We start from the raw sequence: 121,896 nt of genomic DNA, 5'->3' as shown, positions 1-121,896 counted from the left end.
AAGTGACATTTTGCCCAGGAATGCAAGAGTGGTTCAAGATAGGAAAATCAATTATTGGAAGATATGACATTAAGAGAACAAAAAAAACCCCAAATACATGATCATCTCAATAGATGTAGAAAAGGCATTTGACAAAATCCAGCACCCTTTCATGATAAAAACACATAGAAAATTAGGAATAGAAGGGAATTGTGATAAATAGAAGGGACCCTGTGATAAACTGCATTTAAGAAGAACCCACTCTAAAACCATACTCCATGGTGAATGACTAAAATCTTTCTCCCTAAGATCAGACACAAGACAAAGATGTCTACTTTACCCACTACTATTCAACATTGTCTATCTACAGCAGTTAAACAAGAAGAAATAAAAGGCATCCAAATTAGAAAGGAAGAAGTAAGCCTATCCTTATTCCCAAATGAAACGATCTTAATATAGGAAATCCCCAAGAACCCACAAGAACACTACTAGGGCTAATAAATGAATTCAGAAAAATTGTAGGATACAAAATCAACACACAAAAATCTGCTGTGTTTCTATACATGTGAAATGAACAAGTCACATAAATTATGAAATAATTCCATTTATAGTAGCAACAGGGGTTTGTCTCAATTGGGCTCTGTTAATTCAGGGGGCTAAGTCATGCTAGGTTTAGGCTTTCATTCCATTCCATTCTATAAAAAGCAAGTTTTTCCAAATCCAGTACTTCATAAGTCTCTTATAATCAAGCAGCCAACTGCTCCTCTTTTACTGTTCATTCATTGATATCAGTACATATCCCAATCAAAACCCCCTTCTCTTCAAGGCGAAAATGTTACTGCAAAATTGCCCTGTCGTTTTGCTACACACAGCCTCAGGGCCCATCAGCCAGTAAGAGGGAAGCTCTGCTTCCCATAATGAGTGTGTCATCGCTTCTCATGTGTTTGCATGGTTTCCAGGCTGAAAGATGCAACATGTGATAATTTTCAGAAATACACATCCAAATGTTGATGATCAAAAATGGGGATCCACAAGGAACTTTTTGAAGCTCTTATCCAAACTATCTCCCTCCCAATTGCACATCTTAAAATCAACTTGTATGCCCTTGTGTAAATTACACAAAACCAAAAAAAAAAAAAAAAAAAAAAAGACCCAGAAAACTTTTTTTCCCTTCTGAGTTAGTGACCTCATAGATTTTGTTTCACAGCTTATGGAAAACGGTGCAGTGACACTTGTGGCAAACAGGATGTTGGCAACAAAGAGAAAATATCTCTCCTCAAACTCCATCAACTCTAGCCTGCCAGCCTGTTGGTACCTGTGTAGTAAGAAGAGTCTGGTACCTTGGAGGGCTCTGGCTTGTTACAGAGGAGATCCTTATTTCCAGGACAAGCACTGGCCACAGGAAAAATAAGCTCTAAAACTCTCCCGTAATATCTCTGACCCAATTTAGCACACCTTTTTCCACTTCGCTTTTCAGGACTGAAACATAAAAGAACCAGTGTCCAGAGGTAAGTGACGTATGCCTTACACTTGTGGCCATCCTTTATTTGTTCGTTCATAAACTTTGCTTAAAAGAGTAAAATTCCCAATTCCTTATAAAAAATACATTCTTGCCCTCATTGGCCACTGGCAAAGACTTTTATTTCCCAATGGATAAGACAGCCTCCTTCATCTTCTTGGTCATAGTTGGGATGAGGTGCATGTGGTCATCCACACACTTGGTCACACAACCGTCCAGCTGCTGCTTCACCTGAAGCTCCTTACTCCCAGCATCTATTGAATCTTTGGCTTTGTCATTGCAATGCATGGTGCACCGAGCCAGGTGGTCCTGGAACTTCTCCAACTCACTGGTGACCAAGGCCTGGACTTGAGCCAGAGGCACAGGGCAGCACTCGATGCACTGGTGCACCTGCTGGGTGAATGCCTGGCTGTCCTCACAACAGCTGGCCCTGCACCAGAACATGAGACCCTGTGTCTTCCAGATGTTCTCCCTTTCCAGACTCTTCACCATGGAGTCCACCACCTCCTGCACCCGCAGCTGCTGCAGCTCCACCATGGCGACCCTGTGCTGCCCTGCTCTGCTTAATTTTTCTAGAAATCTAAACTATTATAAAAAAATTAAGTCTTGTAAGGCACAGACTCACAGTGGCTCATGCCTGTAATCCCAGCATTTTGGGAGGCTGAGGCGGGTGGATAGCTTGAGCTCAGGAATTCAAATCCAGCTTGGGCAACACAGCAAAACCCCATCTCTACCAAAAATAAAAAAATTAGCCGGGCATGGTGGTGCACACCTGTGGTACCAGCTGTGGGAGGCCAAGGTGGGAGGATCACTGGAGCCCAGGAAGTCAAGCCTGCAGTGAGCCATGATTGTGCCACTTCAGTCCAGCCTGGGCAACAGAGATCCTGTCATGAATAATAATAATAGTAATAATAATAGAGTATTAATTTTAAAAAGGATTAAAAATCCATTGGCCATATGTATGTGGATCTAGTCCTCTCACTCTCCTCTCTCTACTGTTTCATTTATCTTGCATCTATTCCTTTGCCAATATCATACTGTGTTTGTTAATTAAAGTACCTTTAGAGTAAATTTGAAAATTGTGCAGGGTAAATCCAATCTATTCTTCTTTTTCAAAATTGTTCTAACTATTCTAGCTTCTTTGCTTTTCTGTATAAATTTTTTGAATCAACCTGTCTACGTCTCCCAAAAATTCCCTGGGATTTTGACTGCAAATGTATTAAGTGTATATATAAATTTGGGAAGATTGTCATCTTTTTAATATTGATTCTTCTAATTCATGAACATGGTGTCTTTCTCCATTTATTTAGACCTTCTTTGGTGTCTTTTATCAGCTATTTTTAGTTTTCAGCACAGAGAGCATGTACATGTTTTGTGAGATTATTTTATTTGAGGATCTACTGTGAATTTTATTGTTTTAATTTTGGGTGCCAATTTTACATTACTGGTATATAAAAAGACAATTTACCTTTACACATTGAACTTGTATCTTGCTATATCATCTTATTAGTTCTAGAAGGTTTTTTTCTTTTCTTTTCTTTTTTTTGAGACTGAGTTTTGCTCTTGTTGCGCAGGCTGGAGTGCAGTGGCGCAGTCTTGGCTCACTGCAACCTCCGCCTTCTGGGTTCAAGCAATTCTCTTGCCTCAGCCTCCTGAGTAGCTGGGATTACTGGCGCCCTCCACCACGCTGGGCTGATTTTTGTATTTTTGGTAGAGATGGGGTTTCACCATGTTGGCCAGGCTGGTCTCGAACTCCTGACCTCAGGTGATCCACCCACCTAGGCCTCCCAAAATGCTGGGATTACAGGTGTGAGCCACTGTGCCTGGTCTTGTTTTGTTTTTTCTTTTGTATATTCCTTGAAATTTTCTACATATACAGCCATATAATCTGCAAATAGGGATAGTTTTATTGCCTACTTTCCAATTTGTGTGACTTTTTGTAAATTTTCCTTTTCATTGCACTGACTAGGTGAGAATGGACATCCTTGCCTTATTCTTAATTTTATGAGAATAGCATAATGATAGCTGTAGATATTTAGTTGTCTATTGTCAAATTAAAAACATTTTTTTTCAGCCCAACATGGTGGTTCTGACCTGTAATCCCAGCACTTTGGGAGGTTGAGGCGGGTGGATCACCTGAGGTCAGGAGTTCAAGACCAGCCAGCCAACATGGTGAAACCCCTTCTCTACAGAGCAAGACTCTGTCTCAAAAAAAAAAAAAAAAAAAAAAGACTTTTTTTTCTATTCCAAGCTTGCTAAGAGGTTCCTTTTCCCCCATGAATGGACATTAAGTTTGGTCAAGTGCTTTTTCTGCATTAATTAATAGGATCATGTGGGTTTTTTTCTAGTCTATGGTGGATTACATTGGTTGATATCCAAATATTGAACCTTACTTGCATTCCCGGAATAAACATTATTATGTCTTGCTGTGCTATTCTTTGTATACATTGCTAGTATAATAAACATTATGTCATGCTATACTATTCTTTTTTTTTTTTGAAAGAACCTCACTCTTGTTACTCTTGTTGCCCAGGCTGGAGTGGGGTGGTGCGATCTCAGCCCACTGCAACCTCTGCCTCCCGGGCTCAAGTGATTCTCCTGCCTCAGCCTTCTGAGTAGCTGGAATTACAGGCATGCGCCACCACGTCTGGCTAATTTTTGTATTTTTAATAGAGACGGGGTTTTGCCATGTTGGCCAGGCTAGTTTTGAACTCCTGGCCTTAAGTGATCCACCCTCCTCAGCCTCCCAAAGTGCCGAGATTACCAGCATGAGCCACTGTGTCTGGCCTATACTATTCTTTTTATACATTGCTCACATAATAAATACCATTATGTCATGCTGTACTATTCTGTTTATACATTGCTGATTCGCAAATGTTTTGTTGAGGATTTCTTTGTATTCAAAAACACATAATGATATAGGTACAGTGGTCTATAATTTTCTTTTTTGTACTTTGTTTTTGTTATAATAGTAATAAAAGCCTCATAAAGGGAGTGGGAAAGTGTCCCTTTTCTATTTTCTGGAAGAGATTGTATAGGATTGATGTTTTCTTCTCATTTAAATAGTTGGTAGAATTCATCAGTAAAATCATATGGGCCTGGAGATTTCTTTTTAGAAGGCTTTTAACTATACATTTGATTTCTTCAATAGTCATAGGATTATTTTATTATGTCTATTTCATCTTGGGCGTGTTTTAGCAGTTTGCAGTTTTCTAGGAATTGGTTCATCTCGTCTAAAGTGTATGTGCATAGAGATACTCATGGTATTTGTTGCGGGGAGCAACAACTATCTAGGACAGTGGTGTGGGGGGTATAAGAATTTACCAAGACAGGCCGGGCGCAGTGGTTCACGCCTGTAATCCCGGCACTTTGGGAGGCCAAGGCGGGCAGATCACCTGAGGTCGGGAGTTCGAGACCAGCCTGACCAACATGGAGAAACCCCATCTCTACTAAAAATACAAAATTAGCCAGGCGTGGTGACGCACGCCTGTAATCTCAGCTACTCGGGAGGCTGAGGCAGGAGAATCACTTGAACCCAGGAGGCAGAGGTTGCAGTGAGCTGAGATTGCACCATTGCACTCCAGCCTGGGCAACAACAGCAAAACTCCATCTCACAAAAAAATAATAATAATTTACCAAGAGAGTTGTTGGTAAAGAAAGGCAGATTTATTAGAGAAAGTAGGAAAATACATTGCCAGAGAGACAATGGACAAGTCAGCAGAAGCTGACTGCAAAGAAACAAAGACTTGTGGAGATTTTGTAGGGCAGTGCTTATGCTGAAGAGGGCTTTGTGTAGTACTGATAATACCAAGATTGCAGTGAGTTAACTTGCAGGTGTTCTGTGATAGCTAGGTGCAGGAAGACTGAATTATTTGCACAGGAGGGCTATGTATCCCAGACCATGAGAAAGGCAGACTTGTAGCTTATCTGCTTTCTCTTTTTGCTTTCCCTTGGTCCTGCAAGCTTGACTCCCTTTCCCTAGTTAGGGCTCCACATTTCCCCACTAACAGAGCAACAATAACAAATCTTTGGTATGTGGACAAAGATCTCATCTTCCAACTGATTCCTGCTGACCAGAGGCACCGAACTGGCCCTACCTAATCCTGTTACTCTGTCAGGAGGTTACAAGGGCCTAAATCCTTGGCTTGGGATTTAATTGGGCAGAGTCATTGTGTAACCATGGGGTTGGGGGCAGCATTTGTAGCCTAAAATTTTGTCCTGCTGCATCCAAAGGAGAGTCATGGAGTTCTTTTAGTGGCTGATACCCTCACTGCAGTGACATTTTAGTTTGAAATTGTTGTGTTCACAAAATTTGAAATTGTTGTGTTAGAAGACGCAAAACAAGATATTGCATTAATAATACGTAATGCAAATAAGCTAATATAAGCATTATTATAGGTGACAGAAGTGGGGCCTGAGAGATAAGATTTCTAAATGTTAATTCAATAAGAGAAAATCAAGGAAAAGTTTGTAGATGTACTAGTGAGGAGTTAGTTTACTTTTGACCTTTATTTCTACATATTCCATTCCAGTTGCTGAACTATTTATAGGCATGAAAGAATTACTACACATTTTGCTGGCATTAACTTTATTGTTTCCCCACCACAGAAAAAACCTGTGGAGGTAAACAGTGAACTTGTCTCCCATTCCTGGTGTGTCTGATTATAATTGAGGGTGTAATTGCAATGGGCTCGAATTAAAGCCCCTAGGACAAGGCCAGACCCCTTGGAGTTTGTGATGTAGAGGTGTGCCTTACAAGCCTCTGCATATGATGAAGACAAACAAATTTTTAATGAGGCATTTTTATGGAAACAGAAAAAAAAAAACAAAGATTAACATTGGGCACAATTTATCCAGATGTTAAAGCATTTTTAGTTATAGAGGAGGAAGGCAGTGGCAATCTGACCCTTTTCTTTCTTTGCTTGTATTTTAAAGAATGAACTTTAGTTTGCAGGACCTTAGGAAAGAGGTAATAGCAACTCCATTGAGTTTATTTTTTTCTTTTCTTTTCTTTTTTTTTTTTTTTGAGACGGAGTCTTGCTCTGTCGCCCAGGCTGGAGTGCAGTGGCGCGATCTCGGCTCACTGCAAGCTCCGCCTCCCGGGTTCATGCCATTCTTCTGCCTCAGCCTCCTGAGTAGCTGTGACTACAAGCGCCCGCCACTGCGCCCGGCTAATTTTTTTGGTATTTTTAGTAGAGATGGGGTTTCACCGTGGTCTCGATCTCCTGACCTCGTGATCCACCCGCCTCGGCCTCCCAAAGTGCTGGGATTACAGGCGTGAGCCACCGCGCCCGGGCGAACTCCATTGAGTTTAAATTAGAAAAATAAAAGGAAAAAAGTGTTGAATGCATTGGGAACTTATAGCCCAGAAAGAATTCAGGATTTAGTTAAAATTGTGGAAAATAACAAAAAAACTTTAAAGCAGTGAACAAGACTAGAATTTGATGACAGATGTACTACAGCTTTTCTGAAACATAATTTTTCTTTCCAGTTTACTAAGAACAAATTATAATAGAACAAATCTATTGGTAAAATAAGTTTTAGCCTTATTAAACTTGGCTTGAGTATTTGCATAAAGTTAGCAAGAATAATTATTTTGCATATAGACTCTTCTATTTTTTAAATTTGGTTTTGCTGAAACTTTATTCCATAGAGAATCTCAGATTTGACTTTAACGCCTTAAGCCCAGTTATGGGTTTGTGCCATTAAATACCTGTAAGAGTTGGGTAAATTCTTTTCCTCTTGAGGTCCCAAGATAACTTGGGGCTCCTGGGCCTGTTAGGAAGTGACATTCTTTACTTATCACAGGTTAGGAACCCTGCACAGGGACTGTGTAGATAAGGTATGAGGCCAGCTTTCCCAAGGGACTTTTATTGGCTTTATAAGTTAACTTTGATTCTGCCCCCCCCAAAAAGCATGCCATTCCAGTTAAAGCTTGGTAAAATAACCAGTGTCTCCAATTGTGTCCTGTTACAAAAGAAAACAGATTTTTTTTCCTTTTTTTTTTTTTTGAGACAGGGTCTCCTTTGTCACCCAGGCTGGAGTGCAATGGCACAATATCAAGTCACTGCAGCCTTGACCACCCAGGTTGAAGCAATCTTCCTGCCCCAGCCCCCCAAGTAGCTGGGACTACAGGCATGTGCCACCATACCGAGTTAATTTTTTGTGTTTTTTATAGAGACAGGATTTTGCCACATTGCCCAGACTGGTCTCAAATACCTAAGCTCAAACAATCCACCTGCCTGAGTGCTGGGATTATAGACGTGAGCCATGGCACACAGCCAGAAAACAAAAAATAGATTTTCACACAGCCAGAAAATTGGCCATGGCACACAGCCAGAAAATAGATTTTGAATGAATATAAGCAAATAACTATAGTATCCGTGATGGCATGAGCCATGGCACACAGCCAGAAAATGGGCCAAGACACACAGCCAGAAAATAGATTTTGAATGACTATATGCAAATAACTATAGTACCATAAATTAAGTATATTTGCAAATAGCTTTTACATTCTGGAGAAATCAGGTAGAAAGTAAGATATGCTTTAAATTTTGGTTACAAGATTATACTTTAGCCAATTGTTAAAGGCTGCAAATAGCTTAAAAGAGAAAAGTTTTTATGGACTTTGAAAAGCAAAAGAGTTAACAATGTTTTAAACAAAAAGCTATAAAAAGATTATTTTAGTTTTCCATTAGTTTAGTTTATGTAATTAACTTCTGTTCTGCTCGATATTTATGAACACATTAGCTTTTAATGGGAGTCTGGGAAGTTTTTTCTTTATTCTAATGTTACAATTTCCAAAGTTATTAGAAACCTGCACTCGAGAGCACCTGTTAGAGGTTGGAATTGAACAATGAGAACACATGGACACAAGAAGGGGAACATCACACTCTGGGGACTGTTGTGGGGTGGGGGGAGGGGGGAGGGATGGCATTAGGAGATATACCTAATGCTAAATGACGAGTTAATGGTGCAGCACACCAACATGGCACATGTATACATATATAACAAACCTGCACGTTGTGCACATGTACCCTAGAACTTAAAGTATAATAATAATAATAATAAAGAGCACCTGTTAGAGTTCTACAGGTGATTATAAAACCACCTTGATCCAAGGCAGATAGAAAAAAGAGGACAATAAAGAGCTTTAGAAAACTTTATTTAACTCTATAAGGCAGGTTAACCATTTCAGCTCTGAATTTTTCTTGTTGCAACTTGCCCATAAGTTTAAAATGTACATGAAAACAGGCCATAATATGCAAGCAGCTGGAGTGTTAAAGAGAACAATAAAATCAAAGATTAGGATGTTAGACATTGTCTTTCCCTTTTAAGGCTGGATCTTTGGATTGAACAGATAAAGAGAAAAGGAAAAGAAAGAGGGAGTCTCCACTCCCTGTAAAGGGTTCAGCTTTACAGGAGGGCTTGTGAGCCTCCCAGCTACTGCATGGTGTGGAGCTAGCACTCTTTTCCACTTTATCTCCCATCACAGAAAGCTTTAGCACTTCAGACCCACAGAATGTGGAACAAATGTTTCCCACCTCCACAAGTTACTAGTTAAGTTGAGCTGTTTTCAGCTGGAGCAGAGAGCCCCTTTAGATTAAGGCCACCGGGGGTTGAATTTTTGTTCTGGGGCTCCTTCAGCTTTCAGGGCAATCCTGTTTCCAGTGGCTAAGCTTGTGGCAGAGTGGATAAGCTGTGTACAGCTTTTCCCCATTTATTTTATTGGGTAAGTTGCCTTTCAGGGCCTGGGCTTTTGCACAGATGGCAGTTATTTGGAGGAGTGTCCTTAGGGAAACCTGGAGAAGCTGGGGGCTTGTAAAGCAGCCAACCATTGAACCTGCCTCTTGTCCCTGCATTTTTGTTTTTTTCTTTTCCTTAGCCCTGTTTTCCTTATTTTGCTTTCGATTATAAAGACTGAGGAGGTTAATCTGAGGATTTCCTTCATAGGGGCCATGCTGTGTTACAAAAGAAAATTAGATATTTCTTTTTTTGAGAGTCTGAGGGTTAAATTTGTCTTATTGCTTTAGGATGCAGCCTATCAGTGAGTCTGAAGGAATAGACGGGGTTTGTTCCACGGCGGAACTGGAAAGCACACCCCTCAGGGGCAGTGCCAGTCAGGGTCACAAACCACACTTCTGCTTGGGGCATCCTGCCAAGATGAATGCCGAGATGTTTGCCAAGTTCCACATATGTCTGCTGAGGGACTTGGGGTGCACTGTATAAAGGGGCATCCCACCTATTAGTAAAGATCATCCAGGGGGCCCTACGGGTGGACAGCCAGTCCAGGTTCTCACTCACACTGGGTGATCAACCATGTTTGGAGTTTGAGATTGTATTTTGGGTATTGTATGAGGAAGGAAGGGTGCAAGAAGATCTCCACGGGTGCCAGCCCAGGAAAGGGAACAGGGAGGGGAAGACTCACTATTTTGAGGCTGTCTGAAATTACCTAATTTGGCAACATCTGGAACAGGACGGCTGGGTGACTCCCTAGAATTTGGACTGAGACAGAGGGTCTGAGCCACCCGAAACGTGTGTGAATTTGCCCTGAACGGGCTTCCATGTCAATTGCAGCACACGTAGGGACTACAATCAGAAAAGAGAGGCGAGCCTTTTCCCCTTCCGGGCAGGGCAGCTGACCCCATTCACTCTTTGGCCTTCAGGCAACGCTGGACAGTGGCCCTTGCCAGTTACCCTCAATTACCAAAGAACTATTAAGAAACGGCAGCCGACAGACGAAAAGAGAAAAGGACTTAGGTCCCTCACCTGACCTGGGCAGTGGCGGTCAGACGTTTCCACACAAGCACCTTTCGGTCCCACGGGAGTATAGCCCCAGCCAGAGACCTGCAACTGTCTCTGTGCTTAGATGCTGTCCACCGAGGTTCCCGAGTTGGGAAAGAGAAAGAGAGAGGCAAGAGAATTCCCCATGAGGAGAGTGTTCCCCTGTACGGAGAGATCCCGGGAGGACCACTGAAATGTCATGGGTGAGTGGTGACTATCTGGGCCAGTGGTGTGGGAGTGTAAGAATTTACCAAGACAGTTGTAGGTAAAGAATGGCAGATTTATTAGATAAAGTAGGAAAATACGTTGCCAGGGAGACAATGGGCAAGTCAGTGGAGGCTGACTACAAAGAAACAAAGGCTTGTGGAGATTGTATAGGGTAGTGTTTATGCCGAAGAGGGCTTTGTGCAGTACTGATAAGGCCAAGACTGCACGGAGCTAACTTGCAGGTGTCTAGCTGGGTGCAGGATTGTGAGTTATTTGTGCGGAAGGGCGATGCGTTCTGGACCATGAAGAAAGGCAGACTTGTAACTTACCTGCTTTCTCTTTTTGCTTTCCCTTGGACCTGCCAGCCTGACTCCCTTTCTCTAATTAGGACTCCACAGTATTCTTTTGTTAGCTTATTAGATTTTGAATGTCTGCAGGTCTGTAGTGATCTCCCACCTTCAATTTCTAATGTCGGTAATTTGTGTCTTCGTTTTTGCTTGATCAATCTTTACAGAGATTTATCAGTTTCATGGACCTTTTCAAAGAATCAGCTTTTGTTTTCATTTCATTTTCCCTACTGTTTGCTATTTTCAATTGTATGGATTTCTACTCCTGTTTATGATTTCCTTCCTTCTGCTCGTGTTGGGTACGTTTCACTCTTTTTTTATTTCTTAAGGTGTAGGCTGATATTATTGATTCAAGACCCCCTTTTCTAATGTAAGCATTTTAATGCCGTGAATTTCCCTCTAAGGACTACTTTAGTTGCATCTTACATATTTTCATATGTCGTATTTTCATTTTCACTCAGTTAAAAATACTTCTAATCTCTCTGAAGACTTCTTTGACCCATGGGTCACTTATAAGTATGTTTAATTTCCAAGTGTTTGGTGTTTTTTCTATTGTCTTCCTTTTATTGATTTATAGTTTAATTCTATTATGGTAATAACATATTTTGTATGATTCCAATTTTTCCAAATTTGTTAAGCTGCAGGGTATGATCTATCTTGGTGAATGTTCCAGGTGTGCTTGAAAAGAATGTGTTTTCTGTCATTGTTGGATGGAGCATAATATACATGTTCATTGGATCTAGTTGATTAATGATTGTGTTAGTCTGTTTTGCATTGTTATAAAGGAATACCTGAGGCTGGGTAATTTATAAAGAAAAGATGTTTATGTGGCTCATGGTTCTGCAGGCTGTACAGGCACAACACCAGCATCTGCTTGGCTTCTGGGGAGGCCTCAGGAAGCTTCTAATCATGACACAAGGCAAGGCGAGCCAGCTTATCACATGGTGAGAAAGGGAGAGAGAGAGATAGAAAGGAGGAGGTGTCAGGCTCTTTTAAACAATCAGCTGTCATGTGAACTGGATAATAGATAAGCTGTTTCAACTAGATAATAGAGTGAGAACTCACTCATCACCAAGGAAATGGCACCAAGCCATGCATGAGGGATCTGCCCCCACGTCCCAGACACCTCCCACTAGGCCTGTCTCCAACACTGGAGGTCACGTTTTAACATGAGATTCGTAGGGGACACACATCCCAACCATACCAGTGATGGAATGTCATCTCCTTGATGATTTTCCATCTCTAGTTCTCTGTATTGCTGAGATAAATGGTTTCTAATGAGAAATCTGCAGCCATTTGAATTGTTGTTCCCCTATGGGTAATATATATATTTTTTCTTTGCCTGCTTTCAAGAGTTTTTCTTTATCCTTATTTTCATGTGTTTTGCTATGATATATCTGGATGTGTATTTCTGTCAGTTTATGTTGTTTGGAGTTTGAGATTGTATTTTGGTTACTGTATTTTTCAGTTGTAAAATTTCCATTTGCTTCTTTTTCTTTTTGTTTTTTTTATTTTCGAGACAGTATAACTCTGTCACTCAGGCTGGAGTGCAGTGGCGATCCCAGCTCACTGCAGCCTTGTACTTCTGGGCTCAAGCAATCCTCCTGCTTCAGCCTCCCAAGTAGTTATGAATACAAGCACGTGCCACCACACCCACCTCATTTTTTTTTTTTATTTTTCATAGAGATGGGTTCTCACTATGTTACCTAGGCTGGTCTCGAACTCCTGGTCTCAAGTGATCCTCCCACCTTGGTCTCCCAGAGTGCTAGGATTAGATGCGTGAGCTGTCGTGCCTGGCCTGTTTCTTTTTTATATCTTCGATTTCTTTACTGAGATTTCTCCTTTCTCCTGGTTTCTAGAATATTTGTAATTGATCATTGGAGGGTATTTTTGGTTTTGTTTTTGTTTTTTCTGTTTTGTTTTTTTTTTAAATGATGGAATTTCATTGTCTCATAGATCTGGCTAGAAGTCTGAAGTCAAGATGTCGACAAGACTGGTTCCCTTTGGAGACTGTGAGGGTAGATCTGTTCCATACCTCTCTCCTGGTTCCTAGCGGGCATAGGTAATCATCGGTGCCCTTGGCTTGCAGCAGCCTCACTATAGTCTCTGCCTCCATCCTCACATGGCCTTCCCCTCGGAGGCTTCTCTGGGTCTCAAATCTCTCTCTGCTTTCTCTTATAACAACACAGCTACTGGGTTTAGGGTCCACCCTAGATTCAGGATTGTCTCATCTTGAGATCCTTAACTTACTTATGCCTGCAAAGACCTTGTTTCCAAATACGATCACATTCTCAGGTACCAAAGGTTAAGTCTTGCGCATGCCTTTTGAGGGGGATACAATTCATCCCACTACACGGAATAATTTACATATGATAAAATTCAACAATTTTAAGTGGCCAGGCATGGTGGCTCTCCCCTGTAATCCCAGCACTTTGGGAGGCCAAGGCAGAAGGATCGCTTGAGCCCAGGAGTTTTAAGACCAGCCTGAGCAACACAGAGAGACCAGATCTCACTTCCACAAAAAAAAAAATAATAATATTTGCCAGGCGTGATGGTGCATGCCTGTAGTCCCAGCTGTTCAGAGAGATCTCTCACCCTGTTTCCACCATGTGAGATACAACGAGCAGTTGGCAGCATGTAGTCTGGAAGAGGGCCCTCACCAGGACTGGACTGTGTTGGCACCCTGATCTTGGACTTTCAACATCCAGAACTGTAAGAAATTAATTTCTGTTGTTGATAAGCCACCCAGTCTATGGTATTTTGTTATAGCAGCTGGAACTGACTAGGACACTCTATTAAGAAATCTATACTTGACATTCGGAAAATATTGAGAAAGGCAAATACGACCAATGCAAAATTTGGAGCCAAATGAAGTTGTTTCTTTCTTTTTTTTAAACTAGAGACTGGGTCTCACTATGTTGCCCAGGTGGGTTTTGAACTCCCGGGCTAAAGCAATCCTCCTGCCTTGGCCTCCCAAAGTGCTACAGTTAGAGGTGTGTGCCACCACACCTGGCCAAGGTTGTTATATTCTGGTAATGATGAAAATGCATCTCAAGTGCATAAGCTTGGGAGGTACCTCCTGAGTAGTGACTGAGGGCATTCATTTGTCTGCACTTGAACTATGGGTGTATGTTTATATTTTGGAAATGTTAAGGAGTACCATTAGTTCCTTTCTCTAAACCCCTATTCCTGGCCCTTGTTCTGCCGTTCAATATGTGGTCATAGTGGGACAGTTTCTTAAGAAGAAAGAAAGGGAATCCTTAAAGAAGCGACTAAGACATTAATTAATCCAGTAACTCACCAGCGATGTCTTTCCTTGTGGCCCTTGGCTCAAAGTCCATGGCATGTAAATCAGACACAGTGACTGTGCAGCCCTGCCTGCTCAGTTCACCCACACCCATGTTCTTCAAGGATGCACGTAGATGATGACCACTTTCTTACCTAAGTCACGAGCAGCGAAAGAACCTCATGGGGAAAAATTCCTCTTAGTCATAATTCAAGGAAGAAGAAAACCATTAGCAAATGCATCACTGTAGTCAAAGCTGAAAAATAAGACTTTTAGTACATACTCTTAAAATGGTGATCATTTTACACTATTTTAAGGGATAACTTATAAGGTTTACTTTCGTCTAATTTTACAATACACAGCCTTGGAAAATAAGATGGAATAAATCTATGCCCTCTCCAAATGAAATAACTAAACTTTATGAAAAGTCTGATATAATGTGGCTATTCTAGGTGAGAGGTTTTAGCCTTGTCCTTCTGAGAATAATAATAGTTCATGCTGCATGTTGAATTCACCAGGGCACTGACTTTTGCTCTTAACCATGGTCCTATCCTGACAAATATCAATCTGATCATAAGAATGTTTAGGTTTTCTTCTCCTCCAAGCACAAGGGAATTTGATACCTAACACAAAGCAGAAAGAATGGCCAAAGATCCTGGGAGCCTGAGACCCATCCTCTTTGGGTGGTGATACAGGTAATGGGGAGAAATCTGGCAGTGGCAATATCTCACAGCTTCGATTATGTGGGCACCTCACCCACCCCTAGTGTGGCGCGTTCTTATTTCAGAAATCCCTATAAGACTTCTCGTCTTTCTGGAAGACAAATGGGCAAACAGCTTCTGTGCCAGAGAGAGATGCATGAAAGGCAAAACGCTGAAGTGTGAGCCAGGGAAACTGTGATTATAATGATACAGCCTGGATTTGGAACCGTCTGTTCAGGCCCTTTAAAAGAAAAAATATTGTACATAATGCTAAAATCACTGGTTTCAGTTCATCCTACCAAGAATAGGAGTTGAGAATTAAGCAATGTTATTGTTAAAGTTTTTAATCCTGATCCCCAAAGCCCATGTTTCATGTCTTCTAAAAGTAGCTTAATTTTTTTTCCTGAGAATTTAATTTATGGCTCCAATCTGAATATGGCAAAAAGGAGGAGCCCCTGATAGATCAGCCAGCAACCACCTCTCTAGGAGCCAGCGTCAGTGGGGCGGGTCTGTGAGATTGTCCCAGGGCTCTGCTGCCACCTGCAGCCTGTGCAGCTCAAGGGCATATTCGTGACAGCCAGCCTGACATCAAGTGCACCTGGCATCCTCTGCTGCACAGGAGTGGGAAATCCTGGGAGGTCGAGGCTGCAGTGAGCCATGATCGTGCCACTGCACTCCAGCCTGGGCAACAGAGTGAAACCCTGCCTCAAAACAAAAACAAAATCCAGTTAATCTCATCGGTCCCTAAATGCCCTTAATAGCCGCCCTTCCACCCTTAATAGCACAAGAATGCTGAGTGTTTTCTTTCAAACCTTGAGAGGTGAGATAATAGCAAAGTCTGAGTTATCCACTAGCATGGGTGCTTTGACCCTGCCATTCTGGGGTCACTGTTGAGTTTACATCCTGCACAGGCTCATGGACATGTGTCCACTAGGGTGTTCAGGGCTCCTTGAGTGTTCAGGGCTCACACTCCCAAGGAGACCTCCGTGTGGACTCTGAAGGTGCCATTGACTCAGCTATTGTCCCCAAAGCAACATGCCCTGCCTCGGTGGTAGGCCTCAAGAGGTTTTGGCGTTGGCGGGGGAACGAGTGGTGTTTTGTTTTGAGACAGGTTCTTGTTCTATCACCCAGGCTGGAGTGCAGTAGTGTGATCATGGCTCACAGCAGCCTCAACCCTCTGGGCGCAAGTGATCCTCCCACCTCAGCCTCTCGAGTAGCTGGGACCACAGGCATGTACTACTATGCTCAGCTAACTTAAAAAAAAATACTTTGTAGAGATAGGGTCTCACTATGGTGCCCAGGCTAGTTTCCAACTCCTGGGCTCAAGCAATTCCCCTACCTCAGCCTCCCAAAGTGGTAGGATTACAAGTGTGAGCCACTGTGCCTGGCCAAGAGGATTTTTAACACAATATGCATCCAGATTTATTTTATCTTACTCTTTCTTATCACAAACCATTTCACATGTATAAAAGTAAACTGTATAGAAATTGACTTATACATGACAGTGAAATGAATACTTGAGTTCTCACCATTTAGCTGAAGACACAGATCATTAAAAACACCTTCAAACACCTGTGTGCCCCCTCCCATCACATTACTATCCTGAATATTTAATTATGCTTTTCCACATGAATTTGGCAGGTGATTTTTTATTTGGTATGTTTTTATACTTGGACTGAGTGATATCTATAACCTGAATTTTTCACTCAACTTTATAATTATGAAATATACACATCTTGATGTGTGGACCTGTAGTTAATTATTTGCTAATTGGGTAGTATAGTGAGATGTGTAAATGCTCAATTTTACAGTGAATTTTTGAACGATGTACTAATGGACACTACCCACCAGCAGAGTATGAATTCAACTGTTGACCCACAGTCTCACTAAAACCTGGTATTGTCTACATTGCTGGGTGCAGTGATTTTTTTATACCTATGAGATCAATTTTGTTCAAAAATTTTTTTAGAGGGAGTTTCGCTCTTGTTGCCCAGGCTGGAGTGCAATGGCGCGATCTCGGCTCACTGAAACCTCTGCCTCCCAGGTTCAAGCAATTCTCCTGCCTCAGTCTCCTGAGTAGCTGGGATTACAGGCATGCACCACCACGCCAGGCTAATTTTGTATTTTTAGTAGAGATGGGGTTTCTCCATGTTGGTCAGGCTGGTCTCGAACTCCCAACCTCAGGTGATCCGCCCACCTTAGCCTCCCAAAGTGATGGGATTACAGGCGTAAGCCACGCGCCTGGCCAATATTTATTATTTTAATGGCATCTGTTTGACTACCGCTTACTAAGAGATGTGTCCTGACATCTCCCACTCTGATAGTGGATTTTTCCATTTCTTTTCATAATTCAGTGTTTGCTTTATATACTTCGAAGCTGTTTATTAGACACATAGCAAGTTTGGAATCGGTGTAACTTCATATTGAATTGATGCGTTCATCATTACACAGAGACCTTCTTTATTCCTAATCATGATTTTTGCTCTAATGTCTATTTTTGCTTGATATTCATACAATGATCCTACCTGCTTTTGAGTATTTGCATGGTATATCTTTTTCCGTCCTTTTACCCTTAACATTTTGTGTTGATGGCTTAGATATATCTCCTGTAAACTGAAGGTAGCTAAATTTAAGCTTTTTATCCAGCTAGACTCTTTTAACTGACATTTTTTTTCTATTTACCTTTGTTATGATTACAGGTATATTAGGATTTTTTTTTCCACCATTGTATTTTGCACCTTCAATTTGTCCTTCTTTTACTGTTGACTTTTTTCCTCCACTCTTATCTTCTTTTGGATGATAGCGTTTTTTCTTATTCCATTTTTCCCCTCTACTAATTTGACCTCAATTTCTATTATTTTAATACTTATTCTAGGAACTTGAATATACATATATCACTTAAAAGTCTAAATCATTAGCTTTATCCCCCTCCCTGAAAAAAGAACTTTTTATTTGGATTATACCCTCTATATATTATTTTTGCCCAGGATTATAATTTTATCTGCTTTTTAACCCTATAAATTAGGCTATATTGTTATTTATTTACTTTTGAGACATGGTCTCATTCACCCAGGCTGGAGTACAGTGCAATCATAGCTCACCGCAGCCTTTAACTCCTGGGCTCAAGAGCTCCTCCCACCTCACCCTTCCGAGTAGATGGGACTACAGGCGAGCACCGTCACACACAGCTCATTATTTTTATTTTTTGTAGAGATGAGGTCTTGCTGTGTTGCCCACACTGGTCTCAAACTTCTGTTCTCGAGCCATCCTCCCACTTTGGCTTTCCAAAATGCTGGGATCACAGGTGTAAGCCACCATGCCTGGCCGCTAATCTATGTTTAATTTACTCAGTCTTTTATGTATTTTAATTCTAAACGTTCTTTTGTGTTTCAAATCTGGTCACTTTTGAATGTCTTTCTTTAAACATTTTATACATGATTATTTTGTGTTACATATCCCATAATGCCAATATTTGAAGACTGTGGGTGATTAAATCTATTGCTTATTGTTTTTATTTCCAATCATGTTTTGTTCCCTCATGTGTTTGATAATTCTGGAGAGCATATATTACACTCATCTTAATCAATGGGAATCCTAATAGCCATGAGATCATGGTTTTCTCCAGAGAGAATTTATGTTTACTTAAATTACTTATTATACTTAAGGTTTTTATCACTTGGGATCATTTTGTATTTTGCTGACTGCTGGTTGTGGGTACAATAAATTCCAAATCCAAACCCTATGGAACAGTTTATTTTTCTACCGAGATGAGAAAGAAAGAGGCTGCGTGCCTGTCTCCCTGTAAGGATGAACGTACTTTTCTACCCACTTTGTAGCTCCTCCACAAAGCCTTGATTCAGCTGCCCATATGGTGTGTCCCGAATTGGTGGGTCCTTGGTCTGACTTCAAAAACCCAGCTGCAGACCCTTACGGTGGGTGTGACGGTTCTTAAGTTTTATCTTTTTGGTGGGTTTGCAGTCTTGCTAGCTGAGGCAGAAAGTGAAAGCTGCAGGCTTTTGTAACGACTGTTACAGCTCATAAACGCGGTGGAGATCAGAGAAGAGTACAACAGCAAGAGCTATTACAATAAGCAAAAAAACAAAACCGTCACAGTATGAAAAGAAACCCCAGTTCGTTGCTATTGCTGGCTAGGGCAGCCTGCTTTTATTCTCTTATCTGGCCCCACCCACATCCTGCTGATTGGTAGAGCCAAGTGGTCTGTTTTGACAGGGCGCTGATTGGTGCGTTTACAATCCCTGAGCTAGGCATAAAGGTTCTCCAAGGCCCCACCAGAATAGCTAGATACAGAGTGTCGATTGGTGCATTCACAAACCCTGAGCTAGACACAGGGTGCTGATTGGTGTGTTTACAAACTTTGAGGTAGATACAGAGTGCCGATTGGTGTGTTTACAATCCCTGAGCTAGACATAAAGCTTCTCCACGTCCCCACCACACTCAGGAGCCCAGCTGGCTTCACCCAGGTGGAGCTGCCTGCCAGTCCCGCGTCCTGTGCCTGCACTTCTCAGCCCTTGGGTGGTCGATGGGACTGGGCACCTAGAGCAGGAGGCCGTGTTCGTGGGGGAGGCTCGGGCTGCCTAGTAGCTCACGGAGAGGGAGAGAGGGTCAGGCATGGCGGGCTGCAGGTCCCGAGCCCTGCCCCGCGGGAAGGCAGCTAAAGCCCGGCGAGAAATCGAGCGCAGTGCTGGTGGGCCGGCACTGCTGGGGGACCCAGTACATCCTCCGCAGCCGCTGGCCCGGGTGCTAAGCCCTTATTGCCCGGGGCCGACAGGGTCGGCCGGCTGCTCTGAGTGCGGGGCCCGCCAAGCCCACGCCCACCCGGAACTCCAGCTGGCCCGCAAGCGCCGCGCGCAGCCCCGGTTCCCGCTCGCGCCTCTCCCTCCACACCTCCCTGCAAGCTGAGGGAGCCGGCTCCGGCCTTGGCCAGCCCAGAAAGGGGCTCCCACAGTGCAGCGGTGGGCTGAAGGGCTCCTCAAGCACAGCCAGGGTGGGAGCCCAGGCAGAGGAGGTGCCGAGAGCGAACGAGGGCTGTGAGGACTGCCAGCACGCAGTTACCTCTCAATGGCACAGCCCCCAGGCCTGGTCTTGCTCCCTTTTGCTTGGTTATTACTATTTGATGCCGACGCAGCCTAAGGTTCCACACTCGCTTGCCAATCCGCTGTCAGCAACTTGTTTATTGTGGTGGTGGTGGTTGTGGGGTGAGGGGTTGGGGATATGCTTGGGCATTTTCCTTCATTTTTATGATCTTAGTAACACATTTAAAAGTGCATTTGCTGTGATTTACTTGGCATCTAGAAGTGTTGCTGCAGGAGAGCTTTTCAGATGTCTTGTCTGCCACAGAACAGGAAGTGAAAGTCTCTGCATGGTTTTTGACCTCACCCAGACACGACACAAGAATCTCTGACCCACAAAACATGAGATCCTTGTTGAGCCGGGGACCCCGCCTTAGGTTTCTGCTGTCGCTTCTTAAAAATGGCCTTTGTTCAGTGCTGCTTCAGTTCCCCGAAGGGTTCCTTCCCGCAGTGGAGCAGAGCACAAGCTTTGGAAAAGGCCGCCTGGGTTTTAGTTTGCATGCTGCCTCTTGTAGGGGTGGAGCCTGGTCAAGTGACTTGAGCTCTGTAAGTTTCGGTTCACCATCTGTAACATGAAGATAACAAAACCTTCTTACAGATTGTCAGCTCAGGCTGCGAGACATCAACAGAGGACATACCTTCCATCCATGATTCAAGAGTTCAGATGACACACACTTGGATTCTGGGCAGCTTTACTCAATACATTCTCATCAAACACATCACTGGCTGCATTGACGTTCCAGCGCATCAGCCCACTTTATGGGAAGAAATAAATGGGGAGAGATAAGCAGAAATCAGACTTCTCAGCAGACACAACCCGAGGCAGGGTCAGCACCTGGGCCGTCGGGATCCCAGACAGGATTTCAAGCTCCTCCTGGGATTCTAGGGGAAAGGTTTCTCGTGACAGGACTGAGGACACGCTGGCACCTTGCGTATCAGCTGGGGCAGCTATGGAAGCCAGACTCCCTTTCTTTCATAGATGGGGAAAGTGAGGCCCGAAGAGGTGGGGGAGCTTGTTCAGGGGTACTCAGCTGCTGGCAGAGCTGGGCCTGGATGCAGGACTGCATCAGCCTCTTCTGCCTCTGTCACTTCCCCACAAGGGCAGATTCTTTCTCACCTTTTCCTCCTCCTTCTTTGTGTATACACTTAACCTGCTTCATGAGGAGATATGCTACTTTAAATTTTGTTATAATTTTTATATACCTCTATGAATGTTCTTAGATTATGGTCATCAGATTCCAAAATTAATTTATGTTTTGTTTTCACTGGAGTACTGCATATTCCCATGTAGATAGTTACCATGCTTGCAGCATTATTTAGGATTCTTTGATTGTAACTGCTGTACACTCAACTCACAGCATTAAGCAAAAAAGGCAACATCTTGCTTCACATAACTGAAGAGCTGAAGAGGAAAAGCTCCAGTTCAGGCAGGGGTGGATGCAGGTGTTCACAGCGTGTCACTAGGAAGTTGTCTCTCTGTGTGGCTTGGCCGCACCATCCTCTGCCTGGGCTGCATTTGTAGGCCAACACTATGTGTTGGCCCCTGACGCACTTACTTCATCACAGCTCCAAGTCCAGAAACAAGAAAGGTCTCTCTTTCCTGACAGGTCCAATGAACCCCTGAGTTCAGTCTCACTCCCTGGGTTGGTTACGGCTAGGCCACGGAACACTGTGATCAGTCAGGGCTGTGAACTGCCACTCCTGGGGTCGGAGGAGGGGCTACCCTTATGAACACCACATAGCTTGGTTGAAAGGGCATGGTTCCCTCACCACACACAAAAAAACAAGGTGTTGCAATCAGAAAAAATGGGAATAGATATGGGACAGGTAAAGATGACTCTTCACAGCATCTGCCATGCAGCGGCTCAGAGTGCTTTGTCACTACCCCAATCACAGGCACTTTGGTTGCTTCCAGAGAGGAACCAGACGCCCTGGGTTCAAACCACATCTGCCCCCCTACAGCTATGACCCTTGGGCAAATGTCTTTTTTTTTTTTTTTTGAGATGGAGCCTCGCTCTGTGGCCAGGCTGGAGTGCAACGGCACGATCTCACCTCACTGCAACCTCCACCTCCCGGGTTCAAGTGATTCTCCTGCCTCAGCCTCCCAAGTAGCTGGGACTATAGGCATGTGCCACCACACCCAGCCAATTTTTGTATTTTTTAGTAGAGACGGGGTTTCACCATGTTGGCCAGGCTGGTCGTGAACTCCTGACCTCAGGTGATCCTCCCACCTCGGCCTCCTTTTAAAGTGCTAGGATTACAGGATGGAATAACACTTTCCTTTAAGGGCCAACGAAATCGCTTGAGCATGCATCCATCAGAGGGAGGGCGGCTTAGGAGAGGTTCCCACACGGTGCCCACTGCTGAGCTGTTCATTAGCTGGCTTTTTCCTGCATCCCCATCTTATCGCCATTTTCTGGGGCTCGGTTTTTCCGTCTTGAGAAAGAAATAGGCCTGTGCTTATTTCCCTCTCCCCTGGGACAAGGCACCAGCCACTCTGAGCTGCTGGGAACTTCTCCAAAATTCCTGGTGCTTCCTCACATTGAGCAACATGAGTCTCTTTCCTCTTTTTACCAGGCTCCACCCACGAGAGACTCTGAGACAAACTACACAACCAAAGAAGTCTTTCTGCATCCACAAAGCCCTGTTTGCCTAAGAAAAAGGTCACGGGGCCCAATCACACACACCTGGCTGCAGTCATTTCCAATTTTCTTTCTTTTTTTTTTTTAATGGCAATTCCTGCTGCCCTGCTGATACTGAATTTATTTTTTATTTTAAGTTTTTCAGCAATAAGATCTTAAAAACCGGCCGGGTGCGGTGGCTCATACCTGTAATCTCAGCACTTTGGGAAGCCAAGGCAGGCAGATCACCTGAGGTCGGGAGTTTGAGTTCAGCCTGACCAACATGGAGAAACCCTGTCTCTACTAAAAATACACAATTAGCCGGGCATGGTGGCGCATGCCTGTAATTCCAGCTACTCGGGAGGCTGAGGCAGGAGAATCGCTTGAACCAGGGAGGTGGAAGTAGCGGTGAGCCGAGATCGCGCCATTGCACTCCAGCCTGGGCAACAAGAGTGAAACTCCGTCTCAAAAAAAAAAAATTCTTAAAAACCGGCAGAAAATGTATCAGGGTGCCCGGTACTAACGGGAGATGAGATCTAGGCAAGAGCCCAGCCCTCGAATTGCTAACAGTTTTGCTTGGGAACCAGAATTAATGTCTTCAGCATACTCAGGCCAAGGTGACAGCACCGGCTCTCAGAGAGGTTGGATTTCAGCAACTTCCCATCCTCTCAACCCACACAGGAACAGGCCCCTCGGCAGTTCGAGAACGCACCTTCCCATACTTCAGGGTTGCCGGAGGGAGGGTGGAGGACCTCCTGCCTCACAGTGATCTGAGGTCCAGAAACCCTAGGGACCCCAGCTTGAGGCTCTGAAGGGCTGTGACACAGCCTCTTTGCCTGCCAGCCCCGCCCCGGATGCAGCCTGCTGAGCGAGGGTGGAGGAGGGGAGCTATGTGGCCAAAACACTGAGTCACCCAGGAGCACGAGGGAGCCGCCCTTTCCGGCATGTCTCCTGAGGCTGTCTGCCCTTCCCCAGCCTCTGCAGCCTACAATCCCAATCCAGAGCCAGCCCGGTTTCTGCAAGCACACAGGAGCAGAAGAGAAACCAGTGAAGACTTCACCGCTGCATATCAGGCCAACGACGGCTGCTCGGTGACGGCGCTGCTCTGCCGCAAACACGCGACTGCAACACTGAGAAACTGCCACCAAGAAAAACCCCAAACCCACTGATCCCACAAAGAGGGGAGAAAAAGGAAGGCTTCATGCTGAAGAAGGAGAAATACAAATGTGTATGTGCCGGTTTGCCTCTGGTCGTTACCGTGGAGGCATTCACACGCCTGTCCATTTGGCATTATTATGAGCGATCCCCAGAGAGAAGAACTTAAGGTCAAGTTTTACAGAGATAACCAAGGACATCTTAAAGGAGACAGGCTGTGCGATCATTGGAAGAGGGAAGCTGTGGATCTTGCATTCATGCATTTGGATGAAGATGACATTGGAAACTGCACGTTGCAGGTTGAGGTGGCCAAGTATCAACGGAATGGGAAATATGAGGCTTCAGGAAGGAAGTGCGGGAACCACAGGAAGGCTCCGTCTCTACGGCAGAAGCGGCCACGCCGCAGCCCATCCAAACGCCGCGACACGGGTGAGTTGTCCTCATCGAACACATTTCATCCTGTGGATTTTGAGGATGGCCAGAGAAGACCTTCAAGGAGAGTCAAGTTTGGACCAACTCGGAGGCTCATTCTCTTTGACAGACACCCAGCTGGTGAACCTGTGTCCTGGAGGAATGCAGGAGCAGCTGCTCATTGTATTCAAACCTTTGATGGAAGGTGGTTTGAATGATAATGGTTGAGCAGACTCCAAGGCTGAGAGGACGGGCGGGCGGCTTCCTTCAGTGTCCCTGAGTCATCACACTCAGTGCTCCGATTCCACAGAGGGGGACTTTGGGTGGTGCTGGGGGCGTTGAGGAAGAAAGGACCCTGGGCACAGGCAGCAGTGCTGTCCTCAGTAGTGATGACAAGGAGGAGGAGGAGAAGGGAAAAGAGGAGGATATGATGACAAAGATGATATTTAATCCCTTAAACTTGCTTTTAGGGAAGTTCCTCCATCTGCATGTGGCTGTGTGTCAGGGTGATTATTAGTAGGGTTACGTGAACACTGCACAGTGGTACAATGCCATCAGACTACATTTTTTTAAAGTTTTAAATTTTCATTTTAACTGGCAATTAATGATTTTTAAATTATTTTTATTTATTTGTTTTTTGAGACAGGTCTCATTCCGTCACCCAAGGCTGGAGTGCAGTGGTGTGATCTCAGCTCACTGCAACCTCTGCCTCCCAGCTCGAGCGACTCTCTCACCTCAGCCTCCCAAGTACCTGGGACTGCAGGTGTGTGCCACCACACCTGGCTAATTTTTTTTTTTTATAGGGTTGGGGTTTCGCCATGTTGCCCAGGCTGGCCTCAAACTGCTGAACTCAAGCAATCTGCCCATCTTAGCCTCCAAAAATGCTGGGATTCCAGGTGAGAGCCATCACGCTTGGCTATTTTTAAAAAGAGTCTTGCTCTGTCATCCAGGCTGGAGTGCAGTGACACAGTCATGGCTCATTGCAGCCTTGAACTCCTGGACTCACGTGACCTTCTTGCTTCAGCCTCCTGAGTAGCTGGAATTACAGGTGCATGCCACCATGCCTAGCTAATGTATATTTTTAAATTTTTTGTAGAGATGGGTCTCACTATGTTGCCCAAGCTGGTCTTGAACTCCTGGCCTCAAGCAGTTATCCCATCTCAGCCTCCCAAATTGCTGGGATTACAGGCATGACTCACAGTGCCCAGCCATTAATTTTTTTTTTTTTTTTGACGGAGTCTCGCTCTGTCACCCAGGCTGGAGTGCAGTGGCGCAATCTCGGCTTACTGCAAGCTCCGCTTCCCAGGTTCACGCCATTCTCCTGCCTCAGCCTCCCGGGTAGCTGGGACTACAGGCGCCCGCCACCAGACCCGGCTAAATATTTGTATTTTTAGTAGAGACAGGGTTTCACTGTGTTAGCCAGGGTGGTCTCGATCCGCCACCTCAGCCTCCCAGAGTGCTGGGATTACAGGCATGAGCCACCGCACCCGGCCTCAGACAACATGACTTTATTACTGGAAACCAACTAAGAAAAAATTATGATTAGGAGGAGAAAACAGCAAATGGTCGGGGTCAAAAACCAATATTCAGCAATCAATAGCTTTCACCAATCAAAAGAACTTTTAGAAGATATAATTGAAGACAAAATCCTATTTATAATAGCAAACAACAACAAAAGCAAGGAATGAACTTAGTCAATGTGCACTGCTTGTAGGAGATGACCTCGTGATCCGCCCGCCTTGGCCTCCCAAAGTGCTGGGATTACAGGAGTGAGCCACCATGCCCAAAAAAATAAATTTTGTAATGTTTCACAAACATTTTGTATGTTTCACTTAACAAAAGAGATACATTCTGAGAAATGTATCATTAAGTGATTTCATAATTAGTTGATTTCGTTGTCAGGCAAACATCATAGAATGCACTTACACAAACCTAGATGGTACAGCCTACTACACACCCAGGCTTTATGGTAGAGCCTATTGCCCTTGGCTATAAACCTGTAGAGATGTTACTGTACTGAATACTGTAGGCAACTGTAACACAATGATAGGTATCTGTGTATCTAAACATGGAAAAGATACAGTAAAATTACTGTATTAGTCCAGGTGCAGGCAGCTCATGCCTGTAATCTCAGCACTTGGGGAAGCTGAGGTGGGTGGACTGCTTGAGACCAGGAGTTCAAGATCAGCTTGGGCAACATAATCAGATCCTGTCTACCAAAAATTAAAATAATTAGCCAGGCGTGGTAGCATGTGCCTGTAGTCCTAGTTACTAGGGATGCTGAGGCAGGAGGATCACTTGAGCCTAGTGAGCTATGATCATGCCACTGCACCCAGCTGGGGCAACAGAGTGAGACCTCATCTATAAAAATAATAAAATAAATCTTAAATAAATTTTAATAAACAAAACATGGCATTATAATCTTAGGGGACCACCATCATACATGCAGTCCATCACTGATTGAAACATCATGCAACACATAACTATATATGTTAATTGGCTGTTCAATTAAAACTTCATAGTCCTAATGTAAATTTAAAAAGACAAAGAAGAAAATTAAGAAACAGGCCCAAACATAGCAATAAAACAATAGCTATGAACAGATTCAACTTTTCTATGAAAAAATAGAAACTCTCACGTTGAGTCATAAAATAAAAAAACTAGCAAATCCAGCTCTATGCTCAGAGAATTACCAGAAAATAAAATTACATGAAGCTTGAATATAGGGAGATGGAAAGATATTAGACAAATATTAAAGAAAATCTGGGCCAGGTGTGGTGGCTCACACCTGTAATCCCAGCACTTTGGGAGGCCCGAGGTGGGAAGATTACTTGAGGCAAGGGGTTTGAGACCAGCCTGGGCAACATAGTGAAATTCTGTCTCTTTAAAAAAGAAAGAAAAGAAAAGAAAGAAAGAAAAGAAAATCTCAGTGAATGATGGTCAGAATAGAATTCAACATAACAAGCTCATTATTAAAATATTTGATCTCACTGTATACAATTCTGAAGACACTCATTCATGTACTTCATTAAATATTTCTAGTTTGCTAAAAATAGAATTACCCTTCAACCCAGCAATCCCATTACTGGGTATCTACCAAAAGGAAAAAAAAAAAATCATTCTACGAAAAGATGCCTGCACTTGTATGTTCATCACAGAACTATTTACAGTAGTAAAGACATGGAATCAACCCAGGTGCCCATTAACAGTGGACTGGATAAAGAAAGTGTGGTACACGGACGCCATGGAATACTATGCAGCCATAAAAAACCATGAAATCCTGTCCTTTGCAGTAATGTGGATGCAGCTGGAGGTCATTATCCTAAGTGAATCAACACAGAAACAAAACCAAATTCCCCATGTTCTAACTTATAAGTGGGAACTAAACAATGGATACACAGGGGTGAAAAGACGGGATCAATAGACGCTGGGAATCCAAAAGCGGGAAGGAAGGGAGGAAAGGAAGTGTTGAAAAACTATCTATTGGGAACTATGCTCACTATTTGGGTGATGGGATCAATAGAAGCCCAAACCCCAGCGCCACACAATATTCCCCTGAAACAGTACTGCCCATGTGCTCCTTAAAGCTAAAATTAAAAACAAACAAAAAACAGAAAGAAAAAAGTATCCCCAGGTAGCTATGTTGTAATTTTATTTCATGACAGCACCATCTTCTCTTTGCCTGCGCCTGGGCCTCCTAGTGTGCTGCTTACGTGATGCCCACGTGCCACAGAGTTATTGCCCGAAGTGCCAGTGGGTCGTGCAGGGGATGGGCTCTTCCTTCCAGATGGTCTGCAGCCTCTGGGACCACGCAGCCACCATCCCCTTTCTTTCTTCTTCGGATGCAATTTCAGGAGCAAAGCTGATCTGAGGGGCAAGGACTTTAAATCCACAGAAGTGTAATGTGCCATGCTAAAGCCACAGGGGAAGAAAAGAACTCATTAGAAACTACACCTGTTACATACCATTCGGTTAAATGATTTAAGGGGGGAAATGGTGTGAAACAAACCTTCAGAAAATCATGAAACAACCTTAATGTTACAGACAACTGAAAGCTAAACTTCCCTATGGCTTTAGGACACAGCCTTGCCTAAGAGCCATGAAGAACTTGGGGCAGTTGCAATTTCCAAGCTCTATTTTTATAACTGCAATTAACCTACAATCTTTGCAACTGATTCAGATGCCAAACATTATAGTTCTGCTTGATTGGGCAAATTATGGTACATTCACACTATAGATTATTCCAGAATGAGGTTATTCTAGCTATAATATATACCATGGAAGTTTGTTCAAGATATCTGTTAAATGAAAATAACAAACAAATTTTAAGCAGTATTTATGATATACCATTTATGTAAAAGAGCAGTAAATGTAATAAACCTATAATAAAAATTGTGTATGTGAGAAAATATATAGGCCCTAAGAAAATAAATCAAACCATTTAAAGTGATTCTTTCTGAGGTGGGGGGGATTAAAGGGACTTTCTCTTTTTATATTTCATATTGTCTCTTTTTTTTTTTTTGCCATAATATGTACTTCTGCAAACTGAGAAAAAAAAGATTTTTTTAAAAGCAAGAAGAATTTGAACTTGGCTAATGACACATAAGAGACCAGTTGGCCTGTGAAGAAGCAAGGTCAGGTTTGTAAATTATCATTTCCTTCAGTAGACTATCAGTAACTGGAATCACATACTTTTTCCTTTCAAAGAGGACCACTTTTTTTCTAAAAATATCACACTCAATCCTCTGCATCACTTCCTTTAAAACCCACACCCTCATCCAGGCCTGCCCTGTCAGGTGGGGAGTGAGAGGCCCACACACCACTATCCACATTTTTTTCCTCAGGCAACATGATTTTATTTATTTGTTTGTTTGTTTGCTTGTTTTTGAGGTGGATTCTCATTCTGTTGCCCAGGCTGGAGTGCAGTGGTGCAATCCTGGCTCACTGCAACCTCCGTCTCTCAGGTTCAAGCGATTCTGCTGCCTCAGCCTCCCAAGTAGCTGGGACTACAGGTGCCCGCCACCACACTCGGCTAATTTCTGTGTTTTAGTAGAGACGGGGTTTTGCCATGTTGGCCAGGCTGGTCTCAAACTCCTGACCTCAGGTGATCCACTGCCTCAGCCTCCCAGAGTGCTGGGATTACAGGCGTGAGCCACCGCACCCGGCCTCAGACAACATGACTTTATTACTGGAAACCAACTAAGAAAAAATTATGATTAGGAGGAGAAAACAGCAAATGGTTGGGGTCAAAAACCAATATTCAGCAATCAATAGCTTTCACCAATCAAAAGAACTTTTAGAAGATATAATTGAAGACAAAATCTTATTTATAATAGCAAACAACAACAAAAGCAAGGAATGAACTTAGTCAATGTGCACTGCCTGTAGGAGGAAAAATCTTTGTGTTTTGAAAGGACATAATAGGATTAATTTCTCTGATATATGAAGAGTGCTGACAAATAGAAAATTAAAAAATACCAACCCAATAGGACATGGGCAAGGCACGTGCACCTAGAGAGAGTTCACAGAAAAGGGGTGACACGTGCATTTTCCCAGCAAACTCCCTACCCCTCAAGAACGAGCTCTCCCCCTGTCTCGACAAACCTCCCTTAAACAACCTGGAAGAACAGTTGACCCCTAGGTTTCTGGGTTCCCTGGAGCCCCTGACCTGGAGTCTGCTCCCCACTCCCTCCCTCTGCCACCCCTCACCAGGGGTTCCTTCATGGGACACCCCAGCATGTTGGAACTGCTCTGCCCACCACCTTCCCTTTGGCAGGTGGCCACTACTCGGCCACATTTCAGGCCCAGGGACACTCACGCAGGCACCAAGAGGTCCCCTGGGAAAGCAGGCCTGGGAGGGGCCTGCGGACTGGGAGGTGGGTGTGTGCTGGCTCCATAGGCCCCTTGCCCCTGTGGGGGTTGGCATGGCCAGCAGAGACCAGCATGCGGCCATCAGAATGCAGGGCCTGGGGTGCCACTTGCCAGGGTCCAAGGGCAGTGCTGCCCTCACCAAGCACTGCCAGAGCCATATGGATGGCCTCCACCCGCACGTATCACAACACACGCAGGGCCACCTTGGGGCCACTCTGCTGACCAGGCTATGCAGGTTTGGCTTAGCTTCTGCCCAAACCATATCAAAAGCTATAATTAGGGCATGTTTTCCCTATTGGTCAAGCTTTTCAAATCTGTCAAGTAAAGCATTTAAAAGGGGCAAAATGTTATAATTTTCTTGTATCCAGGGGAGTCAAAATGGTGTGGGGCATCACGCTTCCATCCCATCTCATCTCACCCCTCGGGGAGCTGAGGGCATGTATGTGTGTGCGTGTGTGTGTGTATGCATGTGTGCATGTGTGCGTCTGTGTGTGCGTGTGCCAACAAGCAAGGGAGCCACTCGCAGCTGGTCTACCTGGAGTGGCCACAGGAAGTATCGAGAATCTCCATTGACTCCTGTCTTCGTGTACATCTCGGCCGTGCCTCCCGTGGTTACAGAAAGGAGCGCTAGTTTACCCTGCAAGGGGGAAAGCAGATGCATTTGTGTGGACTCCAGAAGAGGACAGAAATGTTGCCGAGCCTCCAGCACACGGGCTCAGCACAGCCAGCAGGGAACATGCGTGTGGACACCCTCCAGGGATGGACAAATGCAACACTCCCATCCATAGGTGACAATGACATCCCAAGAGGAGGAGGAGACAATCCAAGTGAATGGACCAAGCAGACACAGAAGCTCTAACATGCCCAGGTTGCTGGTGGAAACCTGGTTTCCATGACACCACGTGTGATGGATACGGCCGAGGCACTGACCACAGGACAAGGTTCCCAGCACACAGGGCCGCTCAGTAAGTGGTAGCACCATACATGGTCCAAGACACATCTTGGTTACTCAGTATGTTTCCCTTACATGCATTTATTTTCTGAAGCTTTTAGAATTTAAAAATCATTCCTTTTTTTTTTTTCTTTTTTTTTTTTTTTTTTTGAGACAGAGTCTCGCTTTGTCACCCAGGCTGGAATGCAATGGTGCGATTTTGGCTCACTGCAACCTCCACCTCCCAGGTTCAAGCCAGTCTCCTGCTCGGCCTCCCAAGTAGCTGGGACTACAGGCGCCTACCACCATGCCTGGCTAATTTTTGTATTTTTAGTAGAGACGGGGTTTCACCATGTTGGCCAGGCTGGTCTTGAACTCCTGGCCTCAAGTGATCCACCCTCCTCGGCCTCCCAAATTGCTGGGATTACAGGCGTGAGCCTCTGCACCCGGCCTTAAAAATCATTGTTTTAGTAAGAATTCATAGCTACCACGTGTGGCACATCTACCAGATTCCATGCCCTCCTCATCCCGCCACGTGGGTGTCGCATGGTCTTTTCTCACAGCAGGCGCATGATGCTCAAGGGGGTGAGCTCGTGCCAGGCCAGGGCTGGGCTCTGCACCAGGGAGATACTCTCTCTGGAGCCAGGGCTGGCCACCGGGTTGCCCACATAAGGTTGCCCAGGTCCCCCGTCACCTGACACCTGGCCCACTCCCTTGTTTGCCATGCGTGTAGTATGCTGTGGATGTGTTTGCAGCCCCACCAGACAAAAAGCTCCACGATTTCAGAAACGATGCTGTGTCCACCCGTGTGCAGCCCATGGTGCTTTGTACATAGTGGGTGCTCAATTGATATTTGCTAAGAAAAGGAAGGAAACTAGAAATATAACTTGATAGAAGACGCATCCTCTGTCCCCTCCCTCCAACTATCCATAGTGATCCTTATCCAAGAGCACATACCTGGAGCAAACCAGAATCGTAGAATCCTGGGATGTCAAAGGCAAAGCCCTGGCACAGCACCCTATCCATCCAGCCCTTCAGGATGGCCGGCACGCTGAACCAGTACAGCGGGAACTGTGGGCGGCAACACCAAAGAGAAGCTGAGGCTGCGGCTCGCCTCAGGTTTCCTAGTTTAGTTTATCTGGTGATTCGGAATGAAGCCCACAGCCCTCCTCTTCCCTGGCAGCTGGGCAGGTGAGGGTAACCCTTATGGTCAGCTCTGAAAGGTGCAGTGTGGGTGTCAGACGGGAACGGAGTTGACAATGGTCCTTGCTGCTGTTACAGGTAGCTCTGCATCCCCCAGTGATGACAGCCCCTGATGCTGGCCCCGGGCAGGCAGGGAGGGGACGAGGAGCAGCAGTCTGTGATCAAGCCAGTCAAAAGGAAGAGTATGGAAAAGCATGCCCCTTCGCCTGCCTGGGGTGTGTTGTTAGCATCTGGAAGTCAGACTGAGTTCGGTGCTGAGCATCTACGGATTTAGACACCAACTAAAGTCATGTTTGTATTCCTTAGACCAGCGCTAAGATCTCCCTATCCCATAGATGCCCTAACATTACATCCAGTGTTACCGCCTGGGAAGGGAAATAAACACAGGCAATCATCTGTTACCAAAGGTGGAAGCCAATGTCTCTTGTGCTTTCCATATAAAACAAACTCAGGACTTGGCATTGAAACCCAAGCTCCACGACCTGCTGCTGTGTGACATTGGCAAGTTACTTGACCTCCCTGTGCCTCCTTTTTCCTGATTCATCAAATAGGGCCACTAATAGTTCACAGCTCACAGCATCCTGGTGAGGATTCGAAGACACACCACAGTGCCCAAAACAGAATCAATGCTCAGTGAGTGGTGGGCTCTGATATTAGTAGTGCAGTAGTGATGAATGAAATTTTTATTAATGTTGAATAAAAAAAAAACTTATAATGCAGACCCTCTGGACAAACTATCAGAAAAAAAGGGAAAGTAGGGAAATGGAGTGAAATGAAGTGAAACAAAAGAAAGGCCATTATAGAAAGGCCAGGTCTTAGCCTACCCAGCCACCGGGTTATGGGAGTGGAGTGGGTGCGAGGAGGAAAGCGGGCTCCACGTGGCCGGCCGACCCAAGGGGGACAGGAGAAGCAGAGCAGAGAGCTCAGCGTGGCTCTGCTGGGACCACGCACCCCAGGATACAGGCCCGTCATACTGGCATGGTATTAAGACGGAGATGGTAAACCACATGGTCACCTAGGCCTGAGGACTATGAGTCCACCCACCTGTAATTAGGACAAAGGACGTCCTGCACTTTGGTCAGATTAGCAGCTCAAGGTCACTGAGTAAAGAAAGGGCTGGTGTCGGGAAGGGGTGTGCAGAGGCAAGCCTGGGCAGGGATGAGGCAGCCCTCTTCCCGCACATGCAGGTTGCTTTTATGAAGGCTTGGGAACCTCATCATTCTGGAAAGGTGGTTTTGTCTGGAAAGTGGTCACATGCCGCTCACCCCCTGCCTTGCCCTCACATGGCGGAGTCATGCGAACAGTGCTCTCGTTCTCCTACCCACTCTGCATCCTCAAGCAGGGTTGGAAAACAGAAATGATCTGAACCAATGAGATCCCTTGCTTGGAAATTCTGGATCTAGGGGATCCAGTCCCTGGCAAGCAGTGAGAGAGAACAGAGCCAAGAGGCAGAAAGGAGCAGATGGGAATCTGAGGACGAGAGCAGCTACAGCTCTGTCCTTGGGATCCAGGAGGCCCAAGTGACCAGAGCCCTTATAATAGATTCCCCTTTCCTTCTAGTTGGACAGGAATTTCTGTCACCCAACAATTCCCTCAAAGCTCATGTGCGTACTCTGCTGCCAGGTTTACACAGTCACAGCCATGCCTGCACATCTTCCTTGCAGTGGCGGGAAGTGGCCTGATGAGTCAGCACTCCTGGAGGGCATTTTGCGGGGCCAGTTCACTCTGCAGTGGCATCACCTCCTTGTGAACAAATACAGGAAGGTGGCTGGGCTGGGGGTGAAGCAACCACTGAGAGGGTAGAAACCAGAGATTTTCCTCTTAATGATCAGGATATTTAAGGCAGGATATTTAAGGAGATGCATTTGGCCTGATTTACCCTGATAAACATTTGTGCAGATAAATGTGGTTCTCAAGCAGCCCCAGAATGTCTCAGGGCAGGAACGGGAAGAGAAGGGAAGCAACAAGACTGGCAGGTTTCAGATGATTCTTGGACCACTGGGCTAATGGAAAGATCCTTCATTCCTATTTACATGGCAGTTGGGATTTGGAGTGAGTGATATTGGCTACGTGGATATCTTTACCCAATTAGGTAAAGTGTTTAAAGTAGTGTTACATCTACGTACAGTGTTTAAAGTAGTGTTGTAACTAGATGAAGTGTTTGTTGTAACTAGGTGAAATGTTGTAACTAGGTGTTGTAACCAGGTTACAATATTCGCTCAGTAAGTGTGCAACTGTGCTCAAAACATTGATGCCACTTCCAGAAGCAGCACAAAACTCAATATTCAGAAAGAGTTTGTACATAAGATGAATCTGATTCAATATATTAATTAGAGAAAAACAAACCTGAAATATCACTAGGTCAGCCTCCCGAACCTTTTTCTGCTCATCAGTGATGTCGCTAGCCAGAGACCTTTGCTTGTAGGCTTCGTGGGTTTCCACTCCATAATTGAAAACCTCAGGATTAGAAAGAGTACCTGTGGGGGAAGAGGCCAAACATTCTCACTCCTAGGTGGGCATCCACAGCCCATCCCAACCATCCCAGTAGCACTGTGTATACTGGACTCCTCAGACAAGTCAAAGACATTTGCTGCAACCTGACCAGAAGCTGCACCCTGGGTCCGAGCTAGGGAAAGAGAAGCAGTCTGGGAGGGCTGCTGATTGAGCACTTCCTACCTAGCAGGTGCTGTGCTCTACACACATCACCTTTCTTCATAACAACTGGTGAGACTGGTGTATTTCCCAATTTACCAGAGAGCAAACTGACACCGAAGAGAGGCTGGATGTCTTGTTCAATGCCAAACAGGTCTAAAAAAATAAACTCTACACTTTAATTTCATGCTCACCTCCACATTTTTGAGTATCTGTGTCTTGATTTACATATTTTATATTGCTTATCTTTAGCTCTTAACAGGTCACCGTAGTGATTATTGTTTTTGATAGATTTGTCTGTTAGACTTAATACTAGTAATGAGTGGACTGTACACAATTACAGTATTAGAGTGTTCTGTGTACTTACTTTTACCAGTGGGTTTTACATCTTCAAATGTTTTCTTTTTGCACATTAGTGTTTTTCTTTCTTATTGAATTCCCTTTAGCATTTCTTGTAAGGTGGGTCTGGTGGTGGTGCATTTTCTCAGCTTTTCTTTGTTTGGGAAAGACTCTCTCTCTTTCAGAGTTGAAGGCTAGATTTGCTGGGTACAGTATTCTTGGTTGACAGTTTTGTTCTTTCAGCACTTTGAAAATGTCCCACTCCCTCCCAGCCTATATGTTTTCTGTTGAGAAGTCTGTTGCCAGATGAACTGGAGCTCTGTTACATGTTATTTGCTTTTAGGATCCTCTTTTTGTTCTTGACCTTTGAGAGTTTAATAATTATATGCCTTGGGGTAGTCCTATTTGAGTCAAATCTGTTTATTCTATGACCTTCCTCTACCAGGATATTTATCTCTTTCTGAAGTTTTAGAAAATTTTTCTGTTATTATTTCTTTGAATAAGCTTGCTATGCCTTGCTCTTGCTCAGCTTCCTCTTAAGCACCAATCATTCTTAGATTTGGTCTTTTGAGGTAATTTTCTATATTTTGTAAGAAATCTCCATACCTTTTTCTTTTTTCTCCTCTGTGTATTTTCAAATCACCTGCCTTTGAGTTCACTGATTTTTTCTTCTGCTTCATCCATTCTGCTGTTGAGAGCCTCTAATGAATTTTTCAGCAAATGTATTTCTAGTTCCAAGATTTCTGTTTGATTTTTTAAAAATTATTTCAATATCTTTGTAAAATTTAACTGATAAATTTCTGAATTGCTTTTCTGTGTGATCTTGAGGATTACCACATTTCCTTAAAAGTGCTATTCTGAATTCTTGGTCAGAGAGTCCAAACAGTGCTGTCTCGTTAGGTTCAGTCACTGGTTCCTTGCTTTGTCTGTGTGGAGAGGTCATGGTTCCCTGTTTACTGTTGTTTCTTGTGGATGACATCTATTTATTTCAGTCTTCTATGTCTGACTTGTTTTCATTTTTATTACATATATTTGCTTAGAAAGTCTTTGCAACTTTCTTATTAAAAAAATTTTTTTTTCCTCTACTAAGTCACCACCTGCTTTTTGGCACTAGATGGTGGTTTATGCCCACGTTTGCCTCAGCTCTAGTAACCTACTGTTCAGAGTGTGCCAGTCCTGAATATGAGAGGTTCCAAAGGGGATAGCATGGTAGTGTGGGAAGGCTGGCTAGCAGCTCATGCCCAGGAAACCTGCAGAATGTACCTCCTACAGTGTGGTGCTGCTGAACAGCCACTCTGGTTTGGCATCTCCTTTGGCTAAGTTACAGATCAGAGTTTCCAGGGCTGGGGACAATACTCCCATCTCCCTCCTTTGTCTCTGGCTGTTGTCAGGGATATTTCTCCCTTTAGGCACTCCTGATGCTTCCTGTGGGTTGAGGCAGGAACAGGTCTCCTTCCTGCCTGTTTCTGGGAACCCCAGAAAATTGAGAAGCTGATTGTCCCCCTTGATCTCTTTTCCAGTGTAGAACCTGTGACTTGGGAGGAAATTTCCCACACAGCTGGTGCTGGGTAGTTTGTGGGGAGGGGTGTCGTGGATATGATAGTCCAATCTCTTACCGTCTGCTTGGAGTTGTTTCATTTATGTGTGGTCTTGGGAACTATTTCATCTTCATATTTGACTTCTGGGATACTGCTGGTGATAATCCCAGTGCTATCTATTTGTTTTTGGAAAGTGAAGCTAGCTTGCTTCTATAATGCCATTTTGCAGCTGGAAGTCAACATTTTTTAAAGTAAAAAACATAAAGATGGTTTTTACAAATAGAGCATTTATCCCATGACTCACCGGTGATATCTTTGTCTGTGGCCCTCGGCTCAAAGTTCATGGCATACAAATCAGACACTGTGACGGTGCAGCCCTGCCTGCTCAGTTCATCTACAGCCACATTCTTCAAGGATCCGTTGAAAGACCTGGGTTCCTGGTGTGCATAGACAATGAGTACTTTCTTACCTAAATCAGGATAAGAAACAGTTCCTCTTGAAGAACAACCTCTCTCTGTTAAATTCAATGAAGACTAAGATGAAAATTGAATGTTCAGGTGCATCATAGTAATTGAAGCTAAGAAATATCAAATTTTCTTTTCTTTCTGTCTCTCTCTCTCTCTTTTTTTTAGACAGTCTCACTCTGTCACCCAGGCTGGAATGCAGTGGCATGATCTCAGCTCACTGCAACCTCTGCCTCCCAGGTTCAAGTGATTCTCATGCCTCAGTCTCCTGACTAGCTGGGACTACAGGTGTGTTTTGTGGGAAGTCAGGGACCCCGAACGGAGCAACTGGCTGAGGCCATGGCAGAAGAATTGTGAAGATTTCGTGGACATTTATTAGTTCCCCAAATTAATACTTTTGTAATTTCTTATGCCTGTCTTTACTGCAATCTCTGAACGTAAATTGTGAAGATTTCATGGACAGTTATCACTTCCCCAATCAATACCCATGTGATTTCCTATGCTTGTCTTTACTTTAATCTCTTAATCCCATCATCTTCGTAAGCTGAGGAGGATGTATATTGCCTCAGGACCCTGTGATGATTGTGTTAACTGCACAAATTGTTTGCAGAGCATGTGTGTTTGAACAATATGAAATCTGGGCACCTTGAAAAAATAACAGCAATGTTCAGGGAACAAGAGAGATAACCTTAAACTCTCACTGCCGGTGAGCCAGGCGGAACAGAGCCATATTTCTCTTCTTTCAAAAGCAAATGGGAGAAATATCACTGAATTCTTTTTCTCAGCAAGGAACATCCCTGAGAAAGAGAATGCGTCCCTGAGGGTGGGCCTCTGAAATGGCCGCTTCGCGGGGGCGGCTGTCTTTTATGGTCCAGCTGTAGGGATGAAATAAGCCCCAGTCTCCCGTAGCACTCCCAGGCTTATTAGGACAAGGAAATTCCTGCCTAATAAATTTTGGTCAGACCGGTTGTCTGCTCTCAAACCCTGGCTCCTGATAAGATGTTCTCAATGACAATGTGTGCCCAAAACTTCATTAGCAATTTTAATTTCACCCCAGTCCTGTGGTCCTGTGATCTCGCCCTGCCTCCATTTGCTTTGTGATATTCTATTACCTTGTGAAGCACGTGATCTCTGTGACCACACTCTATTTGTACACTCCCTCCCCTTTGGAAAATCACTAATAAAAACTTGCTGGTTTTACGGCTCGGGGGCATCACGGAACCTGCCGACATGTGATGTCTCCCCTGGACACCCAGCTTTAAAATTTCTCTCTTTTGTATTCTGTCCGTTTATTTCTCAGACCGGCCGACACTTAGGAAATATAGAAAAGAACCTACGTGAAATATTGGGGGTGAATTTCGCCCAATATCTGGCTGAATTTCCCCCGATAGATGTGTGCCACTACGCCCAGCTAATTTTTTGTATTTTTAGTACAGATGGGATTTTGCCATGTTGGCCAGGCTGGTCTTGAACTCCTGGCCTCAAGTGATCCACCCGCCTTGGCCTCCCAAAGTGCTGGGATTACAGGCATGAGCCACCGCACTTGGCCAGAAACACCAAACTTTCTTTTCTTTCCTTTTTTCTTTTTTCTTTTTTTTTTTTTTTTTGAAACAGAGTTTCGCTCTTGTTGCCCAGGCTGGAGCAACGATCTCAGCTCACTGCAACCTCTGCCTCCCGGGTTCAAGCAATTCTCCTACCTCAGCCTCCTGAGTAGCTGGGATTACAGGCATGCGCCACCACGCCCGGATAATTTTTTGTATTTTTAGTTAAGACAGGGTTTCTCCATGTTGGTCAAGCTGGTCTCGAACTTCCGACCTCAGGTGATCTGCCCACCTTGGCCTCCCAGAGTGCTGGGATTACTGGTATGAGCCACAGCACCTGGCCCCAGAAATACCAAACTTTCTAATAGGTGGCAGTTTTAAAGTAATGGGCAATTTAAAAATCCAGTTATTCATAGCTCAACATCACAATACAATGGGTCAAATTATATCTCCTCAAAAATACCACCACTAAATCTTTTAAAAGCCCAACTTAATTTGGTTATCCTCTATAAGAAGGTTTAGACCAGCTCCCTAACACCAAAATAAAGAACTGCTGGAATTAATCTTCCATGCTAACCCTACATTTGCAGATATCAGCTACAGGCACCTTTCAGTGTGGCACAGTTCTGCTTCCATCTCCCCCAGTCCATCAAATCTGACACTTAAACAAAACATGAGGAATCAGACCCGCTGGTCTCATGGGAAGGCAGGGCCACATGGAGCCCATCTTTCAGTGGTGATGCTGATAACAAAGAGGACTCTAGGAAGAGTCAGGCCCTCCTGGCACTGGCAGTATCGTTCACACCAGGGGCTTCTGAAGCAGTATTTTCCTCATTGGAAAGAGTCTCCAGGCTTATATACTGACTTCCTCTGGGAGGCAGCCTGGTGATTTGCTTAATTAAATTTACCCTGGTCACCTTTGAGAAGATGTTAAACTCTTGATTTAAATTTTTCATAATGACACTTTAAGGAAAAAATACACGTATCAGTTTGAACCAATGGGTTTCAGGGCATTGAGCTGACTACAAAGGTTGAATTCCATAAGTTAGATTCATGGTTAACATTTTAATTTTACTTTCTCAGACTCTTGTTTCAATAAAGGAACTATACTTAGGGGCTTAACAGGAGAATAGATGCAAATGAAATACCTACACCAATGGTTCTCAACTGGGGCAGTGTTGTGCCTGCTAGGGGACATTTCTCAATGCCTGGAGACATTTTGGTTTGTCACAGCTAGTGGGGGAGGGGTGCTACTGGCATCTGGTGGGCAGAGGCCAGGGATGGTGCTAAACAGGGTGCACAGGATAACCCCCCAAAACATAGGATTATCTGGCCCAAAATGTCAGTAGTGCCAAGGGCGAAAATCCGAATCTACACCATAATGTATAGAATAAGGTGAATCTGTGTGTTCTAACATGAAAGGCTCTCCATGTTATATCGTTAGGTGAAATTAAAAAGTTGCAAGATTGCATGTTCATGTATATGTGCATGATAAGCAGTTGCAAAAGCAAAGATAGAATCGTACTGAATTTTTACCCAAGATGCCTCCTGGGGTTCATTCACTTGAGCCCCTGCTATGGCCCAGGGAGAATTTCAGGGCCTGGAGGCACAGCAAAGACAGGATAGGCAGGGCCCCACTTTTGAGGAACCTAAATTCTGGAGGGAGTCGAAAGGAACAATGAAACAAGTGAGAACATAGAAAACAAGATAATTCCAGATAGTTTATACACTTCCACGTGGCTTGGATTTTTTACAAAAATGTATCCAATTTCTGATTAAGAGTCTAACTCCTACCTGGAAGGTCAATGTGGGAGGGTCACTTGAGCTCAGGAGTTTGAGACCAGCCTGGGCAATACAACAAAATCCCATCTCAAAAAAAAAAAAGTCTTACTCCACAATAGTGAATCATTACCTGCCATAGCTTAAGAAGGTGGATTCCTTCTCTCTGATTTGATGGGTGGCTGGGGCTTTCCTGCGTAGTCTCTCTTCAGCGAGTCCAGCAATCTGGAAGACAAAACGAACCCGGGAGGGGGGGAGAGGCATAGGTGAGGTCGAATGTACCACATCTAGGCATCACTGCTGCTTCCTGACAGACACGCAAACACATCAGAGAAAGACCTCAAGAGAGGCCAGGAATCTTCTGGAGATTTAGGCCTCAGAGGACAAGCCACGCAGGATGTCAAAACCCATACTTTTTTCCTTTTTTGAGAGGACTCTGAACCTTCCATCCAGACAGTCATACAGCAAAGGACCCAGGAAATGAGCCACGGTAGGAAGCAGGAGTTGGGCCTCCTTGGCCTTCCTGCCTTCCCCAGTTTTCCCCGCAGATCGAGCAGAAGGCTGGGGGATCAGTGAACCGCCACACCACCAATGGGTGCGTGCACTCCTCGGCTGGTGCCAGACACTGGTGGGCCAGCACTGGCAGTTGTCGGCCCTTCCCCTCACTTGAAAATAATGGGAGTTGGCTTAGACCCAGGCTCTAACCAGAAGTCTCAGAGATTCTCCAGGGATGCAGCGGAGGCCAGAGGAGCAGAGGAGACCCCCGCATCAGACAGACTTGGTGCAATTTCCAGCTCTGCCCATTGTAGCTGTGGGCCCTGCAGCACATCCCTCCACCCCTCTGTGCCTCAACCTCCTCATCAACAAAGTCACAGCATGGCCCAGAAGAGTGAGAGAGAGACAGTTGCTATGTGCGGCGGCTGGCACACAATGGGGCTCTGGAAAAACGTGAGTTCTCCCCAGGGGAGCCTTTGGCCTCACCCCCTCCTGGCCATCTCTGAAATTCTGGCTTCCTTCTGGGAGATACAAGGAGACTCCAACAAACCCACTCTCCCTACCATAAAAAAACAGCTCAGATAAAACTTAACAACAACAAAGCAAACAACTCAATGCAAAAATGGGCAGAAGGCTTGTGTAGGCTTTTCTCCAAAGATGTATGAATGGTCAGTAAGCCATGAAAAGATGCTTAGCATCACTAATCATTAGGGAAATGCAAATCAAAACCACAGTGAGATCCCATATCACACGCATTAGAATGGCTACTACTACCAAAAAACAAAATAACACACGTAGGTGAGGATGCGGAGAAGTTGGAACCCCGTGCACCGCTGGGGAAAGGTCGAGTGCTGCCGCTGCTGGAGAGGTGCTGTGGCCCCAAAAATTACAATTAGAAAAATGAGAATTAACATATGACTCAGCAATTCCATTCGTTACTCTGAACCCAAAAAACTGAAAGCAGGGTCTTGAAAACCACTTGCCCACCCATGTTCAAAGCAGCATTTTCCACAACAGCTAAAACATGGAAGCAACCCAAGTGTCTATCAGTACATGAATGAAAACAGCCAGAAAATTCTACCCTTAAAAGTGGCTAAAATGAGGTCAGGCACCGTGGCTCACACCTGTAATCCCAGCACTTTGGGAGGCCGAGGCAGGTGGATTACCTGAGGTCAGGAGTCCGAGACCAGCCTGGCCAACATGGCGAAACTCCGTCTCTACTAAAAATACAAAAATTAGCCAGGCGTGGTGGTGTGCACCTGTAATCCCAGCTACTCGGGAGGCTGAGACAGAGCGAGACTCTGTCCAAAAACACAAAAAACAAACAAACAAAAAAAGTGGTTAAAATGGTCAATTTTATGTGAGATGTTCTGTACCACAGTAGGAAAAAATGGGATAAAAAAACAATGCAGAGAGTGTGACTAGGGCTTAGTGTGAAGACACGCATCGCGCATGTTGTGTCCAAACGACAACGTGAACCTATCAGTGTGTCTTTACAGCAAAACAAAAAGCACAGAGACACACAAAAGTGGTGCTTATCCCCACCAGGACTGGAATCTTGAGCAGGGCCTGAATGAGCATCTTCCAAGGCCCACTCCTTATCTCCAGCTGTCCAGGAGCACAGGCACAGGGCTGGGGTCTGCAGAATACTGCAAGAAGTGAGGTGGGTGCTGAGGAGTGGGCTCCACCTAGGCCAGGTGCCCTGTGGATGGAAAGGAAAAGAGGCTACATCATTGTGGCTGAAGCTGAGTTGCGGGCAGGCATGGGACTTAACAGAGTGGGGCACTGTCACTCCCTAAGAGGGCAGACAGCTCTGATCACTCCAAACACCCAAAGGTGACTTCAAATCCTTCCCCATTCGCTTGACTTCACTGGACAGCTGGGAATCTGCATCTTTGGTGACTGAATATCCCCACTCTGGTTCCCTAAGGACAGACCCTGAATTGATTCCAGGAATCCATGCGTCCAGGTAAGCACTACATTTCCTAGGCTGCCTTGCAGTTGAGATGGCCAGTGAGGTATCAGCAGAAGTCACAGGCGGGGCTTCCAAGAAATACCCTCAAGAAGCTAACTCAGCTGGGGCTGGGAGTGTGGGAGCTAGTTCCCTCTGGCTTTGTCGCTGGCTCTCTTCCCAGCTGGACTGTGGGATGATGCTAGGGCTCAGTCAGCCTTCTTGTCATCCTGGGGATGGAGGCTATGCACCAAGGGCAGGGAGCAGAAATACCAAAGGAACCTGGATTCCCAGGGCTCTCTTGGGGCTGCAAGATGGTGGTGCATTGGCAACTGCAGATATTTGTGTTTATGTATTTTCCATGCAGAAACATCTACAATGGCACTGAGTCTGTAGCGAGGGCCATGCACTGTCTGTCTGAAAGTGCATAAGGGCTCCAGGCACAGGCTTTGTGTCCAAGTACCTTGCTGTGTTTAAGATACATCACAGCACTGGAGAATGTGGGAGAGGTCACATTCATCCCTTCAAAGCGCAGGGAGGTTCCTATTCTGACACCAGCAACACTTACAAGAATGAACCTAAAGCTGGGCAGTGAGGAAGGAAAGGAAAAAGAAAGTTTATGAATACAGGTAGTATTGTTTGAACCGGTAAGTTGCACTATAAATCACAATAAAAGATAGTCTGTATATCACTAAAACAGAAGAGTTGGCTGCCCTGAGGATGAGGCCTTTGGGTCTCCAGGCATTTGCCAGCTCTCCTAGCCCAGGGGCAGGGGCAGCTGCACAGCCCTCTGCTTTTCCTAGAATTCTCAGCAGCGAGCATGTGTCAGGGAGAGACATGGTTGTCTTAGCACTGAGGCTGAAATCCTGGATGTTCTTGGGAGGGCAGTGATTGTGAAGAACAAGTTACTTGTCTAGTTCCTGGGGGGTCACTCCTCAAAGCCTCCCGATGAGGCAAGTTTGCAGGATCCATGCTCCCTGAGCCAGCAGTGACACCCACACTTGGCAGTGAGAAGTGGGGCTGTAACTTACAGGGTGAGCCAAAATGGCGGGTCCGGAAAGGGATTATCTTAAAGGAAAAAGAGAGGAGAGTGAGTGACTTCATCATTAGCTGGGAGGCTCTACAGTGCCCTGGTGGACAGTCAGTACCTGGAGGTGACTTTGTAGAAAGCAAACTTTGGCTATCACAATGCATAGGGAGGCCTGGCAAAGCCCAGGGAAGCAGAAGGCCCAGCACTTTGAGAGGCTGAGGCAGGAGATCACTTGAGCCTAGGAATTTGAGACCAGCCTGGGCAACATAGTGAGATCCCATCTCTACCAAAGATTTTTAAAAATTAGCCAGGTGTGGTGGTGCATGCCTGTAATCCCAGCTACTCAGGGGGCTGATATTAGAGGATTGCTCCACTCCAGACTGGGTGACAGAGTTAGACTCTGTTTCAAGAAAAAAGAGAAAGTAAAAGAAAAAAAAGAAAGCCTGTTTGGCTGAACTGTGGTTCAAAAAAAAAAGAGTGGGTGGTGGGAGATGCAGTCAGGGAGGTGGGAGGGGTCTGACCTGACCCCTCCTAGGGTAGGGGTGAGGATTTTATTCTAAGCCTGACAGAAAGCCCTTGGAGCCTCTTAAGCTGGAGAGTAACATGGAATGATCGCCAGTTGCGGTGGCTCACACCTGTAATCCCAGCATTTTGGGGGGCCGAGGTGGGGGGATCACCTGAGGTCAGGAGTTTGAAACCAGCCTGGTCAATGTGGCAAAACCCCGTCTCTACTAAAAAATACAAAAATTATCCGGGTATGGTGGCATGTGCCTGTAGTCCCAGCTACTTGGGAGGCTGAGGCAGGAGAATCACTTGAACCTGGGAGGTGGAGGTTGCAGTGAGTCAAGATTGTGCCATTGCACTCCAGCCTGGGCAACAGAGCAAGACTCTATCTCAAAAAAGAAAAATAAAATAGAGTGATATGAAATGATTTACCTTTGTAAACGTTGCCAGTGTTTCTGCAGACTGGGGGAACACCTTATCCTGATTCCCAAAGTGATTGCCCGAAATCATGTTGTTTGTATGAAATGCTTCATTTTCACTCCTCTAGACAGGGCATCCATTCTTCAGTGTCCCCAGCTCACCACTCCCTTTTGTATTCCTTGGCCCAGTTTACATGTTTACATCATATGCCTGGTGGCATGTGAGTTTGTGACTTCTGTCTCCATCCCCCTAGCGGTTAAGAATAAGAATCTGAGGTCCAAGAGCTGAGTGACTGACTCAGCTCTATTTGAGTGACTCAGCTCTATTTTCTATACTATTTGAAATAGTGGGGAAAGACTCCAACACAGGCTCTTGACTTGCAGTTGTGTCACTGTTCACTTGACCCCAGGCACTTCCCTTGGCACCCCATCCACAGCAGTGACAGTTCTCTCCCTTTTTAGAAACTATGCACCTACCCAGGCCTACAGGAAAAAAGAGCCATGTGGTTATTAAACTGTATATACCAGGTCAAATGGGCTCTGATATTTTTGACGTGTACATTATTTAATTTTAAGAAGTTATTTTGTAATGTTTTCACTTTTTTTCCTGTGCCTCTTTCCATGTGGAGAGTCCCCGTGCTGGGCATTCTAACAGACAACATTTCACAGTGTATTCAGTGTGTATTCATGCGGCAGCTAAACCATTGCCTGCATACCCTTTTGTGCCCATTTTCCTATTTCTGGGACCTTAGGTTATTTCCATTTTTTTCCTAAAACTATAAACAGCACAGCTAGAAGTATATATTATTTAATACTTGTTCCTTTTCATGTATTTCTTTGGCTGTGATCTTCGGAGATTAAAGGTTAAACTGATTTATTTTTTCAGAGATTAAAGGTTAAAGAAGCTGATCTTTGGCCGGGCGCAGTGGTTCATTAATCCCAGCACTCTGGGAGGCCGAGGCAGGCGGATCACCTGAGGTCAGGAGTTTGAGACCAGCCTGACTAATATGGTGAAACTCCATTTCTACTAAAAATACCAAAAATTAGCTGGGTGTAGTGGCACGCACCTGTAATCCCAGCTACTCGGGAGACTGAGGCAGGAGAATAGCTTGAACCCGGGAGGCAGAGGTTGCAGTGAGCTGAGATTGTGCCATTGCACTCCAGCTTGGGCAATAAGAGCGAAACTCCATCTCAAAAAAAAAAAAAAAAAAAGAAAAGGAAGAAGAATGAGGTCAAGACCAGCCTGGCCAATATGGTGAAACTCCTGCCTGTACTAAAAATACAAAAATTAGCTGGGCATGGTGGCAGGCGCCTGTAATCCCAGCTACTCGAGGGGCTGAGGGGGGAGAATCGCTTGAACCTGGAAGGCAGAGGTTGCAGTGAGCTGAGATTGCCCCACTGCACTCCAGCCTGGGCAACAGAGTGAGACTCTTCTAAAAAAAAAGAAAAAAGAAAAAGAGGGCCGGGAGCAGTGGCTCACGCCTGCAATCCCAGCACTTTGGGAGGCCCAGGCGGGCGGATCACGAGGTCAGGAGTTTGAGACCAGCCTGACCAACATGAAACCCGTCTCTACTAAAAATACAAAAAATTAGCCAGGCGTGGTGGCGCGCCCCTATAATCCCAGGTACTCGGGAGGCTGAGGCAGGAGAATTGCTTGAACCCGGGAGGCGGAGGTTGCAGTGAGCCGAAATCGTGCCACTGCACTCCAGCCTGGGCGACAGAGTGAGACTCCGTCTCGGGAAAAAAAAAAAAAAAAAAGCTGATTTTTTTTCCCCAGAGAGATTATAGGTTAGAGAAGTTGATTTTTCATTTTTTCCACAGTGCCACAATGTCCTTGACAAAGGCAGCGCAAACCAGTGGTTCAGCCGCGCCTTCAGGGCAGAGCTGGGCAGCGCACGGGCCTAAACCCCGGTACCCCCTTTACAGACTGACCTTGGGCCCGCTGATTCCTACTTGTAATATGACTATGATACCAGCACCCGCTCCATAGGGTTGAGGGCAGATTCCACCAGACGATTCGACACCGGGACCCTGCGTGTGGGCGCGTTCCGTGAGAGCCAAGCACGATCCTATGTACAGAATGGTCCCTGGCCCGGGCGCGACGACCCACAGGGCCATATGGCCGGCCAGCTGAAATCCCAGAGAGCGTTCTAGCCGTCCATTCCGGGAACTGTCCTTCCCAAGTCCCCCGGTCCCCGACAGGGGATCACTCACCTTTCGACCAGCGCACGCCCCAGTAGGAGCCGCAGGACTGGGACCCGCGTCTCCCCAAGGACCGCTCTAGGAGTTGCGCGAGGTTCCGGCCGCACTGGGCCGCGCACTCGCAGACGCCTGGAGGGCGGGAGCGCTGCGACTGCGCCCCCGGGGACCACGGACCGGTGCCAACCTAAGCAGCCCAGAACCTGCCCCGCGCCGCGGGACTGCAGGCCTCTTTACGCAGCACGCCTACCACGCCGAGGCCCCGCCCACTCACCCGCCCCGCCCACGAGCCCCGCCCACGAGCCCCGCCCACGAGCCCCGCCCACGAGCCCCGCCCACACCCCTCCCCGCCCCTCGAGCCCCGCCCGCTCCCCGCCCCGGCGTTGCGGTGCCTCGCTCCGCGCCCGCCCACGCCCAGGCCCCGCCTCCACAGCGGCGTCCCGCCCCACCCACACCTCGCCTCGGCCCCTAAGCTCCGCCCACTCCCCGCCCCTGAGGTCCATCTGGGGCCTCGCCCGGCGATCTGGGACTGGGGAGGACCCTGCTGACTTCCAGGCAGGTGGAAACTGGATTGATAGAAATCCAGCGCGGGGAGGCTGTGCCGAGAGGAGGGACGCCCCTGCCCTGCGCCTCCCGCTCCCCATCCCTAGCTGGTATCCCGGTTACAGAATGAGGGTCCGTGGTGCAACAGAAAGAATGAGCCACTGACACACTCATCAGCTTGCTCGGATCTCCCGGGGAGTTACGCTGGTGAGAGAAACCAGTCCCAAAGGTCACTCACCGACGGCGCCGCTGGTGTACTGGTATTATGCAAGATGCCCTCGCAAAGGTCACGCACGGATTGTTCATTTATCCAAAGACCAAAGGAGAGAAATGCAGGACTCATTAGCAGTGCCCAGGAGATAGGGGGCGGGTGGGTGTGGCTATAAAAACGTAACCCCGGGGGGTGCCTGTGAAGGAAATCTGCGTCCCGCGGAACGCAACACGCTGTTGGGATACTGGACTGTCCTTTGTGAGATGCCACTATCGGGGGAAACCGGATGGCTCCACAGAAAAAGTTCGTTTAAAGGAAAATGGTTTAAGGCCAAGGAAATACCTAGAAAACGGAAAGTCTTGAAACCAGAGCCGGTGGGGAGTTATGGGGGGCGGTGCTGGTGAATAGTTTGGGCCGACTTTTTCCAGCGCTTGCTGGCTTCTGCCACCTCATTTGGCAGTCACCTGCCACTGTGACCTCCCCAAGTCCCTTCTCCAAACTCAATTCCTTGATTTCTGGTGTCCCGGGATGGCCCCACTCCAACAATAGAGCAGAAGGAAGGAAGGTTTCCCCTGTGTTTAGAACCTTCCTAACGAAAATAACTGCAACTCTTGATTGCACCTCCTGAGGGTCGTTGGGACTTTCCCTCTCAGATACTTACTGGTTCATTCATTCGTTCATTTTGCTTTAACTCACAGTGGCCCTCCCCAACCTAAGGTGCACTGCTGGGATTGGTCTATGTGCTGATGATGTTCTCCTTGTCTTCAGAGGTGAGAATGTGCCCTCCCTCCGAGAAGCCCTCTTGCCCCTGAGCTCCCCAGCAGGGAACAGGCTGCCTTGTCTTGTGAGTCCAGATCCTGGGAACAACTTTCATTTAGGAATGGAACAGCAGGTCCTGGGAGCATTGGCGCCTGCGCGCCCATCATGCGCGTGTGTGATGCAACATCACCACCTTGTGGCAGCGAGGAGCTATCACAACGTGGACTGAGCAAGTTGCTCCCTGCTTGGGGTTGGAAGCTGGACTGGCCTAGTTCCCTGGGTCTTTTGTAAGCTGAATGGTGGTAGATTCCAGGACAGTTCAGTAGGAGCCCATCCTCAAAAGGAAAATAACAGAACTTCCTGCTAATCTGGTATTGGGTCTGAGCAATTACTGCACACGAATGAGATTGACCATAATTGCATCCTGAGTTTGAGGAGGAGGTCACGCTACTAAGACGAGATAAAATCAGCTCCAACGACAAGCATCATCTCTGGGGGTTTCCAGATTCTCACTTTTCATTTAATCCCCAGCCTTAGTGGAATGCAAGAGTCGGAGTCGGCATTCTGGGCAGGGAGGCAGGTGAGGCAGGTACACATCTCCTCTTCTCCCCAACGCCCCGTGTTTCTATTTCTGAATAAAATGAACCATCATGGTGCTAAGGTAAGGCTAAACTAGCTGAGCCACCTCCTGAAGAGGTCATTGCTTTTGTTTTTATTTAATGAGATTTCTTTCCCTTCTGCTACCAGCATCCCTATTCCTTTGGAAAACTGCTTCTTCATAATAACATAAAGGTTTTGGATTTTTTGTTTTGTTTTTTGGGTAGCAAAATCTGTATAACGTGAAATTTTCTATTTTCACCATTTTAAGTGTACAATTCAGTGGCATAAATTACCTTTAGAGTGCTGTGCAACCATTACAACTATTTATTTTCAAAACGTTTTCATTATCCCAAATAGAAACACTTGGGTCGGGGGCCATAGATCACGCCTGTAATCCCAGCACTTTGGGAGGCAGAGGCATGCAGATCACCTGAGGTCAAAAGTTTGAGACCAGCCTGGCCAACATGGCGAAACCCCATCTCTACAAAAATTTGCCAGGTGGTGTACACCTGTAATCCCAGCTACTCAGAGGCTGAGGCAGGAGAATTGCTTGAACCCAGGAGGCGGAGGCTGCAGTGAGCTGAGATCGTGGCACTGCACTCCAGCCTGGATGACAGAGCGAGACCCTGTCTCAAACAAAAACAAAAACAAATAGAAACACTGCACTTATTGGTTAATAAATCCCCATTCTCCCCTCCTTCCACTCCTGGTAGCCTCTAATCTACTTTCTGTCTCCATGAATTTGTCTATTGCATGTATTTCATATAAGTGGAATCCTACAAGATGTGGCCTTTTCACTAAGCTTTTTTCCCTCAAAAACCTTGTTGCTGAGTTTCATCCGTGTTGTAGTATGCATCAGAACTTCATTCCTTTTTATGGCCGAATAATAGAAAAATGTGTATACTGCCTGGCCAATGTGGGGAAACCCCGTCTCTACTAAAAACACAAAAATTAGCTGGGCGTGGTGGTGGGCACCTGTAATCCCAGCTACTCGGGAGGCTGAGGCAGGAGAATCACTTGAACCCAGGAGGCAGAGGTGGCGGTGAGCTGAGATTGTGTCATTGCACTCAAGCCTGGGCAACAAGAGCAAGACTGACAGAAAGAAAAGAAAAGAAAGAGAGAAAGGAAGGAAGGAAGGAAGGAAGGAAGGGTACCAGGCATTGTTTATCCACTCATCTGTTGTTTGACTATTGTGAATAATATTGCAATGATTATTGGTGTACAAGTATCTGTTTCAGTCCCTGTGTTCATAATTTTGGTTATACATCTTGGAGTGGAATTGTCGGTATTACAATTCTATGGTCATTCTATGTTTAGCTTTCTGAGGAACAGCCAAACTGTTTTCCACAGTGTCTACACCATTTCACATTTTCACCAACAATGTACACAGGTTCCAACTTCTCTACATTCTCACGCACATTTGTTATGTTTCTTTTTTTTCCCTCTAAATTATAGCCATCCTAGCAAGTGCGAAGTGGTTTTGATTTGCATTTCCCTAAGGACTAATGACTTTGAGCATCTTTTCATGTGCTTACTGGCCATTTGTATACCTTCCTTGGAGAAATGTCTATTCAAGTCCTTTGTTGACCATTTAATTGGGTTGTTTGTCTATTTGTTGTTGAGTTGTAGGTTTTTTGTTTGTTTGTTTGTTTGTTTTTTGAGACGGAGTTTTGCTCTTGTTGCCCAGGCTGGAGTGCAATGGCGAGATCTCGGCTCACCGCAACCTCCGCCTCCTGGGTTCAAGTGATTCTCATGCCTCAGCCTCCCGAGTAGCTGGGATTACAGGAATACGCCACCACGACTGGCTAATTTTGTATTTTTAGTAGAGACAGGTTTTCTCCATGTTGGTCAGCCTGGTCTCAAACTCCCGACCTTAGGTGATCCGCCCACCTCGGCCTCCCAAAGTGCTGGGATTACAGGCGTGAGCCACCGCGCCCGGCCGAGTTGTAGGTGTTCTTTACATATTCTGGATGTTATCAGACATAGGATTTACAAATATTTTCTCCCATTCTGTAGGTTGTCTTTCACTTTCTTGAAAATGTCCTTTGATATAAAAGTTTCACATTTTTTATGAACTCCAATTTACCTATTTTTTGTTGTTTCTTCCTGGGCTTTTAGTGTCTTATCTAAGAACCCAAAACACAAGATCATGAAGATTTACTCTTACGTTTTCCTCTATATGGCTTTAGTTCTTATATTTAGGTTGTGAATTATTTTTCACATATGGTGTGAAGTGGAGCCCAACTTTAGTCTTGCATGTGGAAATCCATTTCTCTCACAGCATATATTAAAGAAACTATTATTTCATCATTGAATGGACTTGGCATTCATGTCAAAAATTCACTGGCCACAGATGTATGGATTTATTGAGGATCCCTTGTACATCTCTTGCAGCTTTTAAGATTCTCCCTTAGTCTTATACAGGCATATCTGCCTTATTCTGCTTCTCTTTATAGTACTTCCACAGATGTTGCATTTTTTTTTTTACAAATTGAAGGTCTGTGGCAATCCTGTGTCAAGGAAGTCTATGTATATGTGATCAATATTATTATCAATTATTATATTGTGATTCCTCAGAAAGGTTACAAAATCTATTGACACCTCTAGCATGGGATAGTGACACATATAACAGATACTGACACCCTGTCCATCACTGAACTGTGTGTGGATTGATCAAAGCAATCTTTGAGTGAGTCTAGTTTCCCCTCTGGTAGGACCTACTTAGACGGAGAGAAAATATTTTCTCACCACTTACATTAATCTAGATTTAGATATAGTTGTCCTGTATTTGTGTGTTCCATATCTGCTGATTCAACCAACCTCCAATGGAATATATTTGAAAGAAAAAGCAATACAACAATAAAAAAATACAAATAAAAATACAGTGTAACAACTATTTATATAGCATTTACATTGTATTAGGTACTATATGTAATCTAGAGATTATTTACAGTATATGGGAGACTGTGCAAAGGTTATGTGTCAATACTATGCCATTTTATATCAGGGATTTGAGCATCTGTGTATTTTGATATATGTGAGGGGTCCTGGTCCCAGTCCTCCATGAATACCCAGGATTGACTATATATTTTTGGATGTTAAATCACCTTGCAGAACTTGAAAAAAAAGTTATCAAGTAAACTATCTCCAGGTGAAATAGTCCATATCAGTACCGTCTTTCAAGTATTAGTTGTTTATCAGTCAGATTACTATTAAGGCTGACATAACTTTGATCAGACCAAGTTTCTGAACAGTTCATATCCCTAAACTGAACATTAGTTCCTCGTTCTCATGCAACACATAGCCCGTTTTTCTTTGCACATTGTCTGATTTTCATATGTGCTTGACACTTAATAATTTTAAGTTCCTATGGCTTTACTAGTGCATAGAAAAGATTTTCAACTGTATCATAGGACTTGTGAAAATGGAAAGAATGGAAAATGTAAGACGAAGTGTAGACACTAAAATCTTAGACTCAACACCCTTATATCATATGGCCTTCTTCTAAGGAGTGTAGGTTCCTGTCTTAGTCTGTTTTGTGTTGCTATAAAGGAATACCTGAGGCTGAGTAATTTATAAAGATAAAAGGTTTATTTGGCTAATGACTCTGAATGGTTGGAAAGTTCAAGGTTGGGCATCTGCATCTGGTGAGGGCCTCAGGCTGCCTCTACTCATGGAGGAAGGTGAAGGAGAACTGGAGTGTGCAGAGATTACATGGCAAGAGAGTAAGCAAGAGAGAAAGGAGGGAGGTCAAGGATTGTTTCTAACAACAAGCTCTGGAAGAACTCACTCACCCCTGAGGGAGGGCATTCATCTATTCATAAGGATCTGGCCCGGCAACCTAAACACCACCCATTAAGCCCCACTCCAACATTGGTGATCACATTTCAACTTGAGGTCAGGCTTGGCGGTGCTCACCTGTAGTCCCAGCTACTCCAGAGGCTTAGGTGGGAGGATTGCTTGAGCCCAGGAGTTCAAGGCTACGGTGAGTCACAAACACACCACAGCACTCCAGCCTGGGTAACAGAGCGAGGCCCTGTATCTATGAAAACAAGAAAAAAGATGAAACAAATTTCAACATGAGGTTTGGAAGGAACAAACATCTAAATCACACAGTAGTTCCTGACCTGAAGCTATTGTCACATTATTGGTGTGTATAATTTAGAAATATGTCATTAATAGCCAATACTCAGATCTAGAAAACTAGTGGACAAAGCGAGTGCTTTAAAACCAAAGTGGCATTTAAAAAAAAATCAAACCTACTGGTTTTCTTACTAAGTAAGTCTTGAAATAATGCACTATAGAGATCCTGTCTTATCTATACAGCTAGAGAGAATAACAAATTTTACTTTTATCAGTTAAATAAATTTTGTCTTAATATGACTTATTATTTATATTTATGTTTTTACATTTCAAAAACACTATGTTATTCAATTGAATGACTTATAATTTTTGAGTTACCTGGTCACTGTATTATCATTGTCAGTTATTATATTTCACATGCATTACTTAGTAAAGAAAAATCTTGGGGCCGGGCACGGTGGCTCACACCTATAATCCCAGCACTTTGGGAGGCCAAGGCGGGCGGATCACGAGGTCAGGAGATCGAGACCATCTTGGCTAACATGGTGAAACCCTGTCTCTACTAAAAATACAAAAAATTAGCCGGGCGTGGTTGCAGGTGCCTGTAGTCCCAGCTATTCGGGAGGCTGAGGCAGGAGAATGGCCTGAACCCGGGAGGCGGAGCTTGCAGTGAGCAGAGATCGTGCCACTGCACTCCAGCCTGGGCGACAGAGCGAGACTCCGTCCCCCCCCAAAAAAAAAAAAAAGAAAAATCTTTACCAAGGCCTGATTTCTTGGGCATATTGATATAATATATAGTTAAACATGTTATTGATAGACAAGAAGTTTCTCAAGAATATTATGTTTGTGCAGAAATTACCACATAAAATTAAATCCTTCTTTTCGGCTATTTTTTAAAAACTTAGGCTGATATTAATGAAAAAACTGAAACCCAAATGAAGCCTGGAGTTAATAGTAATGTACAATGTTGGGACCTTAGTTTCCACAAATGTATCTGTTTTACTTTAAGATCTTCAAGATGCGGAGCACCCCTACAATGATTAGGAGAGACACAGGCTAGAAATAGTTTATTACTTACAGATCCTGGGACACATGGCATACCTGGAGGCCACCTTCATGGAAATCAGGGAGTGCAGGCAGAGAGACCAAGACAGCAACCCATGGGCCAACACCTTTATTGGGTCCAGGGTGTTATCCAAACAGGTTTCCCATGGGGAGTTTTATTCGGTGGGTTTACAGCAAGCAGGCATGAGTTCCAGGAGGTGGCACAGTGACTGAGTGGTGGGCCCCGTGGCGCATCTGCACATTCTAGGTGGGGTGTGAGGGTCAGTGTGGCCAGTAGGTTCTATGCAGCTGTGCCATAGAGAAGTGGTCAACAGGAGATAGTTGTATGAGGCAGATATCTGGATCCACCACATAACAGAACTGGGAGAAGGTGGAGAGCCAGCAACTTTGTCCAGGGTGACTGAGCCTTGATTTTGATGTGGGAAAGTCCAATGTATATTCAAAATGGATGTGGAGGCAACCCAACATAAGAATTCACAACACTACCATGGTGATATGTTACCATTAGGGGAAACTGTGTTAAGGGAATATGGTAAACTACCTGTATTATCCGACTTTCCTGTGAATCTAAAGTTATTCCAAAGTAAAAAAAAAAATTGTATTAAAAATAACTATTATAAATAAAAGTTTAATGACACTAAAATCCCTGCTTTAAAATATCTTATGAGCTAGCAGAGTACATTTCTAACTTATATGTTATATATGCTGTTAACTATGAGAAGATCTCCCCCAAAATCATGTTTTTCTGATTTCTTATAAAAATACTAATACAAGGAACCTGGGAGGCAGAGGTTGCAGTGAGCCAAGACCACGCCACAGCACTCCAGCCTGGCCAACAGAGCAAGACTCCATCTCAGGAAGTAGTGGGATTGCTGGGTTCTAGCACAAATCGGGGCCATGGTCTCATGGACAGTGTGGCCAGACTCCTTCCCTGGGGCTCCACCGCCTGGCCCCTCCACCAGCAATGCGTCCAAGGGCGCGCTCCCTGAGCCGTGCCTTTGGGGCACGAGATCTGATTTGGGGATTCGCCTGGACAAGAAGCAGAACGGAGGACTGTGTGATAGATAGAGCTCCCTCTCCCCTCTCCCCTCCCCCCTCCCCCCTCTCCCTTCTCCCCTCTCCCCTCTCCCCTCTTTCCACGGTCTCCCTCTGATGCCGAGCCGAAGCTGGACAGTACTGCTGCCATCTCAGCTCACTGCAACCTCCCTGCCCGATTCTCCTGCCTCAGCCTGCCGAGTGCCTGCGATTGCAGGCGTGCGCCGCCACGCCTGACTGGTTTTCGTATTTTTTTGGTGGAGACGGGGTTTCGATGTGTCGGCTGGGCTGGTCTCCAGCTCCTAACCGCGAGTGATCCGCCAGCCTCGGCCTCCCGAGGTGCCGGGATTGCAGACGGAGTCTCGTTAACTCAGTGCTCAATGGCGCCCAGGCTGGAGTGCAGTGGCGTGATCTCGGCTCGCTACAACCACCTCCCAGCCGCCTGCCTTGGCCTCCCTAAGTGCCGAGATTGCAGCCTCTGCCTGGCAGCCACCCCGTCTGGGAAGTGAGGAGCGTCTCCGCCTGACTGCCCATCGTCTGGGATGTGAGGAGCCCCTCTGCCTGGCTGCCCAGTCTGGAAAGTGAGGAGCATCTCTGCCCGGCCGCCATCCCATCTAGGAAGTGAGGAGCGCCTCTTCCCAGCCGCCATCACATCTGGGAAGTGAGGAGCGTCTCTGCCCGGCCGCCCATCGTCTGAGATGTGGGGAGCACCTCTGCCCTGCCGCCCCGTCCGGGATGTGAGGAGTGTCTCTGCCCGGCCGCCCTGTCTGAGAAGTGAGGAGACCCTCTGCCTGGCAACCGCCCCATCTGAGAAGTGAGGAGCCCCTCCGCCCGGCAGCCACCCCGTCTGAGAAGTGAGGAGCGTCCTCCCTCCTCGTCTGGGAGGGAGGTGGGGGGGTCAGCCCCCCGCCCGGCCAGCCGCCCCGTCCGGGAGGTGAGGGGCACCTCTGCCCGGCCACCCCTACCGGGAAGTGAGGAGCCCCTCTGCCCGGCCAGCCGCCTCGTCCGGGAGGGAGGTGGGGGGGTCAGCCCCCCGCCTGGCCAGCCGCCCCATCCGGGAGGCGAGGGGTACCTCTGCCCGGCCGCCCCTACTGGGAAGTGAGGAGCCCCTCTGCCCGGCCAGCCGCCCCGTCCGGGAGGGAGGTGGGGGGGTCAGCCCCTCTCCCGGCCAGCCGCCCCATCCGGGAGGGAGGTGGGGGGATCAGCCCCCCGCCCGGCCAGCCGCCCCATCCGGGAGGGAGGTGGGGGGATCAGCCCCCCGCCTGGCCAGCCGCCCTGTCCGGGAGGGAGGTGGGGGGATCAGCCCCCTGCCCTGCCAGCCGCCCTGTCCAGGAGGTGGGGGGGCACCTCTGCCCGGCCGCCCCTACTGGGAAGTGAGGAGCCCCTCTGCCCGGCCAGCCGCTCTGTCTGGGAGGGAGGTGGGGGGGTCAGCCCCCGGCCCGGCCAGCCGCCCCGTCCGGGAGGGAGGTGGGGGGGTTAGCCCGCCGCCTGGCCAGCCGCCCCATCCGGGAGGTGAGGGGTGCCTCTGCCCGGCCGCCCCTTCTGGGAAGTGAGGAGCCCCTCTGCCCGGCCAGCCGCCCTGTCTGGGAGGGAGGTGGGGGGTTCAGCCCCCGGCCCGGCCAGCCGCCCCGTCCGGGAGGGAGGTGGGGGGGTCAGCCCCCCGCCCGGCCAGCCGCCCCGTCCGGGAGGGAGGTGGGGGGGTCAGCCCCCCGCCGGGCCAGCCACCCCGTCGGGGAAGTGAGGGGCGCCTCTGCCCAGCCGCCCCTACTGGGAAGTGAGGAGCCCCTCTGCCTGGCCAGCCGCCCTGTCCGGGAGGGAGGTGGGGGGTCAGTCCCCCGCCCGGCCAGCCGCCCCGTCCGGGAGGGAGGTGGGGGGGGTCAGCCCCCCGCCCGGCCAGCCGCCCCGTCCGGGAGGTGAGGGGCGCTTCTGCCCGGCCGCCCCTACTGGGAAGTGAGGAGCTCCTCTGCCCGGCCACCACCCCATCTGGGAGGTGTACTCAACAGCTCATTGAGAACGGGCCATGAAGACAATGGCGGTTTTGTGGAATAGAAAGGGGGGAAAGGTGGGGAAAAGATTGAGAAATCGGATGGTTGCTGTGTCTGTGTAGAAAGAGGTAGACACGGGAGACTTTTCATTTTGTTCTGTACTAAGAAAAATTCTTCTGCCTTGGGATCCTGTTGATCTGTGACCTTACCCCCAACCCTGTGCTCTCTGAAACATGTGCTGTATCCACTCAGGGTTGAATGGATTAAGGGCGGTGCAAGATGTGCTTTGTTAAACAGATGCTTGAAGGCAGCATGTTCGTTAAGAGTCATCACCACTCCTTAATCTCAAGTACCCAGGGACACAAACACTGCGGAAGGCCGCAGGGTCCTCTGCCTAGGAAAACCAGAGAACTTTGTTCACTTGTTTATCTGCTGACCTTCCCTCCACTATTGTCCTGTGACCCTGCCAAATCCCCCTCTGCGAGAAACACCCAAGAATGATCAATAAAAAAGAAAAAAAAAAAAAAAAAAAAAAGACTCCATCTCAAATAAATAAATAAATAAATAAGTTGGGTATGGTAAAAAAAAAAAAAAAAAAAAAAAAATACTAATACAAAACTGCTTATTGACTGCATCTCATCAGCTGTTATTCTTTTAGACTGATTGAATTATTCTAAGTTGCTTTTCCAGATTCATCTAATAAAAAGAAAGATTGGATCTGACATGAACAGTGTAGAAATTAGTACAAGAAAGTCTCTTTTCTGAATCAAATCTTGGTCCTACAGTTTAGGATTTTATTTATTTAATTTATTTTGAGACAGGGTCTCATTCTGTTGCCCAGGCTGGAGAGCAGCGGCGCTATATCTCAGCTCACTGCAACCTCCGCGTCCCGGGTTCAAGCGATTCTGGTGCCTCAGCTTCCTGAGTAGCTGGGACTACAGGTGAGCGCCATCACATCCGGCTAAATTTTTTATTGTATTTTTAGTAGCGACAGGGTTTCATCATGTTGGCCAGGCTGGTCTTCAACTCCTGGCCTCAAGTGATCCACCAGCCTCAGCCTCCCAAAGTGCTGGGATTACAGGAGTGAGCCACCATGCCCAGCCTAGTTTAGGATTAAAAAATTGTTCTATGCCTTAATGCCAAAGATAGAACATTGTAATAATTATTTTATTACAATTTATGTAATTAATTATTTTATGTCTTTAAGAAACATTTTGCCTCTGTCATATCTCACATTACAATGAAAAAAAAATTCCTTATGTTTGTGTTCTAACAAATTAAAAGTTGTGTATCATTGTGAATTCAGTAGAGAAGCAGGTAACACATGAACTGGGATCATGGAAACCAAACCAGAATAAAGCAAGCCCAGCACAATACTATCTTGGAGGCTGACCAGTTAGAAGGTCTTAAACATAATATATTTTAAACAAACAGCTAAAGGAAAAAGATTAACCTAGTGTTGTAACCGAGCGAGTTACAGAGAAACGCCACACTCTGAGACGAATTCAGGAGTCCTTTATTAGCCGGCAGCCGAGAGACAGCTAGCGCTCAAAATTCTCTTGGCCCCGAAGGAGCTAGATTTTCTTCTATACTTTGGTTTAGACAGGGGAGAGGGGGAGTCTAGTTGAAACAATCTTACAGAAGTAAAGTAGGCAAAAAGTTAAAAGGATAAACGGTTACAGGAAAGTAAACAGTTCCAGGTGCAGAGGCTTTAAGTCTATCCTAAGGTGATAGACGCCAGGCTTTGGGCGTTATCAACCGGACACAAACGCAGGGGCTCTGGGTGCTATTAACCGGGCGAATTCCTGGGAACTGCGGATATAGCTTGCCACAGTATCTTATCAGTTAATTGCATTCTTGATGTGCTGGGAGTCAGCTTGCACAAGTTAAGTCCTTGAGGAAGGGGGTGGGTAAGGAGCTGCGAGTGAAGGAGTCACGATGGGGTCTGTCTGGCTCTCTTAGCTAAGGAAGAGTCACTTCAGGGTAAAACAAGGTAGGGTATCACACTAGAAGCCTCACACCATTAAGATTCAGTCAGGCAGGCATTCCTTTAAAAAGTGTTTACTGAGTACCTTCTCTATGTCAGTCACTATTTGGGGCATAAAGGACTCACTTCTCAGCAAAAACAAACTCTGATCCCCCGGTCTCCTCGAGTCACGGAGCTTGCAAGCTAGTGGGAAAAATTGGGAACTGGTGCAAAGAATGACTGCAAAATAAATTGTGGTCATCTTGAAGACATATGCGTGCGTGTGTGCGTGAAGCTTTTTAAATAGAGAAGCTTTAAGTGGGGGAAATTTGCCGACATTACACGATTTCTTCTCTTAGTGCAAATGTATACAGCCTGTCTTTTTGAAGGGGTCACCGTAGATGATAATTATGCTCTGTTAACCTCATTTGTTGTCAGGGAAAATTAAAACTAAGGGTAGTGTCAGTAGGAATCTTGGTTCCTGCCAGTTTTGTTGTTTGTTAGCATATCTTCCTTTACAGGTAGTATGGTTTCATTTTCGTAAAAATGCTGCATAAACGTAGCTGGGTCTGTTACTCATTGCAGTGCCTGCTGATTTCGCTGGACCCCACCCTGCTTTTGCTGCCCAGTGCGATAGCATATGGGACAGAGCTAAATTCCTACTCAGCTGTAACTCTGCTTATTTTCAGGAAAAAGAATGCCTGTGTTTTGAAGTTCCTTCTTAGGACGAAACCAGCTGAAGCTGGCGAAATCCAAGATGGCGCCTCTGAAGAGCCTCTGGCTTTATTATCACCCAGTTCTCATGCTAAACAACACTCCCACCAGCGCCGTGACAATTGACAGTCGCCATGACAACGACTGGAAGAGACCAAGAAGGGACAGAAAAAAAGGGGTTCCTTGATTCCGGGAAAAATCTCCGTTCTTTCCCAAGAAAAGCATGAATATTCCCCCCCGTGCTCTTAATGCCCAGCCCCTTCATTAAAGACACCCTACCTCTGTAACTTCCCAGCTCTCACCAGCTAAGTTGATTTCAGATCTTCCAATTCCAGAGCCATTGAATAAAGCCTGCACTGCTTGACACACTCCCTTTCGGTTTCGTGCATTGGCCTCACCACACAACAGGAAACAATCCTTTTTGGGGTAACCGGGACTCCCGGTAACATTTCCATATATACATATCTTAATGTATGCAAGGGCGTCTGGGGGAGAAAGAAGAAGCACATTTCATTCTTTGCTTTCTATAATACTGGATTGCTTGAGTTTGTGACAAGGACACCCGTTAACATTTGCAACATTTTTAAACTAAATTGTATGTATTATAGAACAGTCCTCTGCGCTGAGCTTGGACTTAAAGTGGAAAGGCTTACATTTGCAGAATTAAAAACAGCATCGAAACATTCTGTGGCAAGAAGTCCTGCGAGCCTTCTCGCCCCAGCCCGGTTTCCCGCGGGCCCCAGCCTCATCCCCTAAGGCCCCACCCTGAGAGCCCCCAGGCCCCAGCCGCGTCCTCCTGGACCCCTCCCAGGCGTGGCGAGCCGGGTCGCGGGAGCGCTCCGCCACCAGGGGGCAGTGCGGCGCCGACCGTGGGCTGCTGGCTCGGGCGAGGGCATCCAGGCGCCCTCCGCTGCAGCGGGCTGGTTGCAGAGGGGCGGGCTCTTGCCAGGCGGCAGGCGCTCCGGGCGCAGCTGGGAGGAAGGAACGCCCCCGGGAGTGGGCGGCGGCCGAGGGACCCTGGAACCGTCCTCCCCGGCGGAGGCCCCCGCAGCTCCCGCAGCTCCCCTCATCCCGGACGGGCCGGGGATTGGGACTGGCCTGGGGTCTCCTACTCTCCTACTCCGCGCAGGAAGTAGCCCCTTGGCAGGACCGGCGGTGCCCGCTGCTTTCAGGAGCCCCGAGCCGCTTTTGTCTGGGTGCAGCTCAGCTCACATCCCCGATACAAGTCTTTCCCGGCTCGTCTCCCCCTTCTTCCCGGAGTCCATGCCTCGCTGTCGGTGACTCATCCCACACTGTGCCCTGCGAGTCACCCTGTCGCTTTCTCTGTTCATCCGGGAGCGCGGCGCCATCTCCCTCGAGCCCCGCCTCCCCTACAGTGCTCCGTGCTTAGGTCGCACGTTCTCTCCTCCCTCCAGCTCCCTGGCTCTTGGCCCTTCCCAGGCCACCAGGCGACAGCAGCCTCCGCCTTCATTTCCTTGGTCATTTCAGGCGCATGCTTGGAGGATTTCAGCATCTGACTCAGCTTCCCCGCCATGCATCCCTCCACCAGCATCCAGTCACACCTCTGCAGCCTTCAGTGTCCTGGAAAGGACTGACCAATCTGACCCATTAGAACCTACCCAGACCAATTTGAAGGCCACTGCCGCTCAACCGTGGCCACCCACTCCTGCCCCACCTGGAGCCCCAAACTGCTCAGTTCCTTCTCTAAAACTCTCCCCTCTTTTGTTTGTTGTGAATAACTGTCTTCCCTGGTTCTTTCCACACCTCTCTGGCCTCTCCTTGTCTTTTTCTGGTTCTTTTTTTCTCTATTCTCCCTTATGCACTGGCCTTGCTGGAGGTCCCTGCTCTCCCTGCAAAACCTCACCACACCCTTGACTTCAGCTATATCCATTTCACCTCACGTTGACATCTGGTGCCTAGACCTCTCTCCCGAGCCTTCCACACCATGCCAAAAATGAAATTCATTTTCTCCTCTAAATTTGCTCACCTTCTTGTTTTCCCAATCTTATTTATTGTCACAGCCATTCCCCTGCTGGTCCAAGTCAGTAGTCTGAGAGTCATGCTAGACTCCTCCTTCCTTATCTACCCATCCACCAATCCCCAAGCCCTGTCTATCCTCCTTTTTTTTTTTTTCCAGTCAGAGTCTTGCTGTGTTGCCCAGGCTAGAGTGCAATGGCACGATCTCGGCTCACTGCAATCTTTGCCTCCCGGGTTCAAGTGATTCTCCTGCCTCAGCCTCCTGAGTAGCTGGGATTACAGGCGCATGTCACCACGCCCAGCTAATTTTTGTATTTTTAGCAGAGATGAGGTTTTGCCATGTTGGCCAGGCTGGTCTTGAACTGCTGACCTCGTGATCCGCCTGCCTCTGCCTCCCAAAGTGCTGGGATTACTGGCATGAGCCACTGTGCCTGGTCATCTATCCTCCTTTTTAAATAGCTCTGCCATGTGTGCCTGTCTCCCCTGACAGCTCACCCTCATCCTATTTGTCCACATTGCTGCAGAGTAGTCTTTTGCATACACCAGGAGTTCCCAACCCCCGGGCCACAGACCTGACTGGTCTGTAGCCTGTTAGGAACCAGGACACAGAGCAAGAGGTGAGCCACCAGTGGGTGAGCTAGTGAAGCTTTATCTGTATGTGCAGCTGCTCCCCATTGCTTGCATTACCACCAGAGCTCTGCCTCCTATCAGATCAGGCAGCATTAGATTCTTATAGGAGCACAAACCCTACTGTGAACTGCACACATAAGGGATCTAGGATGTGCGCTCCTTATGAGAATCTAATGCCTGATAATCTGCCGTTGTCTTCATCACCCCCAGATGGGGCCAGATAGTTGCAGGAAAACAAGCTCAGGGCTCCCACTGAAAATAAAGTGCACAAGAAGTGTCATGTGCTTGAATCATCCCGAAACCATCCTCTGCTGTCCAAGGAAAAATAGTTTTCCACAAAACCCCTCCCTGGTGCCAAAAAGGTTGGGATGGTTGCCATACATAACTCTGATGATGAGACCACGAAGCTCAGAATCCTCCAGAGGCTCTCCACTGCCTGTAAGATGAAATAAAACTTATGGGTGTGACTTATCCATAAGGGCCCAGTCTAAACTGCCTCATATTTAATTATATAGTAAGCTATTTGTTTCCTCAAACGTATATATTTTGGCCCATTTCCCAGTCTCCTAGGTTGGAATATGCTCTGTGTGTCACCTGGCCAGCTCATGCTCTTTCTCATTCTCAGCTCAAGTGTTAGGGACTCTATGACACCTTTCTTGATTCTCCCAGTCAGACATATTGTTGCTACTTTTTCTGAACACTTATCCTTTTATCCTTAGCACCACTAAAGCACATATCACATCAGATTTCACTTGTTTGCACATCTGTCTGGCATCTTGAGCCCAGGGACCGTGTCACCTGTCTTCATGTCCCCAGGCCCTAGTGTAGCTCCCAGCCTATAGTGAGTGCAGAATAAAAGTCTGTAGAATGAGGCCAGGCGCGGTGGCTCATGCCTGTAATCCCAGCACTTTGTGAGGCCAAGGTGGGCAGATCACGAGGTCAGGAGTTTGAGACCAGCCTGACCAACATGGTGAAACCTCGTCTCTACTAAAAATACAAAAAATAGCCGGGTGTGGTGGCACGCGCCTGTAATCCCAGCTACTCAGGAGGCTGAGGCAGGAGAATCGCTCAAACCTAGGAGGTGGAAGTTGCAGTAAGCTGAGATCGCGCCACTGCACTCCAGCCTGTGCAACAGAGTGAGACTCCGTCTCAAAAAAAAAAAAAAGTTTGTAGAATGAATGAAACAATTAGTTACACCACAGTTAGTGAGTCATCGATACTTCATCAAGGCTGGGTATTTCTTATAATAAAGTTATTAAAGCTGATAAGCAAAGATCAAGTTACCCAAAGAACAGCACTGCCAGTGATCTAAAGGTCTTTGCCCTCAGGTTGCTTAGGTAACGGAAAGGATAAGAACTCCCCACTGTTCTTGGGCGGATCTTACATTGCTTTTGGAAGAGGCAATAGACTTGGGAAAGAAAGGAGTGTGTGTATTGAGGTATTGAGTGAATGGTTAGGTGGGAGGAGTCAGAGAGGAAGGCTGCAGTCGCCCCTCAATCGACCCTGGCTGCTTTGTCCTTGAGGCTCAGTGAACAGATTATCTGTTTTCATGGTAAGGGGTTGGGATTCTCTACTTCAGGTGGGCACCCAGAAAGTGAATTGCTCGCCTTTGTTTAAAAATAATGAAAATGGGCCGGGCGCGGTGGCTCATGCCTGTAATCCCAGCACTTTGGGAGGCTGAGGCAGGTGGATCACCTGAGGTCAGGAGTTTGATAACAGCCTGGCCAACATGGTGAGACCCCCGTCTCTATTAAAAATACAAAAATTAGCCAGGCGTGGGGATGGGTGCCTGTAATCGCAGCTACTCAGGAGGCTGACACAGGAGAATCACTTGAACCCAGGAGGCGGAGGTTGCAGTGAGCTGAGATCTTGCCACTGCACTCCAGCCTGGGCAACAGAGCAAGACTGTCTCAAAAACAAACAAACAAAAAACCCAAAAATAATGAAAATGTCTGCCCACCCTTCACTGAGTAAACATAATGAAAATGCACATCTTGTGCCCTCTTTTGCTTTTATTCTATAATACTCAAGCCTACGTTTTGGAACTAAACCCCACACCCTTTGTGTGAAAGCCATGCGGATCTTCAAAGGGATCCCTTTAGGGGGAACATTAAGTTTGCCCAAGGAGGCACCCTTCTGGGTCTCCAAGGCCACCTGGCTGCAATGCAGTCCAATTCCAGCCTCTGTCTCCCAGAGCACCCCCTGTGCCAGGGCGGCAGGATCCCAGGGGTGTGTCTACCATGGCACCAGACACACACTGGCTGAATGTAGCCTCGTAATCGCTGAGCCCTGTTCACAACCATTTTTGTTTTCATGCTTTTTCAGCTTTAGGAGCTTTGTTGTATCCCTGGTCAAAACTACTCTGGTGAAGCTCACTAGGTGTCTCTAACGCGGCACCTGAGGAGCAGTTTTCCTGAGCTCCTCATGCAAATGGACCCCACTCCCTTTGGCAAAGTCCTGGGAGCTCAAGGGAGGCTGCCCGGTCAGCTGCGGCCCATCCCAACGCATTGGGGACCTGCCCACCTGGCTCTTAATTTGCATTTTGAAATGTCACCCAAGTGATTCCAGACCAGATAAGAAGATGAGCTTCTCTTGTTATGGAAAAAGGAAGAGAGACAGAGAGAGAAACCTCTGTTTTGTTATTTAGCTATTCCTCAAATTCTTATGACCAGTGATGATATTTTTTTAAAAATCTCCAGAACAACACAATTATTTAAATTTAACTCAGATTTTATTTTAATTTATTAATTTATTTATTTTTGAGATGGAGTCTCGCTGTGACACCCAGGCTGGAGTGTAATGGCACGATCTTGGCTCACTGCAACCTCAGCTTCCCGGGTTAAAGCGATTCTCCTGCCTCAGCCTCCCAAGTAGCTGGGATTACAGGTGCCTGCCACCACGCCTGGCTAATTAATTAATTATTATTATTTATTGAAACGGAGTCTCACTCTGTCACCTGGGCTGGAGTGCAGTGGTGTGATCTTGGCTCACTGCAACCTCTACCTCGCAGGTTCAAACGATTCTCCTGCCTCAGCCTCCTTAGTAGCTGGGATTACAGGTACACACCACCATGCCTGGCTAACTTTTTTTTGTATTTTTAGTGGAGACAGGGTTTCATCATGTTGACCAGGCTGGTCTCAAACTCCTGACTGCAAGTGATCCGCCTGCCTCGGCCTCCAAAAATGCTGGGATTACAGGCATGAGCCACCGCACCTGGCCTTAACTCAGATTTTAAATATGAGAGTATCAACTTGTAGGGGTGGAAGAGGTGTGATGCCTCTCCTTACACATTGTATGGGTCACAGCCAAGGCTCCTATCTCAAAAGACACAGTCCCACCTCCAGCTCCAGTTCGCCTTCTCATTCATCCCAGATAAGTTTCTTGAAAGAGTATTCTAAGACAACTCTCTCCATGTGTCTCCAGGCCTGGATCTGCCTCAGTTTTTGATCCTCCCATCTACCGTCCCTTGGTAACTAACGACTTGGGAATGAGAAATGCCCTTTTCAATTCTGACTCTCCTCTTCCTCTCAGCACCAGCAGCGGATGCTGACCTGGTTCTCTCTTTCTTCTGTCTTCTCCTTCTCTGTCCTCTTTGCCATGTGCTCCTTTTCCAGCTGTCTTTTAAAATGTTTGTTGCTGGATCAAGGAGTTTCTCCCCCAGCTTCATGTAGCATCGATAGCTCTTACCTTTGTCGTAATTTCTACCTGTCCTCTGGACATCTTCACCTAAATGTTCACCAGCACTCTAAGCCCCTTTTGACTCAAACTGATTATTTGACCCCTAAATCTGATCCTCCTCCCCCTATATACTCTTTCATGTACCCAGTTCTCTGAGTTAGAATAAATACAAACCATCTGGAACTGTAACTCTGCCCTTCTCTCTCAAAATCCACTTGTTCAGTATAGTCTATGATTTCTGCCCCCTAATTAGCTCTCTGCCTCACAGGCATCACCATTGCCAGTGCCTGGCTAAGGCCCAAATTACCTGTGTTCTGGGCTCCTGAGGCCAATTTCTAAACAGCTCCCTGCTGTCACTGTCTTCTGCACCCTGCCCATCCTAAGGCCTGATGCTGGAGTTGGGAAAGAAGAAAAGAAGGAAGGTGTGGTGTGGTGGCACATGCCAGTAGTCCCTGCTCTGGAGGCTAAGGCAGGAGGATTGCTTGAGCCCAGGAGGTAGAGGCTGCCGCAAGTTATAATCACACCACTGCACTCCAGCCTGGACTACAGAGTGAGACGGGGGGTTGGGGCGGGGGAGGGAGGAGGAAAAGAAGAAAGGGTGGAGGAAAAAAGGGGGCAAGGAAGGGAAAAAAGAGAAAGCAATCCTCTCCTCTTATTAAAATCCTGTGCTGGTTCCCCAATGTCTGAGGGATAAAACCCAAATTTCCTAGAATGGCACAAGGACTCTTTCCCAGCCCATCCCTGACACACCATCCAGCCCTACCCTACCTCCCTGGGGGCCTCTCCCCAGCCCACACCCTTCCCTCCTCCCTTAAAGCACACTCACCCTTTGCCCCTGTGGGCTGTCACACTGCATCTTTCTGTTGCTGGTGGTAATAAATAAATAAATAAATGATTTGATGATCCATGATACTTATTAAAGCATAGTAAAGAAGTCTTTATTCAGGACCAACTCGATAGGGTTAGAAACTGCTGTAACAGAGTCTTGTAGTGCAGGAGAGAGATTGGGCTCAACCAGAAATACAGCCTGAGGAAGTGGGGATTTATAGCCAAGGAGCAGGGTGGGGTCAGTGGATGGAAAATGACTAAGAGGAGACATCAGGGGTCAGAGGGATTCTGGCTAAACCGACCTCACAGAATTCTTGCGGAAGGCAGGTCAGGGTGATCAGACAGCCCCTGGGAGGCGATGGAGGATGAGGTGCCTGATCAGATATCAAGGGTGATTGCACACTGAAACTGGGGAGTTCTTTGCTAAAACTAGATTTTACACGGAAGTGCACAGGTAGACCTAATAGAAGTTTCACAAACCTGACTAATGGGCCAGGCGCAGTGGCTCACAACACCAGCACTTTGGGAGGCCGAGGTGGGTGGATCATCTGAAGTCAGGAGTTCCAGACCAGTCTGGCCAACATGGTGAAACCCCATTTCTAGCAAAAATACAAAAATTAGCCAGGCATGGTGGTGCATGCCTGTAATCCCAGCTACTCGGGAAGCTGAGGCAGGAGAATTGCTTGAACCTGGGAGGCAGAGATTGCAGTGAGCCAAGATCACAACCTTGTACTCCAGCCTGAGTGACAGAGCGAGACTCCATCTCAGAAGGAAAGAAAGAAAGAGAGAGACAGAGAGAGAGAGAAAGAAAAAGAAAGAAAAGAAAGAAAGAAAGGAAAAGAAAGAAAGAGAAAGAAAAAGAAAGAAAAGAAAGAAACCTGACTAATGTTTGGCCAAGCTAGGAATCTTTGTCACTTGTTTGTTCTTTCTCAGCGCTGGAAAATTACTCTTCCTACGAGACTGAGCTCAGCTGAGGCCCCAGGGAACACATCCTGAGGCTCACAGAGCCGTTCTTCCCGGCTTCTGTTCTCACAGGTGCGTGCATGCCCTGTTAGAGCAGGCACATGCCATTCTGTGGGCACAGTGCCTTTCCCAGCCATCTGAGCACCTGAAAAAGGAAGGACCATGCTTCCTGCAATTCTATTTCTCAACTCTCTGTGATCTGATACAATGCTTGTGCAACAAAGATTAGTGCACGAAGTTATGGGGAACTAGTCACTAGTTTGTCTCATAGGGTTTTCCAGCTCCGTTACTTAGTGAGGGAGGGACTTCAAGTACATGCATTTGCCATGGGGAGGGTTTACAAATTCCAGGCGTAGGAGAGTGTGGTCTGGTTACATTTCTGGGTCTTTCACCCACTTCAATGAACTACTTGAGTTGTATGAGTGGGAGAGGCAAGTCCAGCATGGACTTGCCTCAAAATTCCAGGGAGCAGGGAGCAAAGCCAATATTAGGCCTAGATCGAAGGACCATGGCTTTACCTCAATTCGAGGTCTACTCTCACATGTAAGAGGAGAAAGGCTCTAGCACTTAGTCCCTGCAAATCTGGAAGGAAAGCTGGGGAGAGACCACCCAGAAAAGTAAGTTCCAGTGTCTCTCAACCCTCCACTAAGATATTTCAGAAAATAAGGCAGGTTGTTTGCTCTAGTCCCAGAAAATTCTGGAAGGAAGCTGGGCTCTTTGCAATAAATGCAGGAGCAGGGAGCATGGTGGCTGCTCTCACAAGCTAGGGATGGTGCAGGGAGTGGAGCTTAGGGTCTTCCCCAGCCTGTCCTTGTAGAGGAGACACAGAGAAGCCTGGGGCCTGCTTTGGGGTTGGATGCTCATGGCTGGTGAGAAGCAGAGCAGCCTGTCAGTAGCCCCTAAAGTGTTGTTCCAGAAGCTTTCCCGGGGCAGAAAAAATTGGGACGTCAGTCTTCAAAACACTTTTCTCTTAGGAAAGTGGGTCACCACCTCTCAGAGGAAGAGAGTGCATCTTTTATTTGCCTATTGCCTGTGGTCTCATCCGATCTCTGTTCCTTGTGTCTTGCACCACTTTGAACAGCATCTTATTTTAAACTCTCCTCCTTGACTTCCTTACACTGGCAGGAAAGGTTACATGCATTTTGTCTGTATTCATGGCCTCGTAACAGGTTCTCTGCTGCCTGCCTGCTAGGTGTCCTTTAGAAGTGATCCATGACCCAATCAGGTTTACCAAGCGAGTCACTGGGAGTGGCTGCTACCATTTTTTTTTTTTTTAAATAGGCCATCAGATATGAGAGCTAGAAAGTGTTACCAGAAAGGGGTCCCAAACCAGACCCCAAGAGAGGGTTCTTGGAACTCTCACAAGAAAGAATTTGGGGCAAGCCTATAGAGTTAAGTGAAAGCAAGTTTATCAGAGAAGTAAAGAAACAAAAGAGTGGTTACTCTGTAGGCAGAGCAGAGGCAAGAGCTACTCAACTGAGTGTACTTATAGTTATCACTTGATTATATGCTAAACAAGGAGTGCATTATTCATGAGTTTTCCGGGAAAGAGGTGGACAACTCCCAGAACTGAGGGTTCCTCCCCTTTTCAGAGCATTTAAGGTAACTCCCTAACATTGCCATGGCATTTGTAAGCTGTTCTGGTGCTGGCAGGAATGTCTTCTAGCATGCTAATGCATTATAATTACTGTATAATCAGCAGTGAGGAGGACCAGAGGTCACTTTGGTCATCATCTTGGTTTTGGTGGGTTCTGGCTGGCTTCTTTACCTCAAGCTGTTTTATCAGCAAAGTCTTTGTGACCTGTATCTTGTGCTGACCTTTTATCTCATCCTGTGACTAAGAATGCCTAACCTCCTGGGAATGCAGCCCCGTAGCTCTCATATTTGATGATCCATGATATTTATTAAAGCATAGCCTTAATTGACCTACCCATATTCAAGATGGAGTAGGTCTGGTTCAAATGCCTCTGACAAAAGTATAGAAACGTTGCTGATTGGCATTGCTATATATCATTTGGATAATTTTTCTGTTGTTCCTAGGAAACATTGCAATGTTTACTATTGTTGATGAAAAGAGGTAAACTCTGTAAAATATTTGAAAAGATTTATTCTAAGCCAAATATGAGTGACCAATGACTCCCGACACAGGAAATCCTCAAGCCTAGGAAATCCTGAGAACATGCGCCCAAGGTAGCTGGGCTACAACTTGGATTTATACAATTTAGGGAAACATAAGACATCAATCAATACATGTAAAATGTATGCAGGTTCAGTCCAGAAAGGCAGACAACCGGAAGTGGGGGCTTCCAGGTCATAGGTGAATTCAAGAATTTTCTGGCCAGGCATAGTGGTTCACACCTATAATCCCAGCACATTGGGAGGCAGAGGCAGGAGGATCAGTTGAGCCCAGGAGTTCAAGACCAGCCTGGCAACATAGTGGGACATTGTCTCCACAAAAAATAAAAAAATTAGTCTGGCGTGGTGGCGTGTGACTGTAGTCCCAGCTACTTGGGAGGCTATGGTGGTAGGATTGCTTGAGTCTGGGAAGTCGAGCCAAGATCATGCCACTGCACTCCAGCCTGGGCAAGAGAGTGAGACCCTGTCTCCAAAAAAAAAAAAAAAAGTTCTAATTGGCAATTAGTTGAAAAGGGTTAACTTATTATCTAAAGATTTAGAATCAGTAGAAGGGAATGTCTGGGTGTCTGGGTTAAGATAAGGGGTTGCGGAGACTAAGGCTCCTATCATGCAGATGGAATCAATAGAAGAGAATGTCTGTGTTAAGATGAGGAATTGTGCCTGAATTCCAAAGGCAGGTGGGTGGAATGAGAACGAGGCACGTTTGTCCTCACTTTTCATCATGGCCTGAACTAGTTTTTCACACTAACTTTGGAATGCCCTTGGTGGAGAGGTCCATTCAGTTGGCTGGGGTACTTAGAATTTTATTTTTGGTTTACATTATCTATGAGGAAAACAAATTTGGTGTAGGTAGTTAGTTGCCTAGGAACTTATGTCCTCTGTTGGAAGGCAGGGGTTCTAGCTCTGGACCAATCTCAATGTTTGCATTGTAGTTGTATGATAAATATTCAATTAACCAAATAGAGTAAACTAAGCAATTGACCTAATCATGGATGGTTTATCTGTTAGGGTAAGTTTTTTACTCATCCATGGCCCCAGTTTATTATTTATTTACCATTTAGACACTGAGTCTTCCTTGGTTCAATTCACTGTGACCTAGTTTTTTTTTAAATATTGCTAAATAAATTCAAATCCATCTTTACCATTAACGTCGAGGTAGAAATGCTCTTTAAGTTTTATGAGTCTGTTAATCCATGAAATTCTGAGAAATTTACAAGGACGATGATGGTGTTACATAATGCAAGTGTCACAGTGAAATAGTCACAGTTATTCAGGAGAACTTCTTTTCTCCCTTTTTGTGTTAGAGCTGATACGTCAGCAGAACAGAGTGCGCTCATTCACAGTGATCTCTTAGTTGCTGTTCTTTGATTTGGTCATGGGTGAGTTAGAGTGCTGTGTTCTTACACCAAACCCGATTTGTGTTACATGAGCTGGTTGTGGTTGCACATTCTTTTTGAAAGTGTTTTCCTCAATCTATGATTTCTAACATTTGAAAGGGAATTCTTTTAAAAAATAAAGTGCAGCAATACAAGATATTTACTTGTAACAATTCCAATTCAAAAGTAAATGAGATGTGTTTAGTACCCATGACGAAGATCCCTAGTAAATCTTTTTTATTGTTATTTTTTTAAGCTTCAGGGACACATGCTGAAGTTGGTAAATCTCTATTTCCAATTTCCTGATTGTAAATTCAGACTGTCTTGTAAACAGCTGTAAACTAAGAATAAAACTCTGAGCTCTGCAAGCATGTGAATGGACCCCTTCTCTGGGCCAAGGGCATTCCAAAGTTCAGGCCATGATGGGAAGAGGGGGCAGGACATGCCTTCCTCCCTTTGGAATTCAGACACAACTGACCAACATTAATGTTAAAATAGAGATCTTAATAATAATGAAACAGCTTTTTTTTTTTTTTTTTTTGTAGCAGTCGACACCAAATTCCAGCCTGGTCCTAGAATAGCATCACATGACAAAGAGCAGGCCCTGAAAGAAATCGAAGTATTTTACCCCAAAATATATTTCTTTGGCATGTTTTGAAATGGTCCTGCAAAGCTGTCTCTTGTGGGGGAAATCTACATTCTGTAGAGAATCCCCTTCCCTTTTCCAGGTTTTTTCCTGATCCAGGAGAGAATTAACTACGAGTTTGGCACATTTTAAGTCTGATAAGAGACATTTATATTCTATCCTCTCTGAAACCTTCTACCTGGAGGCTTTATCTGCATAATAAGAACCTTGGTCTCCACAACCCCTTATCGTAACCCAGACACTTCCTTCAGTTGATTCCAGGTCTTCAGATAAACTCTTTTAAACCAATTGCAAATCAGAACATCTTTGAATCTACCTATGACCTGGAGCCTCCCCGCCCGATTATAGTTGTTTCACCTTTTCAAACCGAACCAATGTACATCTTGTATCTATTGATTGATGTCTTATGTCTCCCTAAAATGTATAAGACCAAGCTGTACCCCAACCACCTTAGGCACGTGTTCTCAGGACCTCCCGAGTCTGTGTCACGGGCACGACCTTAACCTTGGCAAAATAAAATTCTAAATTGATTGATACTTGTCTCAGATACTTTTTGGTTTACACACCAAAAAGGCTTTTTTTACTTTTATTTTACATGGAGTACTGAAGTCCTTTCAAACCAAAACTGAACTAGCCCCCATCCGGAGAAGTCTGAGAAAAGAAAATGTCATGCTATTGCTAAGTAAAACCCATGTGTTTTCAGTCATGGTTAGCAGCAGGGACCAATTAATCAGGTGGGAAAGAAAAAGGCTTTCCCTGAAGTCAGGTCTTTGTTATGACATCTTACGTTTGAAATGAGTTTTCTGAACATTAAACACCAATGAGTCACCGAGTTCCATGGAATAACAATTGTGAGTGTGATCCTCTACAAACGGACAACGAGATGCCTGCCTTCAGCTCTCTAGTGTCCTCTAACAGTGGCATTCACCTCTCCTCCAGCCACCACCTGGCACTGAGATAGCTTAGAGGCACCCTGAACTCAGTTTTCAAGACAGCTGCCTGGGAAATTTCTTGAGTGAAGGCCCAGTCCCTGAAAAGTTCTGAGGAAAACTAAAATGTGACTCAGAAGTCCATTGATTCACCCCTGCTCATCTTTCCTTCCTCACTCTGGGTCCGGAGAGAGGGCGAGGCTCTCCCTCGGGAGGTTAGCCCCACGGGTACATTGCATGATTGACCAATTCCTTATTAAATGAGAAAAAGGGGAAAGAGAAAAAATATAGAAGAGCCTGAATGTTACCTTCAGGCAGGAGGCTCTGGAGACGGGTTTTCCAGGGGTCTTTTTTGGAGAATGCCAGCATCCCCTCTGCTTTCCCATCTGAAAATGGCTGAAGAGGGGAAGAAATGGCCTGTACGCATTTCCAGTGGTGCCACATCAAACTGCTTTTTCACGTTTGATTACAGGCAACGAAAACCCAGGCCTTTGTCCCATGAGCATCAGAACCACTCATCAGAGTAGTTCCCCAACTGTGCGCACTCATCTCATTTATTATTAGAAACCTGGTTACTTTTGGTTTTGATTGCTTCTCATTATAAGCCTGTTAGAATACGATATAATGAAAATGTGATAAACATTTACGAAACAACTTTATGCCAGATATGTCTCTCTAGGAGGATGCTGAGCTCAGAATTATTAACCTACGTAATTTGGAAATAGTTCTTCAATCTTATTTAAATCCAGGTGGGATGGCAGAGAATGCCAGACTACAGAACCCCTTCCTAGGTCTCCCTGCCCAGTAAACCTATTTTGAGAAGAAGCCATTGAGGTTAGGAATGACTTGCCCTTTGGTGAAGCTATATGGGCTCACACTTTCATTTTGTAGATACTAACACCACAAGTGGTCAGGCAATTTGCTCCACTGAAGGTATCAGCCAATGCAATCAAACAAGAGAAAACGATTAGAGAGATGAACATTGGAGAAAGAAGTACAAATATTTCTATTTATAGGTGATATAGTATAGCTATAGATGACTTAAAAGAATCAATAAAAAATACAAATAGTAAAAAATTTCAGTAAGGCAGCAGGTTATAAAGTTAATACATAAAAACAATTTTCTCATCCACAAACAAAAGCTAGTTGGAAAATATAATGGAAAAAACTTGCTTACATACAATATCAACAAAGAGATAAAATAACTAGAAATAAACTAAACAAGAAATGTGCAAATCTTACATGAACAAAACTTTAAAGGAAAAAGGAAAAAAATTATTTGAATGAACAGAAAGACCCAGCATGCTCTTGGCTAGAACAACTAAATCAAAGTACAAATGTTGGTTTATAACAGGGTAATATGTAAATTCAATATGTTTCTAATAGATTACCAACAAGATTTATTTTTATTTTCATTTATTTTATTTTTATTTTATTTTATGTTTTTGAGACAGAGTCTCGCTCTGGTGATCCACTCACCTCTGCCTCCCAAAGTCCTGGGATTATAGGCGTGAGCCACTGCATCTGGCCTGTTTGACTACAGTTTAATTTTATTTTTTTAATTATTATATATATATTTTTTTGAGACAGGGTCTCGCTCCATCACCCAGGCTGCAGTATAATGGCACCATCTTGGCTCACTGTAACCTCTGCCTCCCAGGTTCAAGCAATTCTCCTGCTTCAGCCTCCCAAGCAGCTGGGATTATAGGCACACGCCACCAGGTCCAGCTAATTTTTGTATTCTTAGTAGAGATGGGGTTTCACCATGTTGGCCAGGCTGGTCTTGAACTCCTGACCAAGTGATCTGCCTGCCTTGGCCTCTCAAAGTGCTGAGACTACAGGTGTAAGCCACCATGCCCTGCCAACAAGATTTTTTTCTTTAGAGCTAGACAAGTTGACTCTTAAATTTGTATGGGAGAGGCCGGGCACGGTGGCTGACACCTGTAACACTTTGGGAGGCTGAGGAGGGTGGATCATGAGTTCAGGAGTTTGAGACCAGCCTGGCCAACATGGTGAACCCTCATCTCTACTAAGAATACAAAAATTAGCTGGGTGTGGTGGCATGCACCTGTAATCCCAGCTACTTGGGAGGCTGAGGCATGAGAATCGCTTGAACTCAGGATATGGAGGTTTCAGTGAGCCAAGATCGCACCACTGCACTCCAGCCTGGGTGACAGAGAGAGACTCCAGCTCAAAAAAAAAAAAAAAAAAAAGTTGGTATGGGAGAAAAAGCAACAAGGAGAGCCAGGAAAATCTGAAGCAGAAGAGCAGTAAGGAGAATGCGCTGTACGAGATATTGAATCATAAGAGAAAACTTCTATAACTGAAAGAATCTGACCAACAGAACCAAATAGAAAGTTTAGAAAGTTCAGAATCAGACCCAAGTATATGTAGCTATTTGATATATAACATAGATGGCATGTGAAGACATTAGTGAAAATGGTTTTTCAATAAACAGAGGTGGAAAAACTAAAAGTCACTTGAAAGAGAGTTAAAATTGGATCTATATTTCCCATACACCAGAATAAACTTTAAAGGGATCAGCAATCTAAATATAAAAAATAAAACTGTACAAATACTAGAAGAAAACATTCGTGAACTCTATAATCTAGAGATTATTCTTTTTTTTTAAAAAAAGAGATTGCTCCTTGTGAATAGAGAAAGTTTTTCTAACTATGACTCAGAAACGATAAAGGAAAAATCATTAAAGTTGACTACATTAAAAGAGTGTATGCCAAAATCACCAGAAGCAATGTCAGAAAACAGATGACAAGCTGGGGGAAATATTCGCAATTTATATCACTAAAGACCAATTAAGCCACAACTAGGGAGGGGCGTGTGGTTTGCTCCTGGCATCCACTTGGTGAATCTCTGCCAGAGATTCTGTGAAACGTCTGTGATGGCAGGACAGCCCCCACAACCACATCGGGTTCATGCGGTCAACAGTGTCGCAGTTGAGAAACTCTGCCTTAGGGTAAGCACAGAGGGGGTAAAACAGCTTGAGTTCTCAAAATTGAACTCATGTAAAACACCTGGCTAGCATCTTCCCTACTTCCACTTATGCTAGATGTTTCTGTTTTCTAAGACTGCTCTGTCTGAGATGGCAGATGGAGTTTTCATACTTACTTGGCTAACCTGTCAGTACCCTGGGGTCTAATTCCTATGGGCCTGGAGAGAACTGGAAGTCCTTGAACACACGGCTCAATGGTGTGGGCTCTGCTCATTTATATACATTTATTTTTAAATTTAATATATATTTTAGTTTTTTATTTCCATAGTTTTTTGGAGAACACGCGGTATTTGGTTACATGGCAAGTTTTTTTTTTTTTTTCCTGAGATGGGGTCTTGCTCTGTTGCCCAGGCTGGGGTGCAGTGGCATGATCTCAGCTCACTGCAACCAACCTCTGCCTGCTAGATTCAAGCAATTCTCCTGCCTCAGCCTCCTCAGTAGCTGGCACTCCAGGTGTGTGCCACCATGCCTAATTTTTTTATATTTTTAGTAGAGATGGGGGGTTTCACCCTGCTGGCCAGGCTCGTCTGGAACTCCTGACCTCATGATCTGCCTGCCTTGGCCTCCCAAAGTGCTGAGATTACGGGCATGAGCCACTGCGCCCTGCCAAGTAAGTTCTTTAGTGGTGATTTGTGAGATTCTGGTGCATCTATCACCTTAGCAGTATACACTGAACTCAATTTGTAGCCTTTTATCCCTCACTCCCTTCCCTTCCCTTTTTCCCCCAATTCCCCAAAGTCCATTGTATCATTCTTATGCCTTTGTATCCTCATAGTTTAGGTCCTACTTATGAGTGAGAACATACAATGTTTGGTTTTCCATTCCTGAGTTACTTCACTTAGAACAATGGTCTCCAATCCCATCCAGGTTGCCAATACCATTAATTCATTCCTTTTTATGGCTGAGTAGCATTCCATCGTATACGCATACCACAGTTTCTTTATCCACTCTTTGATTGATGGGCATTTGGGTTGGTTTCATGTTTTTGCAATTACGAATTGTGCTGCTATTAACATGCGTGTGCAAGTATCTTTTTTGTATAATGACTTATTTTCCTCTGGGTAGATACCCAGTAGTGGGATTCCTGGATCAAATGGTAGTTCTATTTTTAGTTATTTAAGGAATCGCCATACTATTTTCCACAGTGGTGGTACTAGTTTACATTTCCATCAGCAGTGTAGAGGTGTTCCCTCTTCACCAAATCCATGCCAACATCGATTATTTTTTGAGTTTTTGATTTTTTTATTATGGCCACTCTTGCGGGAGTAAGGTGGTATCACATTGTGGTTTTGATTTGCATTTCCCTAATCATTAGTGATGTTGAGCATTTTTTCATGTTTGTTGGCCATTTGTATATCCTCTTTTGAGAACTGTCTATTCATGCCAGCCCACTTTTTGATGGGATTTTTTTTTCTTGCTAATTTGTTTGAGTTTCTTGTAGATTCTGGATATTACTGCTTTGTCGGATGTATAGATTGTGAAGATTTTCTCCCACTCTGTAGGTTGTCTGTTTACTCTGCTTGACTATTCCTTTTGCCTTGCAAAAGCTCTTTAGTCTACGTTTTTTTTTTGTTTTTTGTTTTTTTGAGAGACGGTCCAGACTGGAGTGCGGTGGCGCCATCTCGGCTCACTGCAGCCTCTGCCTCCCGGGTTCAAGTGATTCTCCTGCCTCAGCTTCCCCAGCAACTGAGATTACAGGCACGCGCCACTACACTCGGCTAATTTTTGTATTTTTAGTAGAGACGGGGTTTTGCCATGTTGGCCAGGCTGGTCTGGAACTCCTGACCTCCAGTGATCCGCCTGCCTCGGCCTCCCAGTGTTGGGATTACTGGCGTGAGCCCCGCGCCCGCCCCTGGCTGGCTTCTTTGCCGCAAGCTGTTTTATCAGCAAAGTCTTTGTGACCTGTATCTAGTCTGCTCATTTTTAAATGCGTGTTCTGCACTCCCCAGTGGATGGCCGTGTATCAGGAGCTGGCCCTTTTCTGGAAACAGGCCAGCATTCAGTCTCCACAGAGGCACCATAAACACGCTGGTGGGGCCCTGTACTGTGGTCAAAGTCAAGGCCTCCGGGCAGGACTCGCGGCCCCTCCGGCTGGCGGGTGGGGTGGACCCGCACGTCGCGCCCCGCCTCTCCCTCCGCGCTCCGGACGGGCGACGGTAGCTCGAGACCCGGGACTCCGCCCGCCTCCCCGCGAGTATCTGAGGTCCGGGGCGGCTCCGGCGCCTCTGCCCGCCGTTCTGCTCGCTCGCTCCCCGCTCTGGAGTACGTGTCTGGCTTGGGAGCCGCTCGGACACGCTGGCTTGGGTTTGTCGCTCCAAAGTCGGGAAAGCCGGGGGCGCGAGGGGGGAGGGGGGCAGGGTGGGGGTCGCGCGGGGCCGGGAACGCGCGTGGGTCGACGGCGCGCGGGGACGCTGGAGCCCCGAGAATGGGGCGTGGCCGCGCGGGGCTGTGACCCCAGCAGTCCCAGCGGGGCGGGGGCCCGGGCGAGCGTCCGGCTTGGGTTCCCTTCCGGAGCCTCGCAGCGGCAGAGAACGGCGACGCGGTCGGGTGAGTCGTGCGTGGCCGCGAGCCCGGCCGGTGACGCCGCGGACCCGGGGAGCCCGGGCGCACAGGCCCAGCGCCCACGGAGGAGGCGGCCGGCGCGGGATGGGGGCGGCGCGGAGCCTCCCGGGCCACAGGTGACCCCAGTCGGCCCCTCGGCCTCGGTGACCCCTCGCCCGCTCCGCGACCCGGAGGACGCGTGCTCAGTCTTGGGGCGCCGGGTGTTGGGAGCCGGGCGGGAGGCGGAGAGAGGCCGAGGGGTCGGCGCCAAACGGGGCCATCCGGGCCCCCTGCGTGTGTTCACTGGACTGGCCGTGCTGGGCTTGGCCAATCCGCAGCACTTTCAGGTCGCCCAGACCTGTGGAGACAATCGTGTGGACCAGCCCGGATCTCCTTACCGCTCTGTGTTTGAATTAAACTCCCTACAGGCAGACTATTACAGGCTTTGATGTCTTCAAGGCAAAGAGGAAACTTTAACTACAAATTGGCATTTAAGTTATTTTCTTCCTTTTTTTTTTGTCCTAAAGATTGGCTTTGGAAAACTGAGGTACAGAAAATTAATAATTAATGTTCACATGCTGTCAGGAATACTCAGATGCGAGGGGGCATCTGAGTCCATTTTTTGGGCACTTTTGCTTTCTGGGATGCTCTGGTGCCTAATGACAGCCCTGCAGCTGCCTGCATCCTTTCTGGTGGGGGTCAGGCCTGATGCGAAGTGACCTTCTAGTTAAGGTCCTGGGCCGGCCTTGTATTGCTGGGGCTTTTATGTGTGCTGGGATTAACACCAGTGACTGCTGTTATCAGCATAGATGGTGTTTGGTCTCATTTCAGGACCGTATCTGAGTAATTGCATCCATTGTGATGTGCCACCAAAGAGAAAAGTACTTTGGTCATACTCGACTATGTAAACTAAGTATTTTAAGTTAAGGCCAATTCCAATGCATTTCATTACAATTCAGCATGAAACAGTTAACACGGACCAGTAACAGTAGAGTGAAATTAGAATGAATAGAACCAACATTCTTTTCCACATATGTAATAATAAGGGCACCCAAGCAGATGTTGTACCGTCCCAGGGAAGACCACACACCTTACATTTCCAGGCTTACTGCACTTGGGATTAAGCCAAGGCATCCAAAGAAAGAAAATAATTTTTTTTTTTTTTTTTTTTTGCCAGGCTGGAGTGCAGTGGTACGATTTCGGCTGACTGCAACCTCCACCTCCCGGGCTCCATACCTGGCTAATTTTTGTATTTTTAGTAGCAATGGGGTTTCACCATGCTGGCCAGGCTGGTCTCAAACTCCTGACCTCGTGATCTGCCCGCCTCGGCCTCCCAAAGTGCTGGGATTACAGATGTGAGCCACTGCGCCTAGCCTGAAAATAATGTTTAACTCCCATTTATATGTTAGGCTGCTCAGATATATTAAACACACACACACACACCACACACACACACACACACACACACACACACACACACACTGCACAAGGAAAGAGGGACAAAGCAGGAAGTCCAAGTTCCCATTAAACCAGTCTTTAAATGGTTAAATTTAGTAGGAAATAAAGGCATCCTTAATAGAAGTTGAGAAGCACAATTCAATAGTGACACCTAAAAAAAAATTAAGACTTGATCAGTTGAATAAAATCAATTGTGAACATTGCTCAGTTACTGGTGATGCTACAGGGAAAAAAAGTGATGCCAGGATAGATTTGTTAGGCTTGTTTAAAAAATACATAAAATTGTTCATTAATAAGACTTTAATATCCAGTTTTTATGTCTGTGATTAAATATCATTTTTTATTTTTAAATGGTATAGTTTTTAAATTTTGAAATGTAATTAATTTTGCATAAATATTTGTCTATGTACATATATATATGTGTATTCACATATATATATGAAGGACACTTAGCTATCTTATTTACTGAAGCTAAAGAAGTAGGTCCTTAAAAAGCCACTGACAGGTCTTGAGTTTGCAACGTGACTGTGAAACAGGCATCCTTGTTACTCACACGTTTGCTGAAAGGATAAGAGAAAGCCCTCAATAGAAAAATCTCACTAGATTGTTTATAATTTGTTGATATTTGGAGTATCTTGAGTGGTAAACTTTAAATGTGGATTTATTTTTCTTTCCTTTTAGGATTTGGATCTCTCCAATCTTTTTTATGATTAATTGTTCAGTGTTTATGCATTATTGCAAAGTGATAATGAAAATGCTCAAACTCAGGGTCCTGCAGGCACTGTGGGGGAGGCAGTGGGGACATGAGGGGATTACAGATCCAGTAGAAGCCCCCCGACCCCCATCTGCTTCCACCCCATCTCCTTCCAGAACACCACCGATAGCCACACCGAAGAGTTCTCCCATTTGCTGGTTCCTGGACAAAAAAGCTACTGATCCCTTGAGCACACTGCAGTGAAGCTCCCAGCTGACATGTCCTGTCCGTGTAAACAGAACTTCCTCCATGTAAACAGAACTTCCAGCATTGTTTTGTGTTTTCCTCTTAACTATGTACTGACATCCAAGGGTTGTTAGGAATGTTTGGAAAGTCTAGGTACAAAAGAGAGACCTAAATAAAATAAAGCAAACACCAGCCACCATAACAAAAGGACCCCAGAGATAGGCAGCGCAGGGAACGGAAGACTCAATAAACTATAATTGTGGTATCCAAAGAATTAGTATAGAAGGCAAAATGGAATAAAATATCATGATGAAAAGTGTAAATGAGGGAATAAGGTCAGAAGAGAACATTCATTTATATGATTTCTTCTTTTTTTTTTAACCTTTTAAACCTCTATTTAGGTTCAGGATACATATGCAGGTTTGTTACATAGGTAAACTCATGTCGCAGGTTTGTTGTGCAGGTTATTTCATCCCCCAGGTACTAAGCCTAGTACCCAATAGTTATTTTTTCCTCTCCCTCCTCCCACCCTTCACCCTCCACCCTCTGATAGGACCCAGTGTTTGTTGCTCCCCTCTTTGTGTCCACGTTCTCATCATTTAGCTTCCACTCATAAGTGAGAACATGCGGTATTTGGTTTTCTGTTCCCTGTGTGTGTTTGCTAAGGATAATGGCCTCCAGCCCCATCCGTGTTTCTGCAAAACACATGATCTCATTCTTTTTTATGGTTGCATAGTATTCCATGGTGTATATGTACCACAATTTCTTTATCCCATCTGCCATGCATGGGCATTTAGGTTGATTCCATGTCTTTGCTATTGTGAATAGTGCTGCAGTGAACATTCGCGTGCGTGTATCTTTATGGTAGAATGATTTCTATTCCTCTCTCCTCTGGTTGTATACTCAGTAATGGGATTGCTGGGTTGAACGGTAGTTCTGTTTTTAGCTCTGAGGAATCGCCACACTGCTTTCCCCAATGGTTGAACTGTTTTACACACCCACCAGCAGTGTGTAAGTGTTCCCGTTTCTCCACAACCTTGCCAGTATCTCTTAATTTTTGACTTTTTAATAATAGCCATTCTGACTGGCGTGAGATGGTATCTCATTGTAGTTTTGATTTGCATTTCTCTAATGATCAGTGATACTGAGCCTTTTTTCTCATGGTTGTTGGCTGCATGAATGTCTTCTTTTGAAAAGTGTCTGTTCATGTCCTTTGCCTTCTTTTTAATGGAGTTGTTTGTTTTCTTCTTGTAAATTTGTTTAAGTTCCATATAGATGCTGGATATTTGACCTTTGTCAGATGCATAGTTTGTGAATATTTTCTCCCATTCCGTAGGTTGGCTGTTTACTCTGTTGATAGTTTCTTTTGCTGTGCAGGAGTGCTTAAGTTTAATTAGATCCTATTTGTCAATTTTTGCTTTTGTTGTGATTGCATTTGGCATCTTTGTCATGAAATCTTTGCCTGTTCTTATGTCCAGAATCGTATTGCCTAGATTGTCTTCCAGGGTTTTTTATAGTTTTGGCTTTTACATTTAAGCCTTTAATCCATCTTGAGTTGATTTTTGTATATGGTGTATGTAAGGAAGGGGTCCAGTTTCAGTCTTCCAGAGCAGAACTTTCTAACTTGTGTGTGGGTGTTGTGCCCTGGGCAGGTTAACAGATCCCTCCAACTCGGGGAGTCTGGGTGGCTGGAGCTCTGCACTGGTCACCTTTGGGGTGAGTAGCCTGGCCCCAAAGTGACATACAAATATCATTTTCTATGTGTGTCACAGCCTGGAGAAAGGTGGGAAGTCCCAGATGAGATCAGTCTAAGAGTTTTGTACTTGACAGAAAAAGAGAACAAAGAGCCAGTCTGGAGGAAATCAGCAAGTGCCTTACATTTTTTTCCCAAGCTAGGCTTGGTGGCTCATGCCGATAATCCCAGCACTTTGGGAAGCCAACGTGGAAAGATAGCTTGAGGCCAGGAGTTTGGGACCAGCCTCGGCCACCGGGCGAGACCCTGTCTCTACAAAAAATAAAAATGAACTGGGCATGGTGGTGTGCACCTATAATATCTAGTCTTTGGACTAGAAAAATCTAAAATGGTTTGGTAAGACTTTGTTGTTGCTTTAAAGCAATGGTCCCCAACCTTTTTGGCACCAGGGACCAGACTGGTTTTGTGGAAGACAGTTTTTCCACTGATGAAGTTGGGGGTATGGTTTCAAGATAAAACTGTTCCACCTCAGATCATCAGGCATTCGATTCTCATAAGCAGCATGCAACCGAGATCACTCACATGCACAGTTCACCGTAGGTTCAGTCTCCTGCGAGACTCCAACGCTGCCACTGACCTGACAGGAGGTGGAGCTCAGGCGGTGATGTTCGCTCACCTGCTGCTCACCTCCTGCTGTGTGGCCCAGTTCCTAACAGACCACAGACGGATCTGCTGGGGACTCCTGCATATAAAGTAAGTGTGTTTGGAGGGAAAGTAACTAATTTAAAGAGATTCCCACCAGCCAGTTAGAACAAGAAGAAAACAAAAACATCAGCAAATTGAAATATATTGTTTGTAAAAAGCCCAAGCTCATTAATAAGTTCAGATGAGGCAAACAAGATGAGCCTTAAAAAGGCACAAAAGAATTCAGTACTGTTTGCACTGTGTCTAGGATTGCTATGGAAAAAGTTTAGTTATTATAGCTTCCTGGGCTAACAAACACAGTAGTTGTAAAAACCAACTTAAAGGCCTAAACATTCAACGAAAAGACCAAGTTATACCATACAACACTGGTCTGTGCAACTCAGATAGAGGAAAACTCCGTATTTCATTTTAAGGAAGGACATCAGGCTACAAGACACTGAAATTTGGTGTTTGGTTGAGGCCTTATAAAATCTCACTGAAGGCAGGATTGGAGCTCAAAGCTGCCCTAACTAGTCAGATATGCTTGGCATCAAAGAGTGTGTGCCCTGTGCTGAGAAACTGCTTTGATGCACAAAGACCATGAACCAGAGAGCCCCACCCTGTTTTTACAGAAAGGGATGATCCCTTAGGATTTAACCTCATAAGATTAATTTTCCCCATAGGAAACTGTTAAAATAAGCATTAGTGTTACCTTAGGAAAGGAATAGGAAAATATAACAAAGATAAAATAATTAAATCTGTGATATTAATGAATAACTTTTGCTAGACATAAGTACAGGTATAGAAATAAGTTTTGTAATCATTGTGCTGTTTGAAAGTCTTAGGAGAGGCTAGCTTACTAGATTTATATGTCTTGATTTATCAGATTTGTAGAAGTTCAAAAGTCTACTAAGGTTTGTGCAATTTGTAAGTTTGCATAAAGCATTAAAAAATTAGACATATTAAAATATGTCATCAACACTTAAATAAGAAAAAATAATTTCTTTGCCCTGTAAGCAATGTGCTGTGTTTGAGAAAAAAAATTAGTCTGACCAGCCTGCCAAACTATAAGTTGGCCATCTATTATAGTAGGGAAACTTGTCCCCGTCTATGAACATTTCTCTTCGGCGTGAAAGTCGCGCGTGCTCAGCAGCATGGTGACAGACGGAGGGAGAGGAAAATGCAGCTGGTAGATTATTCCTTGTGTCGAAGCATATGAAAAAAGTACTGAAAGGGTTTGACTGACCTGTAGAACATTTGGGGAGAATTTGAAAATACATAGTACATAGAAAACTAAGGAAAGGGGGGAAAGGCACTATTAATATAAGGCAAATCAGCATTACATAAAAAGGAAATGGGTTCCCATCCCACCACCTGGCTTAGCATCGAATGCTATTTAGTGATAATAAAGCAAACCTGTGGATCGGGACCGGGCCCTCGGCCTCTAGATTAGGAAGGCAATAGATAATGTCTAGAATTTGGCCGGGTGCCTGTAGTTCCAGCACTTTAGGAGGCTGACGCTAAAGGATTGCTTGAGGCCAGGAGTTCGAGGCTGCAGTGGGCCGTGATCATGCAACTGCATTCCAGCCTGGGCGACAGCGTGAGACCCCTACCCTAATAAAAATAAATAAATACATACATAAAATAAAACATGATAAAGTTATTAGGTCAAAAATAGTAGTATACACATGTTATGTAGGAATATGGTGGTAAATACCAGAAGAAAGAGCAAAGGGTTTGGAAGTGATTGCTTCTGGGGAGTTGGGAGGGCTGAGAAGGAGCTTGTTGTCTTTTATAACATCTCTTTTAACACCACCTGATTTTTAAACTGAATGTATATATGGTAATTTCATAAAAAGAAGAGTTAACCAACCCCCTCCATAAATTATATGCTATAGAAAATGTGAAAATCCAGAAAAACACAAAAAACGTAAAAATTACCGTTACTCAGAAATATTTGGTGTATAGTATTTCCCTCTATTCTGTCTGTAAATTGTGCCTACACTTACCTTTTTTCCTAATTTACATGGATAAATTTAAATTGTATGTATAGTTTTATATCTTTTTTAATGTAATCTTGTGTATTCCCATGTCATTACTGTGATTTTTATTATTATTAGCCCTATTTATATCCCATAATGTTGTACATAATGTTTTATTATGTACAAAACCTGTGAGTTTTACCTTCAGTGAAATTCCTAGAAGTGGAATTTTTAATTCAGATAGTATGAATGTTTCCATGACATTTTCTTTTCTTCCTTCACTTTATTGTATTTTACTTTTATTTTTTACATAATTCTAAATCATACTCAGGAAATACTGGTGTACCAATTTACAGTATTGTTACTGATCGTGGGTTCTTAGATTCTCATGCAGTGGAAATTGACATGAGGCAGAGAAAGTGTCCCAGACAAGGCTTTATAATGGGCTTATGCTGGAGCAGGAGGGCAGCGGCACAGGGGCAGGAGTTCCCGGGCTGGCCCTCGGGACAGGTGTTCCTGGTGTTTTAGGGTGACATGGATAGTCATGAGGTGTGTCAGCAGCATTACACACGCTAGTGGCAGGCACCGGGGAACATCATGTTAGCACAGATGTGTCATGGTCAGGGCATGGCAGATGAGCCCCTGAGGAGAGGGTTTTAGTAATACAACAAGGCAAGAGGTCAGGATCGTCGTTCTGATCCTGTATGCATGTGGGCATCAGGCTTAACTCCCTTGGGTAAGATTTGGGGTGGAACGTGGCTTATCTTGTTTCCCTCCCTGGTTTGCATGGTCTGGTGGGCAGGTGTGATGGCGTGGGGGATGTATGGAAAATACGGGAGTGGGTACGGGCCAAGCTCTGTCCCTGCTGCCTCCGTATTACTTGCATGGCGTGAGAAGGATTGCCTGTCTTTGTCAGTATTAGCATGAATTGTTTTTGTATTTGCAAGGTTCATGGTTTGAAAAGGCATCTTTAATTTACTCTCCACCATTGCTTTTTGGGAAGGCTGTGCACCATGGTGTTAAGAGAGTGAACTACAGAGCCATGCAGTCCTGGCTTCCAGCCCTCATTCTGCCGTTGTTGCCCTGGGTTCTCTGGAGACATGGTACTTAAAGAGCTAAGGCCCGATTTCTTTGCTTGTAAAACGTAGGTGTTCTCAGCAGCTATCTCAGAGGGTAAGGGTCTTTCAGTGTGGACCTAGCACATAGTATATATCAAAAAAGTGATATTTTTTTCTGAAGTTGAAACTTTTAAATATAATTATTAGCTATTGTCTTTCTTTTTTGGGGGTAAATTTGTTAATGTCCTTTGCACGTGTTTCTACTGGGGTCTGTTTTTCCTATTTTTTTAGTAGTCCAGTTACTCCATTATTTTTCAGTTTTAAGAGTATTTTACTGATTCTGGCTGCTTTTTGGGTAGACCATCAAATTGTTTGCTAACTGTGCTCATTTTGTCTCCTTTCTGACAATCTCCTTTCTCATTATGTTTCATGAGTTGTATTTGCCTTTGCCAGAACTATCTGAACAAAGTTACACAAGGTTGGGACGACAGATATTTTTATCTTGTTCCTGTTTGGGGAGTCAAGGGAGTAATGTTCTATCATCAGCTGTGCTGGTGGCTGCTGAAGTAGGTAATTCTTACCTTGTTAAGGAAGCGTGGGAAGTACCACTTGCTGTTTGACGTAAGGGTGTTTATCAGGAGTAGGATATTCAGTTATTTAATGATTAACATAGTTTCTGCTAAGAAAATTAAATCTCTAGGACATCCTTGATTTATTGTTTCTTTGTTGCTCAGCAATTTTTATGTAAGGCATAGATAGAATTTTAGCTTTCACGGCTGTCAGCAGTGTTTTCAACTAAGAAATGGAATATCATTACTGACCTCACTGTGGGCTTTGAAAATTGAGCTACATTTTTGCTCTTCCTTCTGCATTTGGTATTAACAATTATTGAATGTTAGAGATGGAAGGGAACCCAGATTATCTGGTATATGCTTTTCCTCATACAGAGAGGAAACTGGTATCAGGAGTCCAGTGATTTGCCCAGGGTACCAGAGCCAGGACTAGAGACCCTGTCTCCCTCCTGACTCGTGCCATCTCCTCCGAATATCCTGGTCTGGTTTCTCCAGTTCAGTGTTTCAAATTAAATCCCCTGACACAGTAAAACTCATGTGCACTGACTTCTCCGAATATCCTGGTTTGGTTTATTCAGTTCAGTATTTCAAATTAAATCCCCTGACACAGTGAAACTCATGTGCACCGACTTCTCCTCTGCCCCAGATGGTGTGACCTGGGCTGGCCGGACAGGCACCTCCCCAGTGGGCGTGTCTTCAGACAAAGGTGGCTTTGCTTTGTTGAAGTTACTGATATAAAGGTCAGCGCCTGAAACAGATTCTCCGGGATATTACCGGAGACGGAGTGTTTTATTATTAGCCTTTCTTAGATGGACATTTCCATTTGAATTAAAAGTCCTTTAGGCTGGGCGTGGTGCATGGCTGTAATCTCAGCACCTTGGGAGGCTGAGGCAGGAAGATCACTTGAGGCCAGGCGTTGGAGAGCAGCCTGGGCAAGGTGGCAAGAACCTTGTCTCTACAAAAAAAAAAAGCATAAGAGTCCTTCAGCATTTGAGGGGAAAACGTGTGCTGACGGTAGAATAGTCTAGGATGGGGTTGGGGGAGCATGTGGGACCTTCCCCGGGCCAGCTGACATGGTACTTAACCTCTGTCTTTTTTTTTTTGGTTTATGGAGGAGCCATCTCACCTGGCAGCCTCTCCACGTGGGCTGAGCCCTCTTGGGGACAAAGACAGAAGTCCATGTCCCCAGGCCAGGGAAAACCCCACGTGTCAGGGTGTCTGCTGGCTTTAAGTCCTGAGACACGGACTTCACAGGCTGTGCTTCTTGCTTTGGGGCATCTCCTCTTTTCTTATTCTTAACCTAGAAGTTTCCCTGTTTTACCAATTGTTTCTCTTCAAGTTGATAAGCGGGCAGTTCTTGTGATCTAGAATCCAGAGAACCAAAAATAGGCCCAATTTTGCTTCAGTTCCGTGTAATGGCTACTTTTGTTTATACTGGTGTTCCCAGGGCTCTGCGGAATCCTGGATTTATTTATGTATCATCAAAGACTCCCTTATATTCAGAAGAATTTTAGTAATGTGTACTTTCTATTGTCCTTTTATTAGAAATTAGTAATCTTAAAATATGTTTGGAAAGGCTTGGCAAGCCAGGAGTGCCCAGTGCCCCAAGTATTCTGTGTAATGAATAAAGAAGAGTTTGAAAACAAAATATTTAAACAAGCACAGCAAACAAGCTTTATCAGGTGTATGAGTTATTGTCTTGGTTTCCCGTGGCTGCTGTAACAAATGACCATGGATTCGTGGCTAAACTGCACATGTTTATTTTCTCAGAGTTCTGAGGTTGGAGGTTGGAAATGGGTTTCACAGGGCCAGGCTCCTCCAGAGGATCCTCCTTGCCTTTCCAGCTACTGCAGCTGTGGTCCTTGCGTTTCTTGGCTTGAGGCCCCTTCATCTTCAAGGCCAGTGGAGTGGCATTTTGCTTTATTCTTTGCATTGCTTTTTCCCGTGAGATCTCCCCCTGCCTCCCTCTTAGAAGGATACCTGTGATTACGTTTAGGGTCAACTGGAACAATCCAGGATAATCTCCCATAAGAGCCTGAATCTAATCGTGCTGCACAGTCCCTTTTGCCATGTAAGGGGGCATTCACAGGTCCCAGGGATTATGACCCAGGTATCTTTGGGGCACTTGTTCAGCCAACCCCAGCTACAAATGTAAAGGCATGCACAGTGGAGAACCGGTTAATTCAGCATCTCCTCACAGGGCCTTCATTAGGCACCTCCTTCCCTCTCCCATCTGCTCCAGGAAATGTCTGCTCCAGCTTCTCCCCTTCCTTGTTCTGTGGGTTCCCACTCACTGCTCAAGTGAGTCACTGGGACTGTCTTAGAATGCTGGCATTCTCTGACTGGGACATATTCATTTGGTAAACATCTGAGAACTGTGTCAGAGCAGGCAGGCCCCGCATCCCTGCATTCCTGCATCCCCTCCTTCCCAGCCTGACTGCCTGTGGGGCCCTTACCTGCCCCTGTCCTCTCACCTGATTCTGCAGATTCTTCTTCTTGAGCAGTAGCTCAGAAAGCGCATCCGCCCTGCGTTTCAAGCCCAGCTACTTTTTAGCTTCACTTCCGTCAACTTCACCTTCCCTGTAGTGCAGTGGAGCATTGATGGTAGGTCTCTCTAAGGGCTTGTTGGACTTTAACATGTGATTCTGTGATTCCGACTTGCCTGAAGATACCCCAGCTCCCCCCTCCCGACTATCCAGCTGCATTCCTGCTCTGGACCCTGCTGGGGCTGCCACACCCACTGCACGGCAGGGCTAGAGAGATGTGCAGCCTGACCCTACCCCTGAGCCTGTCTCTGAAGGTGGAGATGGGCATGCACCCACAGCCCACGAGGCAAGGTGGTGTCCTGAGTGTGCTGTGAGTTCAGGCGCAGGAAGGCCTGGCTTGTGGCAGCAGGATGTCCCCAAGCGTGGTCCAAAATTGGGGCTTTGCCACCTGCAGGGATTTCCTAGAAGGAGATCCAAGGGTCAGGAGGCATTTGAAAGGCTTTCACGCATCTTTGTATGTGGCTTGATTGATCCTTTTTTAAGGCTCTTGCTACCCTGAAACGGGATTCTCTCTCTCATTATAAAAACATTTGGCCATCTTTTCTTGTGTAACTGTCAGTGAATGTATCATTTTGAATATTTTTCAAATTAAAACAGTACATTTAAGCCCGCAAAACACACCAAAGAATACAAACATAGAAGCAAAAGCCAGTGCCCCTTCTGTAATTCCACCCCAAGGAAGAGACTCCAGGAAAGGGTGCCTCCTCCCCACTTTCTCCACGTGCGGGCAGGCGTGCAGGGAGGAGTCCTCACAAAACAGGGCGGCGTTTCACATAGAACTCTTTCGTTTTCCACACTTAACATTAGAAACACACAAAATAATGTGGAGGGTCCTAAAAAGAAACAGCCAGAGTTCTGTGTGTGTGTCTGCTTGCCCATGAACCACAGCATCGGCGGCGACTGTCGGTAAGGCGCGTGAGATGCAGTCGCCTGGAAGCTGTGCTTATGTGATACTGATTTTAAATCTTGTTCCAGGTCTGCCATCATGGATGTTCTCGCAGAAGCAAATGGCACCTTTGCCTTAAACCTTTTGAAAACGCTGGGTAAAGACAACTCGAAGAATGTGTTTTTCTCACCCATGAGCATGTCCTGTGCCCTGGCCATGGTCTACATGGGGGCAAAGGGAAACACCGCTGCACAGATGGCCCAGGTACAGCTTCAGGGCAGCCATGGTGCTATTAACTGTCAAGTGAGCCGGTCCTCCTTATTCCAAATCCCAAAGGGATCGCTCGAGACGGATGACTGTGCAGTATTGCAGGGTGTGGGTGGCGAGTTTACAGGGAAGGGCATGCCACCCATGCTGGAGCACCCTGGGGACAACACCCTGACTGACCCCCTGGGGTGGAGAGGGGGCGCCCGATTCAGAGGAATGAATGATTTCATCATCACATGGCTTAGCTTGTTCATGAGTTTGTAGATGGTTGTAAAGTCACAAGGTTCAGGTTGAGTCCTGTGATGATCTTTGGGTACTGTCATCTACTTGTTGGTTGTTAGGAGTCTTTATTTTCTCATTTACGCGTAAAGCCTTCTTAGAATGGCATTTGTCAGCTAAACCTGTTTTCAGTAGCGTTCTGGTTATTTGTTGTTGTGTAACCAGCTCTCCCAGCTTAGCAGCTTTCCTGGTTGTTGAATCTGGGTGGATTGAGTGGTGCTTCTGCACCACTTGGCACTGGGTGGGTCCCTTGTGGGCTGCGTCAGCGGGGGCTCAGCAGGGCGCTGGGCGTCTTCTCCGTGGCCTTCTTCGCTGGGGCCTTCCACATGCTTCCTTCAGCAGGGTTGCCTGGGCTTCCGTAGGCCAGGCGGCTGGGTTCTGAGAGGAAGTGCTCGCAGAAGACAGGCTTGAAACAAATACCTATCAAGCCTCTGCCTGTGTCCTGCTTGCCAAGGCCCCACTGCTAAAGGCAGAAGCGTCTCCGCGCCTGAGAGGGGTTGAGCGAGGGTGTGCACACCACAGATGTAGCTGGTCGGGGCCACCCGTGACTGCTGTGGTCTGCCCTCTGGACCTGGTGGTTCCCTGGGAGCCTGAGATCCAGGTGTAGGCAGGGTTGGTTTCTCCTGCAGCCTTTCTGCTCGGCTTGTAGACACTGTTTTCTCCCTGTGTCCTCACATGGTCATCTCTCTGTGTGTGTCTGTGTCCTCGGCTCCTCTTTTTATAAGGACATGAGTCCTATTGGATTAACGCCCAACCTAATGGCCTTATGTTACCTTAGTCACCCCTGTAAAGGCCCTCTCTGCAAATGCAGTTCCATCCTGAGACACTGGAGTTGGGACTTCAGTGTGTAAATTTGAGGGGACACATGCAGCCCATCACAGTAGGCATGGGAGGCACGTGGCCGTCACGGAGCAGTGGCAATTCCCAAGCCCAGCCAGGCATGTATTGTTCACCTCTCAGCCCTGGGTGCAGGGCGTTCCTTGATGAGCCTCCACTGCAGCTTCCCAGAATTGTCCCTTGTCCGCTGCTGCCCTGGCTGTGCTCTGCCCTCTGTGTCCTGGTGTCGCTCTTGGCAGCTCCTTTCCTGTTCTGTAAGAAATGCCCCATGCTTGCTGCGCTCCCAGCCTACCTCCCACCTGTAGAACGTGGGCACCCAGAGGCCTCCCTGCACTTTGAGCCGTCTCTCTCTTTTAGTCCAAGCTGTTACAAGTGCCTGAAAACCACTGTGGAATTTCTATCAACTTAAAATTCTGCTTCCCTGGACAAAAGCACCCCCACCGCCGTCCTGAGTGCTCTTTGTTGGGTTGGGAGTCAGGGTGCCATGGGAGAGCCTGCCAGATGGTCTATAAGATGCTGTCTGAATCTTCTAAGGTTTAACAAAGTGGATTTGGACCTCACCGTTGAGGCCAGTGTCTGGGATTTGATCTTTGCCCTGAGGCCATCTCTTTTAGAATCTTTTGCCAGCTGGAAAGGCTGGGAAGAAGAAACATTTTTATTCTCCACCCAGTACATCCTGGATTGGAAATAGTTCCTTTAAATTCTGCTTGAAAATGGAACAGTTCCTTCATCTTTCTCTTCCCATGTGTTACCCTAGGCAGCAAAAAGAAGCCAGCTTCCTCCTGGACCCCTTAGCCAGATGCAGGAGTTCCCGGGGGAGGCACTCCATCCTCCCTGTCACTGAGGGTGACCTTCTTTCCACATCTTCAGCTGGTACACACACAGCCCCCTTTCTCCAGCCCCCAGGAGTCATTTCGTCCTGTCCGTCCAGCCTCTGCCAGCTGCCTGGGTCCAAGGCCAAGGCCACATGTTTTAGGTTTTGGTCATGGCAGAATTCCACTTCTGGATGGCTGCATGTGTCAGCTGTTGCCACAAAACAAACCATCCCAAATTTAGTGGCTGGAAATAACAATGATTGATTATTTCTCAGATTCCATGGCCTGAGCAGGCAGGACTGCTTCCAAGAAGCAGTGCAGGTCACTCATGCAGCTGTTTCAGTGGACACCTGGCCCGGAAGGTTCAAGAAGGCCTCTCTCACACCTGAAACCTCGATTTTTTTTTTTTTTTTTTTTTTTTTGAGACAGAGTTTTGCTCTTGTTGCCCAGGCTGGAGCACAATGGCGCAATCTCGGCTCACTGCAACCTCCGCCTCCCGGGTTCAAGTGATTCTCCTGCCTCAGCCTCCCGAGTATCTGGGATTACAGGCATGCACCACCACGCCAGGCTAATTTTGTATTTTTAGTAGAGATGGGGTTTCTCCACATTGGTCAGGCTGGTCTCAAATTCCCGACCTCAGGTGATGCACTCGCCTCGGCCTCCCAAAGTGCTGGGATTGCAGGTGTGAGCCACCGCGCCTGGCTGGAGGCCTCAGTTCTTCAAGCAACTCTCTCCACAGGTGATGGCACCTTCTCCAGGGCTTTCCATGTGGCCTTTGGCAGGATAGCCTGGACTTCCTTCTATCATGGTGGCCAGGGTACAAGAGAGTGAACATGGCAGCTGTCAGGCCTTTTAAAAAGGGCCTAGGCCTGGAACAGCATCACTTCTACTGAATTCTACCTACTGTATCATTAGTCAGAGCCGGTGACACGGGCATTCCAGAGCCACGGGCAGGAGGGAGTCTGCCCCTTCTGATGTCAGGGGCGGCCTGTGTTTGTATAGACAGGAGGTCTGGTTGGCACCCTTGTTTGCCACCAGACTCCAAGTACTGAGCATCAGGAGCCTGGGTTTGTGGAGGGCGTTGCAGCTCATGCCAGCACAGACAGGGTACAGGGAGGGGCTTTCAAGACCCTTCTGGCCTTTAGTCAGATGGATCTTTTTTTTTTTTTGAGACGGAGTCTCACTCTGTCGCCAGGCTGGAGTGCAGTGGCACGATCTCAGCTCATTGCAACCTCCGCCTCCCGGGTTCAAGCAATTCTCTTTCCTCAGCTTCCCGAGTAGCTGGGTTACAGGTACGCACCACCAGGCCCAGCTCATTTTTGTGTGTTTAGTAGAGATGGGGTTTCGCCATGTTGGCCAGGCTGATCTCGAACTCCTGACCTCAGGTGATCCTCCCGCCTTGGCCTCCCAAAGTGCTGGGATTATAGGTGTGAGCTGCTGCGCCCAGCCTCGGATAGATCTTTTAAGCAGTAGTAAGGGTCTGGATGGTTGTTAGGCTGAGTTTGGGGTTGCCCCATTTCCTGAAGTCAGAGCATACAGGAATGATGTGTTTTCATTCTGTTTTTGATTTCAGATACTTTCTTTCAATAAAAGTGGCGGTGGTGGAGACATCCACCAGGGCTTCCAGTCTCTTCTCACCGAAGTGAACAAGACTGGCACGCAGTACTTGCTTAGGATGGCCAACAGGCTCTTTGGGGAAAAGTCTTGTGATTTCCTCTCAGTAAGTCATACTTGTTCTTATTCACTAAAGAAATAAAGGTGGCCAGGTAGTGGGGGCTGGGGTCCAGCAGGAAGCGTGTGGCTCTAATGCCATTATGCCATACATAGGCTTTTGTAATTTCTTTTCACCTGCCAATATGTTTTAAATTCTCTGCATTTCAATAAGGTGGATCTACTTCACGCTTTTGAAGTGTCTTGTCAGCATCTTGTCAGGCAGCTCCTTGATGCATGGCTGCTCCCTTAAAGGATCCAGCAGTTGGTGAAGTTCGTTTGATATTCAGAGACTGATTCAACTTAGTGTTTTTGTTTCTTGTTTTTTGTTTTTTTTTTTTGAGACAGAATCTCGCTCTGTCGCCCAGGCTGGAGTGTGGTGGCCTGATCTCGGCTTACTGCAACCTCCGCCTTCTGGGTTCAAGTGATTCTCCTGCCTCAGCCTCCCAGGTAGCTGGGATTACAGGTGCATGCCACCATACATGGCTAATTTTTGTATTTTTAGTAGAGACGGGCTTTCGCCATGTTGGCCAGGCTGGTCTCGAACTCCTGAGCTCACACGATCCACCCGCCTCGGCCCCCCAAAGTGCTGAGATTACAAGTGTAAGCCACAGTACCTGACCTTGACTTAGTTTTTAAGCTAGGATTAAATATAGCTAAAGCTAGGAAGTTGTAGTTTAGGTTACGTCCTCATATTTATTTGTAAATTATGTATGTCAATCATAAAAGTATAGATTTTCTGATTTGGTGCAATGAAGAAGTAGGCCGTTGGTGTTCATCATTTTTGTAGCCAGGCAGTTATGTCACTCTGTCTATCCTAGTCTTTTAGAGATTCCTGCCAAAAATTCTACCAAGCAGAGATGGAGGAGCTTGACTTTATCAGCGCCGTAGAGAAGTCCAGAAAACACATAAACACCTGGGTAGCTGAAAAGACAGAAGGTGAAAATGTATTGTTATTCTACTTTTGTAATAACCTCTTAATCCATTTTATTGTCAGTTCCTTCACAAGACTGTCAATTGTAAACAGGAATGATTTTTTTTTCTCTGAATAACTGCAAACTTAAAAAATCTGCTTCTGAAATCAGTTGCCATTATTTGACATTTTGGAAACGCTCAATGTGTTCTGTTCTCTCTGGTTTCTCCCTGTTTCCTTGGTGTACCCGTGATGCCTTTCAGTGTTTGGTATACCTCTTCTGGATCAATCCACATTTTAATTTTGAGGAGGGGGTTAATGTGTTAATGTTAATATAGTTTTTCCTTTCACAAGTAACATAAAAAATTTACAGTGTGGATCTCAAGCTGCCTCCCTCTTGGGTAGCACAGTCTACAGTTTCCATGCATTGCTGTGGGACACTGGGTCACGCCCTGGTCTATCTGTGGTTCTTAATTTAAACTTTTTTTTTTTTTTTTTGAGACAAGGTCTCCCTCTGTCACCTAGGCTGGAATGCAGTGACACAATCACAACTCACTGCAGCCTCAATTTTCTTTTTTTTTTCTTTGAGATGAAGTTTTGCTCTTATTGCCCAGGCTGGAGTGCAATGGTGCAATCTTGGCTCATTGCAACCTCTGCCTCCCAGGTTCAAGTGATTCTCCTATCTCAACCTCCCAAGTAGTTGGGATCACAGGCACGCGCCACCATGCCCGGCTAATTTTTGTATTTTTTAGTAGAGACAGGGTTTCACCATGTTGGCCAGGATGATCTCAATCTCTTGACCTCGTGATCCACCCGCCTTGGCCTCCCAAAGTGCTGGGATTACAGCCTCAATTCTTGTGCTCAAGCGGTCCTCCTGCTTCAGTCTCCCAAGTAATTGGGACTACAGGTAGCACCACCATGCCCAGCTAATTTTAATAAATTTTTTTTTTAAGAGACAAGGCCTCACTATGTTGTCCAGGTTGGTCTCAAACTCCTGGCCTCAAGTGATCCTCACACCTCAGCCTCCCAAACTGCTGGAATTATAGGTGTGAGCCACTGTGTCTGGCCTAACTGTTCTTTAAGCTTGTAAAGAACATCTTCTGACTGCCCACCTTTTTGATAATCCTTTAAGTTCTTGTCTTTAAGTCATAGGCACCCATGATTGCTTCTTATCTCATGTGTTAGGAACTCATCCTGCATAATTAACGCATATTTGTTCACTTTGTGTGTTTTATTCAAATGATGATGTTTTTCGTACCAGAAGATATTGTTGCTTTGCTTTAAGGACACGTATCCCTTTATATTTGGGGGACAGTGGAACTCTCTATCCGTGCACTTGACTGCTGAAGGAGAAGGCCCCAGCCGATTCCTGATGTGTCGGGGATCAGCAGCCGCCCCTATCTAACGCGGTCTTGAATTCTTCCGCTCAGGTAAAATTGCGGAGTTGCTCTCTCCGGGCTCAGTGGATCCACTGACAAGGCTGGTTCTGGTGAATGCTGTCTATTTCAGAGGAAACTGGGATGAACAGTTTGACAAGGAGAACACCGAGGAGAGACTGTTTAAAGTCAGCAAGGCGAGTAAGGGGCCGTGACAGGAGCAGCGCCTGTGTTCACACGAGCGTCTCCGGCTCGGAGGCCCGCCTCCCGCGTCTGCAGCCGTGGGGCCTTTCTGTCCCTGCCCCTCCTGCTTGACATCCATTGGGTGGCCTCGTGTCCCTGGGCGCCTGGCATCCGCCCTGCCACCTACAGGGCAAGTCTGAAGCTGCAGCCCTCAGGCTCGATCAAGGTCTTAAAGCTCAGACTCCAGATATGGCGTGCCATCTTCTGGCGGACATTTCCTCCTTTTCTCTAGCTTCGTTCCCATCAGGACCTACACACTCCTTTCTTTCTGGCGGCGTCCCGGGAAGCCCCGCTACCGCGCCTCCTGCTGGCCTCCGTGCCACCCTGCAGGAGCGGAACAACTCACCCTGCTGAATTGAGGCTGAGCAGGGAGGACTCTCTGACAAGTGCCAGACACGTAGCTGGTGCTTAGTAAATGCTGAACCGATGAGTGATATTCAGTCCTCTCTTGATAGTAAGCATAAGTACAGACTTTTGTTTTAAAACAACCAAACCAAACATGTAGATAGACACTGAGATTAACCACCTCCAGCTTGGAAGATGTCATTTGCTGATGGCCCTTTATCTTCCTCTCACTGAATCTTCTTTATTGTCTCTTGTTTTGTTTTTCTTTAACTATAGAAATTTTTGAACATAGACAAAGTAAACAGAATAGATTAATTACAGTGTATTCTTGATCATTGACCATAGTTAGATCTTCCAGGCTAACTTGAACTTGAGCCTTCAGTTTTTCCAGAAATTTATTTTCATTGTCTGTTCTCCTCGCAATTCAGAAAGAATTATTTTCTTTGAAGCTTTATTCTGAAATGAACTGTCCTATTTTCCCCTGGCAAAATAATTTCTCTCTTTAAAATTTAATGATTAACAAGATGTACAAGGGCTTTGACTACAGATAACAGAAACCCCAGTTCACCATGGTTTATCTCCTAGGAGCTCATCTCCCCTGCCAGGAGGTCTGGAGGCAGGTGAGACCTGGGCTGGTCTGGCACTGGGGCGATGATCCCAGGGAGCCGGCTCCGCCATTCTCAGCACGTCGCCTTCTTCCTCATGGTCACAAGATGGCTGAGCTGGCTTCAGCAGTCCCGGCAGCAGGGAGGGGGAGGAACAAGGGGAGGGGAGGGGAGCCTAAACCTTCCCCTTAGTGGTTCTGCCTTTCAGAAAGGGAAAGCTGCTTTCTATATGGTGTAGGCCAGAACTATAGGTCTTGTGGGTTTGGGGAGATGTGGAATCCTGTCATGCTTTCTGAGCTCTGCAGTGAAGAAGGGTGAAGGAAGGGGCTGCAGTATTGAGTGTACCAGCCTGAGGGCAGGGGTGTACCTCCAAGGGCACAGATTTTGAGTTGATATAGATTCTTATTTTAATTTCATTTCCTTCTATATAAACTGGAACTTGTCTATATAATTGTGTATTTAGTGAATCATTCAGTCACTAAGGTTAGATCTTTTTATATTGCAAGATTGGAGGCTTTGGACCCTGAAGGGGTGCAGGGAGGAATTACTGAAGGCAGGGGTCAACAAACTTCAGCCTACAGCAAAGCCAGCCCACCACCTAATTTTTTTAAAAGGTTTATTGAAACACAGCCATGCTTTTTTTTTTTTTTTTTTTTAATTTTTTTTTTCCAAGACAGAGTTTCTCTCTTGTTGCCCAGGCTGGAGTGCAGTGGTGCCATCTTGGATCACTGCAGCCTCCGCCTCCCGGGTTCAGGTGATTCTCCTGCCGTGGCCTCTTGAGTAGCTGGGATTACAGGTGTGTGCCACCACGCCCGGCTAATTTTTGCATTTTTAGTAGAGACAGGGTTTCACCATGTTGGTCAGGTTGGTCTCGAACTCCTGACCTCAGGTGATCCACCTGCCCGGGCCTCCCACAGTGCTGGGATTACAGGCGTGAGCCACCACGCCTGGCCCATGCTTATTTACTTACTTATTTCATCCTGTAACAACAGTTGAGTCGTTGTGACGGAGATGGTACATGTAGCCACAAACCAGAAAATAGTTCCTGTCTGGTCAGTTATGGAAGAAACATGCCTACTGCTGGCCAAGGAAATGAGTGGGGCAGCCGAGGCCCAGGAGACTGCTCTAGCCAAAGGCTAAGGGCCAGCCCAGGCGAGCCTCTACCACGTGAAAGCAGAAAGCTGCTGCCTCAGTGTATTTTGTTTATTCCATTTAACACAGAAGAATGTGCTACACCAGAGACTGCGGACCATACGGCGTCTTTGACTGTGCCTATTGCAGGGTATTTACTCAACTCACAGGAGCAGCTCGGAGTCAGGAACTGAGGGGGATTGTTGGATGGGGTGTGGTTCCTGGCCTCCAGTCTTTCTCATTGGCTGGCTGGGGTTGGTGACCAGTGCAGTTTTTTCTGGTGAGATGTGTAAATGTTGCCTGGCCTTTTCAGCATCCCAGCTCATTAATTCGTTTATGCATTTATCATTTATTCAGCAGAGATTGACTGAGTGCCTTCTTTTTTTTTTTTTTTTTTTTTGAGATGGAGTCTCGGTCTGTCTCCCAGGCTGGAGTGCAGCGGTGCAATCTTGGGTCACTGCAACCTCTGCCTCCCGGGTTCAAGTGATTCTCCTACCTCAGCCTCCCGAGTAGCTGGGATTACAGGAGCGCACCACCATGCCCAGCTGATTTTTGTATTTTTAGTAGAGGTGGGGTTTCACCATGTTGGCCAGGCTGGTCTCGATCTCCTGACCTCAGTTGATCCGTCTGCCTCGGCCTCCCAAAATGGTGGGATTACAGGCATGAGCCACCATGCCTAACCTGACTGAGTGTCTTCTATGTATCAGGCATGGTGCTAGGTATTTTTCAGCCATGCACAAAACAAGCAAAGCATGCTTGCCCTGGTGAAGCTTATGTTTTCTTGGGGGAGAGACAGCAAGCATAAATAAGAAAATAGGAGCATATTAGACAGTGGTAAATGGTACAGAGACATACCAAGGGAGGGGATAGGAAGCTGTGTTTGGGGTGGGGGTGTAGTGTCAGGTAAGATCTATCAAGGACAGCTTCTCTGCCAAGGTGGTTTTTGAACAAAGACCGTAAAGAGGCAGAAGTTCACTCTCCAGGTTCTGGAGGACAAGCTTACTGCGTAGAGATGAGATGAACTGGGTTTGCTGGCAGTGCAGTGAGGAGGCCTCTGTGACTGTAGCAGATAAGCAAAGGGAGAGGGAACTGGGGACGAGCTCTTATCACAATTCCAGGCTTTTTAGGGACTTTCAGCTCCTGCTCCGAGTAAATGGGGAGCCAGGGAAGGGTGTCCAGCCAAAGAACAATGTGATCTGCCTTAGGTTCTACCGGGCCCCTCTGGCCACTGTGCTGGGAACAATCACAATCATATTATCACAATATTCCAGGGCTAGGCTGGTAGCAGCAGAGGCAGAAGGAACAGGTCAGATTTTGGTTATATTCTCGAGGTAGAGCCAATATAATTTGCCAGTGAGTCAGACACAGGGTGTGAGAGAAAGACAGGAGTCAGGGGCACTCCAGGGCTTTTGACCACTGGACAGTGGCACTGCCCTCAGCTGAGGTGGGCAGAGTTGCAGTAGACAGAGCCGACTTGGAGTATCTACGGAGTGCTGCATTACAGGTGGCGCTGGGAGTTTCTTTTATGTCCAAACATAGGTGCAGGTGGGCAGTAAAATGCAGGAGGCCCAAGGACAGGGCAGAGGCCCAGGCTGGAGGTAAATTTGGTGTGATATTGTGTTTAAAGCCATGAGACTGAATGCGATCAATGAGAGGAAAGACACATTGGGTTTGGGCCCTGGGCACCCCAGTTTCTGGAGGTTGAGGTAATGAAGATGGCAGAGCAGGCGCTGCCGGGTGTTCTGGAAGCTGGGGAGAAACCGAGCTGCATTTCTCCCTGCAGAGAGTGGCCACCTCCGACACATTTGTCCCATGTGTCAGTGGGGTCTTGTTTCAACTTGATGTTTATCTGTTTTCTTTGTAGAATGAGGAGAAACCTGTGCAAATGATGTTTAAGCAATCTACTTTTAAGAAGACCTATATAGGAGAAATATTTACCCAAATCTTGGTGCTTCCATATGTTGGCAAGGAACTGAATATGATCATCATGCTTCCGGACGAGACCACCGACTTGAGAACGGTAACAGTTAAGCTGTGAGCGAGGCGTGCTAGCGAGGAGCCACTCGGGGGTGTCTGCTGTGGCTGCTGTCCCTACTTTGCGGTCAGCCGTTTAACACTGGAGCGCTGCTGACCATAGCCACGCTGCCGCTGGTGTCTGGCATCCACAGCATAGCACAGGGCCCTGCTGGGCAGCAGCACCCTAGGTCTTAAAGTCTTCAACTGTCTCCCTCTAGGTGGAGAAAGAACTCACTTACGAGAAGTTCGTAGAATGGACGAGGCTGGACATGATGGATGAAGAGGAGGTGGAAGTGTCCCTCCCGCGGTTTAAACTAGAGGAAAGCTACGACATGGAGAGTGTCCTGCGCAACCTGGGCATGACTGATGCCTTCGAGCTGGGCAAGGCAGACTTCTCTGGAATGTCCCAGACAGACCTGTCTCTGTCCAAGGTCGTGCACAAGTCTTTTGTGGAGGTCAATGAGGAAGGCACGGAGGCTGCAGCCGCCACGGCTGCCATCATGATGATGCGGTGTGCCAGATTCGTCCCCCGCTTCTGCGCCGACCACCCCTTCCTTTTCTTCATCCAGCACAGCAGGACCAACGGGATTCTCTTCTGCGGCCGCTTTTCCTCTCCGTGAGGACAGGGCAGTCTTGGTGTGCAGCCCCTCTCCTCTCTGTCCCCTGACACTCCACAGTGTGCCTGCAACCCAAGTGGCCTTATCCGTGCAGTGGTGGCAGTTCAGAAATAAAGGGCCCATTTGTGGGATGCCACATTCACTCCGTGTGTTTGTGTGTCTGCACGGGAGATGTTTCCTAGGATCTGAAATTGCTGCTCTGGGTCTGGGTTATGTTAGTAGGGGCAGCAATGACCACTTAGCTCTCACCCTTGCTTGGGGGAGGTGTTGCCCACCCCCCACAGCCATGGGGACCCCACGACTTCATTATGGGCAGACAGCTGCCCTTGAGGTCGGTGGTGTGACTCTTCCTGGGCACAAGAAGATACATGGTGCTTCTCTGTCTCCTCTACTCAGTAGTGGAGTCTCATCCCACTTCTAGGGAGAGAATGGGGTGAAATGGGGTGCTACAGGGAGGTGCGGGGAGCTCAATTCTAAAACTACCGCAAGCTCTCGGGAAGCCTGCATGGAGGTGGGGGGAGCAGGTGAACCAGATGAGGGTGACAGCAGTCCCCTGCCCTGTGGGTGTTTCTGCTTCCCTGAGGACTGGTGGATCACATGCCTGTTCACACACACACTGCCCACTTCCAAAAATGTCAAATGATGGTAGTGTTCCCTTTATAGTAACGGAGTTTACGGCGACTTCACGAGTCAGCACCAGGTGCCTTTCTGTTTCACTGAAGTATTGCAGACAGAAAAGACAGCTAAGGTTTCTGGGGCCATTTGTGTTACTTGCTGGAAATGTGATCCCTGCACCCAGCCATCCAGGAGCAGAAGGACAGGTCAGGCTCAGATGGAGCCACACAGTGTTCCAGGGAGGCAGAAAGGACTTCTTTTGCAGGCAGTGGGAGCCTGGCCTCTCCTTTACCTGGTGCAACTGTGCTCTCATATGCTCTCACTCTTCCTGGTTCTCTTTCCCCTTAATGTCCAGGCTGGGGTGACAGATGGGACTCAGGAGCAGCAGGAGATGTGGCAAGGATGAGTGGGAGAGCTGGGGAAAGAAGGGCCAGGTAGTGCTGGTTTTGTCCCTCATACTCTCTGCCCTGCACAGTATTCTTGTTTGTTTGTTTGTTTGTTTGTTTGTTTTTGAGATGGAGTCTCACTCTGTCGCCCAGGCTGGAGTGCAGTGGCACGATCTCGGCTCACTGCAAGCTCCACCTCCCGGGTTCAAGCCATTCTCCTGCCTCAGCCTCCCGAGTAGAGTAGCTGGGACTACAGGCATGCACCACCATGCCCGGAGAATTTTTGCATTTTTAGTAGAGACAAGGTTTCCCAGTGTTGGCCAGGCTGGTCTCAAATTCCTGACCTCAGGTGATCCGGCCTGCCTCAGCCTCCCAAAGTGCTGGGATTACAGGTGTGAGCCACTGCGTCCGGCCTCAGCTAATCTTTTGTATTTTTAGTAGAGACAGGGTTTCGCTATGTTGGCCAGGCTGGTCTTGAACTCCTGACCTCGTGATCTGCCCACCTTAGCCTCCCAAAGTGCTGGGATTATAAGCGTGAGCCACCATGCCCAGCCCATTCCTGGTTTGTTGTTGTTGTTGTTGTTGTTGTTGTTGTTGTTGTTGTTTTGAGACGGAGTCTTGCTCTGTCGCCCAGGCTGGAGTGCAGTGGTGCGATCTCAGCTCACTGCAAGCTCCGCCTCCCAGGTTCACACCATTCTCCTGCCTCAGCCTCTCCAGTAGCTGGGAATACAGGCGCCCGCCACCACGCTTGGCTAATGTTTTGTATTTTTAGTAGAGTCGGGGTTTCACCGTGTTAGCCAGGATGGTTTCAATCTCATGACCTCGTGATCCACCTGCCTCAGCCTCCCAAAGTGCTGGGATTACAGGCGTGAGCCACTGTGCCCGGCCCATTCCTGGTATTTTTTAAAGAACGGGGACAAGGAGACTTGGAACAAGGGCTCCGAGGGTGGGGCAGGATCCGTTTATGTGATGCTTCCAGCATCACGGAGAGGGCCTCTGCACTGCAGCTGGCAGCTGCTGCCCTGTGTCCAGTTCTTGGGTGAGGCACGGGGTCCACATCCTCGCTTAGGGTCTGCTTAGGGGCAGGGATGGGGGCAGGGAGTGGGGTAAGTGGAATAGTCTCTAACCATCCAGGTGTCATGGTATCATTCCCTTTCCCCAGGATAAGGATGGTATCACTAGTGAGTTAAGATGAACATTCAGGGTCCTATATGTTACTGACCTCTGACAGGGGAAGAGAACAACCAACACCACACATCCCGCTCTGGAAGGCTCCCTGGTCCCCGCTGAGTTACCGCCCCTTAGCTGTCTGTGACATCACCTTTGAAGGGTTATCTGTCACTCTTAATTTGATTACAGTAAAAGGCACAACCATCTGAGTAATGCCTCTACATCTTTTAGGAAATGGCACAAGAAGACATTGGGGGGATTTTTGTTTGATTTTTAAATTTTCCATTGTGAACATGTATTCTTGTGTAATCAGAAAAATATTTTATTTATTTATTTATTTAGAGACAGTCTCGCTTCATCATGTGGGCTGGAGTGCCGTGATTCAATCTCGGCTCACTGCAGCCTCTGCCTCCTGGGTTCAAGCGATTCTCATGCCTCAACCTCCCCAGTAGCTGGGGTTACAGGCATGCACCACGACGCCCGGCTAATTTTTGTATTTTTTTTAGTAGCAATGGGGTTTTGCCCTGTTGGCCAGGCTGGTCTAAAACTCCTGACCTCAAATGATCCTCCCATGTCAGCCTCCCAAAGTTCTGGGATTACAGGCGTGAGCCACTGTGCCGGCCAGAAAAATATTTTTAAACTGTGTACAGGGAAGTAAGGGTTTCTATTATATGCAAATCCTGTGGGATTGTTTGTGCCAGGGGAGATCTGTTCTTTCTCTGCAACTCACTGTATCCTCACCTGCTCTTCCTCATATGGCTCCCACCCTTACCCGTCTCTCCCCTGGGTTCATGCTGTTCTTCTCATTTCGATTCACTCTCCCTGAAAGGACTCAGCCTTCGCCAGTCTGTGCAGGCATGGTTCTGGGCTGGATGGCCCTCTGAGCTCAGCCAGGCGGCTGACTGTGGTCATGCAGATGGTGGCAGGATCCTTGGATGCACTCATCTTCAATAAGGGCCTTGGACCTCGTAGTGTTCCTCCTGAAGCTGCGGTGGATAGTCTCGGGGAAGGAGAATGGAATCACTGGCTCAGGCCCGCCTAGATTGCGCACGCACTGGGCCTTGGTTCTATTCACTCCCGCACCGAGACCGTTTGCATCTGGGTGAACAGGGCACACATCCAGTTCCCACATGGATACTGCATGTGGCTCTCAGGGCACAAATCATTCCAATCTTAACAGATGCAAGAAATAAAAGGGAGGAAACACTCTTTAGTTCACTGCATGTTGACAAGCAGAACCTTGGTAAGGTTGTGTTTGGAAATTATGTATGGGAAGGGAATTATGTATGGGAAGGGAATTAAGTATGGGAAGGGAATTATGTATGGGAAGGGAATTAAGTATGGGAAGGGAATTATGTATGGGAAGGGAATTAAGTATGGGAAGGGAATTATGTATGGGAAGGGAATTATGTATGGGAAGGGAATTATGTATGGGAAGGGAATTATGTATGGGAAGGGAATTAAGTATGGGAAGGGAATTATGTATGGGAAGGGAATTATGTATGGGAAGGGAATTAAGTATGGGAAGGGAATTATGTATGGGAAGGGAATTATGTATGGGAAGGGAATTATGTATGGGAAGTAAGCTTAACCCAGGAATATGAAGTGGATGCAGCATGATAAAATGCATGCCATCTGTTCCATTATAGAATAAAGCAGCAAGATCGTAGGGTCATATCCCTTGATGCAGAAATAGCTGTCTCATTCTAAAGGAGAACATGGCAGCTGATAGACACAAGCCACAGTCCCATTAATTGATAGGGTTGTTTTTTCAGTCAGCCCTGCCAAATGCAAAGGGCTTTACATACACTGAATAAAATTACATTTCCAAAGCAACCTTTTGAGGTGGATATCAGCTCTATTATTGTTGTTTTTAATCTGTAGACAAAAGTTTGGATGAATTTTTTTTATCCTTACAAAAGTGTTCCCAGTCTAACTAATTAACCTATTCTCTTAGTCATTTAGATACTTTTACAGAATCAAGAGTAATTATGTTACCATTATTCTTGAATTTCACAACTATAAAATTATACACTTGGGACAGAAAACTATACCTTAAAGAGAAGAATAAATGAAACAGCGAAATTTGATTTCACTTTTCTGTGTCATTTTTGGAGACTTTCTGGAAGGACAGGCCAGCCATTAGGCCAGTAAGCGTGTCTTTTCTGACCATTTCATCTGGCGAGGCACACAAGTTCAATTTTTGGCAAGCTTGAAAACACAGTAACTTTATGTATGTTTCTAGTAAAATATACTCTTTTATTTTTTTGAGATGGACTCTCACTCTGTCACCCAGGCTGGAATGCAGTGGTGCAACCTCAGCTCACTGCAACCTCCACCTCCCAGGTTCAAGTGATGCTTGTGCCTCAGCCTCCTACGTAGCTGGGATTACAGGCCTGGGCCACCACACCTGGCTAATTTTTGTATTGTTTTTGTAGAGACAGGGTTTCACCATGTTGGCCAGGCTAGTCTCAAACTCCTTGCCTCAAGTGATCCACCCACCTTGGCCTACCAAGGTGCTGGGATTACAGGAGTGAGCCACTGCGCCTGGCCAATTTCCCCTTTCTTACTTAAAACCCAGAACCTCCTAATTTAGCTTTTAAAATACACCCTCTTGATGGTCAAGGGCGGCTGGGGATTTAGCTCCCCAGCCCCTGTCTGTCTGCACAGGGCAGCCAGATGCACGCTCATGTGGCTTGGCTAAAAGGTGATGGGCTGCAAAGGGAAATTAAAGTTGAAAGTGCGTGCTATGGCTTCTCAGTAAACTTGGAGGTCATTTAAAATACCCTTTTTACAAATAACACTTCTTTTCCCCCTTATTCTTAGAGGAAACAGACAAGCGCTCAGCGGAAATCTGATTACAGAACAACTGCATTTTTTTTCTGAAAACATAGTCAGAACTTGTGTTTTTTTCAGTATGCAAACCCTGTCACAGGTGAGCAGCACCTACCAGGGCCATTGGTGCTGGGGTAAAAGAATTTCCCAAGATAGTTGTAGGTAAAGAAAGGCAGATTTATTAGAGAAAGTATGATATACCTCGTTAAGGTCGAAATGGGCAGAATCAGCAAGAGAGGAGTTCAGTGCAAGGGAACAAAGGCTAGCTGAGGGTTTCAGAGGATGGTTCTCGGCTGATTGAGAATGCTAAGGCAGTAGGAAGCTCGCTTGCATTCTTCTGTCAGCAGAGGTGTTTGATGATAAGTTGAAGTGTTTGATGATAAGCAGGAAGTTTGTGAGTTACGTACATTATTTGCACAGGTGGGCCATATGTCTTGGGCCATAAAGAAAAGCGAACCTATAGCTTATCTGCTTTTTCTTTTTGCTTTCCCCTGGTCCTGCCAGCCTCACTCCTTTTTCCTCATTAGGAGTCCACAAACCCTACATGGCACCTACACAGTAGTTACCAGTGATTGAAGGTTTCATTTTCCAGTGTTTCAGTTACCCATGGTCCAAAAATAGGTGAGTACAGCACTGTGGTTGTGAGAGAGAGAGAGGGAGAGAGAGATCATATTTACATAACTTTTTTTGAGACAGAGTTTTGCTCTTGTCCCCCAGGCTGCAGTGCAGCGTGATCTTGGCTCACTGCAACTTCCACCTCCCTGGTTCAAGAGATTCTCCTGCCTCAGCCTCCTGAGTAGTTAGGATTACAGGGGTGCACCACCACGCCCGGCTAATTTTTGTATTTTTAGTAGAGATGGGGTTTTACCATGTTGGCCAGGTTGGTCTCAAACTCCTGACCTCAAGTGATCTGCCCGCCTCAGCCTCCCAAAGTGCTAGGATTACCGGCGTGGGCCACCGCGCCCGGCCTATATTTACGTAACTTTTATTACAGTATGTTATTGTAAACCAAAAATAAAATACTTTTTTTTTTTTTTTTTGAGATGGAGCTTAACTCTTATTGCCCGGGCTGCAGTGCAACAGCGCGATCTCGGCTCACTGCAATCTCCGCCTCCTGGGTTCAAGCGATTCTCCTGCCTCAGCCTTCCGAGTAGCTGGGATTACAGGCATGCGCCACCACGCCCAGATAATTTTGTATTTTTAGTAGAGACAGGGTTTCTCCGTGTTGGTCAGGCTGGTCTCGAACTCCCGACCTCAGGTGATCCGCCCGCCTCAGCCTCCCAAAGTGCTGGGATTATAGGCATGAACCACCAAGCCTGGCCCAAAAATTAAATTATAAGCCCCCCAACCAAATGGACCCCTCCTCTCAGCCAAAGGCATTCTAAAGTAAACCTGAAACACTAGTTCAGGCCACGATGTGAAATAGGGAGGAGGGGCTCAGACATGCCTCATTCTACCTTCCTCCCGTTGGAATTCAGGCACAGCTGACCAGCATTACATTAAAACAGACCTTAACGCTGACAAAACAGACTCTATCTAGCAATAAGCTACCAACATGACAGACAACGGGCCCTGAAAGAAATTGAAGTATTTTACCCCAAAACATATTTCTTTGACATATTTTGAAATGGCCCTGCAAAGCTGCCTCTTGTGGGGAAAATCTACATTTTTGTAGAGAATCTCCTTCCCTTTCCGGGTCTTTCTCCTGATCCAGGAGAGTCTGATAAGAGACATTTACAACAGATGCTCTCTGAAGCCTGCTCGCTTCATCTGCAGAATAAGACCCTTGGTCTCCACAACACCTTATCTTAACCCACACACTCCCTTTATTGATTTCAGGTCTTTAGATGATCTTTCAACCAGAAAATCTTGGAATCCACCTGCGACCCAGAAGCTCCCCCCTGACCACCACCACCTTGGGCACGTGTTCTCAGGATCTCCAGGGGCTGTGTGAGAGGCCACACTCACATTTGGCTCAGAACAAATCTCTTCAAATACTTTACAGAGTTTGACCGTATTTCAATTTTATTGCATATATTATATTGCATATGAGTTTAACTCAAATTTTGAGTTTTTAATTTCTTACTGTACCTAATTTATAAACTTTATCATATATATGTATAGAAAAAAACAGTATATATAGGATTCAGTACTATCCATGGTTTCAGGCATCCACTGGAGATCTCTGAACATATCCTTTGCAGGTAAGGGGGGAAGCTGCTGTGTACTTCTATATAATGTGTTGCATGTGAAGTGTGGCCAAAATGGGAAATCTGAAAATGAAGGGGGAAAATGAACATAATTAAGGCTTTGTTTACTTTCAGAAATGGGGTGTTATGTTGCCCAGGCTGGCCTCAAATTCTTGGACTCCAGCAATCTTCCCCACCTCAGCCTCCCACGCAGCTGGGATTACTGGCATGTACCCCCACACCCAACATGGGTGGTTTATCTTTTTAAATTTACTTATTGTAAATCATGTTGGCTACAATTAAAAGCAATACATATTATCTACTTGAAAATGAGTAAGAGATTCAAAATGTTCTTGTAAACTGTGTGTCTTCCCCTATCTGAAGGAATTTGGGAGGAGCAACCTTGCAAGAACCTTGGTCTTTTGGTCTTTTCACACCCAGAAATGGGTGGGTTTTTGGTTTCACTGACTTCAAGAATGAAACCGCAAACCCTCAGTGAATACTATAGCTCTATAAGGCGGCGCGCCTGGAGTTGTTCGTTCCTCCTACTGGGCTCGCCGTCTCACCCACTTCAGAAATGAAATTACAACTTTCACAGTGAGTGTTCCGTTCCTCCTACCGGGGTCGTTGTCTCACCCACTTCAGAAATGAAGTTGCAACTTTCACAGATGAGTGTTTCGTTTCTTCTACCGTGCTCATCATCTCACTCACTTCAGAAATAATTACAATTTTCGTAGTGAGTATGACAGCTCATGAAGGCAATACAGACTCCAAAAGCAAATGAACAAAGCTTATCACAGCACAGAAGACCCAAACGGGTTACCACTACAAGCTCGGGCAGCCTGCTTTTATTCTTTTATCTGGCCCCACCCACATCCTGCTGATTGGTAGAGCCAAGTGGTCTGTTTTGACAGGGCGCTGATTGGTGCGTTTACAATCCCTGAGCTAGACATAAAGGTTCTCCAAGGCCCCACCAGAGTAGCTAGATATAGTGTCAATTGGTGCATTCACTAAACCTTGAGCTAGATGCAGGATGCTGATTGGTGTGTTTACAAACCTTGAGCTAGATACAGAGTGCCGATTGGTGTATTTACAATTCCTGGGCCAGACATAAATGTTCTCCATGGTCCCCACCAGACTCAGGAGCCCAGCTGGCTTCACCCAGTGGATCCTGTATTGGGGCTGCGGGTGGAGCTGCCTGCCACTCCCACGCCATGCGCCCACACTCTTCAGCCCTTGGGTGGTCGATGCGACTGGGAGCCATGGAGTAGGGGGTGGTGTTCATCAGGGAGGCTCGGGCATGGCGGGCTGCAGGTCCCATAGTCCTGCCCCGCGGGAAGGCTGCTAAGGCCCAGTGAGAAATAGAGTGCAGCGCCGGTGGGCTGGCACTATGGGGGGACCCAGTACACCCTCCGCAGCCGCTGGCCCGCGTGCTAAACCCCTCATTGCCCGAGGTCGGTATGGCCGGCCGGCTGCTCCGAGTGCGGGGCCCGCCAAGCCCACGCCCACCCGGAACTCCAGCTGGCCCGCAAGCGCCGCGCGCAGCCCCGGTTCCCGCTCGCGCCTCTCTCTGCACACCTCCCTGCAAGCTGAGGAAGCCGGCTCCGGCCTTGCTTGTCCAGCCCAGAAACGGACTCCAACAGTGCAGCGGCGGGCTGAAGGGCTCCTCAAGTGCCGCCAAAGTGGGAGCCCAGGCAGAGGAGGCGCCCAGAGCGACCGAGGGCTGTGAGGACTGCCAGCAAGCTGTCACTTCTCACTTTGTACTTTTAAAGGAAAGAATTCAAATGAGAGGCAAGGGAACATTTATTTTAAGCAATGTGAAAGTTTATTGGAGAAAGTAGGCTTGGAAGAAGGTCAAGCAGGAGACTTCAAAAATCAAGTGCTGCTTCCGCTTTGATTTTTTTTTTTTTTTGGACGGAGTCTCGCTCTATTGCCCAGGCTGGAGTGCAGTGGCGCAATCTCAGCTGACTGCAACCTTTGTCTCCAGGGTTCAAGCGATTCTCCTGCCTCAGCCTCCCGAATAGCTGGGACTACAGGTGCTTGCCACCACGCCTGGCTGATTTTTTGTATTTTTAGTAGAGACAGGATTTCACCATGTAAACCAGGATGGTCTTGATCTCCTGACTTCGTGATCCACCTGCCTCGGCCTCCCAAAGTGCTGGAACTACAGGCGTGAGCCACCACCCCAGGCCTGCTTAGAGTTTTTATACCCCTTACTCTTTTCCAGGCTGTCTCCACTCTTTGTTCTTCACCTCCCGGGCTGGCCCTCAATTATTGCATGCCCAGTAGCCCTCCCAGTAGACGCAGGATGGTTACTGAAGTTGTGCGCATGCCCATTAGATGCAATTCTCCCTTACTGGTCGAGCGCCCCTAGAGGAAAGTCATATACCGGGTAAATTTCACACCTTTCTACTACTGCACATGCTCAAAACCTTGTCTGGGACTGGCTTGCAAACTCCAGGTGTCTTCTGTCTGTTGCAAGACTCCTGTTATTCCCAGCGCCAGCCATGGCCACTTATTACCCTAGAGGGAATTTTATGCCCTTCAATCCCCGTCCCAATGAGAACCAGACAGCTCTGGGGTCCCTTGTCTTGCTCATTATTTCAGAGGGACAGATTTATAATTGTGACTGTGGCTTGACAAATGTCCAACATTCTTGGGGGCCCGTGCATGCCCTGCTCACGTCTAACCGCCGACTCTGACATTCTCATCACAAAAAAAATAGATGAGGTAATGCGTATGGGAATTAGCTCGTTTTAGCCATTCCACTGATATGGAAGGGTGTGCTCCCTTTAAATAACATGGCGGGGGCGGGGGGAAGGGCGTGGTCCCTGGCTAGGGCTCCAACCCTGGGCCTGTGCCCACGGACCTAGTTGAGGACAGGCATTTTTGTTTTCCTGCCCCAATGTTGCACTTCTCAAGACCACCCTGGCCTGCCACGCCCCTACCCTGTGCCTGTAAAACCCGGAGACGCTAGCAGGCAGACACACAGGTGGCTGCATATTATCGAGAGGGGTACATCAGTGGAGGAACACGCGAGCGGCTGGAAGTTGAGAGGAATGGGATGCACCAGCAGGCACCGGCATGCAGGCAGGCCATCCACCTGCAGAACAACGCGGAGTTTGACTGGGGCAGTTGAAGGAGAGCCCGGGTTGCCAGATTTACCTTGCACTCATTCTCCAAGTCCACATGTGATCCGATTCTTCTGGTACACCAAGGCAGGAACCCCAGGATACAGAAAGCCCTCTATCCTTGCGATAAGGTAGGGGTCTGATTGAACTGGTTAACACGAGCCACCTATGGATGGCTAAACTAAAAGAGCACCCTGTAACACACGCCCAGTGGAGCTTCAGGAGTTGTAAACATTCAGCCCTACACACTGCAGAAGGGTTGGAGCCCCACAGCCTACCTGTCTGTATCCTCTCCTAAAAGTTGGAGCAGCAGGGAACTAAAGTGAGCCATCAGCCCCATCACACATCCTGAGAGAAACAAGGGAACTTGCCCAGTTTCACTACCACGTGAGCATGTATCAAAACATAACATTGCAAAAGTCTACACAACTTTTACTTGTCCATTTTTTAAAAATTCACTGCAAGTGATTTTTATTAGAGGACCTAAAACTGTCAAATCGTTTTTTAAAAGTGTTTGGAAAAGATTAAATTTTTAAAATTCACAATTTAAACTTTAAAAATACGTTAAATATTTTCAAAGTACAGTTATTTGCTATGCAGTGAATTGTGCCCAGCCCCCTCCACAAATTCATAGGTTGAAACCTTACCATGTAATTCATGATTTTAAAGGAGGAATCTTTACAGTTAAGAAGATTGCTAAAAACATAACCATCACCAAAAAACCACTGTGCTGATGGGTTCATTGGTCTGTACTGACTTCGGGAATGAAGCCACAGACCCTTGTGGTGTTACAGGTGTTATAAGCTCTTTATAAGCGGTATGTCCTCTCTTTACTTCTTTCTGGTGGGCTTAGCAATCTTATCTACTCAGGAGTAAAGCTCCAAAACATTCAGTGAGTATCACAACTACATAACGCCATACGCTCCTGAAGTTGTTTAACTCTACAAATACGGTTGGTTATACTTTTATAGCTTCAAAAACAAAACCACAGAACTTTACAAAGAACGTTGCAGCTCATACAAAAAACACAAGCGGAAAACAGCACATTTAACTGAAGAAAAAAAGAAGAGAAGAAAAAGAAACAGAGAAAAAAAAGGGGGCAAGAAAAATAACCATCTTCACTACATTGCGGCAGATTTCAGTAGACTACCACGATTAACACCGGCAGCCTGCTTTTATTCCCTTATCTGGCCCCACCCACATCTTGCTGATTGGTCCATTTTACAGAAAGCTGATTGGTCTGTTTTACAGAGAGCTGATTGGTCCGTTTTGCCAGGGTGCTGATTGGTGCGTTTACAATCCCTGAGCTAGACACAAAAGTTCTCCAAGTCCTCACTAGATTAGCTAAACACAGAGCACTGATTGGTGCATTTACAAATCTTGAGCTAGACACAGGGTACTGATCGGTGCATTTACAAACCTTGAGCTAGATACAGAGTGCCGATTGGTGTATTCACAATCCCTTAGCTAGACATGAAGGTTCTCCAAGTCCCCACCAGATCAGCTAGACACAGAGTGCCGATTGGTGCATTTACAAACCTCGAGTTAGATACAGAGTGCTGATTGGTGTATTCACAATCCCTTAGCTAGACATAAAGATTCTCCAAGTCCCCACCAGATTAACTAGAATACAGAGTGCCAATTGGTGTATTTACAATCCCTTAGCTAGACAGAAAGATTCTCCAAGTCTCCACCACATCAGCTAGACACAGAGTGCTGATTGGTGCATTTACAAAACTTGAGCTAGATACAGAGTGCCGATTGGTGTATTCACAATCCCTTAGCTAGACATAAAGATTTTCCAAGTCCCCAATAGACTCAGGAGCCTAGCTGTCTTCACCTAGTGGATCTCGCACTGGGGCCGCGGGTGTAGCTACCTGCCCATCCCATGCCGTGCGCCCGCACTCCTCAGTCCTTGGGCGGTTGATGGGACCGGGTACCCTGGAGCAGGGGGCGGTGCTCGTTGGGGAGGCTCAGGCTGCGCAGGAGCCCATGGAGGCGGCGGTAACGCGGGGGAGACTTAGGCATGGTGGGCTGCAGGTCCCAAGCCCTACCCCGCAGGAAGGCAGCTAAAGCCCGGTGAGAAATCGAGCACAGCGCCGGTGGGCCAGCAGTGCTGGGGAACTCAGCACACCCTCCGCAGCTGTTGGCCTGGGTGCTAAGCCCCTCACTACCTGGGGCCGGTAGGGCCGGCCGGTGGCTCCAAGTGCGGGCCTGCCAAGCCCACGCCCACCCGGAACTCTAGCTGGCCCGCAAGCGCTGTGCGCAGCCCCGGTTCCCGCCCGTCCCTCTCCCTCCACACCTCCCCGCAAGCCGAGGGAGCTGGCTCCGGTCTCAGCCAGCCCAGAGAAGGGCTCCTCAAGCGTAGCCAGAATGGGCGCCGAGGCCAAGGAGGCAGGGAGAGCAAGCGAGGGCTGCCAGCATGCTGTCACCTCTCACTGGCATCCTGATCTTGGACTTTCTGGCCTCCAGAACTGTGAGCAAATACATTTCTGTTGTTTGAGCTGCGCGGTCTATGGTATTTTGTATGGGAGCCTAAGCTAAGACATTATTCTTGGTGCACATTCATATACTGTAATTCATTTCTTAACTGAATCTACTTCTATCAAACATCACTGGTATTTTTCCTCAATAAGATATTTTTCAATAGGATCTTATTAAGAAAATTTTTATAAATTGCACTTTATTGTCAATAAGTGTAAAATTACTATCATGGTCAATTGACTCTTGTCTGTTGACCATAGGTCCTGTGTGACCTATGCAGCATGCAGGGCTCCACATTCACAGGGATACACATTTGGATGGATGTTTTATTGTCATCAGTTTGAAATTATTTGTAGTTTTCGAACAGAGGATCCTGCATTTTCATTTTGCAATGGGCCCTGCAAATTATGTAGCTGTTCCTGCTGTTAGACTATGGAATTTTTATGGAGAAAACACTCTTCAGGAGTTGAGAGACGTGGTAAGCTCAGAGCAAATTCTGACAAATGAAGAACTGTCTCAATTCTAATTTTTCTCATATTAAAATGTACAAGTATTTCAGTCTGAATATTTCCACAGTTACAATCTTTTTGCCTGCATACAATGTGTTTCTTTTCCAAATACTTTTATCAGACAAAGCTTATCAAATGACTGACTTAATCCTTTTGAAGTTTTCACCAAATTTTTGTGCAGCAAACTTTTTGGACATCCCAGTTTCACTGCATTCTAATATAGCCTATAAATTTATCCAGTTAAAAATAGGAAGTCCATCTAAAGTTTCTTCCTCCAAGTCAAGATACGCCAAAATTCAATTACAGAATTTGAGAAAGTTAAGTCCTATTCACTATTAAGCTGATGCTGTTTAATTAGTTTCTCCTTTGGTTTTGTAGAACTTTGAATATCTTCCTGTTTGCAAACTTTGTTTTCTATGATTTCAAGTAGCTAAAAGCCTCCAAAATTACATTTTTGGGTGCTTCACTCTGAATATTTTGACTATTTCTAACTGATTTTGAACAAAATGCACCTGAAATTTAGAGGACTCAGTTCAAAGAAGGTTAGTAACATTACAGAGCATTTCGGCTGATTTAAAATCGTTCTCCAAAAGAGCACACACAACTACATTTCAATTGCTCATGGGCAGCAAAGACGAAAAGCAGGCGCCGCCATCAATACATCATCAATATCATATCATATTTGTATTCATCAGCAGCTTCATCACAAATATTCTGTAGTAACTATATAAAGAAAATTCATAAATTTTGATAACTACAAGATGCTATTTTGAACAGAAGAATACTGCGGCTTGATTAATAAAATTCAAAATGTGTGTTCATCTTAACCAACTCCAAGGTTGTGACTCATCAAATTTGATTTGTATGAAAACCTTCCCTGATGCACATTTTAACTAATTTTTTTTTGAGATGGAGTCTCACTCTGTTGCCCAGGCTTAACTACATTTTTAACAGCATTTATTCACAACATATTATATATTTTCCCTGTGGGAAAGGGAACTTCTAAAAGCTTATTTTTAATTCTATCCATGAATTAGATGAAAACCTTACACTGCTTTTTAATTTGAAACATCTGATGACACTTGAACAAATGAAAGTTTTTCTTCTGCTAATGCAGCCAATGCTTCCATGTATTGCTTTACTTTTTGAAAATGACAGAAATTAACTTCAAATAGCAGACATTTGATCAAATGAACAGCCTGCTTTACAAACTAATATATAAATATATCCTCTGCAATGCACTTGATAGATTATTATCTTTGGACAGAATTTTCTTTCTTTCTTTCTTTCTTTCTTTCTTTCTTTTTTTTTGGAGACTGAGTCTCACTCTGTCACCCAGGCTGGAGTTCAGTGACGTTTATCTTGGCTCACTGCAACCTCCGCCTCCCAGGTTCAGGCGATTCTCCTGCCTCAGCCTCCAGAGTAGCTGAGACTATAGGCACCTGCCAGCACACCTGGCTAATTTTTGTATTTTTGGTAGAGACAGAGTTTCACCATATTGGCCACGCTGGTCTCAAACCCTGACCTTGTGATCCACCTGCCTCGGCCTCCCAAAGTGCTGGGATTACAGGGGTGAGCCACCGTGCCCGGCCAGAATTTTCTTAAAATAAGTTCTAACTTTTGAAGGAGGTGCTAGTATTTCCTTATAGATTAGCATCTTATAGTTTTTACATGGTCAGAGATAGCACTATGGTGCCACTGGTGAGTGGTAAGCAGCAACATTTTGTGCACACTAAACACTCCACCTCTTGTGATATGAAAATTCAGTACTTAATTTTTGAGCTCACTGTTTGCTAAAAGGATTTATTGCAAAATTAAAGTGTAGCCAAACAGGCTGGGTGCGGTGGCTCTTGCCTGTAATTCCAGCACTTTGGGAGGCCGAGGTAGGTGGATCACCTGAGGTCAGGAGCTCGAGACCAGCCTGGCCAACATGGCGAAACCGTGTCTCTACTAAAAATACAAAAAATTAGCCAGTTATGCTGGCGGGCGCCTGTAATCCCAGCGCTTGGGAAGCTGAGGCAGGAGAATCTCTTGAACCTGAGAGGCGGAGGTTGTGGTGAGCCGAGATGGTGCGACTGCATTCCAGCCTGAGTGACACAGTGAGACTCTGTCTCAAAATAAATAAAATTAAGTAAAAAAGTATAGTCAAACAATAAAATAAATGGCTGTAGATTTTCCTATATAATGAATAACAAAACCACTGTAGCAAAAGAGTTTGGGCTTATATCTATAATAATTTATAGCCTCTATTTCCTCTATTTTTATATAGCCTCTATTTAAATATGCCTAAATTATAGTTTAAACTGTGTACCTAAACTATACTTTTCCATGTTTCCAACTGACTCTGCCAAATGATGGCTTCTCAAAAGCCACAGCACGAGCCACATTACAACCCAGTGGCTGTCAGGGGAAAGCAGTCCCAAATAATTATCTCCACAGTACTAGAGTCCAGAAGGACGTAGCTGTCCCTAGCTGCTTGTGAACAAGGATTAAGTTGTTTTATCAGTGAGTGAGTTCCTTATGTCCTGTCCTTGAAGGGGGAGACTTCTGGAAAGGATCAGACTCACAAGTTGCCTGTCAGATTTAACCAAGATTAAAGTGAGCATCCTACACCTGCTGAGTCACTTAGCAATTGATTGTCTCTTGGCTCTAGAGCCTCCTCTCATGTAACCCTGGAGTTGCTGTCACTTCCCTAGATGGCACAATGCTATGCTTCGTCACTAGAGGATGCCAGTGAGACACTGCCAGGAAAGCCCGGTAGAAAGACACCTGTCGTTCCCAGTTCTGGTTCTCCTGTAACCACTCAGTGCAGGGTCCAGCAGCCCACACAGACCATCTCTAGCCTCATTCTCATGTTTTCTCCACACAACAGCCATTTCTGCAGTCGCAACAGCTGCAACCTCAGGCAGCTGTGTCCCTACCTGGCCTTTTGCTTCTGCGGACGGCTCTGGCCTGCCACACCCTCTGGCAATGGCAGACAGCTCCTGGTGGCCCACTCTGACCCATGCACTCTGCCAGCAGCAGCTGCATGTTTCTGTGGCAGCTGCATCCTCTTCAAAAAGATCTGAGTTTCAGCCCGAAGTGTGTGTGGGGTGGGGGTGGGGTAAAGGTCTCCTAACACTTTAGTCTTTCCTCATCCACTCTCACTGGGCCTGTGGGTAACAGCTGCCCCTTTTTCACATGCTGCTTCTGTGCCCCTTTTCCTAACTAACAATCCTTTATATTCTCCTCTGTTCACATAACTGATGTGGCTTTGTCTCCTGAGTGGACCCTGACAGGTGTAAGTGTAGTGGGAGCTCACAGTACAAAGTAAAGACCTGCCAACCCCCCTCCTGTAGCTGTTACTAACAATACTTCATTGAAAATGAAAAGCCTGTGACAAATGCTGACCCAGGCAGGATACCAAGGCAACAGGTATAACTGGGACTGTCCCAGACAAGCCATGCTGTATGGTCATCCTGCTGACATGCCGTATTCCAAGAGGAGATGAGGATTATATTTCCTATTTAATTTTCCTGTCTGCATTGCATGCAGTCAAAGCACCCCAAAAAGGAATGGATACATTTAGAAGACAAACAGGCCTCCCTAACTGCCACCCAACTCCTTGTCATTTAATACTTCCAGGTAATACCCCTGGAATTAATAGGGTTTCTCATTCAACAAGGCACTAAGGAGACACTAATGACAGCTTCCAGGTGGGATCATGTCCGAAACACGTTTCTCTCACAAGCTCCTTCAAACAGAAAAATCCGACAAACTAATTAATGTGATGCTTTTTGAATTGAGGTCCACCGGGTTCCACACGTTCCTGGGTCAGCAAGCATTCTCCAACATTTCTCTTCAGTGGCCTGCTTTCATTTGCTAATGACCTTTGAAAAGAGGGTTGGTTAATTTGATATTTACATTTTTTTTTTCTTTTTGAATAGCAAGAATTCCAAATGTAATGACCTGTTCTGTCAAAAGTGGCTATTAGTGGAATACCTAGCAAATATTTTTGAAAAACTGTAATGGATTGCCTTAGTAGGTAAAGATGCATCTTATTGAAAGAGGGTGGAATGATCATTTTAAAACATCTATTTGAAAGCTTTTCTTTCCCTTGTTAAATGATGTTATTGCTACAAAATGATGTTAAAACTCATATACTTATTTTTAACACTTGGAAATGTAATTTTATAACCTTTAAAAAACTCTTCCAAGGGCTGGGCATGGTGGCTCAGGCCTGTAATCCCAGCACTTTGGGAGTCTGAGGCGGGCAGATTGCCTGAGCTGAGGAGTTCGAGACCAGCCTGGGCAACACAGAGAAACCCCGTCTCTACTAAAATACAAAAAATTAGCCCAGTGTGGCAGCATGTGCCTGTAATCCCAGCTACTTGAGAGGCTGAGGCAGGAGAATTGCTTGAACCTGGGAGGCGGAGGTTGCAGTGAGCTGAGATCGTGCCATTGCACTCCAGCCTGGGCAACAGAGCGAGACTCCATCTCAAAACAAAAACAAAAACAAACAAAAAACTCTTCCAAAAAGAAGAGGTTTGGTTGGTTTCAAATAATTAAAAATATAAATGTATAAAATCTTAAATATTATAATTAGACATAGATTGACAATCAAACATCAAGGCTTAGTAAGCTTTTATCAATGATTTTATTTTATTTAAATCAACCCATATAATCCCAGTGCTTTGGGAGGCTGAGGTGGGAGGATTGCTTGAGTCCAGGAGTTTGAGCCCGAAGCGAGCTATTGTTAGGGAAGTGGGAGCCCAGGAGAGCCAGAATAACGCCATTTTAAGTTCAGCTTCATCTTGAGACTAATGAGGCACATTCTTTTCCAGTCACCACCCATAGTCATAAGATATTTACACTTAAGGAAACAGCTTTAAAGACACCTGCAGGGACACAGTCCTACAGCAACAGAAAGTCAAGATGTCCCAATGCCCATAGCAATATATGCTTTCAAGATAATTATCGTTTGAGACTCAGTCTTGCTCTGTCGCCCAGGCTGGGGTGCAAGTGGTGTGATCTCAGCTCACTACAACCTCTGCCTCCTGGGTTTCAGCGATTCTCCTGCCTCAGCCTCCCTAGTAGCTGAGACTACAGGCGCGCATCACCACGCCCGGCTAATTTTTGTATTTTCTAGTAGAGACAGGGTTTCACCATCTTGGCCAGGCTGGTTTTGAACTCCTGACCTTCTGATCTGCCCGCCTTGGTCTCCCAAAGTGCTGGGATTACAGGCATGAGCCACCATGCCTGGCTGCTTTCAAGATACTTGTATTTATGCTTTTATGTACGTACACACTAAAACTAAAAACAAACAAAAACAAAACACAAGGATAATTTTCTTTAAATCAACAGAATAATAAATTTTGTCATGCCTTCAGCCTACCCACACATAGATGTGGCTTAGCTTAGCTTTTACATAGACAAGACCTGCTACATAAGAAAAACTTAAAGATGAGTTCCTCCTTTTGCTTTCTGAGGACGCTGTACTCTGTATCTGAGTAGCTTTCAATAAACAATGTCTTCTCACTGCACCCTGAGACTTGCCTTGAATTTCTTCCTGCATGAGATCCAAGAACCCTCTCCTGGGGTCTGGATCAGGACCTCTTTTTCTAGTAACACTATGATCGCACCACTGCACTCCAGCCTGGGCCACACACTCTTGTGGGTTTGTGTGTAATTGTGTGTTGTGTATGTGTCCGGGAAATTGACTGTCTCTTATTTATTTATTTATTTATTGATGGAGTCTTGCTCTGTCGCCCAGGCTGGAGTACAGTGGTGCGATCTCGGATCACTGCAACTTCCGCCTCCCAACTTCAAGCAATTCTCCTGCCTCAGCCTCCCAAGCAGCTGGGACTACAGGTGCGCACCAGCTCTGGTGGTGTATTTTCAGTAGAGACAGGGTTTTGTCATGTTGGCCAGGCTGGTCTTGAACTCCTGACCTCAAGTGATCCACTTGCCTCGGCCTCCCAAAGTGCTGGGATTACAGGCGTGAGCCACCGCGCCCAGCCAAGTGAATGTCTTTTGTGGGCACCAGACAGCGGGATTGGCTCCTCTCAAGTGAGAAATTCCAAAGGAATTTCTGTTTGCATATTGATCAAGCCCAACCAATGGAGACAGGAAGCACCAGCTGGTCCAGCTGCTTCAGTTTGGACACTTGGGGCTTGTTTGTTGCTGCATCAGTTGGATTGTGTTTTGGGGATTGTTTGGTGTGTGTCGGTCGATACAGTCATGGGAAACCTGAATTTGATAAACTGATATTCTTTTGTAATACTGTTTAGCCCAAATATTCTTTGGAATCTGGAATTTGCTGTTGATTGAGAAAGTGGGATGGAGGTCCCTGTATCCAGGCATTTATGTTGCTGTTCTAAGCAGGGTTAGGCCTGGTTAGCAGGTTTCAGGTGATGTTCTTCTGTGGGGCTGTTTGCCCCCACTGTTCTTTGAAGTCTGAGGAGGTTTTGGCGTTTAAAAATCAAACTGCCATGAAAATTGCTTTACTCAAAATTTTGGTTCACAGCCTTCATTGGATTACCTATCTTTCGGGGGACCTGCCCTGAAAATCACACAGGTTCTTTTCTATTTTCCTAAGCATCGACCGGCTTGAGAAATAAAGGGACAGAGTACAAAAGAGAGAAATTTTAAAGCTGGGCGTCCGGGGGGAGACATCACACGTTGGTAGGATCCATGATGCCCCACAAGCCACAAAAACCAGCAAGTTTTTATTAGGGATTTTCAAAAGGGGGGGGAGTGTGCGAATAGGTGTGGGTGACAGACATCAAGTACTTAACAGGGTAATAGAATATCACAAGGCAAGTGGAGGCAGGGCGAGATCACAGGACCACAGCTCCGAGGCGAAATTAAAATTGCTAATGAAGTTTCGGGCACCATGGTCATGGGTAACATCTTATCAGGAGACAGCGTTTTG

At 46.1% G+C, this 121,896-nt stretch overlaps 3 protein-coding genes, 1 long non-coding RNA gene and 1 pseudogene across 22 annotated transcripts; 3 read left to right on the top strand and 2 right to left on the bottom strand.

Moving 5' to 3' along the window:
- Positions 1 to 606: 606 nt before the first annotated feature.
- LOC117980803 (protein FAM136A-like) lies at positions 607 to 4,251 on the bottom strand. Its single transcript, XM_034963331.2, has one exon. The coding sequence runs from the start codon at positions 2,033 to 2,035 to the stop codon at positions 1,619 to 1,621; it is 417 nt and encodes a 138-aa protein (XP_034819222.1). The 5' UTR covers positions 2,036 to 4,251; the 3' UTR covers positions 607 to 1,618.
- A 10,958-nt stretch (positions 4,252 to 15,209) lies between these two features.
- On the top strand, positions 15,210 to 25,747 carry LOC103786210 (uncharacterized; annotated as a pseudogene).
- A 1,988-nt stretch (positions 25,748 to 27,735) lies between these two features.
- On the bottom strand, positions 27,736 to 62,084 carry NQO2 (N-ribosyldihydronicotinamide:quinone dehydrogenase 2). 14 transcript variants are annotated; one of them, XM_063605123.1, is made up of 10 exons: positions 45,885 to 47,283; positions 44,831 to 45,067; positions 43,328 to 43,932; positions 42,459 to 42,615; positions 40,552 to 40,643; positions 36,939 to 37,103; positions 34,452 to 34,582; positions 31,860 to 31,973; positions 30,507 to 30,608; positions 27,736 to 28,012 (listed from the first exon to the last, which is right to left on the bottom strand). In XM_063605123.1, the coding sequence occupies exons 5-10, from the start codon at positions 40,556 to 40,558 to the stop codon at positions 27,836 to 27,838; spliced, it is 696 nt and encodes a 231-aa protein (XP_063461193.1). In that variant the 5' UTR covers positions 40,559 to 40,643; positions 42,459 to 42,615; positions 43,328 to 43,932; positions 44,831 to 45,067; positions 45,885 to 47,283; the 3' UTR covers positions 27,736 to 27,835. The 14 variants fall into 14 exon arrangements, with proteins under 14 accessions (XP_063461193.1, XP_063461194.1, XP_054969114.1 ...); XM_063605124.1 differs by having other exon boundaries at positions 43,328 to 43,448; XM_055113139.2 differs by lacking the exons at positions 42,459 to 42,615; positions 43,328 to 43,932; positions 44,831 to 45,067; positions 45,885 to 47,283 and adding exons at positions 53,048 to 53,171; positions 60,257 to 60,462; positions 61,965 to 62,084.
- On the top strand, positions 47,440 to 48,541 carry LOC117980513 (uncharacterized). The gene is made up of 2 exons (XR_004671811.2): positions 47,440 to 47,766; positions 48,469 to 48,541. It is a non-coding gene; the product is annotated as an uncharacterized LOC117980513 (long non-coding RNA).
- A 14,237-nt stretch (positions 62,085 to 76,321) lies between the features above and the next one.
- Positions 76,322 to 101,806, top strand: SERPINB6 (serpin family B member 6). 6 transcript variants are annotated; one of them, XM_055113137.2, is made up of 8 exons: positions 78,377 to 78,412; positions 81,020 to 81,154; positions 90,600 to 90,774; positions 94,282 to 94,428; positions 95,240 to 95,357; positions 96,762 to 96,904; positions 100,896 to 101,051; positions 101,266 to 101,806. In XM_055113137.2, coding segments are annotated over exons 2-8 (1,143 nt in total). In that variant the 5' UTR covers positions 78,377 to 78,412; positions 81,020 to 81,152; the 3' UTR covers positions 101,668 to 101,806. The 6 variants fall into 6 exon arrangements, with proteins under 6 accessions (XP_034817251.1, XP_034817255.1, XP_054969112.1 ...); XM_034961360.3 differs by lacking the exon at positions 81,020 to 81,154 and having other exon boundaries at positions 76,322 to 78,412; XM_034961364.3 differs by lacking the exon at positions 81,020 to 81,154 and having other exon boundaries at positions 76,322 to 78,454.
- The last annotated feature ends 20,090 nt before the right edge of the window (positions 101,807 to 121,896 follow it).

This window comes from Pan paniscus, chromosome 5 (genome assembly GCF_029289425.2).
Source record: "Pan paniscus chromosome 5, NHGRI_mPanPan1-v2.0_pri, whole genome shotgun sequence".
Classification (NCBI taxonomy): Eukaryota; Metazoa; Chordata; class Mammalia; order Primates; family Hominidae; genus Pan; species Pan paniscus.
The sequence above is the reverse complement of the archived record's forward strand: the minus strand, read 5'-3'. Positions and strand labels throughout refer to the sequence as shown.

What these genes read in the sequence shown, in the direction of transcription:
- LOC117980803 (XM_034963331.2), bottom strand. Translation starts at nt 2,035, where the DNA reads ATGGTGGAGCTGCAGCAGCTGCGGGTGCAGGAGGTGGTGGACTCCATG.
- NQO2 (XM_055113139.2), bottom strand. An exon ending in CTGACCTAGTGATATTTCAG is followed by an intron (nt 31,974 to 34,451) that starts GTTTGTTTTTCT and finishes TGCCGCCCACAG; the next exon opens with TTCCCGCTGTACTGGTTCAG. An exon ending in ACTTCCTGTGGCCACTCCAG is followed by an intron (nt 28,013 to 30,506) that starts GTAGACCAGCTG and finishes CTGTGGCTTTAG; the next exon opens with CATGGCACATTACACTTCTG.
- SERPINB6 (XM_034961359.4), top strand. Translation starts at nt 78,797, where the DNA reads ATGGGGGCGGCGCGGAGCCTCCCGGGCCACAG. An exon ending in CCGCTGCACAGATGGCCCAG is followed by an intron (nt 90,775 to 94,281) that starts GTACAGCTTCAG and finishes TTTTGATTTCAG; the next exon opens with ATACTTTCTTTCAATAAAAG. An exon ending in AGTCTTGTGATTTCCTCTCA is followed by an intron (nt 94,429 to 95,239) that starts GTAAGTCATACT and finishes TGTCTATCCTAG; the next exon opens with TCTTTTAGAGATTCCTGCCA.